This window comes from Mustela erminea, chromosome 9, assembly GCF_009829155.1.
Source record: "Mustela erminea isolate mMusErm1 chromosome 9, mMusErm1.Pri, whole genome shotgun sequence".
NCBI lineage: Eukaryota > Metazoa > Chordata > Mammalia > Carnivora > Mustelidae > Mustela > Mustela erminea.
In genome coordinates, this window is record NC_045622.1 from 57994034 (window position 1) to 58138212 (window position 144179).

A 144179-nucleotide genomic window follows, 5' to 3' on the forward strand; every position below is an offset into this window, starting at 1 on the left:
AATAAAATAATAAAAAATAGATAGGTATAAGTAATTTTATTATTGAATGGAAATAGAAAAAGCATTCTAAGAATTCAAAATCAATAGTTGGCCAACAATGGACCTGCTCTTGAGCCCATAAGCTCCTCATGATTTCAGCCTATCCCTCAGTAAAGCCTGCTTCTTATTCCCAGAGGTCACAGCCCCAATTTCCCCAGTTTATAAAGTCCTCTCACCCTGGCTATTTCCCCTCCACTATCATGTTTTGCATTCTCTCTGGCTTGCCCCTAACTTCCTGGGCTGATTTCTTGCTATAGAACATCTTTTCGACATGTTGCCGGATCTCCCTGGTCCTCACCCCATAAATGACAGGATTCAAGGCTCCTGGGAGCAGCAAGTAGATGGCACTGAGCAGGTTCTGGACATCCTGTGACACAGTCTTGGCTACTCGGAAGACAATGGAGGTGGAGAGACCGGAGAGGTAGATAGTGAGGATGACCAGTAAGTGGGAGCCACATGTGTGCAAGGCCTTGGCTCGGGCTCCCCCAGAAGAGATCCGGAAGGCAGCATAAATGATACGGGTGTAGGAGGCCCCTAGCAGGGCTAGATCAAAGGTCACGGTGACCAGCCTCATGGCCAGTCCCAACTTACTGTTGAAAGTCAAGTCTCCACAAGCTATGCTCAGCAGTGCAATATACTCACAAGTGAAGTGGGGAATCACCATTGTCTGGCAGAATCGAGCTTGTGACGTTAGCACCACCAAAGGCACTGCCACTCCTAGGCTCCGTGTCAGGGCAAGAATGGCCAGCACACCCAGCATTTTGGAGGTCATTAGGTCAGTATAGCGGAGTGGGTGACAGATGGCTATGTAGCGGTCTAGGGCCATGGCCAGCAGGAGGTTGTAGTCCAGAAGGAGAGTGAAGTAGATAAAGAACATCTGAGCCAGGCAGCCATGCAATGATATGGGGTTAGCATAATGCACAAAGCCCTTCAGCATTTTGGGCATCACGGCAGTGGCAGCACAAACATTGACAGCCAGGAGCAAGGCAATGAGTAGGTACATAGGCTGATGCAGGCTCTGCTGGGCCACCACTGTGTGGATGACCAGTGCATTGGCAGAGATGATGGTCACATAAAGGAAGGTAAGGGGCAGGAACAGGAGGGGCCGCCACTCTTGCAATCCAGGGAAGCCTATCAGGAAGAAGTTGGTGTAGGAGGTGTTGAAGGTGCTGGTATTTCCATCCTCACCCATTAGCTTTGGCCCTGGGGTTGGCCCCTGGAGTGGGGATCAGAGACTCTTAGAACAAAATGGTCAACGGAAGAAAGCCTATTTATTATTTATTTCCTTCCTTCCTTCCTTCCTGCCTTCCTTTCTTTCATCCTCCTCCTCCCCCTCCCTCTCCCCCTTCCCCTCCTCTTCCTCCTTTAGAGAGAGAGAGAGGGAGTGTGCATGAGTGTTGGTGGGGGGCAGAGAGAAGGAGAGGGTGAGAGAATCTTAAGTAGGCACCACACCCAGCATGGAACCTGACACTGGACTCGATTTCATGACCCTGAGATCATGACCTGAGCCAAAATCAAGAGTTAGACACTTAACCAACTGATCCACCCAGGTGCCCCCACTTAACTTGAACAAGGTCGGTTTGTGCCTGTCACGTGAACTATAATTTGCTCTCCTCTTTTGCATTTTAGGATCACTCAGGTAAATTCTCAAGGAGCTTCTTGATGCTAAAGCACTCAAGAAAGGAATGCTTTTTCACCTTGAGGCAGAAAGAAATTTCTGCCTCAAGGTAGGGCAGAAAGTGTGAAAAAGACTATGAGAATTGAGTAGATCAGTTAACTGGTTGATGAAAGTGTTGAGAGAAATTGAAGAGCTGTTTTGAGAGTCACATCAATCAAACTTAAGAGCCAGTTGGAAGTGGGGAGAGACAGAAGAACCAACAGTAATTTCGAGGGGTTTTGTCGGTTGTTGTTAGCTAGGATGACTGCATTGACGCTCCTAAAACCTGAGAAAGGAGCAACAGGGTTGGGGTGCTAGTAGGTACAATTAATTAATTGCATTTGGATGTGGTGAGGACTCATAGATGAAGAGATGCCCCGTCAACATGCCCAGTCAAAAATACGATGGAGTGTGATGAGGGATTAAGGCTGGAGATGACTATGTGAGGATTAGCAAATTTATAAAGGGCATGAGACAAAATCCTAAAATGCAGGTGACAGTGAGCAGCCTGAGAAAAAGAGGGGAGAGAAGCAGTGTGAGAGCCGGCAGCAAATGGAGTTCTGGAAACCAGAGGAGAGGCTTCGTTGCTCTGGAGGCTTTGATGTATAGGAATTTACAGACTGAGGCCAAAGGCCAATGCAGCCAAGTCACCCTACAAGGCTTAATGTTCTGAGTAGGAAAGGAGAGGGATGGGTAGATGAAGATTCCAGAGCCGTGTGCTCTCTACAAAGAGAGGTGCACCTCCTCCACTGGAAAAAGTCAAATCCACAGGCAGAACTCGTCCCTGTCCTCACAAACTGGCAACTGTGTTCTCTCTTCCTTCAGTTCCCAGGGACAGCTGTCTCTTCTCTCTTTTGTCCTCAGGACATCTTCTACTTCTACCTTAGTATATGAAAAAGTTTGTCTCTTTCTAGAGAAAATAAGCCTTACCTTAACTTTAATGACTCTCAAGCTTTCCATCTTTCTCCTCACCTTTATTTTCTATTTTTTTTTAAAGATTTTTGTTTATTTATTTGACAGACTGAGATCACAAGTAAGCAGAGAGGCAGGCAGAGAGAGAGGAAGGGAAGCAGGTTCCCTGCTGAGCAGAGAGCCCGATGCGGGGCTCAATCCCAGGACCCTGAGCTGAAGGCAGAGGCTCTAACCCACTGAGCCACCCAGGTGCCCCTATTTTCTATTTTTAAAAAAGATTTTATCTATTTATTTATTTGAGAGAGAGAGAGAGAGAGCATAAGCATGGGGATAGTAGGGGCAGAAAATCCTGGGAATATCACTGGAGCTGAAGGTAGATGCTTAACTGACTGAGCCATCCAGGCAGTCCCTTTCTCCTCACATTTAAAGCAAAGCTCCCAGACATGTCTTTAATTGTGTCAAGACTGCTGGCTTGCTGACAGAGCTCCCTGCTGGACTGACAAGTGTCAGGAGGGAGACCATGTCTTTTTTTTTTTTCTTTTCCGTTTTTTTTTTTTTTTTTCCCAGTTGCCCAGCCCTGAGCCCATGACTGAATATGTGCTCAGTAAGTGTTGTGTGGAAGGAACAAGTGAATGTGCAAAGGGATGTTAATAAAGATTCTTATCTACAACTTGGAACAGCCCTTGGAAGTTGAGTAGAATGAATGAATGAATGAAAAATGAAACCCATCAAGGCTTCAAGATCCCAAGTGATTTGTTTAATCTCACCTAACAAAAAGAGCCAGACCTCAAAATGTAGTTTTTCTAGGACTCTTCCATCCACACCGCACTTTCCCCCTCACCCCCCCCCCCCCCCCCCCCGCGACAGAGGCAGCCCTGGACAGGCTCCAAGCATTCTTAGTCTCAGCAGTGATATTAATTTATTTACTGAGCACTTACTACATGCCAGACATGATTCCGAGGGTTTTCCATGTAGTATTTCTTTAATACTCACAGCAACACTGAGGGATGAATACTATGTATTAACCCTGTCAATAGATGACACTGAGGTTGAGAGACAGTAACTAGTTTTCTTTAAGTCTCAGGCACTAAATGATCAGGCTAGGATATGAACCTAGGTTGTTGATGATAATAGGTGGAGTTCAAGTCAAATTTCAGGTTTTCCTGCCTCTAAATCCCCATCAATCTCCTATCCTCTCATCCCCTAACCTCACCGTGGAAACCTGTAGTGGTCTTCTGTCTCGGTGCAGGTTGCTGTGGTTTTGTTTTCACCTCTGAAAAGTGCTGATCTGTGAGGCTGAGGAGAAGGGATGGGTAAGTAGACCTGTGGCTCCAGGGGAGGAACCTGAGGAGGTTCCCAGTGGGCAGACATGTCCAAGGATGCCAAGGAAGAGACAAAGAGAAACCCAGAACTCCCAAGGGACCCCCGGAAGAGAGGCTGGGTGGAGGTGACAGTGTATTAACATTTTCATTTCTATGGCTCTTGGTATTTCTGAGAGAGAAGTCACAACTGCTGAGGGATTTCCTTCATTTTAGAGTTGAGCCATTAGAGGCTTAGAGAGAACAAGACAGGGTTCAGGTCAGGCTCCATCCCAGGGGCACCCAGGGATGACCTGAGGCTCCTGAGAAGGGAAGAGGCTCTTGCAATCTGGGGATTACATAGGCACTCAGGGTCACTCAAAGACAGGAAAGGATACTTGGGTGACAGGGGGAGAGCCAGGGACCTGATTTAGGTGCAGTGTGTGTGTGTGTGTGTGTGTGTGTGTGTGTGTGTGTGTGTATGCACACCATATGGAGGTACTTGCCCAGTGTGGATGTCTCAGGAGCTGGGGAAGGTGGTGACTTCAGTGTGGGTTCTGCCATGAAGAGCTGAGACCCCCCAAAAGCAGGGGCTGGCTCCTCTAGGCAGGCCTTGCCACCTTGTCCTCTGTCCTTTGTCCTCTATTTGAAAATAGCAGAACTGCAAAGCTCCTCTTTTTCTTCTCTGCTTTCTTTGGATTGAATATTTTATGACTTGATTCTACTTCTTAGTTTATTAGCTGGGCCTTAGCTGTGTCATTTTAGAGGTTGCCTTGGCATTTGTGGTCCATGTCTTTAACTCACCACAGTCTGTTTTAAGTTGCATTATTCCACTCCAACAAACAGTATGAAATCCTGACAACAGGCTTCTTCCATTTCCCCTCTCCCAGTGTTTGTGTTACTGTACTCATGTTTTATTTCTACATAAATTATGAACCCCACAATACATTGTCTATATTTTTGGCTTTCTACAATCCATTATATCCTGAGGAAATTTAGAAAAATAGGAAAAAATATGATTGAAAAATTCATTCATGTTGTATGGTACTGTATTTTGTTTTTAATTTTTTTATTATGTATACATTTGTTTATATTTATCATTATGATAAATGTACTCTTTTTTATTATTAACATATAACGTATTATTTGTTTCAAGGGTACAGGTCTGTGATTCATCATTCTTACACAAATTGTAGCACTCACCATAGCACAGACCCTCCCCAATGTCCATCACGCAGCCACCCCATCCTTCCCACTCTCCTCTGCTCCAGCAACGCTCAGTTTGTTTCCTGAGATCAAGAGTCTCTTATGGTTTGTCTCCCTCTCTGGTTTCATCTTGTTTCATTTTTCCCTCCCTTGCCCTATGTCCTCTGTTTTGTTTCTCGAATTCCTCATATCAGTGGGATTGTATGGTAATTGTCTTTCTCTGAATGACTTATTTCACTCAGCATAATACCCTCTAGTTCAATCCATGTCATTGCAAATGGTAAGATTTCATTTTTTGATAGCTGCTTAGTATTCCATTTTTTTCCCCTTTCCTCTCCTTTCCTACTCAGAACTTTAAGCCTTATAGGGTGACTTGGCTGCATTGGCCTTTGGCCTCAGTCTATAAACTCCTTTACGTCAAAGCCTCCAGAGCAACGAAGCCTCTCCTCTGGTTTCCAGAACTCCATTTGCTGCCGGCTCTCACACTGCTTCTCTCCCCTCTTTTTCTCAGTCTGCTCACTGTCACCTGCATCTTAGGATTTTGTCTCACACCTTCGGTAAATTTGCTAATATATTAGCAATTTTATGTATTATATATATTTTATATATACACATATATCACATCTTTTTTATCCATTCATCTGTTGATGGACATCTAGTTTTTTCCATAGTTTGGCTATTGTGGACATTGTTGCTATAAACATTCGGGTGCATGTGCCCCTTCTGTTCACTACATTTGTATCTTTAGGGTAAATACCCAGTAGTGCGATTGCTGGGTCATACAGTAGCTTTATTTTCAACTTTTTGAGGACCTCGACACTGTTTTCCAGAGTGGCTGCACCAGCTTGCATTTCCACCAACAGTGTAGGGAGGTTCCCCTTTCTCCACACCCTTGCCAACACCTGTCATTTCCTGACTTGATAATTTTAGCCATTCTGATTGGTGTGAGGTGGTATCTCACTGTGGTTTTGATTTATATTTCCCTGATGCCGAGTGATGTTGAGCACTTTTTCATGTGTCTGTTGGCCACCTGGATGTCTTCTTTGCAGAAATGTCTGTTCATGTCTTCTGCCCATTTCTTGATTGGATTATTTGTTCTTTGGGTGTTGACTTGATAAGTTCTTTCTAGATTTTGAATACTAGCCCTTTATCTGATATGTCACTTGCAAAACATCTTCTCCCATTCTGTCAGTTGTCTTTTGGTTTTGTTGACTGTTTCCTTTGCTGTGCAAAAGCTGTTGATCTTGATGAAGTCCCAATAGTTCGTTTTTGCCCTTGCTTCCCTTGCCTTTGGTGATGTTTCTAGGGAGAAGTTCCTGCAGCTGAGGTCGGAGAGGTTGCTGCCTGTGTTCTCCTCAAGGATTTCGATGGATCCCTATCTCACATTGAGGTCTTTCATCCATTTTGAGTCTATTTTTGTGTGTGGTGTGAGGAAATGGTCCAGTTTCATTCTTCTGCACGTGGCTATCCAATTTTCCCAACACCATTTGTTGAAGAGCCTGTCTTTTATCCATTGGACATTCTTTCCTGCTTTGTTGAAGATTAGTTAACCATAGAGTTGAAAATCCATTTCTGAGTTCTCTATTCTGTTCCATTGATCAATGTGTCTGCTTTTGTGCTAGTGCCATACTTGATGATTATAGCTTTGTAATAGAGCTTGAAGTCTGGAATTGTGATGCCTCCAGCTTTGGTTTTCTTTTTCAACATTCTACTGGCTATTCAGGGTCTTTTCTGGTTCCATATAAATTTAGGATTATTTGTTCCATTTCTGTGAAAAAAAATTGATGGTGTTTTGATAAGGATTGGATTGAATGTATAGATTGCTGTAGGTAGCATAGACATTTTCACAATATTTGTTCTTCCAATCAATGAGCATGGAACGTTTTTCCATTTCTTTGTGTCTTCCTCAATTTCCTTCATGAGTACTCTATACATTTCTGAGTACAGATTCTTTGCCTCTTTGGTTAGGTTTATTCCTAGGTATCTTATGGTTTTGGGTGCAATTGTAAATGAGATCAACTCCTTAATTTCTCTTTCTTCTGTCTTGCTGTTGGTGTATAGAAATACGACGATTCTTGTGCAATGATTTTATATCCTGACACTTTACTGAATTCCTGTATGAGTTCTAACAGTTTTTTTGGGGGGGTCTTTTGTGTTTTCCACATAAAATATCATATCATCTGCAAAGAGTGAGAGTTTGACTTCTTCTTTGCTGATTTGGATGCCTTTTCTTTTTGTTGTCTGATTGCTGAGGCTAGGACTTCTAGTACTATGTTGAACAACAGTGGTGATATTGGACATTCCTGCTGAGTTCCTGACCTTAGGGTAAAAGCTCTCAGTTTTTCCCAGTTGAAAATGATATTTGCTGTGGGTTTTTCATAGATGGCTTTTATGATATTGAGGTATGTACCCTCTATCCCTACACTGTGAAGAATTTTAATCAAGAAAGGATGCTGTATTTTGTCAAATGCTTTTTCTGCATCTATTGAGAGTACCATTATCTTGATCCCAAACCAGACAAAGACCCCACCAGAAAGGAGAATTACAGACCAATATCCCTGCTGAACATGGATGAAAAATTCTCACCAAAATATTAGCCAGTAGGATCCAACAGTACATTAAAAGGATTATTCACTATGACCAAGTAGAATTTATTCTTGGGCTGCATGGTTGGTTCAACATCCACAAATCAATCAATGTGATACAATACATTAATAAAAGAAAGAACAAGAACGATAAATGTACTCCTTAATCCCCTTCACCTATATCACCCATCCCTCCACCTGGTTACCCTCTGGTAACCATCAGTTTGTTCTCTGTAGTTATGTGTCTGTTTCTTGGTTTGCCTCTCTCTCTTTCTCTTTTCCATTTACTCATTTATTTTGCATTTTGAATTCCACATATGAATGAAATCACCTGTTATTTTCTTTCTCTGACTGACTTATTTTGCTTAACTTTATACTCTGTAGCGCCATCCATATTGTTGTACATGGCAAGATTTCATTTTTTTTTTTTTATGCTGAGCAGTATTCCATTGTGTGTATATACCTCCTCCTCTTTATCCATTCATCAACTGATGGACATTTGGACTGCTTCTATAGTTTGGGTATTGTAAATAATGCTGCTATAAATATAGGGTTGCATGTATCCCTTTGAATAAGTGTGTTTTTTTTTTTTTTGGTAAATATCAAGTAACGGGATTACTGAATCATAAGGTAGTTCTATTTTTAACTTTTTGAAGAACTTCTATTCTGTTTTCCACAGTGGCTGCACCAGTTTGCATTCCCACCAGCAGTGCACGAGGGTTCTCTTTTCTCCATATCTTTGCCAATACTTTTTTCTTGTGTTTTTTATTTTAGCCATTCTGACAGGTGTGAGGTGATTTCTCATTGTGGTTTTGATTTACATTTCCCTGATGATGAGTGATGTTGAGCATCTTTTCATGGATCTCTGTTGGCCATCTCTATGTCTTCTTTGGAGAAATGTCTGTCCATGTGTTCTGCCAATTTTAAATTGGGTTATTTATGAGGGTATTTTTTTGTGTGTATTGAATTGTATCAGTTTTTTTTATATATTTTGGATACTAACCCTTTATTGGATATGTCATTTGCAAGTATCTTTTCCCATTCAGTAGTTTTTTAGTTTTGTTGATCATTTCCTTGGCTGTGCAGAAAATTCTTATTTTGATGTATGCCTGATAGTTTATTTTTGCTTTTATTTCCCTTGCTGATGTTAGAGAATTTGCTCTCTTCAAGGATTTTTATGGTTTCAGGTCTCACACTTAGGTCTTTTTCCCATCTGGAGTTTATTCTTGTGTGTGGTATGGTGCAATTTCATTCTTTTGCATGTAGCTGTCCAGTTTTCCATTAGTTAAAGTGACGGTCTTTTCCCCAGTGCATGGTCATTCTTCCTTTGTCAAAGGTTAATTGGCCATGTAATTGTGGGTTTTCTGTTCTATTCTATTGATCTATGCATCTATTTTTATGCCAATGCCATACAATTTTAAGTACTACTATTTTGTAATATAACTTGAGGTCCAGAATTGTGATACCTCCAGTTTTGTTCTTCTTTTTTAAGATTGCTTTGGCTATTTGAGGTCTTTCATGATTCCATGAAAATTTTAGGATTGTTTGTTCTAGCTCTGTGAAAAATGCTTCTGGTATTTTGGTAGGGATTGCATTAAATGTGTAGATTGTTTTGGGTATTATAGACATTTGAACAGAATTTTATTTTTCTAACCCATGAGCATGGAATGTCTTTTCATTTCTTTGTGGCATCTTTAATTTCTTTCATCACTATTTTATAATTCTCAGAGTACAGGTCTTTCACTTCTTTGGTTAAAATTATTCCTAGATATTTTGCTGTTTGTGGTGCAATTGTAAATGGGATTGTTTTCTTAATTTCACTTTCTGTTGCTTCATTGTTAGCATATAGGAATGCAATAGATTTCTGTACATTGATTTTGTATCCTGCAACTTTACAGAATTACAGTTTTAGTAGTTTTCGGTGGTCTTTAGGGTCTTCTATATAGAGTTATCATGTCATCTGCAAATAGTGAGTTTTACTTCTTCCTTACCAGTTTGGTTGTCTTTTATTTCTTTATATTGTCTAATTACTATGGCTAGGACTTCCAGTACTATGCTGAATAAAAGTGGTAAGAGTGGACATCCTTGTGTTCTTCCTGACCTTAGGGAAAAGTTTTCAGCTTTTCACCATTGAGTATGATATTAGCTGTGGGTTTTTCATATATGACCTTTATTATGTTGAGGTATATTTCCTCTAGACCCACTTTGCAGAGGATTTTTATCATGAATGGATATTGTACTTGTGACTGTATTTTATTATTCATAGCATCCTAATGTATGAATGTACCATAATCTATTTACACATGTTATTGCTCAAGGACATTATTTTGTTTCTAGTTTTTCACAACTAGGAACAATGCTACTATGAAAATTCTTATACATGTATTTTGATGGCCAGGTATCTGAGGAGATTTATGGGGTCTTGGGGTATACATATCTTTAATTTCACTAGATAATGACAAGTTGTCTTCCAGAGTGGTTCACCAATCTACGACCTCCCTGGTAATGCATGAGAATTTTGTGGTTATCTTCTGGGAAATTTTGTATTACATGAATGAATCTGTTATGTTTACACAATACATGTGTGAAGTTGTACAGTGTGCAACCTGAACATCTTATATGCGAGAGGCTAAAGGTCAAATACTTTTTCTTATACTTATTTTTTGAAATGACTCTTTAAGTCTTTTGCGTATTGTCTGTCTTTTTCTTGTTGATTTGTAGTTGTTCTTTACATATTCTAGGTATCAGTTTTTTGGTTAAATTTATTGCAAATATCTTCCCCAAATCTGTGGCTTACCTTTTGGTTTCCTTTGGTGTGTTTTGATCAAAGTTGTGTCTAGTACATAGTGTATTTTTATGCAAATTACAAAAAGGTTCCCTGATGGTGTGGGCTGTAGTGTAGTGTGGGCTGAATTTCCAGCTTTGTATCCTCTTCCTTCCTCATCCTTGCTCTCTAACAGCTTCAATATCCTTTTCTCATTTTCATAGAGGACATTGGCTCAGTCTACCTTTCCACCCCAACTCCCGCCATTCTTCTAGACTACAATACAGTGCATTCATGTCCATGACCTATACTCCATCATGGTTTAATCATTTGCTTCCTTCAACACTAGTGACATATTGTCCATCCAGTCCAGGTCACAAATACATGATCATACTCCAGATCATTATCCATAAATGTACAACCTCCAAAGTCTTTTATTTTAGTGTTTTTCTTTCCAACCATCTCATTTCTTCTCACAATGCTCTACTAGGGCTGCAGAGCTATCTTTCCAAAACACAGATAGGACCTTGCCACTTTGCTGCTTTGTACTCTTACATGGCTACATACTGCCTAGAGTAAACCTTAAACTCCTTATCACGATAGATGAGGCCCTTCATCACCTGGCCTCTGCGTGCCCACCTGGCCTCCTTCCCTGCCTGGCCTATACTGTTCCTATGCAGGGAGACTGGGTTTGGTGGGGAGAGTCCACTCAGCCGTGTCTACCCATGCCTCTGTGCCTTTGCACCCACTGCTGCTTTTGGCTTGAAATGCCTTTTCTGGGGCGCCTGGGAGGCTCAGTGGGTTAAGCCTCTGCCTTCGGCTCAGGTCATGGTCTCAGGGTCCTGGGATCGAGCCCCGCATCGGGCTCTCTGCTCAGCAGGGAGCCTGTTTCCCTTCCAATCTCTCTCTCTGCCTGCTTCTCTGTGATTTCTATCTGTCAAATAAATAAATAAAATCTTAAAAAAAAAAAAAGAAATGCCTTTTCTTCTGTCTCCTTCCTCTCCTGCAAACATCTTATCTTTCAAACATAACTCAAATTCACCTTCTCAGTGAAGTGTTTTGAGTACTTGTCTTTCCTCTGTGTTCCTACAGAGTTTTATACATAAAGCTATCATTGATATTCCATGTCTTTATACCATGGGAACTTTATAGCCTGGAGCCTCCTTCAGGGAAGAGACTGTTTTTTTCCCCCTTTCTTTGCAATCATAGGGTTAGCATGGTGTATGTAAAGTAGCTGTTTGAAAATTATATATGAATGAATGAAAATCACATGCAGAAAAAAGGGGAGAAAGTTTAGAAGGCAGAGACAGAAGCTTACTTTATAGTTGGTTACTGTATAACTCTGGATTAGTAGCAGTTTACAGAAAATGGATAAAAGACTCTCAAAGAATAAAAAAAAGATAAAAAAAAAAAAAGACTCTCAAAGATGAAGGCAGATAGTCAAAGCCAGAATATGGCAGGGATGACGCACTGACACATTTATCCTCTTGCTAGTGAGAGTGACTGTGGGACCTCTAATTCCAAAGAGTTAGGCAGGAAGCTCCCCTTGTGAGGGCAGAGACTGGGGCTTCTCAGGTGGTGCAGGTAGCTGTTCCCTTTGGAACAGAATTGCCAGGTACTGCCTGATTTCCTTGGTCCTGGCTCCATAGATGATGGGGTTTACTAGACATGGGAGCAGTAGGTAGAAGGCACTGAGTAGGTTGTGCACATCCTGGGAGGCGGTGCGAGCCACACGGTAGACGATGGACGAGGACATGGTGGAAGAGTAGACGGTGAAGATGACCAGAAGGTGGGAGCCACAGGTGTTCAGGGCCTTTGAACGAGCTCTGCCAGATGAAATCTGGAAGGCGGCATGGATGATGCGGGAGTAGGAAGCTCCAAGGAGCAGCATGTCCAGGACTCTGTTGAAGATGCGGACAGTGAGCCCCACAGTCTTGTTCAGGGAGATGTCCCCGCAGGAGAGCTTCATTAGGGCCATGTGCTCACAGGCAAAGTGGTGGATTATGTCTGAGTGGCAAAAGTGAACCTGGGAGGCCAGCCCCACCACCGGAGCGATGATGCAAGTGCTCCTGGCAGCTGCCACGCCCAGCAGGCCAGCCAGCAACTGTCCCGTCAGTTGGGGTAGCGGAGAGGGTAGCAGATTGCAACATAGCGGTCCAGGGCCATGACCAGCAGGATGTTGCAGTCAAAGACAATGAGGAAATAGATGCAGAACATCTGGAGCAGACAGCGAGGCAGGGAGATGCGGTTGAAGTGCGTGGAGAAGCTGAACATCATGGCGGGCATCACGGTGGTGGCAACACAGATGCTGACAGCCAGGAGCAGAGCGATGAGCAGGTACATGGGTTGATGCAGGCTCCGCTGGGCAACCACCGTGTGGATGACCAGTGCGTTGGCAGAGAGGATCACCAGGTAGAGGCTGAGGAAGGGCAACACCAGGAGGGCGCGGGACTCCTGCAGCCCTGGGAAGCCCACCAGGAGGAAGCTGGTATAGGACACATTGGAGCTGCCATTGCTCCATGCTGACATCATTCCTGGGGTGCAGGATGGCTCTGGGAAGATAAGAGATACAGGAGGCCTGGTTTCTGTACCTGGACCCCACCAGGGCCTTTCTTACCCTCACCAGGCTTTGGTCTTCATGAGTCAATATTTCTGGAGAAGAAAGGAGAATTTAAGGGCCATAATTTAATAAGACACACATCTTTCAACAATTCTTTGCATTTCAAATATATTCTTCAGGGTAGATTTGAATGTAGGATTATGGTCAAATGATCTGAACACTTCTGAGCATGTTACGTAGATTTCTGAGAAAGTTGTATCAGTCTTGTTGCAGTCACTGGTGCTCATATTAACGTACTATGATTTAAAAATGTTATTAGTAATTTTGAGTTTGAAAAATACGATCTCATTTTATTTTATTTATTTATTTTTAAGATTTTATTATTTGTCAGAGAGAGAGAGGGAGAGAGAGTGAGCGCAGGCAGACAGAATGGCAGGTAGAGGCAGAGGGAGAAGCAGGCTCCCTGCCGAGCAAGGAGCCCGATGTGGGACTCGATCCCAGGACGCTGGGATCATGACCTGAGCTGAAGGCAGCTGCTTAACCAACTGAGCCGCCCAGGCATCCCTACAATCTCATTTTAATTTGCAGGTTCTCATTTGTGAAATTTCTGTTCATTATACTTTGCCCAGGTATACAAGGGACTAAGTATTTCCTGTAGCAGTTTAATTATTAACAGCATTGTCCCTTTTTTATCCATTGAAACACAATTTCTGAATCCTGTCAGTATTTTTATCTTGATTCTGATATTAAGACTAAGAATTTTAAATTTATAAAATGAAATTTATTGGCATTTCTCTTTGTGAGTTCTTTTCTTGGTTTTAAGCCTAGCAAGCCTTCTCTCATTCAAAGATCAAAATGTTCCTCTTTAAAATATGGTCTAATTTTTTCATATTAAATTTCGATCCTGGGATGCCTAGGTGGCTAGGTTGTTTAGCATCTGCCCTTGGCTCAGGTCATGATCCCAGGATCCTGGGATCAAGGCCTGCATCAGGCTCCCTACTCGGCAGGAAGCCTGGTTCTCCCTCTCCCACTCCCCCTGCTTGTGTTCCCTCTTTCACTGTGTTTCTCTCTGACAAATAAATAAATAAAATCTTAAAAAAATTTTTTTTTGATCCACACAAAATTCAGTTTTGACACAAAGTGACAATCTAACTTGATATATTTCTCCCCAAGTAGCTAAATAATTGTTCTTGTTTAATCTTCTCCATTGCTTTTTGTTATTATCATTATCCTAGATTAAGGTCTTATATGTGATGGGGTTGTATTATAGGTAGTGATGTTCTGATTGCTCTTGTGCCAATACCATGCTATTTTTTTTTTAAAAATAAAAGCTTTATTGAGGTTTAATCATATACCATATGTGGAGGCCAAGAAAATTAAGGCCATCCCACCTCAGGTATAGCATTAGCACAAGTACAGCTTTGGCAGCCATCTCAGGCCCAAGGGCTGAACTTTCCCCTACTTTACTTTAGTTCCAGGGACCCCCATCCTGCTTTAGTTCCAAGAAAGTACCCCACCCTGCAACACCCGTGCAACAGCTAATCAGCTTACTGCAGAAAAGTCTGAAACTTCTCCTCCTCCCTCGCACCCCCCCCCCCTCATAAAATCCCCTGCCTTAACTGGCGTTGGGGTCCAAGTCCCTACTTCGCTGCGTCGGGTGTACTTGGGCCCAAGCTTAAGCTTATAAAATAAACCCTCGTGTGATTACATCAGTATTGGCTCCTTGGTGGTTTCTCAGACATGAAAACTTGGGCATAACACATACAGTTTATCCATTTAAGTGTACAATTCAATGGTTTTTTTAAGTAAATTCATAGAGCTGTGCAACTATCACCACAATTAACATTTTCATCACCCCAAACAGAAATCCTTTACCCATTTGTAGTCACTTCTCATGTCCCCCAGTCCCCTCAGCCCTAGGCAACCACTTTCTGTGTCAGTGGATTTGACTATTCTGGACATTTCATATATATATATATGTATATACATACACACACATATACACACATATATATGTGTGTATATGTAAAGATATATAAATAAATACATATATATATATAAAGATCTTATTTATTTATTTATTTATTTATTTATTTATTTATTTATTTCACAGAGAGAGAGAGAGAGAGAGAATCACAAGTAGGCAGAGGGGCAGGCAGAGAGAGAGCGGGAAGCAGGCTCCCCAACTGAGCAGAGAGCCTGAGTGGGGCTCGATCCCAAGACCCTGAGATCATGACCTGAGCCGAAGGCAGAGGCTTAACCCACTGATCCACCCAGGCATCCTATTTTAAAGATTTTTTAATTTATTCATTTGTCAGAGAGAGAGAGAGAGAGCACACAAGCTGGGGAGAGGAGAAAGCAGAGGGAGAGGGAGAAGCAGGCTTCCTGCTGAGCAGGGAGACCCATGTGGGTCTTGATCCCAGGACTCTGGGATAATGATCAGAGCCGAAGGCAGACACTTAACCAACTGAGGCACCCGTACCCCATGGACTTTTCATGTTAATGGAAGCATACAGCCTATGATCTTTCATAGCTGGCTTTTCTCACTTGGCATAATATTTCCAAATTTCATGTATGTTGTAGCCATGAGTATATGGTTTCTTTGCAGTGGCTGGAGAGTACTCCATTTTCATTGATCAGTTGATGGATATCTGGGTGATTTCCACTTTTTGGCTATACTGAATAATGTTTACACAAATTTTTGTGTAAACAGATGCTTTCATTTCTAGGAGTCGAATTGCTGGTATCTATACACTCTGTTTAATCTTTTGAGGAACTGCCAGATTGTTTTCCAAAGCAGCTGCACTGTTTTATATTCCAACTGGCAGTACATGAGAGGTCCAATTTCTCCACATCCTTCTCAACACTTACTATTATCTGTCTTTTAAAAAGTTCTAGTCATCCAAGATGTTTTGATTTGTGTTTTTCTGAGAGATAATGATGTCGTGCATGTTTCATTTGATGTGCTTAGTGGCCATTTGTGTATTTATTTGGAGAAATGTCTATTCAAATGCTCTGCTTGTTTTTAATTGAGTTGTCTTGTATTACTGAGTTGTAAGGGAGTACTCTACTATTTTAGTCACTACAGCTTCATCCTTTATTTTGATTTTTAATATCAATTCTTTTGTTTTAAATTATTTTTTGTCATTCTCAAGTTTTATTCTTCCACACATTAGAATCATTTTGCCAATTTTCAAAAACAATCCTATTGTGATTTTTAAAAACTGGGATTTCATTAATCCTATAAATTATTCCATGAATGACTGATGTCTTGAAAACATTCAGTCTTTCCATTCAATATCAAAGTATGGTGTCTGGAAAAAGCCTTGATTTATATCTCTCAGCAGTTTCTTAGTGTTGTTTGCATAGGTCCCCAGCAGCACACACTATCCACTTCACTCACATTTCTATTTCGGGCGCCAAATATAGAACCTGCCACATAATAGATATTCTATATTTGTTGAGTAATAAATAGGTCTCCCCACATTTCTTGTTAAGTTCATTGTAGGTGTTTCTGTTATTAGTTACCATGAATAATACAAGAATTTTCTATCATATTTTTGAATTGGCAACAATTTTATAGAAAAGTTATTGATTTGGTATATTTGTATATTTACATTTTTAAAAGTTTTTTTGTTTATTTGACAGAGAGAGATAGCAAGAGAGAGAGCACAAGCAGGGGGAGTGGCAGGCAGAGGGAGAGGAAGAAGCAGGCTCTCTGCTGAGCAGAGAGCCCAATGTGGGACTCTATCCCAGGACCCTGGGATCATGACCCGCGCCGAAGGCAGACATTTAACCAACTGAGCCACCCAGGCACCCCTACATTTATCTTATATATTATATATATTACATATTGTACTTTAAAAATTTCCTTAGTAACTGAAAACTTTTTTTCAATTGATTTTATTGGGTATTCAAAGGAGAATTCTCCTCTTTCATTTTTTTCCCCCTCCGTTTTAAAAACTAGATTGTTATTTCTGTTTTATATCTTATTTCAAGGGTGCCTGAGTGGCTTAGTTGGTTGAGTGTCCAACTCTTGATTTCAGCTCAAGTCATGATCTCAAGGTTGTGAGACCAAGCACTGAGCTGAACCCTGGTCAGGCTCTGTGATGAGTGTGGAGCCTGCTTAAGATTCTCTCTCTCTCTCTCCTTCTGCTCCTCCGCTCCTGCTCCCACCAGTACTCTCTCTCTGTCTAAAAAAAAAAAATTAAAAAAATTACATTTTATTTCATAAAATCTTCTATGACAATGTTAAAGAATAATGATAAGAAAAGATATATTTATTTTTCCTCAGTTTTATTAGAACTCTTGTTTCTAATATTAAGTATAATATTGATTGTTCGTTTGAGAAAGATATTCTTTTTTATGTTAATGAAATACTGTTCTGTTTCTTGTTTTTAATAATAAAAAAGTAGGAATTTGTGTTTAATGTTTTTGGATGACTTTATGGAACCAACTATAATGAGCCAATGCTTTTAAAATTTGACTTGTTGACAAGTAGATATTTATATTTTTAAATTCTGCTGAAACTGGTTTGTTAGTATTTTATTTAGGATAGATCTAGAGGTTTCTTTTTTGGAACTATCTTTATGAGGTTTTAGTATCACAGTTATGCCAACTTCAAAATCAATTGGCTCAATTTCCTTTTTAAATTCTATTTTCTAGAATAGGTATTTTTTAAAAAGATTTTATTTATTTATTTGACAGAGATCACAAGTAGGCAGAGAGGCAGGCAGAGAGGAGGAAGCAGGCTCCCTGCTGAGCAGAGAGCCCGATGCGGGGCTCGATCCCAGGACCCTGGGACCATGACCCAAGCCGAAGGCAGAGGCTTTAACCCCCTGAGTCACTCAGGCACCCCTAGAATAGGTTTTATAGTATAGGAATTACTCATCTCTTGAGAGTTTGGGGGGAAACTCACCAATAAAACAATGTGGGCACAGACCTTTTCAGCAGATCACTGTTTGGTAACACTTAGAGATTTCTTTCACTGCAATTAATCTACATAGGTTTTTAGTTTCTTCTTAAGTAAATTTGGAAATTTGATAATTTTCCCGATTCATAAAGAATTTTAAATTGATTAGCGTAGATTCTTATAGGGTGGTTTGCATTTTAATCATGCAATCAAATACCTCAACCCAAAGAATGACTTTGTAAGCTGGTAGTGTTTTAAGTCAGGCTTATCTCAAATCACTGTATGGAGTTAGGAAATGTAGTCCTTTAGGATGTGTGTGAAAACAATAAATACACACTCTCACTAAAACACTCAGTGACACACACTGGGATTCCCAGACGTACCCTCTCCGACCGTAGACTGAATCCCGTAACAAAAACATGGCTCCTATCCTCGCTGCTCAGACACCATTCCCTGCCAGACAATTGCCTCACTGACATCAAAAACTCAGAAACATAGGGCAGCAGAGGGGGAAGATTCCCTGCTCGCACCCACGAAGCCTAAGAGGAAGATGGAGCTGCCAACCTCCCAGCAGTGATTCCTTTGTGGGCCTCTGGGACCACATGAGGCATTGACAATCATGCACGCACGGCCACTGGAGAGGACCGCAGAGGCCATCTTAGGGCTCCCTTTCCCTGACATGCATGTCTGCCGTGTGTGAGGCTCTACAAGCCCCTCCAAACTATATGTCAGGCCAGGAGATCCATGTGTACGTGGCTTCACCTGAGCATCTTTCCTCACCTAAGCCACAAATCCCTCTTTATGTAGTGTCCTCCCTCTGGGCTCAGCTGTGTCCTCTGTTAACTTGGAGGGATAGCTGTCTTCCTGAGGTGGTTTTCATAAAAAGGAACAGAGGGAAAACTCACATTGTTTTTGAGGGCCTCCCGTAGTCTGGGCTGTGTTAAGTACTTCCACATCAAGACTTCTTCTCACTTAGTAGCCATAGTGTCTCTATAGGCAGGTATTATGACCATGGGTCAGTCATAGGAAGTCCCCCTTTATTCATTTATTTGTTCTTTCAGTATATTTTTCTGAACCTCTATTACATACCAGGCACTCTGCGAGGCCCTGGGGCTTCTATGGGTGCATTACCTGGGGTTTCAATGTCCACAGTGCTAAGAGTCCCATAGGGAAGAGCCGGAGTGCTATGGGGAGACCTCTAATTCAGCCTCTGGGCACAGGAAAGACTCTGCAGAGCAGAGGACTTCTAACCTGGGGGTCAAAGCTCGAGCGAGCCAGAGGAAAGTGCGGTGGGGTGCAGAAGCTGAGAATTGGTGGGGTGGGCTCAGAACGCCAAAGCCAGGGTCCCGCTTACTGTTAGCACACCTTGAGGGAGACACTGGACTTGGCCAAAGTCCCACAGAAGAAAAGTATAAGAAAAACAAGATGGGAGAGTGGGAGAGAGAAAAGATGCATGAAGCCCTTGCAGATTCTCCACCACTGACGAGGTGGGTTCAAAGAGGAGGGATGTAGGTGAGGCTTAGGGAGGATTTCCTTCTGAGAGACCCGGAACGGGTAGGCGGGGAGGGGACATGCGTGCGGATGGGGTTGTGGTGTAATTGTCCTAAGAAAGGGGATGACAGCCAGGGCTGTGGGTACACATTGTCTTTCTTCCTTTGCCTGTCCCCTTGTCCCCTGGACCCGCCATCCCCTCTCTGGCCCCCACTGCCCACCCGAGCTGACCCCCTGAGCTGATACTCACTTGAACACAGGCAGGCAGCAGTGGAGAGAAGCGATGAGGCTCCCTCAGTGCACTGAAATGCAAGCCAGCTCCTTCCCCAGGGTGCCTGGCCCTGTGGTGACTCCTCCGTCTCCTAGGACTTCCGCAGGACCAGTCTGGAGCCAGGTCTCCTGACCTCCAGGCTGGACCCTTCCTTTTGGCCTAGGCTGCCCAAAGTCCCTGCTCTGGAGCCAGAGGAGTACAACTCAACACAAACAGGGGTATTCAGACCTCCTGCCCCAAACCCAGGCTGCAGCACCCCTCGGGGGAGCTCTGTCAAAGCAGGTGGGGCATGGAGCACAGGGTGTTGGTCTGTCCAATAGGCCCTGCTGTACATGTCAGTAATGAGGAGTGAAGAATTCCAAGGAAGTGAAACTTTTATTGAGCACGTACTATGTGGGGACTTTTGAAGGATCGAGGGCATTTATGTGATGTTTATGGGAGAAAGGGAAGAATTGGAAGCAGGGGAATGAGGTTGTGGGAGGCCCTGTTGAAGTGATCACCCCACTTTAGAGGTGGGCCACCTAGGTTTGGAGACTTTGGGGGGCTTATCCAAGATCATTAGATCTGTGGCAAACTGACTCTCTACTTCACCCCTGTGTCGTTACTGCTCTGGGCCTGGTGGTGGAGTGGATGGGGGTCAGGGGAGGCTTCGTGGAGAAGGGGACATTTGCACCCACCTGGAAGGTGCAGAAACAGCCAGAGGGAGAGAAGGGGGGCCTGGGATGGCTCAGGTGCAGCTTGACAGGAGGGGCAGGAATGGTGATGGTGGTGGGCGTGCTTGAACTCAAAGCCTCGGGTGTGGGGATTAAGGCAGGAACTAGTCAAGACTCTGTGGTCTGGAGCCCAGCAGTGTCCCCTCCTCCACCCAAGGGCATCCGGCTTGGGCTAGCTCCAGCCCTGCTGGACTGAGGTGGCCGGTGGGCTGTCAGGGCTGGAGGGTCTTAGAGGCATCAGGAGCCTGTCAACCCCCGCTGCTGCCCCAGGGCCACGTGTGAGTTTTGGGTAGAGGAGGGACTTCCGCACACGAGACTGGGCATAGCTCACGTCTGCTCCCCTTCTTGTTTGGGCCCTCCTGTCCCAACTCCCAGGGCCCCGGGCAGCCCTGGCTATAGGGTGCCCAGTGGGTTCCCTTCTCACTAGGATCCCTCCAGTTTGTCCATGCCTCTCTCAGGGTGGGGCCAGGGCTTGGAGCCAGAAGCCCAGGACAATGGCAGCTCTGCCGGGCATAGCACTCGGTCGGCTCACACTGTGGCCAACTCAGACCTTTGAGAATGGCTTGCTGGCTGTGTTTAAGCCTGTATTCATTTCCTAGGGCTGCCTTACAAACTACCACAGACTGGGCACCTTAAAACAACAGAAGTGTATTCTCCCATGGTTCTGGAGCAAGAAGTCTGAAATTAGAGTGTTGGCAGCTCTGTGTTCCCTCTGAAGGCTCCGGGGGAGACCCCTTCCTCGCCTCTTCCAGCTTTTAGTGGCTCTAGGTGTTCCTGGACTCATGCTGCAAAACTCTATAATCTGCCTCCTTCCCCTGGCCGCCTCTTCTGTCTCTTACAAGGACACTTGTCACTGGATTTAGGGCCAACCTGGGTGATCCAATCCAGCATGATCTCATATAAGCATTCTTTATTTAATTACATCTGCAAAGACCCTTTTTCCAAATAGAGTCACATCCACAACTTCCAGGGCTTAGGGCTTAGATGTACCTTTTTGGGGGCCATCAATAAACCCACTACAGCCTTCATACCTGTCGTTCAAAGGAATGAGAGAGGGACAGCGAGGGTGGCTTTGGCCTGGGCGGGCTCTGGATGCAGAGGGCAGGTGTGGGTGTGTGACACCCATCCAGGGGAGGCAAGGCTTGCTCTCAGGAAGTGTGTCTGGTCTGGGCTCCAGGGGTTCAGCTTAGAGGGGTGGGAACTCAACCCTGAATGTGAGACAGGGCTAAGCCAGGAAGACTTCCTAGGGGAGGTGTGCTTCTAGCCTTGACTTAGGAAAAGAGAGTTCAGCTGAGGGGAGCTGAGGGAGTAGTAGTACAGGCTGAGGAGACTCAAGTTTCCTTATCACACCAGCAGCTCTCAGCCATACTGCCCCCTCAGGTCTGGGGCTTTCTGGGGAAGGGATGGGTCCCCTGGCAGACTGGGACACTTTGTTACTGGCTAACTTACAGTGACAGGGTGAGGTATTGTGGCAGCTGAGTATGGATGGGAGTATGGTGCTGAGGGCCCTGGGAATGGCTTTGAGGCCCTGCGGCTCATCACCAGGACCCCACACCAGGGGCGACCAGGAAGGTGAGACATGAGGCCAGTCCACACACTTTCCATGCAATGTGCAGCCTGCCTGCCTCTGACCTCTCCGCCTCTCTACCCTCCCACCCTTGTGGGTTTGCCTCTCAATGCCCTTTCTTGGAGGGTCCAGCTCGCGTCCCCAGTCAGGTTCTGGGACATCATCCCATTCGTTCTCTCCCTCACCCCCCTTGTCTGGTTTGCCACCAACTCCAGCCTGTCCCTCCTCTCCCCGACCCTGTCTCCTCTCTGGTCTGGCTCCTGAAGCCGGTCCCGACTCACCTCTAGGCCTAGTGCGGGGGCTAGTCCCACCACCCCCTCTAGTCCTTCACCACCTTTGGTGCCAGAAGGATCCTTTGGGAAAGCAGATCTGACATTGACAACCTTCGTAAAACCCTGCAGAGGTTCCTCAACCATGGAGGCTGGCCTTCAAAGGTCTCATCTTCTGTTCCTCCCTGAGGGGCTGCCCTCCAGAAGGCCAAATCACACTTTGCCGCCTACCCCTCTGCCAACCAGTTGGTCCTCCCTTCTACATCACCCAGCTGCTGACTGCTTGCTCTAGGACTTCAGCTGCCACCTGCTGCAGGAAGACCTCCCTGATTGCTCTTGCCCCAGCTTCTCTGGGCCGAGACACTGTGAGTAGTCTTTGGGTTCAGGACTTGAGTCACATCCCATGGTGGAGGGCACTCTGGGCAGCCCAAGTGCCCTGGGACCTCCCTGACAGCTTCCCACTCCTCCCTAGGATTCTGTCCACTGTCTCACCTCCCTTTATCCCTTTGGCCCCTGTGAGCTGCCCTGTGCTAAACTCTCCTCTCTAGATTTCTCTCCTGGTTAAGGTGGTCAGGATTCTTTATTTCCAAACCTGCTTTCCGATGGGATCCACAGCCCACAATGATGAGTAAAAGTCTGATAATGGCCCCGGTTGGCTCCCTGAAGATTGATGGTGGATATCATGGCACATGGCATAGATGGGGAGACTTTCTGGGCACAGGAATCTCAGTGAAGCCCCTGCTATCTGTCTCGGGCCATCATCCCCTCTGGGCAGGGGTCCTTGGAAGCCCTATCCTGTGCCTCCCCCGCAACTACTAGCATCAGGTGGGAGGCAGTGCGGAGAAGCAAGCTCAGAGGCTTGAGATTGGACCCAGGCTCTGGCGGGGTGCACTTATTCCTCTGTTTCCCCTTCCATAAAAGGAGTACTGGGGCTCTCCTTCCTAGATCAAACTTCTGATGTTCCTAGTAAATTTCATGTGATTATAGTTTAGGAAGCTCCCCCCCCCCTTTTTAGAAGACCCTTTACTGAAGCTTGACGACTCACAAAAAGGTGTACATATTTACTTTATGCAGCCTGATGAGTGTGGGGATTACATGGACCCGTGCACCCACCACCACGGTCTAAGCCATAAACACATTGTCACCTCCAAGTTCTCCTCCTGCCTGTGTACTTATTCTTAGCGATAAAATACTGATTGTAAGATTTACCCTCTTCTGTGTTTCCAGCTCAGTTGGTTTCCTATCACACTGGGAGGTGGGGATACCACCACACTTGACGGCTGAGGGAACTGAGCCTTGGGGCAAGTGGTTTCAGCCACTTGGTAGCAGAACCGGGCCTAGAGTTGCCCCTGGCTCCTAGGGTCTTCTGGGCCCATTCTGGTTCCTGGGGTGCCAGAGGGTCCCTCAGTACTGGGAATGTGGGGGTTATTCTTCTCCCCATGTAAAGCCGACAGGGGACAGAGATGAGCAGACCTCCTTGCTTGGCACCCCCACCCCACCGCTCTCTCCGTGTGACTTTCCACCCAGCTTGCTGTATCCAGTCCTAAAAATGTGTCTCTGGCCCCTCAGGCAGACCCTCTGGCCTCTTCACCCTTAGCTCCTCGTCTGGGGAGGGGGCTGGGGAAAGCTGTAGGTAGCAGGCCAGTGGGCCCTGGCTCTGTGAGAGAGCTTCCTTCTGCAGGGAGGAAGGAGGTCCCTCCCAACAGGCTTCAGGGACCCTCCCTTTGGCTAGAGGGAGGATTCTGAGGAGAGCTCTTCCAGCAGGGGTGAGGAAGAACTGGACTGGGCCCTGGTGTCCTACCTCCAGTGAGGTCATGTCCCTGCACCTGGTACCCCCTTCTTCCGAGCAGACTCATCTATGGGTTTATCCTTGAGCCCAAAGGAAGGAATGTCAAGGCCTGAGGACAGGCCACCAGCTGCCTGATTTGAAGGGTCTTTCCTGATTTGCCTGAACCTGGGGCCCGAGTTTGAAAAGCCATGGGCATTGGGCCCCTGTTATCAGTTGTGGCTAGAGGGATTTGGCCCCCCATAGATTCCCTCAGCTCCCCTGCCTGGCTGGGCCCTAGAAGAAGGGGTGGCACAGTTAGCCCCCTCCTGCCCTTGGCCAGGTGCCGCAGCTTGGCTGTTACAGGCCGTATCTCATTTAAAACTCACAACTCCTTGCAAGGTGGTGATTGTGAAACCCATTTTACAGATGGGGAAACAGGCTCAGAGAGTTTGCCCTTGGCCAAGGCTCAGCATTAGTAAGTGGCAGAGCTGAGACTTGAAATCAAGTCTCATTTTGATCCCCAGACCCATACAATGTAGGCCTGGGCCCAGACTGGTAGTAGCTCCCAGCTTCCTTCAAGAATGGGAAGTGGGAGGGGGTTCTCCATAGACTGTGTCGGAGGGTGGGTCTCAGGGTGCATGAACGTGTCACTGAATCACTGTGCTTGCTCTTCTGTAGGAGAAAGGGTCCCCACTGAGAATCTACCAGCCTGACCGTCTGGGGGCTGGGTGCTGGGCCCACCCAGCTAGGGCCCATCCATCTATGGGCCTCATGTACATAAGGAAGGAAGGAGAACTTCCTACTCTGGGGTTCCTTTGAGCTGAACACCCTAGTCCTAAAAATCCAGACCACAGACCCAAAGACCTCAGGCTGTGGGCGGTGGGAAACCTGGCAAGTGCATTGATATGGCTCTTGTGTGTGTGTTGAGTGAGAGGGGCCATCTGAGAGTGGCTTTCCAGAAAGCCAGGAGGCCAAAGTCCCCTGATGGACCCATGGACATCCCTTCCCCCGACCTCTGCCTGCACTGCCCATAAAAAAACTTTTTGGTTCTTTGGGCCCTTTGGTCTCTGAGCAAAGCTTTTGGAGCAGGCTGTACCTCCCTATCCGTGTCTGGCCTGGGAGCCTGGCCCCGGATCTGTGGACCGCCCCTCTCTGGCTGCAGGGCTGACTTTCATCACTGCCTAGGCCAAGCCAGCGGAAACCACCTCCCAGAGAAGCCACAAGGTGGCACCCAAGCACTATGTTAGGGGAAAGGCTGCCTGGGCTTGTGCTTGGGGCCAGGTGCAGTCCTGGACCTGCCTAGATAGTTCGAGATGCTTTGCTCTTGGACTTTCCTGTTGTGCCCTACCACTTTTCCAGACTTCCACCTGTCCGCCAGACTGTGAGCTTGAGTCAACCAGAACACACTGGTGTCAGGGCCTGGGACAGGATATCTTGGCTCTGTGTGGTCCTGGAAAATTGCTTTCCTTCTTTGAACCTCAGTGTGCTTTTCTGAGAAATGGGCATAACAGTAACACCAATCCTATCTCCATCCATCAATCCAGTCATTCAACACATATTTATTGAGCACCTATCAGGCTATGTGTAGTGTAGCTGTGAACAAGCAAAACTTCAGAAATAAGACAAACTTCCAAATGAGATAACCACTGTACCTTACTTAGCACTGTAGCTCACACACAGCATGCAGCCTATACAGTGAGCTAAGGCTATCTCTCTAACCCTCATGATAGCTCTGCATGGTTGTCCCTAGTATTAACCCCATGTTATGGAAGGGAAAACAGGTAAAGGGCACACATTTGCCAAGGCCCATGCAGCCAGTAAGTGGCAGAGCTGAGACTTGAACTTGGGCTGTGAGACAGCCCTACTGCTGCTGGTGCTCACATTTAATGTGTGTTTGTGTGTGCGTGTGTGTACACACGTGTGTTCTCTGGGCTCCCTCCAGATCTTCCCCAGGGGACTTTGGATCAAGCTGGGTCACTTCCTTAGACCTCTTCCATCTTGATCCTCAGCCTCCTTCCTTCCCCTGAATCTCTACCTCCTCCTGCAGGTTTGGTCCTTTCTGGCAGAGGACGTCACTGGCCACCAATGATTCAGGAGCTCCTAGAAGGTCCCAGGCCCAGCTCCTTTCTGCTGCCACTTGGGGTCAACGCTTGCCGGGGAATGGAGGTCAGAGCTCTCTGCCCTTGTGCTGGCTCCCTCGTGACAACCACCACACTGAGCTCAGACCTTTGCTAAGGGACAGAGAGGAGAGACCACCTAAGAATGTTCTCTCAGGGACATTGTGTGGCCACCATCTGAATGGAAGGGGGCAGCAGGACACGCCTACCCCAAACTCCCCATTTCTGCACAGGCCATGGGATTCTTTGGAGGCAAAGGCAGAAGAAGAGAGAGGGCTCACCTCTCTCACCTCAAGGTTATATACCTGAGCAGGGAGAGGCAGGAAGGCATCTGTCAGCCCCCCTTCCCTGGGACGCCTCCCCTTCTCATGTAATGTGAATATCTCTTGCTTGGCTTACTGACCCCTGGTTGTGAGTTCCCTACGAAGAGGCAGGGTCTACCCTACACATCGCCCACCTTAGTGTGTGTTGCTGGCCCTGCAGGGTGTGACGGGGGCAGAAGGCTGAGGAAGGCTGCCCGTCCTGCCAGGGTGCTGAACCTTCTCTGGGCAGAAAAGCCCTGGGTTTCTGTCTGGGCTCAGCCGCCACCAGCTGGGTGACCTGGGCAGTGACTTGAGGTCCCAAACCTCAGCTTCCTCATCTGTGAGGCAGTGGGGCTATTTCTACACCATTCTAGAATTTGCAGACCACAATCACCTACATTATGGTGCTCAGGCCTCAGGACAACCGGCGTTATTGTGGGATGGACACTGCCCACCACTTACCAAATGATAAAGCTCAGCTTGGAGAGGTAGGTGACCTCTCAGACTGACCCCTGACCTGTCCTCCCACTGCAAGTATGTTCTGTCTCTTCCTGCTCGGGGAGGGCAGGGTGAGCATCTAACTGACCCTGGAAGCTCCAGGGCTGGTTCGGAAGCTGGCTTGGATTCATGGTTTTTGAACCTCTCTGGCCCCAAAGCCCGTGCTTTTCCATTCCACTGGGCTATGAAAAAGTATTAACCACAGTCATTGAACGAATGTGTTCACTGCCAGGACTATGACGGGCATTTTACACACACTGTCATTAGCCTCCCAATGTCACAGAATACATATGATAACATCCCCACTTTGTAGATGAAGAAGCAAAGACTCAGAAGTTAAGTTGGGGCAGTTTTCACAGCTGGTTCAGTGACAGTGATTTGAGCCCAGGTTAATCTCACTTCTTTGTAGGGAAAGGCTGCACGAGGCGGGCGAACTCAAAATCTCTGTGCCTCAGTTTCCTTATTTGTGAAATATGGGTAGGACTTGCACCTTGCTGGGCTTCCCCGGAGACTCAACAGGCGGATGCTCTGAGATAGCAACCTTTGGTTTATCATCTTTACTTCCCTCTCCCCCCCACTCCCTCCTCAGCTGGTGTGAGAGGAGATGGGCTAGCGAGGGGAGCGGCCTCTGTGAACTGGCCCAGGGCGGGGGATGTGGGGCCCATGCTTGTGTAGAGAACCAGACATCTTCTCCCTTTCAGGGAGGGAACGCCCCGGCCCTGCTCCGGGGTGTGGAGGGGGCTGCCACCCCACCAGGTGTCCTAGGATGGGGTAAGGAGTGGGGATAGAGCTAGGGCACCCCTCACCAGTTTGAGGGCACCCTCAAGGCTGAGGCTCAGGGGGTGGGGACTGGAGGCACCTCAGACCCAGACTGCCAGGCTACTGCTGAGGATTGAGCCAGTCCCCGCGGTGACAGCAGCGTATCCAGGGTGCAGCTGGATCTGGGCAACCTGGACAAACATGGGCACCAGCAGGGACCTGGGAGTGCCCCCCCCAGGACTGGGAAAGTTTGGGCCACTGCGGAGAAAGTTGTGACCACGTGGGAGACAGTTGTGGATGCTCCAACTTTTCTTGCTCTGAGCTCATCTCTCTCAGTCCCTGAGGTTGGCTGATGATTTGCCACCAATTAGGCCATAATGAGCTGGGCCTTGGTGGCCCGAGAGGCTCTCCTGGGGAACAGGGGCTCGGCAGGACACCTGGGGCCCCATTACAGCAGCCTGGGCCCGATGCTGGGGCCAGCTCTGTCCAGAGCCCCAAGGAGATCTGCTGGCCCCAGATGCCCACGTCCCTCGCTTGCCCGGCTAAACTTTTAATGAGTGGAAATGGCCACTCTCTCACTTGACTGTAGTCAGGCCTGCCACCTGGGTCCTGCTCACTCCTCCTTAAAGAGCCAGAGCCATTTCTAGAGTATGGCTTGCTGCAGTTTAAACTGATGGTCAATCAACAGACCCCAGGCATGTGGGATCTAGATGTTGACCCACTGTGTGACCCTGGACAAGCCCCAGGCCTCTCTAGGCCTTAGTTCCTAGGGGCAGTAGCCACGGCACTGGTGGAAGGGCCAGGTGCAATCACACAGACTGTCAAGACCTAGCTACTTGTGAATGGTCATTATCGCCTTTACTGTATCACACAACTCTGGCTGGGACCTTGACCCTTGACTCTTGACTCCTAGCGAATCAGAGCCCACTCTGGGCATCATTCCCAGATGCTCACAAAGGCTCTGTTTTTCTGGCTGCTGGCCTGCCCTCTGCCCCATGTTGGGCCCATCCAGCTCCTTGCTGTTCTTAGGGGAAGGGAGGTTGGGCCCAGGAAACCTTTCTCCTCCCCTCCACCATGAGCGTAAGAGCCCTGATATTACCAAGTCCAACCCTTACTTCACAGATAAGGAAACAGGCCTGGGAGGAACAGGCCCAAACCCAGGCTTCCTTCTTTTTCTGGGGCTTAGTAACAAAACCTTCGTGCACGGGTAGGGCTTTTAGTATCTTTTGGCCTTCTCAGCAACCCTGCAAGTGTGAGCATGCATCCTTCTGTTCATTTGGTTACTGTGGTCAAACTTGCAGGCTCGAAAGCCACATTGCCTGGGTTCAAATCCCATCTCCGGTATTTATCAGGAACATCTCTGTACCTCAGTTTCCTCAAATAGGAAAACAATAGTACTTACCTGATGGGGTCGTTGTATTAAGTGAGTTAGAATCCACGTAAACTATTTGGAACTGGGCCTAGGACAGAGCGGTTTCTCAATAATTAATAATAGCTTTTTTCCTTATCATAATTCAGTCATTCATTCAGCAAACATTAATTAGGTTTCTAGTGTGTGCTGAGCTTAGTGTGGTAGGCCGGGTAGCAGTGAGCCAGACCAACTTTTGGGGCTCAATTTTGAGGGGAAGACAGATATACATAAAGCCACAGTTTCAAGAGCAGGGGTTGCAGCAGGTAGAGGAGGGGTAAATCAGGGACCCAGCAGCAGGGGTGGGAGTGGGGGCTGGTGCTGAGCTGTCATGTACTGAGTGCTTCAGAGGGCTCAGGCCCTGTGTTAAGTACTTTATATCCATCATCTCAGTCCGTCCTCACTCACCGGTGTGGTAGATGATCCCGTCCTTTTACTGACGTGGAAACTGATGACTAAGTTACTTTTCTGAGACCACTCAGCCAGTAAACGGTGGGACTGGGGTCCAACCCAGGATGGGGGTGTCTGCAGTGGTGGTTGTGATGGGCAGGGGGCATGGGCAGGATAGGGGGTGGTGCCCTTCACAGAGAAGAAATGCTCTCATGGGGACTCAAGGCTTTGCTGACAGGCCCAGACCTGGTGTCTGGCTTCCAGCTCTGGCAGAGGCAGAATGTGCTCTGGTCACCCGCAGAGGCCCTGCCCCCAGGCTGCCTGGGTTCCAATTCACTGACCAGCAGTGTGACCTAGAGCAAATCACCTAATCTTCCCGTGCCTCAGTCTTCTCTGTAAAATGGGAATAATGATACTAGCCAATGCTTGTAGTCATTCTAAGTGCTTTCTTCTAACAATTTTGCATCTATTACTCATTCAATTAGCATGATCTTGGTTTTTCTAAGGTGGGCTAACACCTGCATAATTATAATGTATAAATTAATACATACAAAGCAGCTAGAACAGTGCTTGGCACATAGGAAGTGCTCAGCAAGACCACAGCGAGGACTGCTAAAAGATAATGAACATGAGGATGATCACAATAGCCCTAATAATGGAGCACACCCTCCTGGTTCCATAGTACTTTTCAGGTGTGGGGCCTTACACATCTGTTCTCACATTTGAGACTGCAGAGGCCAGCGTGTCCTGAAGCATATTTTACAGAACATAGTTCCCCAGAAGGCTCCTAAGTGTTTGTTTGTTTACTGGAGAGAGTGTGCACATGAGGGAGGGGAGGGGAGGGGCAGAGGGAAAGAGAATCTCAAGCAGGCTCCATGTCCAGCCCAGGCCTGCCGCAGGGCTGACCCCAGGATCTGGAGATCATGACTTGAGCTGAAATCAAGAGTTGGACTCTTAAGGGACTGAGCCAGCCAGGTGCCCTTCCTAAGTGTTTTTTTTTTTTTACATTTTTTAATTAAATTTTTTTAAAAAAAATTTTTAAAAGAGATTCCCCATTCAGTTAAGTTTGGAAAACACCAGAACCAAAGCAAGCAGTTTTCTTTTCTAAGAGACTCCAACTCCCCAAAATGTATTGTCAGCCTCCACGAACGCAGTTTCTCCTTAATTATTGGGCCACGGACTCACTTGTTCTGAGGAGCATCTGTGGGGGTTGTGAGGCCTAGAAGGTTCTTATGGAAACACTGGAGCAAGGAGCCCTGGCTTTGAGCCCCTCGCTGGCTGTGTGCCTTCAAGTGAAGTTACTCCACCTCAGTTTTCCTATCTGTGAAATGGGATAGCACACGCACAAAATAGGTCCCACCAGTGTTGTTCTGAGGACCAAAGGAGATAAAAGGTGTAACGGTGCACCCAGGCTGATTCCTGGTAAGCAGTAACGGGGGAGCCAATGTTAATTAATATCCCTACGACCACCCACCGGATGCAGATAAGCCGAGCTCAGAGAGGCTGGCAGGTAGCTCCGAAGCCCCCCGAGCTTGTGAGTGTCGGTCGAGACCCTTCCCGCCCAGGCCAAGCGTGGGGGCAGCGTGGGAGCCGGGGTGGAAGCGCCGGGGCCACGCGAGGCGGGAAGCGGCGAGGGCGGCCCCCGCGCAGGGAGCGCACGGCGGCCGGGCGGCACGGCGGAGCCAGCGTGGTTGCCAAGAGCCGGCCTCTCCGCCGCCACGCTCCCGCGGGGCTCGTTAGCGCCACCCGGCCGCCAGTCGTCGCCACGGCCCCGGGAGCCCGCGGGCGCGCAAACAGCGGATCCGCCGCGCGCTGACGAGGCCCGGGGGAGGCTGGGGCTGAGCGGGCCCCGCGGGGCTCTCGGGGGAACCGCCGCCGGGACCTCGGACGCTGGAGGCAGCAGCGCTGCGGCCGCGGCCGCGCGGGGGCGCCCGAGTCCACGGAACGAGCTGAGCGCCCGGCCGAGGAAGGCTGATTAGCCCCAGGGCCAGTACTGGGGGACCTCGGGCCGCAGGGTGGCTCTTGCTTTCTTAGCTATTTTAAATGTAACGCGAAAGGCCTGAAGCCATGGTCCGAGCCTGGTCGTTGTGGGAGACCGTCATTGCCCTGAGATTTTTGGACGCCCCCCCCTTTAAACATCACAACGTATTTTCTTTATTGGATGGAATACAGCTTTAGGAATTCCCTTTTAATTTTTATTTTTAAAATTATGTTCAGTTAGCCAGCATATAATACATCATTAGTTTTCAACGATTCATTGTTTTAATTTTTTTCCCCTTTATTACCTGTCTGCTGTCTTTCTCAATGACTGTTCTCTGTTTTAGCCTTAAACCCAGTTAATCTTCCTCCTCCCCTTATTAGAGGAAAAAGAACAAAATCCTCCTGGGTTGTCTCTGGGGTGTCTTACAGCGTGCACTTTTACTTGTCAACCCTGTTGGTGGAAGTAGCTGGGGTCTCGGTTTGTGTCAGTTCTCCAGGCAGCCTGTGTTGGGAAGCAGAGCCCCTTGGCCTGGGCCCAGCTTGGGGAGCCTGGGCTCAGGACTGAAGAGACCAGGCCTAGGCCTGCAATGCTCTGGTTGGCCTCAGTGTCCCGACTGTGGACCTGCGGCTGACCGGCTTCCCTCTTTGTTGTGTCATTATCCCCTTGCTCCAGAAAGCTATAATGCTTCTTCCCTTCTGCAAATAGCTAGTGTGTCCTTCTATCCCCGGGCCCCTCCTCACATACCTGTACTGTTAGCCTGTGCCCTGCAGGGAGGATGTCTGAGGATGCCTAACAGTAGTAATACCTCCGCCCCACCACTCCACTGTGACCCCTCCTTCGCGCTCAGGGTCACGTCTGACCGCGCTGGGATGGGGAAGGTTTGGCTGCTACGGAAAAGGCCAAGATATCTTGGCTAAAGATGGATTTTGGCTAGGAAGTGACCTCATCTGGCTCTTCAAGATCCCATATTTTATAGTGTCATGTCTTTCCCTTTCACCTGTGCAGGCTGACTTTATCTTGCTACTGGATGACAAAGAAACTTAATTCCTTTCTCACATATCGTCCTCTCGGCGCAAAGCTGGCTGGGGAGGACCTCACCTGGGTTTGTGAGGCGAGTGGTAACTGCAACTGGAGTCTTTGTCGGAAGGCCTGGCACTGGGGTCAGGCCAGCCATGGTGCAGGGACAGGGTGAACGCCCGTGAGATGGCTGGCTGCACTTTTGTGGCTCCCAGGCAGAGATGTGTATGGAGGGTTGGGAAGACAGTTCCGTATGTCCTCTGTTTCCCTCTGCACTGGGCCTGCCCTCTATGGTCACAACCATCATGGTAACTGCTGACTCAGTTTCGATGAAGCAGATGAGACCATATTGGGTGGCAGTCATGACTACTCTGTTCCTGAAGATGCAGAGGTGACACTGAAACTGAGTTGTGGTCTGGAGGCCAGGGGACGCTCACCTTTGGTACCGTCCTGGTTACAACTTCCCATCCCCTCACACTAAATAAAACCAAGCAGGCAAACAGATTCTCCTCAGTAGGCTGTTGTGCCTTCGGGTCTGCCCAAGGTGATCCTCTCTTTGGCCTGTATTGTTTCCCAAGAGCTTACTGGCCCTAATGCTTGGTGAGGACCTACATGTTGGCAGGAGCTGACAGGACAGGCTTCCTTCCTGCTCAGAAGAAAGAGGGTGCCTCCTGGGTCTGGAGGGCTACGGGGAAGAAGTCACCAGGCAGGTTTTGGTTACTGGCTCCATCTCTCCTGAGTCTCTAAGTCACTGGGGCTTTGGGCAAGTCAGTTCTTTGTCCTGCTCGGGCAGAATCATCCTTATGGGACCTTTCAACTCTTGAGCCTCCTCCTTCCACACCCAGGCGGTGATACAGGAGGGAAAGCCTTGGTGTAGACTGCATAGGACCCTTCACAGCAGGGCCTGTGGGAGGGAGGCCTTGGGTAAGAAAGGCTGAGTAGGACCTGAGGGTGGGACAGGGAGATGATGATTTTGGGGCTGGAAGATGACCTTCAGGCTCTCTTACGGCTTTACGGAGGCGAGAGCTGAGCCGCAGGTGGGTTGGCTACCGTACGCCCTCTGGTGCCAGGGGTTATAATGTTTTCCCATCTCCTCACCCTTGTCTGGCACCAAGCTTGGCTCTTGTGAGGCTCATGTGAGGCCGTGCTCATGAGTATGAAGCAGGAGGGAGTAAAGGAGGAGGGCCACTCGGTCACGGGCAAGGCCAGGATGTCAACGTGTGGGGGCTGAGGAAGCAGGTTGACGGTTCATGCCCTCTGCCCTGGGAGCTCCCCGTGTGGGAGATGGGCAGTTGGGTGTCAGGAAGAGCTTGAGACGGGGAAGGGCAGGTCAGACAGTCAGCCCGTGTGCCACGTATGGTAGTACCAGTCACTAAAGTATCGAAACACTAGGTAACCTTTAGGAAGAGCTTAGGTCCCAAGCCCCTTGATTGCCCCCAGTCTCCTTGGCCTCCAGACACCCTGCATGAGCACCAGCAGGGGTGGGAGAGCTGGAGCCCCCACACCTGCTCCAGGCCCTGGGTTCTGACCTCTGTCTCCTTGTGTCCTCCTGACCACCGCCAGGACCCCAGGGACAGCGCTGGAATTCCCAGACCCACTCATGAGGCCCTCAGGCTGTGGCTTCTGATGGGGCCAGTCACTCTCACACGACAACTTGTGGGGATTCCTGCCTCCCTTGTGAACTGTACCGGTGGTTAACTCACCACCCCTCCTGGAGAGGAGAAGGAAACAGCAGGGGAGGAATTCTCTTCTGGGCCTCTGGTCTCTCTGCGGGGGGGATAGGATGGCAAAACCTGGCAAGTATGTGGTCTTCCTCAACTGTGATGGAGAGGGCTGTGAGTGCCAAAGCCAGTCTGCAGGGTCTCCCTGAGACTCTGCCTCCTCTTTCTCCGGTCAGGGTCACCCATCTGGCACAGCAGACCTGTCACCTGTCCTCCCATTTCGGCACCTGGCATAAGCCACATATTCCTGGGAGCCAAGTGCAGCTGGGAGCCAGTGCCTGCCAAATGCTGGGAGCAGTTCTGCCTCTGTCCTCTGTGGGTGCTTGGCAGGCTGGGCCCCTGCTCTCCTTGGCCAGTTCCTGCCACAGCTAATCTCCTCCTTGGGGCCTGGGCCTGGCACTGAGCCCTCCCTGGCAGAGCGGACTGCATGTGGGTGTCTGCCAGGCAAGCCTGCCTCTGTTGCTGGCACTGGCTCCATTTCCCTGGAACCCTTCCCGGGGGCCACCGTCCCTTGCAGAGTTCTCCTGGGAGCCTGCCGGGGGCTTCTTTTGTGAGCACAGCACCCCGTCCTTGCCCTGGATTTCTCTCCCTTTGCTCTTCGGGTGTTCGCAGGGTGTTTTACTGTTTCCAAAGCTTTCACATTTTATCCCATGCTCAGAAGCCCCTCAAAGAGCAAGAGGTGGCCCTGAGATGGAGGGCCCAGGAGTGAGCCGAGTTCCCGGAGGACTGGTTCTGTCTCTGCCTTTGGGCCCTGGGACAGAGCTTGGTGTGGGTCTAAATGGGGCAGGTGTCAGGCAGTGCAGCACAGGGTGGCCTCGAGACTTCTTCCAGGGCAGGTATCAGAGGGGTCAGGAAAATCTGGAGCCTGCTGTGACTCCCTGCTTGCCTGATCTGAAACCAACAGGGAACTTTTCTCACAAGTGTCACGGCTTTGGGGTCAGTCTGAAAGGGCGGGGAGAAAGGGTTGGTGGGTTGGGGCTCCTGCATTACCAGGCCACATGGAGACAGACCTGGCTGAGAGCGAGCACAGGAAGTTACCTGGTGAGGTGGGGGGCCCACTAGGGAAAGATGTGGGTGCTTGTTCCTAAGTTGCCTCTGCATGATACCTTGAATGTCAAAGTTTGGGCAAATTGAAGTTGGTAAGAGCTGGTTTGCTTGGTTCCTTCTTGATGGTTTACAGCAGTCTGTCAGCCAGGTCATTCACCTGGACTCTAGGATAACTGGGGGATTGCTGGCTCCCTCATGGTGGTCTGTCTGTTCCTTCACTGGTCTGCTGGTCCTCAGGGCTGAGGACAGCTTTGTGCGTGGGTGTCCTGCCCCTGAAGCTGGCTGTGCCCTTGTGGCTTTTGGCCTTCTCCTTACGCCACATGTCGCCCTGATGGCGTTGGATTCCAATGGAGCGATTTGTGAATTCTGGGTGTACTTCTGGGAGGTGGCCTACCCCCCCTCCCATCCCTCCGCCTATTCTTCTGGGAAGACTTTCTCCTTGACCAGCTAATGTTCTTCTCTACCAGGGAGAGGGGAACAGCATCCTTGCGGCCTCAGGTGAGCTCCTCAGAGGCTGAGGGCTGGGGCCCATGCAGGAGCTGGTGTCCGCTGGACTCTGAAGTCCAGAAGACTCTTCTGAAGGGGATTGGGAGCAGTGTAGTTGGGGGACAGCTCAGGGAAGAAGATGGGCGAGTCAAGATGCAGTTCTTTGCTCAAGAGACTTCCCTTCCCCCGGTTGGTGGACCCAAGTGAGACCATTGGTGCTCATTTGAAATATCATTAGGTTTGCTTGCTCCCATGTATATTCTATGTTAAGATTTTTCCATTTTATCCTTGATTTGACTCACTAAAATTTTTTTATTCATTAAAAATTGAGTGAAATATTAACATGGCTCTAAGGCACAGACTTGGACAAGTTCGTAACTCTCCGGTGTCACTCTCCTCCTCCTTCTACCCTGTGTCCATCTTCTTGTTCTTTTCACTCAGTTCCCCCCACTCCCTGGATATAACCAAGCTTACTAACTTCCAGGTTACCTTTCCCAAGTTTCTTTTTGTACAATTTTGCAGAAAACATATATATTTTCTTATTTCCCTTTCTTTCATAAGAGGTGGCATACTATATAGGCTTTCTCACATTTTACTTTTTCACTTAATAATACATTTTGGAAGACTTTCCATATCAGTTTGTAGGTAGTGTTCTCTTTCTATAGCTGCATAGTATTCCACTGGCTGGATGTACCATATTCATTCAGCCATTCTCCTGTGTAAGTTCCTTGGGTCATTTTTGATATTCTGCACTTAGAAATAATCCTACAATGCATTCCCTTGAGCATACATATTCGTGTACAGTTGGAGATGTTTGACCAGGGTAAATTACAATAAGTGGGGAGAGCATGTGTCCTTTTGTTAGACAATGCCAAGTTCTCCCTGATTGGGGTTTACCAATTTGCATTCTGGCTAGTGATGTATAAGAGAGTCTGGCTTCCCCCAGGCTTGCTAACAGAATGTATAAGGTATAATTTTCAATTTTCCCCAATCTGATTCAGTAAGATAGTATCCTGGTGTTATATTAACTTGCATTTCTCTTATTAAAAGTGAAATTGAGTATTCTTTTCATATGTTTAAGGGACATTAAAAAAATTTTTTTTGGTAGATTGTCTGTTTCATGTCTTTGACCTTTTTTCTACAGGTTTTCCAAACTCTCATCCCCCTGCCCCAATTTTTAAAAGTTCCTTGTATATTAGAGATGTTAGACATTTATCTGCAAACATGGTTGTACATATTTTCTCCTAGTTTGTCATTTACTTTTTGCCATTTCTTTGTTTCTTTAAGAAGATTGGGGGTGCCTGGTGGCTCAGTGGGTTAAGCCTCTGCCCTTAGCTCGGGTCATAATCTCAGGGCCCTGGGATCGAGCTGCACATTGGGCTCTCTGCTTAACGGGGAGCCTGCTTCCTCCTCTCTCTCTGCCGGCCTCTCTGCCTACTTGTGATCTCTGTCTGCAAATAAATAAATAATTAAATTTTTTTAAAAGAAAATTTTATTTTCATATAGAGCAATGTATTAATCTTTTAATTCTTCTGGGTTAGTTTTCTTTTATTAAACCTAGGAATATTAAGTTACAACAAACTCCTTGTATAAATAAAATATTTGAACAAAATATTTGAATAAAATATAACAAAATATAATAAAATATAACAAAAATATTTGAATAAAATATTTGTAAGTTTTAATAACCTACTTTTCAAATTTTCAAGATTTTTTCACTTGTTTTAATGTTCTCGAAAAAATTAACCACTTAACCAATACATAAAACATGCACCTAAATGTCTGGGCCCCAGTATGGCTCAGCATAGTGCTGATGGGAGGCCCATCGCTCACTTTGGTCTTCCATTAGATCCAGTAGCAAGGCACAGTCCCTGTTCAAGAACTATGGCGGCAGCAGCAAAGCTCGCAGAAGCCTCAGCTGACTGGATTCTGAGGTCTCCAGTAAACTCCATGGTTTCCCATGCTGAACAGACTTGTAGGACAGAAAACCCTCACAGCTCCCCCGTAGTTGCCTCTTAAAACACGGCTTTGCATCTCAGCTCTTGCCTATCGCTGCCTTCCTCTTCACATTGCACTGGGATAGGGTGGCAGGACCCTAAACCCTGCCCCGCCCCGCCCCACCTTCCCTACAGAAGGGCAGCCCAGCATTGCCTTACCTCTGTGAAGGCACGCTCCATGCTCCTTGCAGATCCTTCAGACGCTCCTTTGGATATTCCCTGTTTAACTCTTTGTAGGTGATTCATACCTAAGAAGAAAAAGTAAAAATTTCGAAGCTGACTTGAATTTACATTTAAGCTTTTCACAGAAACTAAATCAGTTCAGATTTGCCTTTGTCCACATCTGCTAACTAATGAATGATAAGAGCCAATGCTTGTATTGATGGTAGGTATGATTTAGGGTTGATTTTGAGCTGCTTTTGAAATGCTTTAAAAACAAAGACATTTCCTGACTGTTATAGGAACTCCTATAAAATGGACAGCAAATCAAAGAATCTTGAGACCGGCCAAAACAATCTTGAAAAAGAAAAACAAAACTGGAGATATCACAATTTCGATTTCAAGTTCTAATACAAAGCTGTAGTAATCAAAACAGTATGGTACTGGCACAGAAATAGTCACATAGATAACGGAACAGGACAGAAAGCCGAGAAATGAGCACACAATTATATGGTTAATTAATTTTCAATGAAAGAGGCAACAATATGCAATGGACAGTCTCTTCAACAAATGGTATTAAGGAAAACTGGGCAGTTACATGCAAAAGAATGAAACTGGACTACTTTCACCATACACAAAAATAAACTCAAAATGGATTAGAGATGTAAATGTGAGAACTGATACCATAAAAAGTCTAGAAGAGAGCAGAGGGAGCAATGTTTCTGACATCAGCCATAGCAATATTTTTTCTAGAGATGTTTCCTGAGGCAAGGGAAATAAAAGCAAAAATAAATTATTGGGACTACATCAAAATAAAAAGCTTTTGCACAGGAAAGGAAATGGTCATCAGAACTAAAAGACAACTTAATGAATGGGAAAACATATTTTCAAATGACATATCTGATAAAGGGTTAATATCCAAAATATATAAAGATCTGAAACAACTCAACACCAAAGAATCCCAAATAATTCAATTTAAAAATGGGCAGAAGACATGGCTAAATGGCTAAAATTAACACAAGAAACAAGTGTGGCAAGGATGTGGAGAAAAAGGAACCCTGCTGCACTGTTGGTGGGAATGCACACTGGTGCAGCCACTGTGGAAGACTGCATGGAGTTTCCTCAAAAAGTTAAAAATGGAGCTAGCCTACAATCCAACAATTGCACTGTTAGGTATTTGCCCAAAGAATACGAAAACAGTAATTTGAAAGGATATATACACCCCTGTTTTATTGAAGCATGATTCAAAATAGCCAAATTATGGAAGCAGCCCAAGTGTCCACTGATAGATGAATGGACAAGGAAGATGTGGTATATATACACAATAGAATATTACTCAACTGTAAAAAGAATGAAATGTTGCCATTTGCAACAACATGGTTGGAACTAGATAGTATAACGCTAACTGAAATAAGACCATCAGAGAGAGACAAATACCATATGATTTCACTCTCATGTGGAATTTAAGAACCAAAACAAAGGAAAAAAGAGAAAGGCAAACCAAGAAATGGACTCTTAACTACAGAGAACAAACTGATGGTTATCAGAGGGCAGGTGGGTGGGGGATGGGTGAAACAGGTGACAGGGATTAAGGGAACACTTATGATGAGCACTGAGTAATGTATAGATTTATTAAATCACCATATTTCACACCTGGAACTAATATAACACTGTATGTTAGCTATACTGGAATTAAAATAAGAAATTTAATAGAATAAAAGAATCTTGAGAGATTTTTCCATGAACCTAGACAGATGGCTATTATATAAGTGAAAATCGGTGAAAGTGCTTCCTGATATTACCCACAATAGAAGAGATAACTGGCCATGATAGTGAACCAACCTTGGTGGGGTAATTCTAGGAGGTGTTGCCAAGGATGTTTCCAACACAGGTCTTAACCTGCCAATGACAGTCCTGGCAAAACTGTAAAGGTAGGAGATGGATGGACCAAGTCTCATGGTCCCACTGAACACCTCCAAGCGGGCCCCAAGTACTTCTGGTTATTGTTTATTCTCAAGGTGGAATGAGGTTTTGCCTTACTGGAGAGCTGTGGCTGTAATGTAGTTGCAGTAAATTCACTTGATTGTGTAGTTTTCTGGACTCGGGGAATCCCAACCTATCTCTGCAGTTAGAGGGACACACACTTCACTGGTACTCTCATTACAGAATGCTTTACTTTTTTCTTTTTTTAAGATTTTATTTATTTGTCAGAGAGAGAGAGAGAGAGCAGAAGCAGGGGGAATAGCAGGCAGAGGGACAAGCAGGCTCCCTGCTGAGCAGGGAGCTGGATGGGGGCCATGATCCCAGGATCCCAGGATCATGACCTGAGCCAAAGGCAGACACCTAACTGACTGAGCCACCCATGTGTCTCCAGAATGCTTTACTTTTTACTCCGAATTTCCACTGAGCTTTATCATTTACAAGCTTCAAGGAAGAGAGAGGACTATACAAATTCTAAAAGTATAATTATCAAAATTCTCAAAACCTCACACTGCCAGGGCCTGAAGCGGGGGGCTGGGGGGAGGGAGTCCTGTGGAGATGGGTCTTACTGCCCTCAGCAATGAGCAATAAGTGCTGATGGCAATAAGACCAGTCCCTCTAGGACCTACAGGTGAGTGGCTGTGGAGTTCATACAGGCTGCCTTCCTGTTTGCCATCCTAGATTCTGCACTGTTGGTACAGGCTGATATGACTAATTATGGATATTACTAATGACCGAGACGATACCTCCAGCTTTATCACCAATGGGTAAAAGCAGGATTTCCCAAACACCCACCTCTGTATTTGGTGAAACCTGGAGGTTTGGTTTTCTGAAAACAGCATCAGGGAAAAATTGTTCTTGAGCCTCAGCCGAAGGGCCATTATCAGGTCTGTTACCTGACATAGCAGTCAAGTTCCAAGGGGCTGATCCTAGTTCCTCAGCTTCAAAGAACAGTCACTTCTTCCTGATGTCTGGGCATCCACCCCATGAAAAAACCCCAAACTCAGAGTTATTAGGGATCCTCCAGAAATTTCTAACTGCAGCAGTGGCAGCTTCTGCTCAAGATGACAAAACAAGATTCATTTTCACATTCTTCAGTGCCGCCATTCATGTTGCCCATTATTATACCTTGATACCCTCTGGTGCCCTAACAAGAGCCCCTTTATCTTCATCCTATTAATTTTGACCTCTGTGGTCTTCTTCTGCTATGTAAGAAAAAACCCAAACCATAGCTACTGTTCTGAACTGAACTCATCACTGACAGAATCTAGTAACTGTCCCTCCAGACAGGTCAGAAGGAGAACTATCCACCATGGTCCCCTCCGGGTATCTAGGTTTTCTTACATTGTGACTTGCAACATTTGACCTTGTAACAGCTGGAGCTTGATTTCACACCGACAAAACAAAGTGCTCTGGCAGGGCTCTCCAAATCCTCCTGGCCTGACCCGCCTGTCAAGAGTGGGCATTGGCATCGGGCCATCCTTGCTACAAGAGTTGCTTTGTGCCCTTCAGGACACTCCAGCTTTCTTCTCAGAGCTGCTTGACTCTGTTCAGGGAAAATGACCCATATGGAGGGACACTAAGTTTGGACTCACTCCTGTTGTGCTAAAATGAGTTTCCAGTACAGTCTGTGCTCCACGAGGATGATGTGGACATCCGACTGCCTGCTGGAATATAGAAAGTCGAGCTTTCCATGTCCATAAATATTCCTTTACTATAAAGCTAATGAGTGCAGACTGTTCGTTAGCTGGATGCATCAAAACTAGTATAACCTTTTTTTTTTAAATTTTTTTATTTTTTATAAACATATGTTTTTATCCCCAGGGGTACAGGTCTGTGAATCACCAGGTTTACACACTTCACAGCACTCACCAAAGCACCCGAATGTTTATAGCAGCAATGTCCACAATAGGCAAACTATGGAAAGAACCTAGATGTCCATCAACAGATGAATGGATCAAGAAGATGTGGTATAGATACACAATGGAATACTATGCAGCCATCAAAAGAAATGAAATCTTGCCATTTGCGACAACATGGATGGAACTAGAGTGTATCATGCCTAGCGAAATAAGTCAAGCAGAGAAAGACAACTATCATATGATCTCCCTGATATGAGGAAGTGGTGAGGCAACATGGGGGCTTAAGTGGGTAGGAGAAGAATAACCTTTTTTTTTTTAAACTAGTATAGCCTTTTGAAAATAATTTTGTTTTTCTCTGTGCTCCTTCCAATTTTTTCATATTATGAACGATGATACAATCATGATCTTCTTTTCTACCTTTTACAACTTCTCTGGTTATTTCTTGGGAGCAAGCTGATGGATTTGGATTGATGGGTGAAAGGTAGGCACATGTGTTAAAGGTTTTTTTTTTTTTGTTTTAAACTTTAATTCCATAGTGCTGAACTGCCATTCAGTGAGATTTTATCTGTTTATAATCCCAAGAACAGTATGTCCATGGGTTCACTTGCTCATACCCCTATCAACACTGGGAATTGGCATGTCTTTTCATCTTTGCTGGAATGGGACATGACTTGTCTAATTTTGTCTTACTTAGAAATTCTGGGATTATTGGTGAACTTACCTTTTATATGTTCTGCTGGATTGTTGAGAAGCTGCTTTCTGGAGAGGTGGGTCTCTGGGCTGCAGAGGGCCCCACTTGTGTGAGAAGGTGGCCTGAAAGGGCCTTACCATCGTCAGCATCTCCTGCTGCCCCAAACCTTGCTTATTACCATTGTAACAACCAATCTATATACACCACGAAATATAAGAGAACTAAGAGGGCTGTTACCTCAAAGCTGTCCAAGAAATTCAGTTTTATGGATGTGGAAGTGAATGCCTGTGATCACTGAATCAGGTCTTTTGTGTACAACTTCGGATCTGCTAGACCTCCTCCCTCTGTCCCGTCGCTGCCGCAGACAGCAATGGCCCAGCTTCCTGCAGTCCTGCAGCTCATCTCCTCCAGCCTCCAGCGTGGTCTCTGAGCCTTCTGCCTCACCTCTTGGCGCCTCCCCATTGAGGCTGTTGTCTGACTGCCCTTGGCGCTCACACCTCAGCTGTGTGCGGGGGATTCATGCTCCATGGGGTAGGCCTCTAATCAGTGGGAGATGGAGCCAGTGGGTACACTCTATCCTGCCTCACCCCAGGGATGGTCTTGATGTGACTTAGGAGGATCATTTAACACTTACCCTTGCTCGCTTTCACTGCAGTGACATCTCCCTGCTCGTTGTTGAGTAGTCAAGCAGCGATCCCTCAGCAAGGCAGCTGCTATACTCGTCTTTCTTCCTGAAGTCCATTCTGACTCTTCCGGGAGTGGCAGTAGACTTGGCTGGCCCCTCCCTGCCTCCCAGTCTTGGCTCAACCCTCATATTCGCAGGCTACCTATTCTGAACTGCAACCTGTTCAGTTCAAGACAGAGTCCGACTCTCTTAACCTCTACAGTTTCTATTTCCACAGCTCTTATTCTAACATATGATACAATCTGCTTATTCATTGCATTTATGGTTTATTTTCTCTCTCCTTTTACCACACTGCAAGCATCGCAAAGGCAGAATCTTTGTTCGAAATGTCCCATTTTTGCTGATGCACGTCAAATGACTAGGACAGTGTTTGGATCATGGATGGCATGGACTGAAATAATTTTTGCTGAATGAATACATATTTATAAAACAATTAGAACAGTTACTGGTAGAAATACAAATTGTCTCTTAAACAAATACAGTGTGTAAAGTAAGAAAATTATCCATGTGGCCTCAGAGCTGAGGCTTTTGATAATTCTGCATGTATGCCAAGCTCCTTAAGATCAGATACACTGTGGGAGTAACAAGGCAGCTTTCCCCCACCAACTTTACATGTCACTGTGGGAGTAACGAGGCAGCCCCCCCCAACTTTATATGTAGACTCACATGACAAATCTCTCCTAGAATGAATTATGTGGTGAAGTTCTTTCCCTGAGGAACAAAGCTACTAGATTTATATTTCTGCCATTGTCACAGATGCTTGGTAGCTCAGAGATCCCTATTAGGCATTATCATGGCAGACAACTTTTCTAAGTTATGGAACAATTCTGCTTTCTAGTATGTGGCGCCAGATCTGTATGTTACTTTCTTGTTCAGTAATTTATTTTTTTGGGGAAGAAAAGGGATTTTCCTTCAAATGCTTTTCAGAATTAGGGGTGGTATCAGTAATAATAAAAAGTTTACAGTGTGCCTGGGTGGTTCAGTGGGTTAAATAAAGCCTCTGCCTTCGGCTTAGATCATGATCCCAGGGTCCTGGGATCGAGCCCTGCATTGGGCTCTCTCTGCTCAGTGGGGAGCCTGCTTCCTCCTCTCTCTCTCTGCCTGCCTCTCTGCTCACTTGTCTGTCAAATAAATAAATAAATAAATAATCTAAAAAAAAAATAGAAAAAAATTTACACTTCTCTCCCCAAGAGAATCTACCCCTGGGTACATTAGCCCTCTCTTGCTGGAGGGAATGGAGTGCTCTGGAGGTAGTCCCATAACCCAAAGATAGCAGCATGAGATCTCAGCACAGATGCTTTAAGGATGGAGACCTGGCTGTGTCACATATTAGCCATGTGATTTGGAGCAGTTTAGGCTGCCTGACTAAGCCTCAGTCTCCTGTTCTATAAAATGACGGTAACAGAACAAATACATCATTGCAACATTGACAGAATTAAATAGGAGCTCTCTAAGCTATTGTTCTTACTATATTTAAGAGCTCAAATTTTGGGTCCATTTCATGAGATGACGGGGCTTTGCAAGCTGTAAGAGACCAAGAAGGACAGTGGGACACTAGCATTGGCCATCTCTAGCTCATGGGAGCAGAAAGAAAGTGGTTCATTTTCACCTTCCCTTTTTGTGCCTCTCCTTGATGACTTATCTCTAAATAGACATCTAGCCCAGAGGGTGGTGGTGGTGGGGTGGGATCTTCAAAGAGACATTTATGAGAACACCCGGAAGGAAAGAAGGATTGGATTGAATAGGCAGTCCATGGAGAACTCCACTGGTGGGTTCTCTGGTCCCAGGGCCATGGTGGCGACAGTGGCTTACCAAAGGACAAGTCCTCCTGCACTGGAGCCCTTCCCAAGGTCTGGAAGGCTCACACATTCACTGTGGGGGCCACAGAGGGAGACCAACGCACATCATTTTCCACTTTCATTCCTTTCAAGCTTCCCCTTTTCAAGGTACCAACCGATACTGAAACTTATACACCTCAAACAATTTAATACAGCCTTAGTTAAAGAGGACAAACAATTGCACTGCAAAACTTTCTAACTGAATTTAAATAAAAAAACAATCTTGGCGCTCGTGGGTATCTTAGCCAGTTAAGCAACTGATTCTTGGTTTTGGCTCGGGTCATCATCTCTCAGTTTTGGGCTTGAGCCCCACGTCAGTGCAGAGCCTGCTTCAGAGTCTCTCTTCCTCTCTCTCTCTCACACACACACTCTCTCTTAAATAAATAAAATCTTAAAAAAAAAAAAAGAATCTCAAAGAAGTCATGTGAACAAACGTAGCTTAAAAAAGTTCAGTTCAGGGGCGCCTGGATGGCTCAGTTTTTAAGTGTCTGCCTTTGGTTCAGGTCATGATCCTTTAAAAAAAAAGTTCAGTTTGCTGCTATTCTGAGGTACACTAGGTATAAATTGTTGCCTGGGTTTTTGAAGTAATTTAAATGAAATAAACTCATGTGTTTGGACATAGAAATTTAAGAGGGCATGGATTGCATGGAGCACTGGGTGTGGTGCAAAAACAATGAATACTGTTATGCTGAAAATTAAAAAAAAAAATTAGAAATTTAAGTCCACTGATACCAGATGAAAAAGTGTCTGGAGAATATGAACCATCTCATAAAGGTAATTATAGAAAAACATAAGATAATCTTAAGGGCAACCAATTTTTTTCCTAAGATAGACATTAAAAAAAGTAATAGTATTAAAAAGATATTCGTAACATTAAGAAACAATTGACTCAATGTGGTTTTGATTTGAATCTCCCTGACAATGTTGAACATTTTTTTCATGTGTCTGTTAGCCATTTGTATGTCTTCTTTGGAGAAGTGTCTGTTCATGTCTTCTGCCCATTTTAAGACTGGATCATTTATTTTATGGTTGTTGAGTTTGAAAAGTTTCTTATGGATCTTGGATAACAGTCCTTTGTAGTGTCATTTGTGAATATCTTCTCCCATTCTGTGGGTTGCCTCTTTGTTTTTTGTTGACAGTTTCCTTTGTTGTGCAGAAGCTTTTTATCTTGATGAAGTCCCAAAAGTTCATTTTCACTTTTGATGGATGCCTGTCTCACTCTGAGGTCTTTCATCTATTTTGACTTTATCTTTGTATATGCTGTAAAAGAACAGTTGAGTTTCATTCTTCTGTATATAGCAGTCTTACTTTCCCAGCACCATTTATTGGAGAGACTGTCTCTTTTTCATTGGATATTTTTTCCTGCTTTCTTGAAGATTAGTTGACTGTAAAGTTGAGGGTCCGTATTTGGGCTATCTATTCTGTTCCACTGATTTTTGTGTCTGTTTTTGTGTCAATACCATGCTGTCTTGGTGATCACAGCTTTGTAATATAACTTGAAATTGGGCAATACAATGCCCCCAGTATTGTTTTCTTTTTCAACATTTGCTTGACAATTTGGGATCTTTTCTGGTTCCATTCAGACAGAGAGTTTGACTTCTCTGCCAATTTGAATACTTTCATTTCTTTTTGTTGTCTGCTTGCTGTTGCTAGGACTTATAGTATTATGTTAAACAATAGTGGCAGGAGTGGGCACCCTTATCTTGTTCCTGATCTTGAGGGAAAGACTCTCATTTTTCCCCATGGAGAATGATATTTTCTGTGGGTTTTTTCATAGATGTGTTTTGTGAGATTGAGGAATGTTCCCTCTGTCCCTATACTCTGAAGGGTTTTAGTCAGGAAAGGATGCTGTGTTTTGTCAAATGCTTTTTCTGCATCAACTGAGAAGACCATGTGGTTCTTTTCTTTCTCTCTCATCTTATTTATGTCTTCTATCACATTGATTTGCAAATGTTGAATCACCCTTGCATCCCAGGGATAAATCCCAGTCATGGTGGATAATCTTTTTAATGTACTGTTGGATCCTATTAGCTAGGATCCTGTTGAAAATTTTGGCATCAATATTCATCAGGAATATTGGTCTGTAATTCTCCCTTTTGATGGGGTCTTTGCCTGGCTTTGGGATCAAGGTAATGCTGACCTTATAGAAAGAGTCTGGAAGTTTTCCTTCTGTTTCTATTTTTTGAAACAGCTTCAGGAGAATAGGTATTATTTCTTCTTTGAATGTTTGGTAGAGGCCGTGATCGTATAGTGGTTAGTACTCTGTGTTGTGAATGTTTGGTAGAATTCTCCAGGGAATCTGTCAGTTCCTGGACTCTTGTTTTTTGGGAGGTTTTTGATCACTGCTTCAATCTCATTACTGGTTATCGGTCTATTCAGGTTGTCAATTTCTTCCTATTTCAGTCTTGATAGTTTATAGGTTTCCAGGAATGCATCTATTTCTTCCAGGTTGCTTAACTTATTGGCATATAGCTGTTGATAATAAGACTTTCCCACATCACTTAACCTCACAGAGCTTTTTTCCATATGGAATCTTTGCTATGTTTTAAGAATTGAGCTAACATGAAAGCATCCCCAGAATGGCCACCCATATAGGGTTTTGTTCCAATGTGGACCTACTGATATATAAGACTGGGCTTTTAGTGAAGGCCTTCCCACATATTTATATTTATGGGTTTTCTGGTAATAAGCACTGGCTTCCACATGAAGACCTTCTCCCTACTTGCCCCTGTCAAAATGAATCTGCTTATTTTTTTAAAATTTTATTTATTAGAGAGAGAGAGAGAGAGAACACAAGCAGAGGGAGCTGCAGGCAGAAGGAGAAGCAGGCTCCTCATTGAACAAGAAGCCCGATGTGGGGCTTGATCCCAGGAACATGGGACCACAATCTAAGCCTAAGGCATACACTTAACTGACTGAGCCACCCAGGCATCCTGAAACTGCTTATGTTTAATGAGACTTGAGCTCATACAGAAGGCTTCCCACACTGAAGATATCCCCAAAGCTTCTCTGATGTCTGATAAGATCATTCCAGTACCTGAAGGCTTTCCCACATTCTTTTTTTTAAAATAAATTATTCTTAAAGATTTTTTAAAAGATATTATTTATTTATTTGACAGAGATCACAAGTAGGCAGAGAGGCAGAGAGAGAGAGGAAGAAGCAGGCTCCCTGCCGAGCAGAAAGCCTGATGTGGGGCTTGATTGATCTCAGGACCCTGCGATCATGACCTGAGCTGAAGGCCAAGGCTTTAACCCACTGAGCCACCCAGGTGCCCCTAAATAAAAATTTACAATAGCATAAAAAACCATAAGATACCTTGGAACTCAGGGAGGGAACTGCCTGGAACCGCAAGAAAAATTGTCTGTTGGGAGGTCGAACTTGGGCACAGTACTCCCCATCCACCTGGAGGGAACCTTGGGGTGCAGGGGGTGCAGCACACACCATGACCACCCGAGAGAAATACTTACAATAGTTTATAAGTTGGGGGGAGGGGAGCATCTGGGTAGCTTAGTCAGTTAAGCATCTGCCTTCAGGTCTGGCCATGATCCCGGGGTCCTGGGATGGAGAGCTCTGCCTCAGGCTCCTGCTCAGCGGAAAGGCTGTTTCTACCTCTCCCATTCCTCCTGCTTGTGCTTCCTCTTTTGAGCACTCTCTCTCTCTCTCTCTCAGTGAAATAAATAAATAAATAAAATCTTTAAAAAAATGAGTTCATAAGGAGACACATATGAGGAAATGTTTCTCAGAATTTTTAGTCACATCTAGGAACTGGATATGTCCAGCATTGGGATAATAGATAATTAGGAGAATGCAGGAGGTAAAAACAATAAACTAGATGTAAGTGTTAGCAAGAGAGCAGTCTTAAAAATGGTAGTGAGTGAAAACCAATAAGAAAGAGAATGACATTTTGGAACAACACATTATATAAGTTAAAATGATTCATACAACAATTATCCATATTTTACAAGAATAAAATGCAAGCTTAAGTTAATATAGTAAATACATTAGAGTGAGCGCCTATGTGGTGGGGAGATGGGTACTGAGAATAAAAATACAGATGAACCTCATACATACTGGTGACATTTATGTGCTCTAAAATGAGGATTATAACTAATCCTGTTTGAAGTACACTAGGTATAAAAGAAGGAAAAAAGCAAATAAAAATTATTTTTAAAAATATTTATTACAAGTCAAGCAGAGAGAGTCAATTATCATATGGTTTCACTTATTTGTGGAGCATAACAAATAGCATGGAGGACATGGGGACTTAGAGTGGAGAAGGGAGTTGGGGGAAATTGGAAGGGGAGGTGAACCATGAGAGACTATGGACTCTGAAAAACAATCTGAGGGTTTTGAAGGGACGGGGGGTGGGAGGTTGGGGTACCAGGTGGTGGGTATTATAGAGGGCACGGATTGCATGGAGCACGGGGTGTGGTGCAAAAATAATGAATACTGTTATGCTGGAAATAAAAAAAAATATTTATTACAGAGAGAGAGAGGATGAGTGGGGAGGAGGAACAGAGATAGAGGGAGAAGCAGACTCCCCAGGGAGCAGGGAGCCCAAGGTAGGGCTTGATCCCAGGACCCGGGATCATGACCTGAGCCAAAGGCAGATGCTTAACAGATTGAGCCACTCAGGTTTCCCAGCAGATAAAAATTTTTAGTAATTGATACAGATGTTTTTGAGTTGAGAGGATAGAAGGAAAATTCTCAGTTAAATGAAAGCATAGTGGCCTCCCATAAAATATTATTGCTGTGAAATAATGGGTTAGAATAACTCCACAAAATTCAAGCTTTATGAAGTATTCAGCTTAATGCCCAGTGTTTACAGAATAGCCTCTCGTATTTTTTATTGCTTTCAATTACCTTTCTCCTCTCTGCACCACTGTGGCCCTTTTACTGGGACGTGGTTCTTCTCTTTATGGTACATCAAAGACATAGGCTTTGAGGTGCATGTTGGAGACTGGGAGAATAAAAATTTGCAGTAGTATGGAGTGCCAAAAATCTGCAAGAGTTAGGAATATACAGAAGATGATGGCTGAATAGGTGGACTTGGCCACCAAAGGATGTCAGAAGAAACGGGGCCTCAGAGGAACAGACATAGAACCCCACGCCACTGCCCTTGTGTTGTGATAGGGTGCTCAATTTAGGGTGCTGGGCAGTGTGAAGGAAAATTCAGGTCCTTGCGGGAGGTATGGAGGCTGAGAAAGATTGTGAAGGGGGTCACAGAATGATGGCAATGATGTATGGCACAGGCTCCCAGGGACAAAAATCCCTTCTCTTTTTGTACCCTCTGCACTTCCACCCCACCCAGTGCTCCTGAGTCCTTCCTCAGGTAGAAAAGGAATCCTGAAGGGACAGTGCGAACCTGACTCTTCCCTCACTAGAGACCTTTACCTCAGAGCTCTGTCGGGCGCACTGCCTCTGGCTGGGGAGGGCAGAGTTGTTCATGGCCCTCCAAAAGCTCTACCACAGGGTCTCTAAGAATAGCATGCACATCTTCTTGGTCCCTTACAGATTTACTCTGGTGATACTAGTGAGCCACTGACCCAGAACATGGCCCCTAAACTTTGGTTTTGGGGTAGGGGAGTGTTCAGGGGTCACTGACTTTAACTTCCTTTCCAGGTGAGGTCACTGAAGCTGTGAAAATATGTCAGATTTCTGTCCAGTCAGGAGTGGGGGTAGGGCAGTCTACTTGTCAGATAAGAAAATGGAAAGGATGGGGCCAGGGGTCATGGTGGAGGCTCAGGCTGATGGGAAACCGAGGGAGCAGTGATGGTGAGCAAACTGTGGAGGGACAGCTCAGGTGTGGGTGGTGAGGACAGAAGGAAAGAAAGCATGAAATGTGGGAACAGTATTAAAAGAAGGCAGGAAGGAAAGGAGGGATGGATGAGGGAGGTTTTCTCAACCTCAAATAACTTCTCACAATAGCCAAGCCCTGTATTCAAACCTTGAACATTGTATCTTTGTTTGAATCTTTGTTGTATCATCAGAATAGGAAGGTATCAGGGTGTGTTCTTCCTAACCTCCAGCCACCCCACTTTCCAACGCAGAGTCATCGACACCTATAATCTCCATGGAGGCAGTGGGACTTACTGGCCAAAGGAACAGGGACTTTTAGTCAGAGAGGGTCCAAATGGAAATGAATTTAGGAAATGTCTTCATATCTCAGTCTCTCAGTAGATAATTCAATGCCCTCAGCATTTTTGTTTTGTTTAGTTTTCAAGTTCCAAAAAGGCCTTATTACATACAGAGGGATAGGGGTTCAGTCCTTCTCAGAGGACCGCTTTCTTCACGGTTGTCAGGACACTGCTCAGCTTCTCTCTCTTCCTCTTGGCCTGGATGTGTGTTCCCACAGTCTTCTTGGTGACCTTGAGGGCGCGCTTGTCCTTGGAGACCTTGAGCAGCTCCATGGGTGGCTGCCTCTTTTAGGGTGAAGGTACACACCGCTCCATCATTCCCACATGAACTTGGTGTGCTTGGTGAGGCGCCCTTGGTGGCTGTGCCTTGGCTCGCTCAGGTTCTTAGTCACCTTGACACCCTTGTTGAGGCCCACGGCCACAGGGGATCGCAGAGCCATGGCTGTTGCTCAGTGGCTCCTGCGGTAAGGGGGATAAAATACCTCAGGTCTTACTAAGCTAACCAGCGAAGCATGGTAACCATTGTAATTGCTTTTTCTTTTCTCTTGGCTCAAGGACAGAGCGTCCGTACTATTCAGGATCATTGCATCCCACACTTCCTTTCATCTAGTCTAGGGCCTGCTCCATCAATTATCTTTCATCTCCTGTACCATTTTCTAAATCTCCTCAGGATGATACAGTTTAATATCTCCTATTTTCCTTCCCCCTCCCCCTCTCCCTCCTTCCTTCCTTCCTTCCTTCCTTCTCCATGCCCAGCCTGGAGCCCAATGTGAGGCTTGAACCCAAGACCTGAGCTGAGATCAAGAGTCAGATGCTCAACTGACTCACCCAGGTGCCCTAATACCTCCTATTTTCAAAACAAACATGACAGCTTTCCACGCATGTGCTGGGCCCTCTTCAGAGCCAAATCTCTGCTAATGCCCTTCACAAGATGGCTCTCTCTCTCCTTTTTTAAAAATATTTTTTATTTTTTAATAAACATATAATGTATTATTAGCCCCAGAGGTACAGGTCTGTGAATCGCCAGGTTTACACACTTTACAGCACTCACCATAGCACATACCCTCCCCAATGTCCATAACCCCACCACCCTCTCCCTACCTCCCTCCCCCTGGCCACCCTCAGTTGGTTTTGTGACATTAAGAGTCTCTTATGGTTTGTCTCCCTCCCGATCCCATCTTGTTTCATTTATTCTTTTCCTACCTCCCAAACCCCCCACGTTGCTTCTCCACTTCCTCATATCAGGGAGATCATATGATAGTTGTCTTTCTCTGGTTGACTTATTTCGTTAAGCATAATACCCTCTAGTTGCATCTGCGCAGACGCAAATGGCAAGATTTCATTTCTTTTGATGGTTGCATAGTATTCCATTGTGTATATATACACACCACATCTTCTTTATCCCTTCATCTGTTGATGGACATCTAGGTTCTTTCCATAGTTTGGCTATTGTGGACATTGCTGCTATAAACATTTGGGTGCACATGCCCCTTCGGATCACTATGTTTGCATCTTTAGGGTAAATACCCAGTAGTGCAATTGCTGGGTCATAGAGTAGCTCTATTTTCAACTTTTTGAGGAACCTCCATGCTGTTTTCCAGAGTGGTTGCACCAGCTTGCATTCCCACCAACAATGTAAGAGGGTTCCCCTTTCTCCGCATCCTCGCCAGCATCTGTCATTTCCTGACTTGTTAATTTTAGCCATTCTGACTAGTGTGAGGTGGTATCTCATTGTGGTTTTGATTTCTATTTCCCTAATGCCCAGTGATGTGGAGCACTTTTTCACGTATCTGTTACAAGCTGGCTCTCTTAAGGCATGTTGTCCCCACATCCTTTATAGCCCCCTCCACCTGGTTTACACCTTAGCACTCCTGCAGAGTTTCCCGAGGGCTTTCATTGACAAGTTAAAGCCTAATTCCTCTCCTGCTGGAACTTTCCACTGAAGCCAACATTTTTCTCAGTCTCAACTTATTAAGACTTTCTGTATCTTTACTTTAGTGAAACAAAATCTGAATTCCTCTGTTTTCTGAGAGAGTTCCTGTTTACCCTAAATTTAAAGTCTGTTATGCAACTATCCTCAGTTGGTTTGGTTTTTATTTTCGGGCAACATGCTCTCCTGCTAACTCAAATCTGTGTTTTTGGTTTTTTTTTTCAAGATTTTAATTTGTTTGAGAGAGAGAGAGTGAGAGAACACGAGCAGGATGAGAAAGGGGTACAGGGAGAAGCAGACCCCCCACTGAGCAGGGAGCCTGACTCAGGACTCAATCCTAGGACCCTGAGCTCATGGCCTGAGCCAGAAGCAGATGCTTACCCAATCATGCTACCAAGATGCCCCTGTTTATTTTTTTTCCCCAAAATTATAGATATATTTATTTATTTTAGAGAACGATGAGGGGTACATTGGGAGGGGCAGAGGGAGAGGGAGAGAATTCCAGGCAGACTCTGCACGGAGCACAGATCCCAATGGGGGTTTGATCCATGACCCTGAGATCAGGGCCTGAACCTAAACTGAGTCCAGCATTTAACTGACTGTGCCACTTAGGTGCTGTGCCCCTCAAGTCTGGTTTTGAAATGAGATGAGATATACACAAGTAATAGTAGATACAACATTTTATTTAATTTATTTTTTCTTCTGGCTCATCTACTCTCGCGGTTTCACCTTGCACCTGCACAGGCTGATGCTACTGAAATCTGAAGTTCCATCTAAGGCTTCTTCTGTAGCCTTCAGAGTTCAGGATCTGAACAGCATCAGCCTAACTTCGCCTCTTAATGCCTTAAGTTGAACATGGCAAAAGTAACAGTTTCTACTTCTCCTTAATTATCGATGTTAGTGGTTGGACTTCACATGCAGTCACTCTGTTTAGAGACCTGAGAGTCATCCTGGACCTTCCCAGATCCAATCAGTTGTGAAGTCTTACCAGGATTACTCCTAAATGTTTCTGAAACCCGTTTTCTCCTTCCATCACTAATATATGGTGCACTCTAACCTCTGATTCAAATTCAGAGACTTTTCCCCGCCCCTCATCACTCTGTTTGTGGAGAGGAAATACAAATGTGGGCTGTCCAAGGGTGCTGGGCAATTGGCTTCTTGTTCTAGGGGTAGGTTTTTGTTTTGAAAGAGGCTAAGAAAATATAAACTGAGGATAATTTTTTTTCTTAGTCCACTTTTCTATGGAGGTAATTCTTTTTTTTCTCTTTAGAATATTAAGGTACAGAGGACAAATACTTGTGTTTTTAAAAATTTTTTATTTAAATTCAATTTATTGTTTTTTTATATTTTTATTTCTAAAAAAAGATTTTATTTATTTATTTGACAGAAAGATAGAGAGAGCCAGAGAGCACAAAGGGGGGCAGGGAACAGCAGAGGGAGAGGGAGAAGCAGGCTCCCCACTGAGCTGGAAGCTCCATGTGGAGCTCCATCCCAGTACCCTGGGATCATGACCTGAGCTGAAGGCAGACACTTAATGGATTGAGCCACCCAGGTGCCCCTAAATTCAGTTTAGTTAACACATAGTATATTACTAGCGTCAGGGGTAGAATTTAGTGATTCATCAGTTGCATATAACACCCAGTGCTTATCACAATTACCCTCCTTACTGCTCACATCCCAGTTACCGCATCCCCCACCCACCTCCCTTTCCATAATCCTCAGATTGTTTCCCAGACTTAAGAGTCTCTTAGGACTTATCTCCCCCTCTGTTTTCCTCTTATTTTATTTTTCCTTCCCTTCCCCTATATTTGTCTGTTTTGTTTCTTTAATTCCACAAATGAGTGAGGTCATATGGCATTTGTCTTTCTCTGTCTGACTTATTTCGCTTAGCATAATACCTAGAGGACAAATATTTCAATGAAGGCTTTAGTGAATGGGACCACAGACATCTGTTTAATACAGGCATCAGGTCTGTGATATGAAGGCTCACATCTAGCTCAATTCAGAGCAATACTTAAGGTTTAGATCAATACTCAGTGGGATGTTTCTTTTATCTTCCTGTGGTGGCAACAGATATGGTCGTTGAGGTTCTGGAGATCCTGGTTGTGGGTCCTTTTTTTGTGTTTTTTTCACCTTCAAGACCCAATCAGTTTTTTTTTTTTTTTAAAAGATTTTATTTATTTATTTGATAGAGATCACAAGTAGGCAGAGAGTAGGCACAAGTAGGCAGAGGCTTAACCCACTGAGCCACCCAGGCACCCCCCAATCAGTATTTTTTAACAGGACCTGGATAATCATTTTATTTAAAAATTCCATCTGTTCCGTTTAATGGTTAGATCTTCTGTGGTTTGGTTTCTGTCATTTTTGGCCTCTCATTGTTCTTAGTTCTTTGGTGCTGTTTCTTGGCATGCTTGGTAATATTCGATTGGGTTTGCTTGGATAATAGATATTGTATATGAAAACTGTAGAAACTTTGACTAATGTTCTCTTTCTCCAAAAAGGAAGTTAGAATTCTTACAGGTTCTGATGCACTTTATTAGTGTTGGTCTTCTGTTGGTTGCCTTTACTTCTAAGGCACAGCCCTGCTGCTGTCTCAAAGATAAGCCTGGAGTGTTTACGAGTGCCTCCCCATCTGCTCAGGCCCTGATCTTTCTTTTCTTTTTTTTTTTTAATTTTTTATAAACATGTATTTTTATCCCCAGGGGTACAGGTCTGTGAATCGCCAGGTTTACACACTTCACAGCACTCACCAAAGCACATACCCTCCCCAATGTCCATAACCCCACCCCCTTCTCCCAACCCCCCTCCCCCCAGCAACCCTCAGTTTGTTTTGTGAGATTAAAAGTCACTTATAGTTTGTCTCCCTCCCAATCCCATCTTGTTTCATTTATTCTTCTCCTACCCACTTAAGCCCCCATGTTGCATCACCACTTCCTCATATCAGGGAGATCATATGATAGTTGTCTTTCTCTGCTTGACTTATTTCGCTAGGCATGATACGCTCTAGTTCCATCCATGTTGTCGCAAATGGCAAGATTTCATTTCTTTTGATGGCTGCATAGTATTCCATTGTGTATCTATACCACATCTTCTTGATCCATTCATCTGTTGATGGACATCTAGGTTCTTTCCATAGTTTGGCTATTGTGGACATTGCTGCTATAAACATTCGGGTGCACGTGCCCCTTTGGATCACTACGTTTGTATCTTTAGGGTAAATACCCAATAGTGCAATTGCTGGGTCATAGGGCAGTTCTATTTTCAACATTTTGAGGAACCTCCATGCTGTTTTCCAGAGTGGCTGCACCAGCTTGCATTCCCACCAACAGTGTAGGAGGGTTCCCCTTTCTCCGCATCCTTGCCAGCATCTGTCATTTCCTGACTTGTTTATTTTAGCCATTCTGACTGGTGTGAGGTGATATCTCATTGTGGTTTTGATTTGTACTTCCCTGATGCCGAGTGATATGGAGCACTTTTTCATGTGTCTGTTGGCCATCTGGATGTCTTCTTTGCAGAAATGTCTGTTCATGTCCTCTGCCCATTTCTTGATTGGATTATTTGTTCTTTGGCTGTTGAGTTTGCTAAGATCTTTATAGATTTTGGACACTAGTCCTTTATCTGATATGTTGTTTGCAAATATCTTCTCCCATTCTGTCAGTTGTCTTTTGATTTTGTTAACTGTTTCCTTTGCTGTGCAAAAGCTTTTGATCTTGATGAAATCCCAATAGTTCATTTTTGCCCTTGCTTCCCTTGCCTTTGGCGTTGTTCCTAGGAAGATGTTGCTGCGGCTGAGGTCGAAGAGTTTGCTGCCTGTGTTCTCCTCAAGGATTTTGATGGATTCCTTTCTCACATTGAGGTCCTTCATCCATTTTGAGTCTATTTTCATGTGTGGTGTAAGGAAATGGTCCAATTTCATTTTTCTGCATGTGGCTGTCCTATTTTCCCAACACCATTTATTGAAGAGGCTGTCTTTTTTCCATTGGACATTCTTTCCTGCTTTGTCAAAGATTAGTTGACCATAGAGTTGAGGGTCTATTTCTGGGCTCCCTATTATGTTCCATTGACCTATGTGTCTGTTTTTGTGCCAGTACCATGCTGTCTTGATGATGACAGCTTTGTAATAGAGCTTGAAGTCCGGAATTGTGATGCCACCAACGTTGGCTTTCTTTCTCAATATCCCTTTGGCTATTCGAGGTCTTTTCTGGTTCCATATAAATTTTAGAATTATTTGTTCCATTTCTTTGAAAAAGATGGATGGTACTTTGATAGGAATTGCATTAAATGTGTAGATTGCTTTAGGTAGCGTAGACATTTTCACAATATTTATTCTTCCAATCCAGGAGCATGGAACATTTTTCCATTTCTTTGTGTCTTCCTCAATTTCTTTCATGAGTACTTTATAGTTTTCTGAGTATAGATTCTGTGCCTCTTTGGTTAGGTTTATTCCTAGGTATCTTATGGTTTGGGGTGCAATTGTAAATGGGATTGACTCCTTAATTTCTCTTTCTTCTGTCTTGTTATTGGTGTAGAGAAATGCAACTGATTTCTGTGCATTGCTTTTATATCCTGACACTTTACTGAATTCCTGTACAAGTTCTAGCAGTTTTGGAGTGGAGTTTTTTGGGTTTTCCACATATAGTATCATATCATCTGCGAAGAGTGATAATTTGACTTCTTCTTTGCCGACTTGGATGCCTTTAATTTCCTTTTGTTGTCTGATTGCTGAGGCTAGGACTTCTAGTACTATGTTGAATAGCAGTGGTGATAATGGACATCCCTGCCATGTTCCTGACCTTAGCGGAAAAGCTTTCAGTTTTTCTCCATTGAGAATGATATTTGCGGTGGGTTTTTCATAGATGGCTTTGATGATATTGAGGTATGTGCCCTCTATCCCTACACTTTGAAGAGTTTTGATCAGGAAGGGATGCTGTACTTTGTCAAATGCTTTTTCAGCATCTATTGAGAGTATCATATGGTTCTTGTTCTTTCATTTATTGATGTGTTGTATCACATTGACTGATTTGCGGATGTTGAACCAACCTTGCAGCCCTGGAATAAATCCCACTTGGTCGTGGTGAATAATCCTTTTAATGTACTGTTGAATCCTATTGGCTAGTATTTTGGTGAGAATTTTCGCATCTGTGTTCATCAAGGATATTGGTCTATAGCTCTCTTTTTTTTGATGGTATCCTTGTCTGGTTTTGGGATCAAGGTGATGCTGGCCTCATAAAATGAGTTTGGAAGTTTTCCTTCCATTTCTATTTTTTGGAATAGTTTCAGGAGAATAGGAATTAGTTCTTCTTTAAATGTTTGGTAGAATTCCCCCGGGAAGCCGTCTGGCCCTGGGATTTTGTTTGTTTGGAGATTTTTAATGACTGTTTCAATCTCCTTACTGGTTATGGGTCTGTTCAGGCTTTCTATTTCTTCCTGGTTCAGTTGTGGTAGTTTATATGTTTCTAGGAATGCATCCATTTCTTCCAGATTGTCAAATTTGTTGGCGTAGAGTTGCTCATAGTATGTTCTTATAATAGTTTGTATTTCTTTGGTGTTAGTTGTGATCTCTCCTCTTTCATTCATGATTTTATTTATTTGGGTCCTTTCTCTTTTCTTTTTGATAAGTCTGACCAGGGGTTTATCAATTTTATTAATTCTTTCAAAGAACCAGCTCTTAGTTTCGTTGATTTGCTCTATTGTTTTTTTGTTTCTATTTCATTGATTTCTGCTCTGATGTTTATGATTTCTCTTCTCCTACTGGGCTTAGGGTTTCTTTCTTGTTCTTTCTCCAGCTCCTTTAGGTGTAGGGTTAGGTTGTGTACCTGAGACCTTTCTTGTTTCTTGAGAAAGGCTTGTACCGCTATATATTTTGCTCTCAGGACTGCCTTTGTTGTGTCCCACAGATTTTGAACCATTGTATTTTCATTATCATTTGTTTCCATGATTTTTTTCAATTCTTCTTTAATTTCCCGGTTGACCCATTCATTCTTTAGAAGGATGCTGTTTAGTCTCCATGTATTTGGGTTCTTTCCAAACTTCCTCTTGTGTTGAGTTCTAGCTTCAGAGCATTGTGGTCTGAAAATATGCAGGGAATGATGCCAATCTTTTGATACCGGTTGAGTCCTGATTTAGGACCGAGGATGTGATCTATTCTGGAGAATGTTCCATGTGCACTAGAGAAGAATGTGTCCCTCACCCAGTTGGGTCCCCCTCAGCGAGACCACAGTAAGGTCATAAACCTCAGTTCTTTGCCACCCTTTAAGGAAACAGACAGTAGAGGTATCTTAGAGAGGGGCTCACTTAGAGTTGGGGTAAGTAAACCATTATATCTGAACCACACACTCTAAGGGGGTTGTAAAATGATAGCATAGGAGGGAGATCTTGGTTGCTTGAAGGCCTGATGGAGGAACTAGGGTGCGTGGGAGTGCTTTCTGAATGCTATTAGGTTAGTGCCTAAGCTTAAGCTCTAGGGAAGGACGTTGGGGAGGTTGATTTTGGTCTTCTGAGACTGGATTCTCTGTGGACCCCAAAAGCCAAGGTGAAGTCAAGTCTGTAATTAAGAGGCGAGGGGACTAGTATGCTTTTTCAGGTGTATCAGAGGAGGGCTGCCCCTTCTTTGCTCCTCACCACCACCCTTGTGGGGAATAGAGAGCACTTTGCCTTCCACCATATCTAGGTCCGCTCCCATTTGTGGTCTAGGAAAAATCAGACCAGAGTCTCAGAGAGCTGGGTTTATAAGCCCTTTGTCCGGTTCATCAGAACATACTGCACATTTCCCCAGTGGCATACAGGTACCGGGGAGAAAGAAGACAGTGCAGATGAAAGGTAAATTCCATTCAAGAAATTGATGGAAGAGGATGACAGAAAATATTTTCATGTAATTTCTCTTATAAATAACTTAGTGAATGAATTGAAGGAAGAGATGGTCTTTCTTGAGATACAAATTAGATTTGAGAACCATGTTCAAACAAGCAGCAAGAACGTAAAGACAAATCAAGAACAACAAAATGTAAATGACTGGGATTTCAGAAGGAGTAAGTTTCATTAACAGATGGGAGACAATAATTAACTAGTAGATAATAATAGACTAGTAGATTATTCCTTGAGCGGTTATAAAAGGCTCACTGTGTTTCAGGCTTCCTCATGCTTCCTCAACAGGGTTGTTATTGCCCCTAAGGAGCCAAAAATGATTTCAGGGGCTGGTGGTGGTAGTGGTAGTGGGACAAAAATCTTACACTTTTTATATATAAAGCCCAGATACAGTACAGAAGCAGATGTATGACTTATCTGTGCTATTGAAATTTCCTAGGGGGAATTAGGAAAAAAATGTCTAAAAAGGCTCCTTACGTGGGTGATAATGAATAAAAGATTGACAAGCAGTGAAGGCAGACTGATGAGAAAGGCAGATGCTGGTAAAGATTTTTAGCTCTGAGGAGAAAGAGAAAAATCTACAAACATTAAGCTAAAAAAACATTTTATGTATAAAAGAAGAATCATGTTGGGATTGGATTTTTTTTTTTTTTTTAAATCTCTAATGCTGGACCAAAGACAGTGAAATGGCAGTTAAGGACTATACCCAACCTCTACCCAGCCATGTTGTGGTTCATCCATCAGGGTGAAAGAAAAATACACAGCAGCTCTGAGGGTCTAATTCCCATTTTCCCCACCTACAAAAGTACTTGAGAGAAGACTTTTCAAACATTATCACTTATGTGAACCAGAACAAAATGGAGGTGGGGGGAATGTGAAGAAAAGAAAGAAAATATAAGAAAGCATTGAAGTTTATATTAAATAGTTAAATAATTTATTATGAAGTCTAATGCAAAAAGAAGGTGAGCTTTCAGACAAAGTCCATTCTAAGTTATAGGGATCCAGAAATCAAAGGGGCTAGCTCCAAGATAGATTAGATAAGGACCACCAACAAAACCTGGGAATTAGGAATATGGTCAGTGAAAAAGATGAGATTTACAAAATTTCTGTCGTCCAATAGCAGGGAAATGGGATGTGATTAGGAAGGGCAGAGAAAGTGTAGGTAACCATTTAATAGAATGGGAAATCAAAGTATAACTTCAAAATTAACAAGGACAAAATGGAGTGTATAACAACTAGTGAAGTACAAGGTCCTTAATGCAAAATGTGTATGGTCTAAATTCTGGCATTAATACATTTTGAAATGTAAAGGGTGGGTGTCAAAGGGATGACCGGAATTAGCTAATAAAATCAGGATGATAGTACATTCCATACCTAGAGGTTCTGATTCCATTGGTCTGCGATGGGCCCCTGGTGTTGATATCTTTTTTTTTTTTTAATCCTCAACAATTTTGTATGTGTGTAATACAGTATTGTTAGTTATGGGCACAACATTGTACAGAATATCTTTAGAACTCAATCATCTTGTATAACTGAAACTTTATATCCATTCTACAGCATCTGTGGCCACCTTGTGGGGCAGAATGAGAGGTAGCTCCCCATTTCTCTCAGACATTGGTAACTGTCATTCTACACTCTGCTTCTGTGCATTCTCTTTTTATATGACTTATGAGATTTAAGCAATAAAATGGTTTGATAAAATGGGCCTTTTTGATGGTTTTGAAAAATGGGATCTATGTTGGTAAGTTTTTTGAGATATCTTTAATTGACTGGTCAGATTGCACTGATTTGAAGAGCCATACAGTAGTCTTGTAAAAAATTCTTTAAAAAGATTTTATTTATTTTGAGAGGGCAGTGGGCTGAGCAGGGAGCCCACTATGGGGCTCTGTCCCAGGACCCTGGGATCATGACCCAAGCCAAAGGCAGATGCTTAACTGACTGAGCCACCCAGGTGCCCCTCCATTCAGTGCTCTTAGTTGGTATTTACATAGCTATCGTAAGCTGTCCTTAAAAAAACCTTTTATTGAGGTATGATTGACATACAAAAAGCTGTATATATTAAATGTATACAACTTGATGAATTTGGAGATAAATAGACATCTGAGAAACCATCTCCACAATCTGTGTGGTGAAAATATAATTTCCTCCAGAAGTTGCCTTCCTTTCTTCCTTTTTCCTATCCCTCCTCTCTAGTCAAATACAAGAGGGAACCAACAGGTGTAACTCCAGATTTAAAAAACACTCCGACTGGTAGCAGCACCCTTGTGAAGGGAACTAGAGGTACAAGTGATTCAATCATCTAACTGTTCTAATGATCAGATTATGGTTTGCATGATTAGATTCACTCCCCTTGATCAAACTGAATCCCTCAAGAAGTGCTAGAAGTCTCCACCCCCTCCTTGAAGGCAATTGAGTACAAATAAACCTGGCTCTTGTTCTGAGACACTTAGCCAGTGGAAGATCTATGCATGATTTTCCTTGAGAATCATAATTTTAAGAGTACTAAATGCAGAAAATGCTGTGTTGTAATTTCTAATATACTATCAGTGGGGATGTTGTCCAGCATGTGATTTGTTTACATTGGTGAACGATTTTATGAATTTTGGGGCAAAGCTGTGTTCAGCCATCCTATGGTTTACACAACTGTGTTTCTAGAAAATCCAAATATATTCATGTGCAAGAACACTTCCATGTCACTGTATGTGGAATTGAATTGGATGTCAGTTCAAAACCTCAAAACAGATTTCCCACCCATATTCCTGACCAAGTCGCTGTAGATCAGTGACACGCTTACCGTTGGCCTACCTGACCTGGTCACTGTCAACCTCAGTCCTCCTTCCCCATGTAGACCAACCCAGCCAATCGCAGGTTTCACATCCCTGCCTCAGGCGGTCGCACCGTGATGGAAATCGAGTGGTTTAGCTGGGATTCAGTGGCTTAGTGCCTGTAATCACCTCCCAGTTGTTGTGATTAGGTTTGGGTCTTAGGATCAGATGACGCTCCACCCACTGAAACCGAGTCCACCAGGAAGTCCTGGAAGTCTCTGCCCACTTGGATGGAGTGGGCTTATTCGGTCCGTTCCCTGTCCTCACACATCCCATGGGAAGAGCCAAACCCTGTGGGTCAGCGCCCTGGCAGCACCGTTCCCGCAGCCTTCACAGTCCCCCGCGGCCACCGCCATGCCCTGGTCCCTGCTCAGGGTGGTTGTGGTGTGCAGAAGCCATGTGAACCGCAGCATGGATGCCCACAGCCTCCTCCGCAAGAGAGGCTTCCGCGTCCAGTCTTATGGAGTCGGATCTCGGGTGAAGATCCCAGGACCCTCTTGCAATCGCCGGGTGAGCTTCGACTTCTCCACGACGTAGAAGCAAATGTACGAGGACCTTTGCAGGAACTACCAGGAACGCTACCGCAGGAACGGAATCCTGCACCTCCTGGGGAGAAACAAGGGGATCAAGCCGCGCCCCGAAAGGTTTCAGGAGTGCAGCGACCCCTTCGACGTCATCTACACCTGCGAGGAGAGTGTCTATGACGTCATCTACACCTGCGAGGAGAGTGTCTATGACCGCGTGGTGCAGGAGCTGTGGGCCAGGGAGCAGGCGACCCTCCAGCCCATGCACGTGGTCAGCGTGGCCATTGCCCACACCTTGGAGGACGCCACCTTCGGGGCTTTCCTCATCTGTGAGCTGTGCCAGAGCCTCCAGTGCGCTGGCGACATGGACAGTCTGGGTCAGCTGCTGCTAGCGGCGGAGGAGAAAACAGGACAGAGCTTTCTTCCCAAGGTCTGCATCTACTGATGGCGTCGGCTGGACGGGGCGCCCTCGTTAGGTCACCGCTTTCGTGTGGCATTTTGGACCAGTCGGTGGAGAAAGCCCTTTCTACCAAATTCTGTTTGTCTGATTTTTAGGTATATACTCTCCACCAGGGAGGAGTCGAGCAAGAAAAAGCATTTCTTGGGAAAGGAGGACGAGGACCAGTAGTCCCCCAAGTCCAGACCTGGGGACACTGTTCTGGGTCCTTTGGGCACAAAACGTCATTGAGCGCTCACATGGGTCCACGAGGAAGTTCCTGGAACCGCCTGTGTGTTGCAGATGAGAGAAGGAATGTTTATAAGGGACTGCCGCACAAGGGATCTGTTGAAGGATAAGCAGCGAATTAACATTCAAAGTCAACTGCAGCGGGAGGGTCTGCAGGACTGACGTCTGAGCACCACAGAGACCCCGGGCTGCTTAAACAGGAGAAGCCCCACCCGCAGCAGGCACCCAGACCTGCCCAGGCCTCCTCTGACCTCCGCACGCCTGGACTGACTTTGCCTCTGGTTACTTAACTTCTTACCCCTTGTATCTTGTTTGCCGTGTGACTTCGTATGAAGCCAAGTTTAATGTGTAGTGAAATGTTATTGAGCTTGGAATCCTGAACCTGCTTTCACCTTGCTTTATGATTAAATAAAGCTGACATTGTGCAGAGACACAGTTGGTACTGGCCTTTCTAACACGCCTGGGACAGTCCCCTCCCTGCACCAACAGGAGAAGAGACATCCTTAACACAAGAGGCCAGAAATTTAGGGACCAGAAGTCTGTACCGACAACCTTTGCTACTTGGCACTAATCATCTACCCCAGCCCAAGTTCTGTTTAGAGTTCCTTACTAATTAAAGCACCTGAAATTAGGCTTCCTTTATCCTGTCAATTCGTTAAAGATTTATTTTCTCTTTATCTAAGAAGTATAAAAACTGCCAGCTTTGGTCATTTCTTTAGGCTGTAGTTTCATTATTGCGCTTCCATGAAGCACATAATAAAATCCATTTTATTTTCTCCTGTTAATCTGTCTCATGTCAATTTAATTCTTAGTCCAGCTGGAACACTTTGATTGGTAGAAAATAATTTTTCCTTCTCTTCACTAATATGATTTTTTAGAAGAGCATCAAGTATGGAGAACTAGCTAGGATAAGACAAGAATTGATATCAAAAGATGTTTTTTTTCTCCCCCTGAAGGTGTGACTACTTTCTTCTTCCTGATTAAAAATGACAATGTACAAGATTGCTTTTATAATAAGAATATAAAGTTATTTCCAAGTTGGAAAAAGTTCACATCCTACATTCAGGATGAGGAAAACCAAATAGAATTTCTTATAAAAGAATATAAACAAAGCATGAGAATTTTTTTTTCCAGCAACCATAAATGTGGATTTTTGATGACCAAACACTAAGCAGAATGATACACTATGTAGGCAAATGAAATAAAAATTTGTCGTGAATCTCAAGAATCTCATGTGACTTAAACAAATTATGCATGGATGTTTATGAATCCTTAGTAAAGAATGAAAATTCATTATTTATGGCTTCAAAATATGAATCTCATGACCAATCCTGGAATGAATATAATCAAACATCTTTCTTTACATGAAAAACAAAAATTTGAAAATTATCTTTGCCTATGTATTGATATTGCAGATTGAAAAATAACTTTACTATTCATTAATTCAATAGTCAATGCCAGGGTAGGTATTAAAAGAGGTCTGTAGCAAGGTTGGTTTAGCTGGGAGAGCTTTTTTGTAGTGAAATACCATAAACGTGAACATTCGAAGTGGGATGGAGATTAGAGCAAGTGGGGAGGAATGGGCCAGCAGCTAGTCAGGAGAAGGTCAGGAAGGGGAATGGTACTTAGGGACCTGGGATCCAGGCCATTTGGAGAAAGGCAAGGCTAATGGAGACAGCCATGTCCCCGGGGCCCTGATGTAAGCACTTCCCTCAAGAGTTGTCATGAAAGAGAATAAACAGCCCAGTGCCTGGCTCCCAACTAGCTGAATGTCATCTCCAGTCTCAGTAAGATCTGGTGAGTAAATTAGACATGTGTGTAGTGGGGCAAGTTCCAGGATCAAGGTAAGGATTGGGCTGGTGTCGCATCCCAGGACTTTGCTGTATCAAGAGTGGTAATGACCAGAGCTACCAATCGGATTGCTTGCAGCAGAAGTGGAGGAGATGGTCTGAGAAGGGAGGTTTAGAGTACATGGGCAGCTGAGGTTAATGAAGCCTGCTCAAGAAAGAAGTAATTGAATGTGTGGCAAGTGCTCTAATGATTAGGTTAGACATGCAAAAACAGAAACAGACTTACTTCGAACCTTCTTGGTAAACATGACAAGAGCCCAGAGAATAACTGGGATTTCTTCTAGGTTTCCCAAAGCACGTCATGGGAAGCAGAGCAGGACTTCTCAGGCAGGTGTGAGGAGGGAATTAGGAGGGAGGGGCACTGAATGGGACATTGAGGATGAACTTGTGTCAGACCAAAGTCATCTTAATTTGGTCAGGAGACCAACTGAACAGGCAAATCCTCAGCCTTTGAGCTCCCTGCTTTCTCTCACTAGTTCTTATTAATGAAATGTCTTCAGGACACCTGGGTGGCTCAGTCATTTCAGTGACTGACAGTTGATCTCAGCTCAGGTCTTGATCTCAGGGTTGTGAGTTCAAGCCCTACATTGGGCTCCACCCTGGGTGTGGGGCCTACTGAAAAGAAAAAAAAATATTCAAAAAATAAATTTTTTTCTGCTACTCCCTTCCCCAAACACATGACCATCACCAGTTTCTGAAATCTACCCTCTCTCCAGCCCTGCCTTTATTCGTTTGTGTCTTTTACGGCATCTTCCTTCTTGCCATTTTCTTCTTTCCCAATCAGGTCTGTGGGGACACATACCTGCTCTTACATCCCTCTGATGCCATCCCACTGCAGATCAGCCACCCTCACTGGAGAGAACCTTGTCACAGAGCAGCCATATGCTCTATAGAAGACAGTGCCCTGACCTAGGCCAGCTGAATGGACTTCTCTGACGGGTGACTCTGATGGCAGAACACTTTCTCCTAGCACCTGGACGATGGAAATTGGAGCTGATTTTTTTCCCCAGAAAGAAAAATCAGGGGCATGAGGAGGATAACTGGAATGAAAGAAATAATGTTCATGAGTGTAAGATACACCTTAGCTACTAAGCTAGATGTTTTAAGATACCCTTTCATAGGGCGAATTACTATTTGTGTCCAATTCTTCAGCCTATCTGCATACAGATTTGATTTTCTTCTAAACCATGAAGGCAGAACTCAGGCAAATTACCATTTTTTCTGTTTCCCCAGTTTATAATATGGTGCTGAGAAACAGTTACTGCTTCCTGAATGACCAAGTAAATGAATGAATGTATACTAAGGACTGATAAAATTCCCACCTGCAGAAAACCTCCCAAATGTCATGCACATCCCTTTCCTAGCAATAAGGCCTTATTTTCCAAATCCAGTCATTTCTGAACTTAGTTTCCTAAGGTGTGAGCATGATTCCATCAATGTTACTTCTTTAAGGTCTGTTGACTCTTTCCACACGTGAGCCGATAATGTGGTGAAGCCCGAGAGATTTCAAATCTCATTTCCAGCAGTTAGGCCAAATCTGCCTGTGCAAACACCACCCTGCTTTCTTCAGTATTTCCCTACACACAGCTAACTGGGGCTGAATAAACACTGTCCAATAAGCATGCTATCCTTTGATTTGAATGCCCACATTTCCTGCTCTTGCTTCCTGCCCTATTCATTCTTTCCCTTATGATGAACCACCTACTACAACGTCAAGTTCAAGAAACATCTTGTTAGAGCCTTTCCAGATACATGTAATGATTTCCTTTGTGTATTCATAATCCTGTGTTTGTAGGAAAAATACATCCAACAATGTGTTTGATTTGATTAGCTTGGGATATAAATTAGACTCTTAAATTAGACTATCACTCATTGAGGTAGATAATACATCCTATTGACTTTTTATGTTTCTTATTGTTTGCATGTTCACAAAAGATGGAGAGTATGGGATATGCCAAAAGCTCCTAGTGCCTTCACAAAGAATCTTGCAAGAAAATTTGTATTTTCAGCTCTGTCTATGAATCCAATGTGATGTCTCTGGTAGTCTCCACAGGTATGATTTCCTTAAACCACACTGGTGTTAGCCACACAATCTTCCACTTCCTGGGCATTCCTGGGCTAGAGGACCAGCACATGTGGATTTCCATCCCCTTCTTCATTTCCTATGTCATCGCCCTGCTTGGGAACAGCCTGCTCATCGGCATTATCCTCACAAGGCACAGCCTCCGGGAACCCATGTACCTCTTCCTCTGCATGCTGGCTGGAGCAGACCTCGTGCTCTCCACATGCACTGTACCTCAGGCCTTGGCCATCTTCTGGTTCCATGCTGGGGAGATCTCCCTGGATCGCTGCATCACTCAGTTCTTCTTCATCCACTGCACCTTCATCTCTGAGTCAGGGATCTTGCTGGTGATGGCGTTTGACCGCTACATTGCCATATGCTACCCCCTGAGATACACCACTATTCTTACACCTGCTCTGATTGGGAAAATCGGTGTGATCATCTTCCTGAGAAGTTATTGTATGATTTTCCCCATAATATTTCTTTTGAAAAGATTGACTTTCTGCCAAAATAATATTATTCCACACACCTATTGTGAACACATTGGTTTGGCCAAATATGCTTGTAATGACATTCGAGTGAACATCTGGTATGGACTTTTTGTCATCACGTCGACAGTGGTCTTAGATGTCCTGTTAATAATTGTTTCTTATGTGCTAATTCTGCATGCTGTCTTCCACATGCCTTCCCAAGATGCTCGCCACAAAGCTTTCAACACATGTGGCTCCCATGTCTGCATCATCATCCTCTTTTATGGGCCTGCGATCTTTACAACCCTTACTCAGCGGTTTGGGCGCCACATTCCACCTCATATCCATATCTTATTGGCTAATGTCTGCATTCTGGTTCCACCTATGCTGAATCCCATCATTTATGGGATTAAGACCAAGCAAATTCGGGAGCAGGTGTCTTACATATTTTTCCCAAAGCAGAAATAACTTGGGCAGAGGAATAGCATTTTCAGCATCTCTAGTTATCCACGATGTGCTCTGTGGAAGCAGTGGGTGGAAACACTAGCAGTAAGTGGAAACACTGGGAAATAGCTCAGTGAATTCTGTTTTTGGAGCATGTTCATCAAGAAGGTGACAAGACTTGCATCTTCCACTGTCAAAGCAACAGAGAGAGCAGTGCCATTGACTGAGCTGGTTACCTCCTGAATGGAGTCTGTGGCTGGATATGTGAATTTCCAGAGTCATGTGTCCTTACCAGTAGCCTAATTTTTGGTAATGAATGGAATTGCAGGGAAGGAAAAATTCTTTCTCTATCCTTCAAGGTGCTCCAGCTGGACTAAGAATTAAACTGACATGAGACAGATTAAGAGGAAAAAAAAAAAAACCAAAGGTTTATTATGTGCACACAGAAGCCCAATAATGAAATTGAGACCTAAAGAAATGACTGAGGCAGGAAGTTTTTAAACTTTTTAGAGAAAGAGACAATAAATTTTTGAGGGATTGACAGAATAAAGAAAACAGGTGTTTGGGAGCTTAAATTAGTGGGGAATTCTATGCAGAAATTTAGTAGATTAGGAAAAAAAATAACAAGATTTGTTTCTATGGTTTTCTCAACTTTGAAGTCCCTATCTTTAGTGATAAGGTTGTATTTTCACTAGGTACAGAGAGAGTATTCTTCACGTGGGAGAGTATTTAGTGATAAGGTTGTACTTTCACTAGGTACAGAGAGAGTATTTTTCACTAGGTACAGAGAGAGTATTCTTCACGTTTTCTGCTTTCAAGAGGCCAGTATGAGTCTGAGAGTCCTTGCATTGGCTTTTTCTTAAGTAACTTTTATTAAAGTTTATTTTATTGAAATATTTCTATTTCAATTTCAATTATTTTTAATTTTATCAAAAATAATTAATGTACCAAAGTGACACTATTTGAGGCTGACTGCCCTTGGCCCCTATGAAATGAGAGCAGTGAGTGCTCTGGTCTTGGAAGTTGTTAAGTTATTCCTCACTGTGTTTCTCATCCTGTGAGATAGCTTGTGATATTCCTGGACAATCACATAAAAAGGGCCTAATATTTTGGTTATGCAGGGTGAATAACTTCTGGAAATCTTATGGACAGCATGGTGACGATAGTTAATAATACTGTATTGTATATTTAAAATTTGCTAAGAGATTTGATCTTTTTTTTTCAATTTAATTTTATTTTTAAAATTTCTTTTCAGTGTACCAGAATTCATTGTATGTAAGAGATTTGATCTTAAGTGCTCTCACCCTCTCACACGAATTGCAGCTAGGAAAGGAAGTGAATATGTTAATTAGCTTGATTTTGGTAATCATTTCACAGTATCAATATGTCAAAATGTCACATTGTGTACCCTAAATATATGTAATTTTTATTTGTCAGTTATACTTTAATAAAGCAGGAAAAAAAGAAGTCACCTAAAATACAACAATTAGATTTGTTAACAATTTGATATGTAGGTGTCCATATTTTTCTCTATATATCTTCATTTGTTTAAAAATGATGAAAATATAAACATATTCATAAATGTCAATGGAAATATATGTAGTTATACTTTGAGAAAAGGTGGAATTGTTTTGATTTTTTTTGAAAGATTTTACTTATTTATTTGACAGAGAGATCACAAGTAGGCCAAGTGGCAGGCAGAGAGAGAGGGGGGAAGCAGGCTCCCCACTGAGCATAGAGCCTGATGTAGGGCCTGATCCCAGGACCCTGAGATCATGACTTGAACTGAAGGCAGAGGATTAACCCACTGAGCCACCCAGGTGCCCCTTGATGTTCTTTTTAAAAACATCAATTTAATTAACATGTAGTATATTATTAATTTCAGAGGTAGAGTTTAGGGATTCATCAGTTGCATATAACACCCAGTGGTCATTACATCATTCGTCCTCTTTAATGACCATCACCCAGTTACCCTATCCCCCTACCCCCTGCCCTCCATCAACCCTCAGCTTCTTTCCTACAGTTAAGAGTCTCTTACGGTTTGTCTCCCTCTCCAGTTTGTCTTATTTTATTTTTCCTCTCCTTTCACCCACGATCCTCTGTTTTATGTTCCACATATGAATGAAATCATGTGATAATGATCTTTCTTGGACTGACTTTTCTTGACACAATACCCTCTAGTTTCATCCACGTCATTGCAAATGGCAGGATTTCATTTTCTGATGATCCACTAGGATCTCTGGGCTTTCTTTCAGAGCTAGTAGCCATTGGGGGCGGCAGCTGCAACTCCCGTCAAGCTTTCCCTGGGTGGGCTGGTGCTGGTGCCAGCTTCCCTGCAGTTGCTGGACATTCATGTTCCTAGAGTTGCTCCATGGACCTAGCAGGGTATGGGCAGTCTTGGCATCCCTTCGTTCTACCTTCACACGTTCCCCTTCTTCTCACTACATCTTACCTTTGGGGTAAATAGCTAGTAGTGCAATTGCTGGGTCCTAAGGTAGCTCTATTTTTAACATCTTGAGGAACCTCCATACTGTTTTCCAGAGTGGCTATACCAGCTTGCATTCCCACCAACATGTAAGAGTTTCTCTTCATCCACATCCTTGCCAACATTTGTTGTTTCCTGTTTTGTTAATTTTTGCCATTTAAAAAAATTTTTTAAAAAATTAATTTATTTATTTTCAGCATAACAGTATTCATTATTTTTTCACCACACCCAGTGCTCCATGTAATCTGTGCCCTCTATAATACCAACCACCTGGTACCCCAACCTCCCACTCCCCACCACTTCAAACCCCTCAGATTGTTTTTCAGAGTCCATAAGTGGTATAAGGTGGTATCTGGTTGTGATTTTGTTTTGTATTTCCCTGATGGGTAGTGATGTTGAACATTTTTCATGTGTCTGTTAGCCATTTGTGTGTCTTCTCTGGAGAAGTGCCTATTTATATCTTCTGCACATTTTTTGACTGGGTTATTTGTTTTTGAGTTTGAGTTTGATACGTTCTTTATAGATCTTAGATACCAACCCTTTATCTGTAATGTCATTGGCAGATGACATTCCATGGGTTGCCTCTTAGTTTTGTTGACTGTTTCCTTTGCTGTGCAGAAGCTTTTTATCTTGATGAATCAAGCAGAGAAAGACAATTATCATAGGATTTAACTCATATGTGGGACATAAGCAATAGCATGGAGGACCATAGGGGAAGGCATGGAAAACTGAAGGGGGAGAAATAAGAGAGGGAGATAAACCATGAAAGACTATGGACCCTGAGAAACAAAGTGAGGGTTTTAGAGGGGATGGGGGTGGGAGGATGGGGTAACAGGGTGATGGCTATTAAGGAGAGCACATGTTGTGATGAGCGGTGGGTGTTACATGCAACTAATCGATCTCTGAACACTAAATCAAAAACTGATGATTACTATACAGTGGTTAACTTAACACAATAAAAAATAAAAATCTCAAAAAAAGATGTGATACACACACACACACACACACACACACAATTGAATATTACTCTGCTATGAAAAAGAATGAAATCTTGCCATTTACAATGATGTGGATGGGGCTAGAGAGTATTATGCTAAGTCATTCAGAGAACATTTAATACAGTATGATTTCATTCATGCAGAATTTAAGAAAGAAAACAAATGGTAGGGGGTGCTGGGAAGATGGTAGAGGAGTACGGGACCCTATTTTAACCAGTTCCGAGAATTTAGTTGGATATCTACTAAACCATTCTGATCACCCATGAAATCAGGCTGAGATATAAGAATATATATCTGAATCTCTACAAGCAGAAAAATGGCATTTTTCAAGAGCTGGAAAAAAGAATCCTAAAATGTGTATGGAACTAGCAAAGACTATAAATTATGAATGAAATGTTAAAAAAGAAAAACAAATCTGGGGACATCATGTTGCCTGATTTCAAGTTATATTACAAAGCTGTGATCCCAAGACAGCATGGTATTGAAACAAAAATAGACACATAGACCACTGGAACAGAATAGAGAGATCAAATAGATCATAGGACTTCAACTCTATGGTCAACTAATCTTCAACAAAGTAGGAAAAAATATCCAATGGAAAAAAGACAGTCCCTTCAAAAAGTGGTTCTGGGAAAATTGGACAGCTATATACAGAAGAATGAAACTCGACCATTCTTTTATACCATATTCAAGGATAAACTCAAAAAGGACAAAAGACCTCAATGTGAGACAGGAATCCATCAGAATCCTAGAGGAAAACATAGGCAATAATCTCTCAACATCAGCCACAGCAACTTCTTTCAAGACATGTCTTCAAAGGCAAAAGAATCAAAAGCAAAATGAACTTTTGGGACTTCATCAAGATAAACACCTTCTGCACAGCAAAGGAAACCATCAACAAAACAAAGAGACAACCCACAGAATGGGAGAAGATATTCGTAAATGACACTGCAGACAAAGGGCTGATGTCCAGGATTTATAAGGAACTTCTCAAACTCAACACCCAAAAAACAAATATTCCAGTCAAAAAATGGGCAGAAGACATGAACAGACACTTCTCCAAAGAAGACAAACAAATGGCTAACAGACACATGAAAAAAATGTTCATCATCATTAGCCATCAGGGAAATTCAAATCAAAATGACACTGAGAGGAGGGAGGAGTCAAGATGGCGGAGAAGTAGCAGGCTGAGACTACTTCAGCTAGCTGGAGATCAGCTAGATAGCTTATCTAAAGATTGCAAACACCTGAAAATCCATCGGCAGATCGAAGAGAAGAAGAACAGCAATTCTGGAAACAGAAAAACAACCACTTTCTGAAAGGTAGGACTGGCGGAGAAGTGAATCCAAAGCGACGGGAAGATAGACCCCGGGGGGAGGGGCCGGTTCCCGGCAAGCGGCGGAGCAACGGAGCACAAAATCAGGACTTTTAAAAGTCTGTTCCGCTGAGGGACATCGCTCCAGAGGCTAAACCGGGGAGAAGCCCACGCGGGGTCAGCGTGGCCTCACGTCCCGCAGGGTCACAGAAGGATCGGGGGTATCTGAGTGTCACAGAGCTTGCGCGTATTGGAACAGGAAAGCCGGCTACAGAGACAGAGCTGACAGTAAGCTCGCAGCTCGGGGTTACCTTGAACCGGTCGCAGGCTCGGTGAGCTCGGAGCGCGGCCGGAGGTCAGGCAGACGGGAGTAACTGGGCGCTGTTCTCTGAGGGCGCACTGAGGAGTGGGGCCCCGGGCTCTAGTCTCTTCCGGGCCAGAGACCAGGAGGCCGCCATTTGTATTCCCGTCCTCCGGAACTCTACGGAAAGCGCTCAGGGAACAAAAGCTCCTGAAAGCAAACCTGAGCGGATTACCCACCCCGGCCCCTGGTAAGGGCGGTGCAATTCCGCCTGGGGCAAAGACACTTGAGAATCACTACACCAGGCCCCTCCCCGAGAAGATCAACAAGAAATCCAGCCAAGACCAAGTTCACCTACGAAGTGCGGTTTCAATACCAAGCAGCAGAATTCCAGAGGAGGAGAAAGCAAAGCACAGAACTCATGGCTTTCTCCCTGTGATTTTTTTTTTTAGTCTTGTAGTTAATTTAATTTTTTCTTTTTTATTTTTTTTCTCTTCTTCTGCTAAAAAATTTTATTTAAACTTTTACCTTTTTCTTTTTTAACGTTTTCTAACTAGTTTATCTAATATATATATTTTTTCCTTTTTTATTGTTCTTTATTCATTTTCCTTTTTTTCCTTTTTTCTTTTTTTTTCTTTCTTTCTTTTTGAACCTCTTTTTATCCCCTTTCTCCCCCCTCACGATTTGGGATCTCTTCTGATTTGGTTAAACCATATTTTCTTGGGGTTGTTGCCACACTTTTAGTATTTTACTTCTCTTTCATATACTCTTATCTGGACAAAATGACAAGGCGGAAAAATTCACCACAAAAAAAAAAGAACAAGAGGCAGTACCGAAGGCTAGGGACCTAATCAATACAGACATTGGTAATATGTCAGATCTAGAGTTCAGAATGACAATTCTCAAGGTTCTAGCCGGGCTCGAAAAAGGCATGGAAGATATTAGAGAAACCCTCTCCAGAGAGATAAAAGCCCTTTCTGGAGAAATAAAAGAACTAAAATCTAACCAAGTTGAAATAAAAAAATCTATTAATTAGGTGCAATCAAAAATGGAGGCTCCCACTGCTAGGATAAATGAGGCAGAAGAAAGAATTAGTGATATAGAAGACCAAATGACAGAGAATAAAGAAGCTGAGCAAAAGAGGGACAAACAGCTACTGGACCACGAGGGGAGAATTCGAGAGAAAAGTGACACCATAAGACGAAACAACATTAGAATAATTGGGATTCCAGAAGAAGAAGAAAGAGAGAGGGGAGCAGAAGGTATACTGGAGAGAATTATTGGGGAGAATTTCCCTAATATGGCAAAGGGAACGAGCATCAAAATTCAGGAGGTTCACAGAATGCCCCTCAAAATCAATAAGAATAGGCCCACACCCCGTCACCTAATAGTAAAATTTACAAGTCTCAGTGACAAAGAGAAAATCCTGAAAGCAGCCCGGGAAAAGAAGTCTGTAACATACAATGGTAAAAATATTAGATTGGCAGCTGACTTATCCACAGAGACCTGGCAGGCCAGAAAGAGCTGGCATGATATTTTCAGAGCACTAAACGAGAAAAACATGCAGCCAAGAATACTATATCCAGCTAGGCTATCATTGAAAATAGAAGGAGAGATTAAAAGCTTCCAGGACAAACAAAAACTGAAAGAATTTGCAAACACCAAACCAGCTCTACAGGAAATATTGAAAGGGGTCCTCTAAGCAAAGAGAGAGCCTACAAGTGGTAGATCAGTAAGGAACAGAGACCATATACAGTAACAGTCACCTTACAGGCAATACAATGGCACTAAATTCCTATCTCTCAATAGTTACCCTGAATGTTAATGGGCTAAATGCCCCTGTCAAAAGACACAGGCTATCAGAATGGATAAAAAAACAAAACCCATCTATATGTTGCCTCCAAGAAACTCATTTTAAACCCGAAGACACCTCCAGATTTAAAGTGAGGGGGTGGAAAAGAATTTACCATGTTAATGGACATCAGAAGAAAGCAAGAGTGGCAATCCTTATATCAGATCAATTAGACTTTAAGCCAAAGACTATAATAAGAGATGAGGAAGGACACTATATCATACTCAAAGGGTCTGTCCAACAAGAAGATCTAACAATTTTAAATATCTATGCCCCCAAGGTGGGAGCAGCCAACTATATAAACCAATTAATAACAAAATCAAAGAAACACATCAACAGTAATACAATAATGGTAGGGGACTTTAACACTCCCCTCATGAAATGGACAGATCATCCAAGCAAAAGATCAGCAAGGAAATGAAGGCCTTAAATGACACACTGGACTATCACAGATATATTCAGAATATTTCATCCCAAAGCAACAGAATACACATTCTTCTCTAGTGCACATGGAACATTCTCCAGAATAGATCACATCCTTGGTCCTAAATCAGGACTCAACCGGTATCAAAAGATTGGCATCATTCCCTGCATATTTTCAGACCACAATGCTCTGAAGCTAGAACTCAACCACAAGAGGAAGTTTGGAAAGAACCCAAATACATGGAGACTAAACAGCATCCTTCTAAAGAATGAATGGGTCAACCGGGAAATTAAAGAAGAATTGAAAAAAATCATGGAAACAAATGATAATGAAAATACAATGGTTCAAAATCTGTGGGACACAACAAAGGCAGTCCTGAGAGGAAAATATATAGTGGTACAAGCCTTTCTCAAGAAACAAGAAAAGTCTCAGGTACACAACCTAACCCTACAGCTAAAGGAGCTGGAGAAAGAACAAGAAAGAAACCCTAAGCCCAGCAGGAGAAGAGAAATCATAAAGATCAGAGCAGAAATCAATGAAATAGAAACCAAAAAGACAATAGAGCAAATCAATGAAACTAGGAGCTGGTTCTTTGAAAGAATTAATAAAATTGATAAACCCCTGGCCCGACTTATCAAAAAGAAAAGAGAAAGGACCCAAATAAATAAAATCATGAATGAAAGAGGAGAATCACAACTAACACCAAAGAAATACAAACTATTATAAGAACATACTATGAGCAACTCTACGCCAACAAATTTGACAATCTGGAAGAAATGGATGCATTCCTAGAAACATATATACTACCACAACTGTACCAGGAAGAAGTAGAAAGCCTGAACAGACCCATAACCAGTAAGGAGATTGAAACAGTCATTAAAAATCTCCAAACAAACAAAAGCCCAGGGCCAGACGGCTTCCCGGTGGAATTCTACCAAACATTTAAAGAAGAACTAATTCCTATTCTCCTGAAATTGTTCCAAAAAATAGAAATGGAAGGAAAACTTCCAAACTCATTTTATGAGGCCAGCATCACCTTGATCCCAAAACCAGACAAGGATCCCATCAAAAAAGAGAGCTATAGACCAATAACCTTGATGAACACAGATGCGAAAATTCTCATTAAAATACTAGCCAATAGGATTCAACAGTACATTAAAAGGATTATTTACCACGACCAAGTGGGATTTATTCCAGGGCTGCAAGGTTGGTTCAACATCCGCAAATCAGTCAATGTGATACAACACATCAATAAAAGAAAGAACAAGAACCATATGATACTCTCAACAGATGCTGAAAAAGCATTTGACAAAGTACAGCATCCCTTCCTGATCAAAACTCTTCAAAGTGTAGGGATAGAGGGCACATACCTCAATATCATCAAAGCCATCTATGAAAAACCCACCGCAAATATCATTCTCAATGGAGAAAAACTGAAAGCTTTTCCGCTAAGCTCAGGAACACGGCAGGGATGTCCATTATCACCACTGCTATTCAACATAGTACTAGAGGTCCTAGCCTCAGCAATCAGACAACAAAAGGAAATTAAAGGCATCCAAATCGGCAAAGAAGAAGTCAAATTATCACTCTTCGCCGATGATATGATACTATATGTGGAAAACCCAAAAGACTCCACTCCAAAACTGCTAGAACTTATACAGGAATTCAGTAAAGTGTCAGGATATAAAACCAATGCACAGAAATCAATTGCATTTCTCTACACCAACAACAAGACAGAAGAAAGAGAAATTAAGGAGTCCATCCCATTTACAATTGCACCCAAAACCATAAGATACCTAGGAATAAACCTAACCAAAGAGGCACAGAATCTATACTCAGAAAACTATAAAGTACTCATGAAAGAAATTGAGGAAGACACAAAGAAATGGAAAATGTTCCATGCTCCTGGATTGGAAGAATAAATATTGTGAAAATGTCTATGCTACCTAAAGCAATCTACACATTTAATGCAATTCCTATCAAAGTACCATCCATCTTTTTCAAAGAAATGGAACAAATAATTCTAAAATTTATATGGAACCAGAAAAGACCTCGAATAGCCAAAGGGATATTGAGAAAGAAAGCCAAAGTTGGTGGCATCACAATTCCGGACTTCAAGCTCTATTACAAAGCTGTCATCATCAAGACAGCATGGTACTGGCACAAAAACAGACACATAGATCAATGGAACAGAATAGAGAGCCCAGAAATAGACCCTCAACTCTATGGTCAACTAATCTTCGACAAAGCAGGAAAGAATGTCCAATGGAAAAAAGACAGCCTCTTCAATAAATGGTGTTGGGAAAATAGGACAGCCACATGCAGAAAAATGAAATTGGACCATTTCCTTACACCACACATGAAAATAGACTCAAAATGGATGAAGGACCTCAATGTGAGAAAAGAATCCCTCAAAATCCTTGAGGAGAACACAGAGGCAGCAACCTCTTCGACCTCAGCCGCAGCAACATCTTCCTAGGAACATCGCCAAAGGCAAGGGAAGCAAGGGCAAAAATGAACTATTGGGATTTCATCAAGATCAAAAGCTTTTGCACAGCAAAGGAAACAGTTAACAAAATCCAAAGACAACTGACAGAATGGGAGAAGATATTTGCAAACGACATATCAGATGAAGGACTAGTGTCCAAAATCTATAAAGAACTTAGCAAACTCAACACCCAAAGAACAAATAATCCAATCAAGAAATGGGCAGAGGACATGAACAGACATTTCTGCAAAGAAGACATCCAGATGGCCAACAGACACATGAAAAAGTGCTCCATATCACTCGGCATCAGGGAAATACAAATCAAAACCACAATGAGATATCACCTCACACCAGTCAGAATGACTAAAATCAACAAGTCAGGAAATGACAGATGCTGGCGAGGATGCGGAGAAAGGGGAACCCTCCTACACTGTTGGTGGGAATGCAAGCTGGTGCAGCCACTCTGGAAAACAGCATGGAGGTTCCTCAAAATGTTGAAAATAGAACTGCCCTATGACCCAGCAATTGCACTACTGGGTATTTACCCTAAAGATACAAACGTAGTGATCCAAAGGGGCACGTGCACCCGAATGTTTATAGCAGCAATGTCCACAATAGCCAAACTATGGAAAGAACCTAGATGTCCATCAACAGATGAATAGATAAAGAAGAGGTGGTATATATACACAATGGAATACTATGCAGCCATCAAAAGAAATGAAATCTTGCCATTGCGACAACATGGATGGAACTAGAACGTATCATGCTTAGCGAAATAAGTCAAGCAGAGAAAGACAACTATCATATGATCTCCCTGATATGAGGAAGTGGTGATGCAACATGGGGGCTTAAGTGGGTAGGAGAAGAATCAATGAAGAAGATGAGATTGGGAGGGAGACAAACCATAAGTGACTCTTAATCTTAGAAAACAAACTGAGGGTTGCTGGGGGGAGGGGGGTTGGGAGAAGGCGGGGTGGGGTTATGGACATTGGGGAGGGTATGTGCTTTGGTGAGTCCTGTGAAGTGTGTAAACCTGGCGATTCACAGACCTGTACCCCTGGGGATAAAAATACATGTTTATAAAAAAATAAAAATTAAAAAAAAATGACACTGAGATACCACCTTACACCAGTTAGAATGGCAAAAATTAACAAAACAGGAACAAACATTGGAGAGGATGTGGAGAAAGGGGAGCTCTATTACATTGTTCGTGGGAATGCAAGCTGGTGCAGCCACTTTGGAAAACAGTGTGGAGGTTCCTCCAAAATTCTTATGACCCAGCAATTGCACAACTAGGTATTTCCCCACAGGTACAAATGTAGTGAAAAGAAGGGGCACATACATCCCAATGTTCATAGTAGCAATGTCCACAATAGCTGAACTGTGGAAAGAGCAGAAATTCCCTTCAACCCATGAATGGATAAAGAAGATGTGGTCCATATGTACAATGGAATATTCCTCAGCCATCAGGAAGGATGAATACCCACCATTTGCATTGGCCTGGGTGGAACTGGAGAGGATTATGCTGAGTAAAATAAGTCAAGCAGAGAGAAAGACAATTATAATATGGTTTCCCTTATATGTGAAACACAAGGAGTAGCATGGAGGATGTTGAGAGAAGGAAGGGAAAAATGAAGGGGGGAATCAGAGGGTGAGATGAACCATGAGAGACTATGGACTCTGAGAAACAAACTGAGGGTTTGTGGTGTCAGGGGGGATTGGTTAGCCAGGTGATGGGTAGTAAGGAGGGCCAGGAGTGCATGGAGCACTCGACGTTATACACAAATGATGAATCATGGAACACTACATCAAAAACTAATGATGTACTGTATGGTGACCAACATATCATTCAAAAAAAAAAGAAAAGAAAAGAAAAGAAAAGAAACAAACAAAAGAACATGGGGGAAAAAAGAGAGGAATACCAAAAACCAGACTCTTAACTAAAGAGAATCAACTGAAGGTTACCAGAAGGAAAGGTGGGGAATGGGTGATACAGGGGATTTTGTCATGTACAGCTTTTTATGTATAAATATGTATGTGTATATGTATAAATATGTATGTGTATATGTATAAATATGTATGAGGAGTGCTCTTGTGATGAGTATCAGCTGTTGTATGGACGTGTTGAATGACTACATTGTACGCCTGAAACCAATATTGCACTATATGTTAACTAACTGGAATTTAAGTAAAAACTTAAAAAAGCAGAAAAAAAAAAACTTCTCTCAGTTCTCTGCCTTGAAATTAATGTCCAGACCCATATGAATGTTTGTAGAGTGCTGGTGGTAAGGTAAGTTCCTGGTAGTGTTTTCCTGTTGATTCAGTGTCCTTTAAGATAAGTCCCTCAGCTGGACAGTGGGTAGGCAGGGTCATGATTGGGAAAGTGTGAGAAGGATCACTTGAGATTGTAGTTGTGACTAATGGGAACAAGTATTTGAGGTCTTCTTCTGAAGACAGGAATGTTGTATTATTTTTGCCAGAAAATCCATTTGGATTTTGGTCTGTTTGGGCAAGGTAGGGAATATGACAGGGAGAGAGGTGCAAAATGCTGTGGGTACTGAAAGGGAGTGATCACAGTGTTGGATTGCAAAACCCAAGTGTACAAGAGTAGAAGAAGAAAAGGAATGGGACTAGATTGAGTGGACTGTGGAATGATGGCTGGTTTAACAGCACCTGTAGTTTAAAAGAAATGAATTAAAAAGATTGAAAAGTTGGAACTTTAAGATTGGTGAATGTGCTTTTTCCAGTTGTGATCTAGTGGCAGAGTTCTGGATGTTATTATAGAAGTTGGTTTCTCTGGTAGTGTGTAGACCAAGGCATTTGGGGAAGAGTCCAAACACTGAACATTGCAAGTGTTGGAGAGGTACACTCTGCTGTTGCTACAGTTCCTAAGGAAGCCTGTGAGTCTGGAGCTGAAATCATCATTAGAAATCCTGGAGTGAGAAGAGTGGGGCTCGATCAGGTGTTAATAGGTAAATAGGTAGGTAATATGTAGGTAAATACGGTGAGAGAATGTTTTCCAGGTGGCATGAACATCACTCGTGTTGGTGTTTTTACTAAAGGGAGGGGAGATTACGATTGGGAGTTGTGCTCCCAGCATCTGTGCTCCACTCTGAGGAGTGGGTATAAAGATTTGGATTTGCTAAGTTGGAGATACCACAGTGGTTTCTTGAGTAGGCAGCATGGTTTTAGTCAGGATGAAGAGGCAAGTGGAATGTTCACAAGTTGTTGAAGATGAAAAAACAACAGCACTGGATGCAGATTGCTAAGAGACTGGAATATAAATGTTATTATAGCAGTTAGTTAGGCTGGGAAGAGGGGCCTTGTCAATGAAGGTGGTCATATGGATGTCGATAAAGATGTATATGACAAATTTTTTATCTTGACCTGGGTTGTGTTTGCTCTATGATAAATAATTCATTAAGCAATTCATTTCTTTTGTTTTCTGTTTTTGTGTTTCTTTTCTATTTAATTTTCATTTTTAATTTTTATTTATTTTATTATTTTTTATTATGTTACGTTAGTCACCATACAGTACGTCATCATCATTAGCCATCAGGGAAATTAAAATCAAAACAACATTGAGACACAACCTTATACCAGTTAGAATGGCAAAAATTAACAAGGCAGGAAACAATAAATGTTGGAGAGGATGTGGAGAAAAGGGAACCCTCTTACACTGTTGGTGGGAATGCATGTTGGTGCAGCCACTTTGGAAAACAGTGTGGAGGTTTCTCAAAAAATTGAAAATAGAGCTACCCTATGACCCAGCAATTGCACTACTGGGTATTTGCCTCAAAGATACAGATGTAGTGAAAAGAAGGGCCATACGTACCCCAAGGTTCATAGCAGCAGTGGCCACAGTCGCCAAACTGTGGAAAGAGCAGAGATGCCCTTCAACAGTAGAATGGATAAAGATGTGGTCCATATATACAATGAAATATTACTCAGCCATCAGAAACGTGTTTCTTTTTTAAACAACAAATCTCCCCCAAATGAGAGAAATCCTTTAGAGTCTGAAAGGCAATAACCTAACATTATGAATGTGTCAATAACTTTTTTATTTTTAATTATTTCCTATCCCTCACAACCCATATCCAATATCCCCTAAAGTTCCTTGATTGTACAATCATATTCTGATTGTTTCTGCTTTCACTTCACTCTAGATCCAGTAAACAGGGGACATAATTTTTTAGCCTCATTCTGTTGGTCTGAGCAAATCCTGAGGCCACCACAGATGCAAGGGACCAGGTAATAGACTGTCCTTCATGATGGGGGAATTGGCTTGTATGTGTGGTAGACTGAAGGGCTATTGGCTGCCATTTGTGTAGATGGTCAGCTACACTTGACAAACTATCAGACCGACCAATATTCAAAAGCTTGACATATGCTGTGCTGGCAAGGCTGTGAGAAGAATTTGCTTCCGTACATTGCTGGCAGGAACGAAAGTAGGATAGTCTCTAAGAAGGGAATCTTTCTGTGTACAATCTGACTGTGAATGCATTTACCCATCAGGCAAGGTCATCTTACTTCTAGACATAGACTGTCAGATCTATCAAGAATTATCCAACTGAAGGTCTCCTGCATGGCTTGATAGGTTAAGCCTCTGCCTTTGGCTCAGGTCATGATCTCAGGGTCCTGGGATCGAGCCCCGCATTGGGCTCTCTGCTCAGTGGGGAGCCTGCTTCCCTCCCCCCTCTGTTTGCCTCTCTGCCCACTTGTGATCTCTCTCACTCTCTGTCAAAGAAATAAATAAAATCTTAAAAAAATGAATTATCCCACTGAAGAAGAGAGAGAAAAATAATATAAAAAAGCAAACTCTCAGGTCTTGGTACAACAATGTCAAAATATATATTGTTGGGGTTTCAAAATGAAATGAAAGAATAGGACAGAAAAATGTTTTCTAAGAAATATTTGCTGACTGTATCTAAATGAGGTAAATATAATGAGCTTACTGAGATTCAAGAATCTTCATGAACTTCAGAGAGGATAAACACAAGGAAAGCTCTGCCTAGGCCCATCCAAATTGAACTGAAAATTAAGATGAAGTGAAAAGTCTTGAATGCAGCCTAAGGAGTCAATCAAAGGCTATAGAAACTTGGCTAAGGTCATCAAGAATCACATGCCTTTACTAATTGTTAAGCTTGTACATTTATATACGCTTAGACAATAGAGTTCAACATCAGATTCATGACTGCAATTTGAAACTCATGAAAGTTTCACGTCATCCTTCTTACGAAGAATAAAACACTAAAAACTGAGACCGTCTTAATTGTGAGCATTTATATTACAATTTCAGTAAAATAGGCATGCAGCAAGGCTGGCTTAGGTGGTAGAAAGCTTCTGTATCAAAGCATCTGTAGAGAAATGAGAGAAATGGAGCAGGAAGAGGTGAAGGGGGATGGGCAATGGTCTTAGAGACCCAGCCCACCTGGGATGAGGATGAGGCTGGTGGAGAGGATCTGTCCCTGGGGCCCTGGTGCAGTGCTCCCTCAAGGGCTCTCATGACAGAGCATAAACAGCCCAATTGCTGTCCTCATGTCCGTTCCTGAAGACTCAATCTAAGGCTGTTGAGTGCATGTCTGTCTGGGAGTAGAAATGCTCCTGGATCAAGGTAAGGACTGGGCTGGTGTTGCGTCCCAGACAGGCCAGAGGTGACAGGAGTCTTGGAGGCTATTGATATATGTGGATGAAGAATGGAAAACCGGAGACACCAATCTGGTTGGTCATGGCCAATGGGGAGCGGGAGTTCTGGGAAGGCAGGTGGGAGTACATGGGCTCTCTGATGTTACTGACAGTTAGTAGACAAAGAGATGCCATCCAAAAAGTAACAGGTACCCTAAAAATTAGGGTGGGTATGAGATAACAGAAAGATACTGACTGAGACTGCAGACACACCTTGGCAAATATGAGAAGAGCCCTGGGAAAGGATGGGGGCCTGCGCTGGGCTTTAGAAAGCAGGGTGTGGGAGGAAGGGCTTTGAGGAGACAGCCAGGCTCTCTTGGGCAGATGTGAGAAGAAAGTGCAAGGGAGCAATGTCTGAGAGGGGACGTGGAGGATGAACATGTGTTAGAACAAGGTCATTCCAACAGAAGACCAATTGAACCGGGAGCTCTCCATTCCCTGAGCTCCCTAGTTTTGGTCTTCGGCTGAATTAATAAAGATATTCCTGCTTCTCCCTTCCTGCAACCATCTGGCTTCAGCAGCTTCTATGATCTTCCCTCACCTCAAGCCCCGGCCTGTGTCTTTGCTGGCCTTTGCCTTCCATAGAGCTGCTACATGCTTTCTAGAGACAGTGCCCTCCTTCAAGGCCAGCTGGACTCCCTTGAGTACCTAACCGTAGAACTGTTTCTCCCATCACCTGGAGCTGATTTTCCTCCCCAGAAAGAAAAAAAAGCAGAGGCACCAAGAGGGGGAGTCAGAGGGTGGAAGATACGATGTTAATGAGGGTAAGCTATAACTCAGCTACTGAGATAGGTATTTTGGGATATTCTTCCTCAAAGGGAATAAACATTTGTCCCCAGTTCTCCAAAGCTACCTGTATAAATTTGATTCATCTCAAATCATAAGCCCCTAGGTTTGTGGGAGGGTCTCAGTTTTTCATATCACCAGTTTTTGCTATGGTGCTTGAAAAATAGTTTCATGCTCAAAATATACTTGCCAAAGGACTAATGAATGAAAGTTTACTGGCAAACATATGATAAAATTTCTACCTTCAACAATTTGATGCTGTTGCATGCCCAGCAAGAATGAGCTTTCTCCTTTCCAATTTCAGTAGTTTTTAGTTTCCTAAGGTGCGAACCCAAGGAATTCCTCCCTCACCTTGGGGTCACAGGCCCTGTCAATATTCTTTCTTAAAGGGCTTATGACTTTCTTTCTTTCTTTCACAATTTTTTTTATTGTGTTAGTCACCATATATCATGAGTTTTTAATGTGGTGTTCCAAGATTCATTGTTTGCATATAACACCCAGTGCTCCATGCAATCTGTGCCCTCCTTAATACCTACCACCAGGCTCACCCAACCCCCCACCCACCTCCCCTCCAAAACCCTCAGTTTGTTTCTCAGAGTCCATAGTCTCTATGCTTCATATCCTCCTCCAATTTCCCCCCTTCACTTTCCTGTCCTTCTCCTAGTATCTTCCATGTTATTCCTTATGTTCAACATATGAGTGAAACAATATGATAATTGTCTTTCTTTGCTTGACTTACTTCCCTTAACATAATCCCCTCCAGTTCCATCCATGTTGATAGAAACTGGTGGGTATTTATCCTTTCTGATGGCTGAGTAATATTCCATTGTGTATATGGACTGTTCTTCTTTATCCATTTGTCTGTTGAAGAGCACCCCAGCTCTTTCCATAGTTTGGCCTTTGTGGACATTGGTGCTATAAACATTGGGGTATATGGACTCATGACTTTCCTTATGGGTAGGCAAATTATGTGATAGATTCTGAAATTTCAAATCTCATTTCTATCCATACTTGGTTTGTGACATTTGGCGATTCACATTCACTGGGTGTCATTTACTCTTAGTGTGAAATGGGAAAAATACCCAATTCCTGGAGTGGATCTTCAGTATCTAAATACAAAAAAACATGAAGGACTACAAAGTGTTTACTATAATCTCTGGCATAAATAGATGTATAACAAACACTGTATTAATTTCTCTGTGATTGTATAATATTCTATTCCTAGAATACCACTAGCCATTTAGAATCCTGTCTCTTCAGCCAATTACTATTCCAATAAATGTCCACAAGTAACCTTCTAAAGTAGTGTAATTGTTCTAAACTACTGGCTTCAAGACATCTACTGGCTGCCCCCTGTGTAAAGGAGGGATAGAGTCTAAGTATGAAGTTGAGATTAAGGCTCTTCACCATCAGGAAAAATCTGCCTGTGCAGCCCCTCCCCTGTCCCCTTTCAGTGTTTTCTGTGCATCAGCTGCCCTGGGCTGGAAATGTTTCAAGAACGCAAACCTTTTTCATGGTGATTCCCCCTTTTCCTTCTTTACCTTATGTTAAATAACTCAATCTCAAATTCAAGTATCATCTTGTAATTGCCTTCAGCCTCTCTGGCCCCACCGCCCTGTCTCCTTCTTACATTCATAACCACCTGCTTGTAGGGAAAGAACATACAACAATAGTTTTGGTTATTGGAAACATGTATCCTTTAATTAGAGTGTCACTCCTTGAGGGCAGGGAATATATTCTATTCACCATTGTATGTGTTTTATTATTTGCATGTTCCATGAAGGCAGAGTTTAAGATATGCCCAAGTCTCCTAGTGTCTTCACGAAGAATATTACAAGAAAATCTGTGTTTTCGCCTGTCTGTGGGCATAAGAGGTGAGGTTCTGAAAGATCTCCCCAGGCATGATTTCTTTAAACCACACTGCTGTTAGCCACAGAGTCTTCTACCTGTTGGGCATCCCTGGCCTTGAAGACCAGCACATATGGATTTCGATCCCCTTCATCATTTCCTATGTCATTGCCCTGCTTGGGAACAGCCTGCTCATCTTTATTATTATCATAAAGAGCAGCCTCCATGAACCCATGTACTTCTTCCTCTACATGCTGGCTGGAGCAGACCTCGTGCTCTCCACTTGCATAGTACCCCAGGCCTTGGCCATCTTCTGGTTCCATGCTGGGGAGATCTCCCTGGATCAATGCATCAGTCAGGTTTTTTTCTACTCTTCTACCTTCATCTCTGAGTCAGGGATCTTGCTGATGATGGCGTTTGACCGCTACATTGCCATATGCTACCCCCTGAGGTATACCTCTATTTTTACACGTGCTCTGATTGGGAAAGTCGGTGTGATCATCTTCCTGAGAAGTTATGGTACAATGTTCCCCATAATATTTCTTTTGAAAAGATTGATTTTCTGCCAAAATAACATTATTCCACACACCTATTGTGAACACATTGGTTTGGCCAAATATGCTTGTAATGACATTCGAGTGAACATCTGGTATGGACTTTTTGTCATCATATCGACAGTGGTCTTAGATGTCCTATTAATATTTGTTTCTTATGTGCTGGTTCTCCGTGCTGTCTTCCACATGCCTTCCCGAGACGCTCGCAACAAAACTCTCAACACGTGTGGCTCCCATGTCTGCATCATCATCCTCTTTTATGGGCCTGCGATCTCCACAAGTCTTATTCAGCGGTTTGGGCGCCACATTCCACCTCATATCCACATCTTATTGGCTAATGTCTGCATTCTGGTTCCACCTATGCTGAATCCCATCATTTATGGGATTAAGACCAAGCAAATCCGGGAGCAGGTGTCTTACATATTTTTCCCAAAGCAGAAATAACCTTGGCAGAAGAACAGCATTTTTGGCATCTCTTACTATCAGTGAAAGTGTAGTGAAATTGGTGCATGGTGTGGGTCAACTGAAACAGTAGGAAAAACTCAGTAACTTTAATTTATGGAATAAATTTATCAGGGGGTTTGTAGGAGTTATATTTTCTATTAGTCAAATAACCTCAGAGAGCTTTGTCATGTCTGCCTGGGCCAACTACCATCTGCAAATAACCTGAGACGGCATGAATTTTTTTTCCCTTTAAATAATAGCCTAATTATTAGAAATGCATCAGTAACAACAGTGCTCTATCCTGGGAATTTGCTCAACTATTCCTCACAGAGTTTTGCAATTTCTGAGACATCTTGTGATATCTGGGCAATCACATACAAACCCTTATTCCTTTATGCACCTCGTTTTGGCTAAAGGACATTCTTAGAATCAGGGATTCTTAGGCTTCACAGTTATTTCTACCACAACTTATATCCTACCATCACATGTCATTGTTATAGAAGAATGTAAATCAATTACATGTTTCATATTTTATAGAATAATATTTGAGTAGCCGGAGGCTAATCACTCATATTGGGCAAAGACTTCTGTGGTTTCTGAGAGGTGGGGCGTGGCTGGGGAGATGCTGAGGATGGGGGACACCCCCAATCTTAGTATCAGGCCATGTTCTTCAGTGATTCCTTCCTTAGCGGGGCATTCAAGACCTTTGATGACCTTATTCCTGACCTTCTTTATAGCAACAGTTCCCATGTCACCTTCCAAGAGGCCCAAGTGTCAGACACACCAGGCCATTAACGCCTCACCAGACCATGCCACGCTCTTCACATCCCTGCTCTGCCTTGGGATAACCTCCATCAGCTTGTGGAAACACCTGTTCCTCTTTCCAAACCCACTTCTAATCTGGTCTCCTCTGTGACATGCTCTCTAACCATAGCTCCTTTCCAGTGTGGTCACCAGTTGATACATCCTCTCTGAGAGAAATAACTTATTTGCCATATTTCTCTCTCTTGTGTATATATGTATACATATTACTGATATACTGCACCTAAGATTCTGTAACCTATTTCTCTTACTCAGTAACACATTGCTGGCATTGATCATTTCTACATATATGTAGATCTCTACAATACATTTCTACATATACATTGTATTTCATTGCACAGTTTTACAGTAGTGATTTTCATCAAGCTGGCTTTTCCAAGAATTTTTCTATGGCTTTGATTGTTTCTTTACAAGTTCATGGCTTAATTTTACTTGTTTCCTAAGTGTACAGCCCACTTTCTTTTCCAAATCAATTATTTTTAGGGGTCGTTTTTAATATAAGGTGTGGAATAAGACCATGTAAGACAACTGGAAAATAACAAAAATATAAAGAGTCACTCTAATCAGATGAAAAATACTGATACCTTTTTTGGTGTAATGCCCTCTATTCTTTGTTCCATGTGTATATATTGATATGAAAATATGTACAAGATCTTGAAATCTTAGCTTTTACTATATATGATAAATGTAATATAATATAATATATCATTAAAAATTTAAAATGATTATAATTTCTAATATTTGCATAATATTCTATAGTAATATTTTCAATATAGCTTTTCCCTATGTTAATAATATAAATAAGCCTGCTAAGAACATCTTTGTCATAAAGTTCTCTGAGTTTTCAACTTCTTTTTTAACGATAGATTCCTAAAATCTGATCCCCAGATCATCGTGATAAGTGTCCTCCTAATCCCCATCACTTATTGCACCCGTCTCTCATCTCCCCTCTGGCAACCACTTGTGTGTTCTCTATATTTAAGAGTCTTTTTGTTTCTTTTTTTCTTTGTTTGTTGTGTTTCTTAAATTCCACATATGAGTATTTGCCTTTCATTGTATGGTATTTGTCTTTTTTTTTTATGGACTTATTTCACTTAATGTTATACCCTCTAGATCCATCTATGTTGTTGCAAATGACAAGATATCCTTCTTTCTCATGGGTGAATAATATCTCAATGTATATATTTACCACATCTTTGTCCATTCATCAGATAAAGGTTGTTCCCATGTCTTGGCTACTGTGAATAATGCCACAATAAACATGGGAGTGCATATATCTCTTTGACATTCTGTTTTCATTTCTTTTTAATTTTTTTAACATATAATGTATTAATTGTTTCAGGGGTACAGGTCTGTGAATCATCAGTCTTATGCAATTCACAGTATTCACCATAGCACATACCCTCCCCAATGTCCATCATCCAGCCACCCTATCACTTCCCACACCCCAGCAACTCTCAGTTTGTTTCCTGAGATTAAGAGTCTCTTATGGTTTGTCTCTCTCCCCAGTTCCATCTTGTTTCTTTTTTCCCTCCTTTCCCCCATTACACCCTGCCCTGCCTCTCAAATTCCTTATATCAGAGATCATACGATAATTGTCTTTCTCTGATTGACTTATTTCACTTAGCATAATACCTTCTAGTTCTATCCACATTGTTGCAAATGGCCGGACTTTGTTTTTTGATAGCTGCATAGTATTCCACTATCACATCTTTATCCATTCATCTGTTGATGGACATCTAGGCTCTTTCCATAGTTTGGCTATTGTGGACTTTGCTGCTATAAACATTCAGGTGCACATGCCCCTTCAGATCACTACATTTGTATCTTGAGGGTAGATACCCAGTAGTGCGATTGCTGGGTGGTAGGGTAGCTCTACTTTCAACTTTTCGGGGAATCTCCATGCTGTTTTCTAGAGTGGCTGCACCAGCTTGAATTCCCACAGACAGTGTAAGAGGGTTCCTCTTTCTCCATATCCTTGCCAATACCTGTTGTTCCCTGACTTGTTAGTTTTAGCTATTCTAACTCGTGTGAGGTGGTATGTTGCTGTGGTTTTGATCTGTGTTTCCCTAATGTCCAGTGATGTTGAGCACTTCTTCACGTCTGTTGGCCATTTGGATGTCTTCTTGGCAGAAATGTCTATTCATGTCCTCTCCCCATTTCTTGATTGGACTATTTGTTCTTTGAGTATTGAATTTGATAAGTGCTTTCTAGATTTTGGTTACTAGCCCTTTATCTGATAGGTCATCTGCAATGACCTTCTCCCATTCTGTCAGTTGTCTTTTGATTTTGTTGACTGTTTCCTTTGCTGTGCAAAAGCTTTTGATCTTGATGAAGTTCCAGTAGTTCATTTTTGCCCTTGCTTCTCTTGCCTTTGGCAGTGTTTCAAGGAAGAAGTTGCTGTGGCTGAGGTCGAAGAGTTTCCTGCCTGTGTTCTCTTCAAGGATCTGGATGGATCAATGTCTCACATTGAGGTCTTTCATCCACTTTGAGTCTATTTTTGTGTGTGGTGGGAGGAAATGGTCCAGTTTTATTCTTCTGCATGCAGCTCTGTCCTATTTTCTCAACAACATTTGTTGAAGAGACTGTCTTTTTTTGATTGGACATTCTTTCCTTCTTTGTCAAAGATGAGTTGACCAGAGTTGAGGGTCTATTTCTGGGTTCTCTAGTCTGTTCCATTGGTCTATGTGTCTGATTTTGTGCCAGTACCATACTGTCTTAATGATTACAGCTTTTTAATGGAACTTGAAGTCTGGAATTGTGATGCTGCCAACTATGGTTTTCTTTTTCTTTTTCTTTCCTTTTTTTTAAAATTTTATTTAATTTTATTTTTTCTCAGTGTTCCAAAATTCATTGTTTATGTACCACACCCAGTGCTCCATGCAACACGTGCCCTCCATCATACCAACTACCAGCCTGGTGGCTTTCTTTTTCAATATTCCTCTGGATATTCAGGGTCTTTTCTGGTTCCATATAAATCTTAGGATTATTTTTTCCATTTCTTTGAAAAAAGTTGATGGTATTTTGATAGAGATTGCATTAAATGTGTGGGTTCCTCTAGGGAGCATAGACATTTTCACAATATTTATTCTTCCAATCCATGAGCATGGAACATTTTTCTATTTCTTTTTGTCTTCCTCAATTTCTTTCATGAGTGCTTTACAGTTTTCTGAGTATAGATCCTTTGCCTCTTTGGTTAGGTTTATTTCTAGGTATCTTATAATTTTGGTTGCAATTGTAAATGGGATCGACTCCTCAATTTCTCTTTCTTCTGTCTTGTTATTGGTGTTTAGAAATGCAACTGATTTCTGTGCATTGATTTTATATCCTGACACTTTACTGAGTTCCTGTATGAGTTCTAGCAGTTTTGGAGTGGAGTATTTGGGTTTTCCATTTAAAGTATCATATCATTGCAAAGAGTGAGAGTTTGACTTCTTTGCCGATTCAGATGCCTTTTATTTCTTTTTGTTGTCTGATTGCTGAGGCTAGGACTTCTAGTACTATGTTGAATAGCAGTTGGTGATAATGGACATCCCTGACGTGTTCCTGACCTTAGGAGAAAAGCTCTCAGTTTTTCCCCATTGAGAATGATATTCACTGTGGGTTTTTCATTGATGGCTTTGATGATATTAAGGTATGTACCCTCTATCCCTACACTCTGAGGAGTTTTGATCCTGTTTTCATTTCTTTTTGGTATATACCCAGAAATGGAATTGCTGGATCACGCAGTAGATCTATTTTTAGTTTTTTGAGATACCTCCTTATTGTTTTCCATAGAGGCTGAACAAATTTACGTTCATACCAGTAGTGTACAGAGCTCCCTTTTCTCCACATTCTCACCAGCACTTGTTATCTCTTGTCTTCTTGATGGTAACTGATCTAACGGGTATGAGGTGGTATCTCATTGTGGTTTTGATTTGCATTTCCCTGACAGTTAATGATTTGGGGCATCTTCTCATGAACTTGTTAGCCATTTGGACGTTTTCTTTCAAAAGAGTCTAGTTCCTCTCCTCATTTCTCAATTGGATTGTTGTTTTTGTTGTTATTGAGTTGTATTTCTTTATATATTTTGGATATCAACCCCTTTTCTGATATATGGCTTGCAAAACATTCTATCATTCTGCAGGTTGCCTTTTCCTTTTGCGAACTGCTTCTTTTGTTGTGCAGAAGCTTTTATGACTGATATAGCCACAGCCGTTAGTGTCTTTCTTTTGTTGTTTGTGCTTTTGGTGACATATTTAGAAAATCATTGCCAAGGCCAATGTAGAGGAGCTTCTTCCCTTTTCCTTCTAGGAGTTTTACAGTATCACGTCATATGTTTAAGTCTTCAATCCATTTTGAATTAATTTTTGTGAGTGGTTTAAGATAGTGATTTAACTTCATAATTTGCATGTTTTTACCCAGTTTACATTTGAAGTAACAGACATTTTCCTTAGTTAAGAATTTATTAAAGTAATCTACAGATTTAATGCAATCTCTATCAAAATTCCAATGGTGTTTTTCACCATTGGAAAAAAAAATCCTAAAATATGTATGGAACCAGAAAAGACCCTGAATAGCCAAAAAAACCTTGAGAAATAATAAAGGTAGAAGCATCACACTCTCTGATTTCAAACTTGAACAAAGCTATAGTGATCAAAACAGTATGGCATTTCCATGAAAACAGAGACATTGATGAGTGAAGGAGAATTGACAGCCCAGAAACCTCCCCCACATATATGGTCAGTTAATTCGTGATAGAGGAGCCAAGAATATACAATGGTGGAAAAGACAGTCTCTTCAATAAATGGTGTTGGGATAACTGGCCAGCCACATGAAAATGAATGAAACTGAATTACTATCTTATACCATATGCAAAAACTAAATCAAAGTGGATTAAAGACTTGAATATAAGACATGAAACCATAAAATTCCTTGAAGAAAACAGCAGGTAAACTCCTTGACATTAGTGTTGGCAATGATTTTCTAGATTTGACACCAAAAGCAAAAGCCACAAAAGCAAAAATAAACAAGTGGAACTACAAAGGAAAACATCAACACAATGAACATGTAACATATGGAATGAGAGAAAATATCTGGAATTTCGACAAAAAGTTAATATCCAAAGTATGTATGAGTTGTTGAATTTATATAATTCAGTAGCAAAAACCCAACTGATTAAAAGTGGGCAGAGGAAATGAATGGACATTTTTCCAAAGAACACATCCAGATGGCCAACAGAGACACAAAAAGATGCTTAACATCACTCATCATCAGGGAAATACAAAATCAAATACAAATACAAATTATCACTTCAAACCTGCTAGAAAGGCTGTCACCAAGAAGGCAAGAGATAACAAATGTTGGTGAGGATGTGGAGAAAAGGGAGCCCTTGTGCACTGTTGGTGGAAATGTAGATTGGTGCAGCCACTGTGAAAAACAGTGTGGAGGTTCCTCAAGAATTTAAAAATACAACTACCATATAATCCAGAAATTCCACTGTGTGGGTATTTACTCCAAGGAAAGAAAAATACCAACTCAAAAAGATATCTGCACCCTCACATATATTGCAGCATTATTTACAATAACCAAGACATGGAAGTGACAAGGGTTCATTGGTGGATAAATGAATAAAGAAAATGTGGTGTGTATACATATATATACACATATATAAACTCATCATGATATAAAATATTTACATATAATATATATAATGTATATGTATACACACACATATTCAATAGAATATTTTTTCACCATAAAAAAGAAGGAAATCTTGCCATTTGTAAGAACATGGATGAACCCTGAAAGCATTATGCTAAGTGAAATAAATCAGATACAGAAAAATAAATACTGTAACATCCCAGTTATATGTAGAATTTAAAAAACCCCACCTACTGAGCTCACAGATACAGAGAACAGATTTGTGGTTGCTGGAGGCTGGGGTGTGAGTGACATGGGTAAAGGCGGTGAAAGGTGCAAACTCGCACTTATAAAATACAGAAATCACTGAGATGTAATGTATAACGTGGTGAGTATAGTCAATCACACTGTATATTTGAAAGTTGCTAAGAGAGTAGATCTTGAAAGTTCCATCACAAGAAAAAAAGTTTGTGACTGTGTGGTGATGGACGTTAACTAGGTTGATTATAGTGATCATTTGTCACATGTACAAATACTGAAGCATTATGTTGTGCACGTGAAACTAATATACTGTTATATGTTGAGTAAATATCAATTTTGAGAGGAGCAAAAAAAAAAAATTCATGTTTACTTTCTTACAATTGAACAGACTGGCAATTAGAAACCTTTCTTTCATGTTTCAGAAGGTGGCACCCTAGATCAAATTTGTGGTTTCTTCTGTGGGAGCTGGTTCTCCAGGATACACGTGGGAGGGTGTCCAGGGAGCTGGTACCAGAGTGGTGGGAGATGTGGCTTAGCACCTGAGGCTCTGTGGGGTTCTGGGGTGCTCCCAGAGGTCTGTCATAGAGTTCCTGCTAAAGTCCTGAAGCACACAGCTCGGAGTGCATTTCTTTAATGCTCTTTGATATTCTTATCTGCTTCCTTTCCTTTCTGTTCACTCCCTCCACTCATGGAGAACCCACCTCAGAAATCTGGGTGCTGCTGGAGAGAAACGGGTTTCTCTGGCCCTAACCCAGACAACAGGTGCACCAGGCTTTTGCTTTCCACCTCCTGCATGGGAGAAGCTGCTTCCCACCCCGCTGCTGGAGAAGTTGCCAGCTGGTGCTGCCAAAAGTTTAGCCCTTTCAGGGTCACTCTGGGAAAGGGGGTACTTCTGCGAGTTCATCCCTTTCTTCCAAACTCACCTGGATCCTGCTCCCATGATGTGCTGGAATCTCTCTTCAGGAAGGCCAGAGTTCTGTAAATTCTCTTTTGACCACGGGTGTATGCCCAGTTTTGTACTCACCAGGGGTTTGGTGTTCTTTCTCTCCCCCCCACCCCCCACCCATCCCACCACGGGGTCTCCAGGAATGGGGCAGGGCAGACTTGTGGACTCCTTTGGATCCACAGCCCTTACCCAGAGCCTCCCTTTATAGTGAGATGCACAGATGGGCTATCTATCTGTGTGCTGGATTCCTTCGTGTGCTGTGTAGAGGCAATTTTGTTCAGTTACAGATCAGTCTGATCAGTTGAGAGAAAAGAGAAACCACTTAGGCCACCACCGTGTTGGCATCACTTCTTCCACTGCTAAACAGATATAATTTTTTTGGTCTATCCTACCTCAATAAAGCTGGAAAGAAGAATCCCAAAAAGGAAAGCTACAGGGCAAGTTCATGAACATAGATGCAAAAAGCCTCAAGGAACATATTAGCAAATAGAGTCCCCCAATATTAAAAAGAAGTGTATACCATGTGTGCGTGGGATTTATTCCAGGTGTGCAAAGCTGGCTCAGTATCTGAAAATTGATCATGGTAATTTACCACATCAAAAGGCTAAAAAATATAAATTTTTTACTAATTATTTTACTAATTATTGCAGAAACAGCACTTTAAAAAACTAAACACTAACTCATGGTAAAACTCCCAGGGAAGTAGGAGTAAAGAGAAACTCCCCCAGCCTGACAGAGAAGTCTATAAACATATCTACAGATAACATTATACTTAATGGTGATAAACTGAATACCTTCCCCATAAGACAGGAAACCAAGTAAGGATGTACTTTCTTGTCAGTCTTATTCAACATTGTACTAGAAGGCTTACTTTTTTTTTTTTTTTTTTTTTTTTTTTTACTAGAAGCCTTACTTAGTGTAACAAGAAAGGAAATATAGGATATACTAATTGGAAAGGAAAAATCAATACTATGTCTACTCACAGATGATACAAGTGTCTGTGTAGAAAATTCCAAAGAACTGATTAAAAAAAACAAACAAACCCCAAAACAAAACCCAAACCACTTCTGGAACCAACGAGTGTAAGTATAAGTAAATGAGTTCTTTCCCTCCATACAATCTTAGACAATTGGATTTCAAATTAAAAGAAAAATATAATTTGAAACACTACCAGGAGGTGCACCTGGATGGCTCAGTCGGTTAAGTTAGGATTCTTGGTTTCGGTTCAGGTCATGATCATCAGGGTCTGTGCTCAGTGGGGAGTGTACTTGAGATTCTCTCCTTCTCCCTCTGTTCCCCCTCATCCCCTCAAATAAATGTCTTTAAAAATAAAATAAAATATTGTCGCAAATGGCAAGATTTCATTTCTTTTGATGGCTGCATAGTATTCCATTGTGTATATATACCACATCTTCTTGATCCATTCATCTGTTGATGGACATCTAGGTTCTTTCCATAGTTTGGCTATTGTGGACATTGCTTAGCGAAATAAGTCAAGCAGAGAAAGACAACCATCATATGATCTCCCTGATATGAGGAAGTGGTGATGCAACATGGGGGCTTAAGTGGGTAGGAGAAGAATAAATGAAACAAGATGGGATTGGGAGGGAGACAAACCATAAGTGACTCTTAATCTCACAAAACAAACTGAGGGTTGCTGGGGGGAGGGGGTTTGGGAGAAGGGGGTGGGATTATGGACATTGGGGAGGGTATGTGCTTTGGTGAGTGCTGTGAAGTGTGTAAACCTGGTGATTCACAGACCTGTACCCCTGGGGATAAAAATATATGTTTATAAAAAATAAAAAATTAATTAAAAAAAAATAAAATAAAATACCACTAGGAAAACATATGAAATACTTAGGTATAAATCTAACAAAATATGTGCAAGATATATATGTGAAAACCCACAAAACTCTGATGATAGAATCAAATAAGACATGGAGAAATGGATAGAGATTCAGTGCTTATAGATTAGAATACAGTATTGTTAAGATGTTAATTTTTCCTAACTCTGAATGTAATTCTAATTAGAATCCCATTAATTATTTTTAAGATTTTATTTATTTATTTGAGAGAGAGAGAGAGAGAGAAAGCATGACCAGGGAGAGGGGCAGAGGGAGAGCAGGTTCCCCACTGAGCAGGGAGCTCGATGTGGGGCTTGATCCCAGGACCCTGGGATCGTGACCTGATTAACCAACTGAGCCACCCAGGCACCCCCATCCCCCATATTAACGTTTTTATAAGTATTGACAAACATGATTCTAAAGTATTTATGGAAAGGCAAAAGCGAGAATAACCAACACAGTACTAATGGGGAGCAAAATTGAAGTATTCACACTACCTGAATTCAGGCAGCAGTAATCCAAACAGTATGACATTGTTGAAAGAATTTACACATAGATCAGCGGAGCAGAATAGGGAGCCCAGAAATAGTCTCACACATGTAGAGTCAGTTATCTCTGACAAAGGAACAAAAGCAACTCAATGGAGAAAGGACTGACATTTCAACAAATGATTCTCTGACTTATTTCACTTAACATAATGCCCTTTAGGTCCACCTGTGTTGCTGCAAATGGCAAGATTTCATTCCTTTATATGGGTGAGTAATATTCCTGCATATGTATATGTACCACATCTTTTTTTGTCCATTCATCTATTTATGGATACTTCAGTTGCTTCCTTCCATATCTTGGCTATTTTAAATAATTCTGCAGTAAACATGGGTATATATGTCTTTTTTTTTTTTTAAAGATTTTATTTATTTATTTACAGACAGAGATCACAAGTAGGCAGAGAAGCAGGCAGAGAGATGGGGGGGCAAGCAGGCTCCCCGATGAGCAGAGAACCGGATATGGAGCTCGATCCCAGGACCCTGAGATCATGACCTGAGCTGAAGGCAGAGGCTTTAACCCACTGAGCCACCCAGGTGCCCCTATATGTCTTTTTAAATTAGTTTTTTTGTTTCCCTTGGGTATATACCCAGAAGTGGAGTTATTGGATCATATGGTGATTCTAGTTTAGTTTAGCTTTTTTTTTTTTTTAAGATTTTATTTATTGGAGAGAGAGAGAGGCAGAGATAGTGAGAGAGCAGGAGCAGGGAGGAGAGGGAGAAGCAGGCTACCTGCTGAGTAGGGAGCCTGATGGAGGACTTGATGCCAGGACTCTGGGATCATGACCTGAGCTGAAACAGACACTTAACCGACTGAACCACCCAGGCACCCCTAGTTTTAGTTTTTTGAGGAATCTCCATACTGTTTCTCACCAGTAGCTGCACCAGTTTATGTTCTTACCAACAGTGCATGAGGGTTCCCTTTTTTCCACATCTTTGCCAATATTTGTTATCTCTCGACTTTTTGATACTACTCATTCATACTGGTGTGAAGTGTTACCTCATTGTGGTTTTGATTTGCATTTCCCTGATGATGAGTTGTGTTCAGCAACTCTTGGCCATCTGTCTTCTTTGGAATAATGTTTATTCAGTTGCCCTGTTCATTTTTAATTAGATTATTATTTTATTAATATTATTTTGGTGTTGAGTTATATTAATTCTTTATATATTTTGGATGTTAACCTTTTATTAGATACATTATTTACAAATATTTTGTTCCATTCAGTAAACCTTTTCATTTTGTTGATGGTTTCTTTCACTGTGCAAAAGTATACCATGTGATATCACTTATATGTGGAATCTAACCCCCCCTCAATGAATGAAGAAGCTAATAAACAGAAACAGGTGGAGAACAAACTGGTGGTTTCCAGATTCCAGAGGGAAGGGAACTGGGGGGATGAGTGAAATAGGTGATGGGGATTAAGAAGTACAAACTTCCAGTTATAAAACAAATAAATCACAGAAGATGAAAAGTATAGCATATACAGAGAATATAGTCAGTAATATTAGAATAATGTTATGTAATAATGTATGGTTATAGATGGTGACTACATTTATCATGGTAAGCATTGATAATGTATAAAATATATGTTGCACACCTGAAAAGAATATAACGTTATATATAAACTATTCAATTAAAAAAGACCACTGACTGAGCTAGCCAGGCACCCCAGGATAAAATATTTTCAAAAGGAATCTCTGAAAAAAAAAAAAAAAGAAAGAAAAGAAAAACACTGCATCTCTGCAGGTACTGGGTGGCTCATCAGTTAAGCGTCTGCCTTTCGCTCAGATCGTGGTCTCAGGGTCCTGGGATCAAGCCGCATATCAGGCTCCCTGCTCAATGGAAAGTCTGCTTCTCTCTCTCCCTCTGTCTCTGCCCCCTACTCATGTTCACTCTCTCTTTTTCTCTCTCTCAAATAAATAAATAAAATCTTTAAAAAATGCATCTCTGATAAAGGACTAATATCCAACATATACAAAGAACTCTTAAAACTCAACAATGAGAAACAGCCCGGTTATAAAATGAACAAAGTATCTGAATCGATACCTTAGCAAGAGTGATATATAGATGGTTAAAAAAACATATGAAAGGATACTCAGCATCATTTGTCATTGGCAAATTGAAAATTAAATGAAAACAAAGAGATGCCATCACACACCTTTTACAAAGGCTTATATGTGCAAATCTGATGATCCAGGTTGTTGGTGAAGATGTGGCAAAGAACTTTCATTCATTGCTAGTGGGAGTGTGTCTTCTTTGGAAGACAGTGGGCAGTTTCTTAGAAGGTTAAGCATAGCCTTACTGTACGATTCAACAGCTGTTTTCCTGGGTGTTTACTCCACTGATTCTAAACTGATGCCCACTTAAAAACCTACATATTAATGTTTATAGCAGCATTATTCATAATCACCAAAAACTTTAAGCAAGCAATATGTCCTTCACAGATAAATGGAGAAACAAACTGCGGCATATTCATACAATGGAATATTCAGTGACAAAACAAAATGAGCTATGAAGTCAGGAAAAAAATGTATGAATTTTATATACATATTGGTAAGTGAAAGAAGCCAGTCTGAAAAGATTATATGGGTATGATTCTATATGACAATACGGAAAAGGCCAAACTGGAGCAATGGTTAAAGGACCAGTGGTTTCCAGGAGTCTGAAGAGAAGGGAGATAGATGGTTGATGAGGGGAAACACAGGAGATTTTTTAGTGCCCAGATTTTGATATCTAAAACCATTCTCTAAGAGGAACAGGATCCTGTGGAGAAATTGCTGATCTTAGGCCTGGGGCAGGACATGCATAAGGTGTTTCTGGAGCATCTTGTGCCAGAGAGTAGAGGCATGTCAAACAAAACCAAGCAAAACACAGTGATGGTAGACATTAAAGGGACAAAGGAATCAACTAAAAGCTCTTCCAGTAGCCAAATATGAAGAATTTGGGCCGCAAAATAAAGCAATAGTGGATTATAACCCAAAGAAATATCCAAGCTCCCATACTAACATCAACAAATAATTGAATAAGTACATCAGTATGGGGGAGGACAGAACTCCTGTGCAGAAGAATTCTTACAACTTATATACATACTCCAGCCACAAGGAAGTGGAGCAAAACTCCCCACCTACGTGTGGGCTGTTAGGAAAGTCAGTTAGTGACTTTCCTCTGGAGAGTTCATTCTGGAAAGGGAGACGAAGAGTAACTCTGCAGTGGAGGAGCGGGAAAGACTCAGCCATGTGAATGAAATCAACATCAGCAGCCATGAGGCACCTTGCACTAAGTACCCTTGTTACAATGTGATAAAAACTGTAACTTTCCTCTGCCTTCTTCCTCCTCAAACCCTATAACCTCAGCATAATCACAAAAGGAACATCAGGCAAATCCAATTTGAGGGTCATCTTACAAAATACTCGACCTCTACTGGTTTAGCTTGTAAAGGTCATCAATGACAAGGAAAGTTAGTGCAGCCTAAAGAGAAGTTACTTCTAAATACCATGTGGTATTCTGAATGGGCTCTTGGAATAGAAAAAGGACAGCAGGTAAAAACTAAAGGAGTCTGAATAAAGTACGGATATTACTTAATGAAAATTCATCCATATTGTTTCACTAATTGTACCAAACATGCCACACCAATGTAAAATGCTAGCAGGGGAAACTGGGTCTATGGCAACTGTGTACTATACAGTTTTTCTTTAAATAGAAAGCTGTCCTAAGAAAGCAAATTTATAAAAAATAATTTGTATATTGATTTTCAGGTTATATATTTTGATTGGTAATGGAATTAATGTGTTTACTACTTTCCACTGAAACAGAAACAGGGCTATTTTACATAACAAGGCTAACATTGCATTTCTTGAAAGTAGTCCATGTGTACATGGAATCTGGTGTGGGCGTGACCAGGGAACCCTCAGGACCTGAGGCATGTGCATTCAGCTGTGGTCCCTTGGGTGTCAGCTTCCTCTGCGGTCTTTAGGCAAATGCATAAAGACTCTGCTGCCTGCTGCCTATTGCTCAGAATCCTTCGATTCATCCCATTCTAGCCCTTGAGAACTCCCTCTGAAGCAGGTGACTGCTGTGAAGTGACATTTCAGGAGGAAAACTGGCCATTGTGGGGGTGTGGGGCCTAAGGAGAACTGTTGAAAGTATTAGGAGTTCTGTGGGGAGCTAAGTGGGTAGAATAGGAGTGCTGACAGCTGTGGGGGGTTGAAGCTCATTCCTTGCCCTCTGATTTCACAAGGACCACCTACTGGGGTTAGTGGCATATTGTCAGTGTTTCCCAATTGGTTTTCTGAGATCTGCTTAAGATATGTATGCTACATTTCTTTCAAACTCTGTGTATAGGGACATCATGCTCATAGATTGAAACTGACTACACAGCAGTATTTTCACCTAAGGAGTTGGCAGACACCATAATGTAAAACAGGGCTTTTTGAAGAATTTATTATTAAAGGACTATTTTACCAGCACACCACTGGACCAGAGTCACAAATACGGACTTTCCCAGTAGAGTGGAAAGGGCTGTCTGGGAGGGGGAGACAGGACACTTTGGACTTGCATCCATGCCTTAGCTCTCAATGTGCCTGGCATTTTGAACCTCTCCGGAGAGGGTTCCACACTGACATCAGAGCCTGATTACTGTAAACATTTTAGGTTCTGGAAGGGCCTCATTCATGGCTCCTATCATCACCGTTTATGCCTCCCATTCAGTATTTATCATTACTGGGGAATCACACGGTATATCAGTGTGCTGGATTATGGGAGCATGCATACCTTAACAGACCATTCTCAGACCTCAGAAAGTTTACAATTGATTGGGAAACATTGACAATATGTTACCATCCCTGAGGTAGGTGGTCTGATGATCAGACTCTTCAAGAAGTCAGAGGGGAAAAAATAAGCTGTGGGCACACGGACAGAGTGGGCAGATAGTAAGAGGGCCCTGGGTTCAGGCAGCAACTCCACAACACAAATCAGGGATAGAACACTTGTTCAGCGGAGAGAAGATGCTTGGGTTAAGGCTGAAGAAGCCTTCATGAGGCACTTGAGGTTTTTTTTTTTTTTTTTTTTTTTTTTTTAAGGATTTTATTTATTTCCTTGACAGAGAGAGATCACAAGTAGGCAGAGAGGCAGGCAGAGAGAAAGTGGGAATCAGGCTCCCCGCTGAGCAGAGAGGCCGGCTCAGGGCTCAATCCCAGGACCCTGAGATCATGACCCAAGCCAATGTCAGAGGCTTAACCCACTGAGCCACCCGGGTGCCCTGCACTTGAGGTTTTTTAAGGTGCCCTTGAGTTCCTTGAGGAACCATTCCAGTTCATGCGACTTCACCCAGAGACCAGCCCCCACCTGGCAAGCTCTGTAGAAGGTATAGTTTTCCACTCCAAAGAACATTCCTGCATGCTGCTGCCAAGGTATCCAATGTCCATCAACATCTGTGAACTGGTCCTCTTCACTTCTCTTTTCAGTTACTTAAGACTTGCTCTCTCTCCATCACTTTAGCTTGCTATTCCTTTGTGCATCAGACCCAGTGGCATTTTCATATTGATTTTTATTTCTTCCAGTTTCTCTGGCAGAATGGCTTTCCTCTGGTCCCTACATATTTTTGCAGTGGTTGTGTGGCCACAGATGGACCTGGTGGTGGCTGCTCTCCACAGCAGGCCCATCCTCACAAGCCTCTCCTGGATTCTGTTCATGTGATTTTATTTTCAGGACAGCGTTGGCCATTTCTCAGGGGTACTATAGCAATGAACATAGGAGTGGATTTTCCTAGTCTGGTAATTAAATTTAGAGGGCGAGGGGAATAAACCTGGAAGGCCGGGGATTGAACGATTTTGTGTGCTTTCTATGTGCTAGGTAATGAGCAGGCATGGAGTAAATACAACAATGCATTTGGAAACTTTTTGTGGTCTTCCTCACCAGTTCTCATAGTTGGGTATGCTTGCCCTCTATGCAGATTCTGGTTCTTTCTTCTGTAGTGTGCTGGACAACAGAACTGTCTCAACTTTTCAGTCTTCCCCTGGCTTGGATACAGGATGCACAGAATTTTCGCTTTTTCTTTTTAGAGATAATACCAAGGAAACAAATAGCAAAACTGGTGAAGTTTCAATAAATAATCATGAAGACTTTGCAGTATTTTACCTGGTCTCTACCCTGTGGTGAAGGGTTAGGACATGGCTGCCTGCTGGGGCTGCCTTTGTTCCACTGCTCTCACCCCTTCCCGCATCCTGCCCTCTACCGTCCCGGCGCCCCCCACCCCCACCCCCCAGGCCCAGGTCAGGAGGGCATCTCATTTCCAGTAGTCTAGAAAGGTCTCTTTTTCTTAACCCATTTCAAAGATGAGAAAATTATGTCTAGGAAATTTAGAAAAGTTTCCAGCTCTGTTCTTTAAGTTGTGACAATATTCTCTTCTTTCTTTCTTTCTTTTCAGCGTAACAGAATTCATTGTTTATGCACCACACCCAGTGCTCCATGCAATCCGTGCCCTCCATAATACCCACCACCTGGCTCCCCCAGCCTCCCACCCCCCACCCCTTCAAAACCCTCAGATTGTTTTTCAGAGTCCATAGTCTCTCATGGTTCACCTCCCCTTCCAATTTCCCTCAACTCCCTTCTCCTCTCTAACACCCCTTGTCCTCCATGCTATTTGTTATGCTCCACAAATAAGTGAAACCATATGATAATTGACTCTCTCTGCTTGACTTATTTCACTCAGCATAATCTCTTCCAGTCTCGTCCATGTTGCTAGAAAAGTTAGGTATTCATCCTTTCTGATAAAGGCATAATACTCCATAGTGTATATGGACCACATCTTCCTTATCCATTTGTCCATTGAAGAACATCTTGGTTCTTTCACAGTTTGGCGACCGTGGCCATTGCTGCTCTAAACATCGGGGTACAGATGGCTGTTCTTTTCACTACATCTGTATCTTTGGGGTAAATACCCAGTAGTGCAATTGCAGGGTCTTAGGGAAGCTCTATTTTTAATTTCTTGAGGAATCTCCACACTGTTCTCCAAAGTGGCTGCACCAACTTGCATTCCCACCAACAGTGGAAGAGGGTTCCCCTTTCTCCACATCCTCTCGAACACACTTTGTTTGCTGTCCTGCTAATTTTGGCCGTTCTAACTGGTGTAAGGTGGTATCTCAATGTGGTTTTAATTTGAATCTCCCTGATGGCTAGTGATGATGAACATTTTTTCATGTGTCTGATAGCCATTTGTATGTCTTCATTGGAGAAGTGTCTGTTCATGTGACAATATTCTTGGAGCTGAAATTTATGTTTTAAAAAGTGGGTCGTGACAGTCCCTACTGGCTGTGTTGGAAGAAGAAATGAATGGTGTGTGGGGTAAGTAACATTTTTAGATTAGTGCCTAAAACTGAGAGGCTACTTTAAAAAGGTTAATTTCTTGATCTTATTTCACTGTGATAGCAATGCATGAGTTCATAAATTTCTCTCACTAGAGCAAACCTCATCAAATTTTAGTCTTTGCTCCCTTTTCCATCCTTTCCCTTTTCTATATAGCTGTCAGATAAATATATCCAAAATGCTTTCCAACTTCAAAACAATTCATGGCTGACCATTTTTCGTAACAGACGAAGTCTGTTCCCTTTAAATAATATTCAGAGCCAATCTACTTTTGTTGCCATTTTTTTCCCCAGTTGCTCCAAATTTGCAACATCTCAACATCACAGAACTGACAGGTGCTTTAGACATATTTTGCATTTGTAGGTCAAACATTTTTTTTTTTTTTTAGACTCCCAGACAACTTCTCTCCATTAATCACTTGACAATCTCTTAACTTGAAGACATCCTACTTTATTTTCAAGGTTAAGATCAGATAAGAAGTCATTCTTTTTTTTTTTTTAAGTTTTTTTTTTTTATTTATTTGAGAGACAGTGATAGCATGAGTGAGTGAGTGGGAGGAGAGGCAGAGGGAGAGAGAGAAGCAGGCTCCTCTCTGAGCAGGGAGCCCAACATGGGGCTCTATCTGAGGAGCCCAAGATCGGGACCTGAGCCAAAGGTAGATGCCTAACTTACAGAGCCACGCAGTTGCCCCTGAAGTCATTCCTAAGGCCATTATAAATATGAATAACAAGAATTACTCCTATTGTGTTTCCATATTGAAAATTTCCTGTATAACTAATATTGACTTAATCATTTAATTTTCATTAGTTATGTAAATATCTGTCTTATTTATGAGCTTATGACCTTGTTCAGAGAACAAATCACATCTTTAAAATTTTTTTTAATTTTAAAAATGTTTTCATTTAAATTCTAGCTAGTTAACATAGTGTGCTATTAGTTGCGGGTGTGTAATATGGTGAGTCAACACTTCCATACATCAGTGGGTTCTGATCACAAGTGCCCTCCTTCAATCAGCATCACCTGTTTCACACATCCCCCTACTCACCTCCCCTCTGGTGACCATCAGTTTGTTCTCTGTAGTTAAATGTCTGTTTCTTGGGTTGCCTCTGTATCTCCCTCTTTTTTCCCTTATTTTTGAACAAACTGTCTTATTTTCTGTTGGTATTGTAGTTCCTGGCACTCTCAAAATGGAATAGCATTAAGTAGATGTGAAAATCCCCTGGTAACAGCGAAGAAAATCTTTGTGTATAAACTGAATTTTCCTCTTTGTGAATAGGAAGGTCTGTTCGAGGCATGACTGCCTTAAACCACACTGGTGTTAGCCACATGGTCTTCCGCTTACTGGGCGTTCCCGGGCTAGAGGACCAGCACGTGTGGATTTCCATCCCCTTCCTCATTTCTTATGTTGTCGCCCTGCTTGGGAACAGCCTGCTCATCTGCATTATCCTCACAAGTCGCAACCTCCGGGAACCCATGTACCTCTTCCTCTGCATGCTGGCTGGAGCAGATCTCATCCTTTCCACATGCACCGTACCTCAGGCCTTGGCCATCTTCTGGTTCCATGCTGGGGAGATCTCCCTGGATCGCTGCATCACTCAGCTCTTCTTCATCTACTGCACCTTCATCTCTGAGTCAGGGATCTTGCTGGTGATGGCGTTTGACCGCTACCTTGCCATATGCTACCCCCTGAGATACACCACTATTCTTACACCTGCTCTGATTGGGAAAATTGGAGTGACTGTCTGTCTAAGAAGCTACGGTACAATTTTCCCCGTAATATTTCTTCTGAAAAGATTGACCTTCTGCAAAAGTAACATCCTCCCAAACACAGCTTGTAAGCACATTGTCTTGGCTCATGTTTCCTGTAATGACATTCGAGTGAACATCTGGTATGGGATTTTTGTCCTAGTGTCAACAGTGGTCTTAGATATTGTGTTGATTTTTATTTCGTATGTGCTGATTCTCCGTGCTGTTTTCCGCATCCCATCCCGAGATGCTCGCCACAAAGCTCTCAATACCTGTGGCTCCCATGTCTGTGTCATCGTCCTTTTTTATGGGCCTGGGATCTTTACAACCCTTACTCAGAGGTTTGGACACCACATTGCACCCCACATTCATGTCCTACTGTCCAATGTTTGCATTCTGGCTCCTCCTATGCTAAATCCCGTCATTTATGGGATTAAGACCAAACAGATCCGGGACCATGTGGTTCATGTGCTATTTACAAAGCAGAAATAACTTTGATGTTGGAAGCTGGTGTTCTTTTTTGTTAGCAATTCTCTCCATGCATAAAATGAGCTTCCACACCAGCATATGACAGCGGGTCAGGTACTAGTCAAATGCCATCAGGTCACGTTGCTGTTTCTAGTGATTTCAGTGTGATTTTGTACATGTTTCTTCCACAGTCTCTAAGGTGTCACTAAATAATTAAATAATTATTTAAGTAACACCAATATTTAAACATCAGTATCTTTATGGCCTTAATTAGCTTTCTCCCCCATAGAGTTGAGCACTAGCCCAGGCCACCTCTCTGAGTCTCACTCACTTTCCTCTCTAACTGTGGATGGGAGAATGACAGTGCATAAATCTTTGACAGTGATTTCTTCCTGGCAGTTGCTGAGCTTTCCTTTCCCCTGTGATGTATTTATTTTATAACTGGAAGTTTGTACATCTTGATCCCCTCCACCTATTTCTCCCAGCCCCAGACCCCTCCTCCCTCTGGCAAGCATCAGTTTATTCTCTGTATTTATGAGTCAGTTGCTGTTTGTGTGTGTGTGTGTGTGTGTGTGTGTTTGGTCCCTAAGCAGCTTATGTTTTGAGAAGCTATTATAAATGGTATTTAAAAAAATTTTTCTTTTCCAAATGAGTATTGTTTTCCAAAGTTGCCCTACAATATCAAAATCTACATCACTGGTAATAGAGTTGATTCTTGTATATTGACCTTCTTCTTGCCGGCTTCCTAACTCCACTTACGAACTCTTGCAGCTTTGTTGTTGTAGATTCTGTCTGTAGTTTTTCCTACAAATGTATAGCCATGTTGTTTTTGGAAAAATAAAATTTTCTTTCTTTTCATTAAAAAAAAAAGGAAGTATTCATGTTACAGTTTTGATTCAGAAGGCTGGAAGCTCAGGCAGAGTGATGATGATGTTGCAATCTGAAGGCAGAACTCCATCCTCTGCCTCTGTCTTTGCCCTTTAGGCCTTCCATTCACTGAATGAAGCCTGCACACATTATGGGGGATTGTCTGCTTCACTCAGAGTTTAACGATTTAAATATTAATTGCATTTAAAAAATATCTTTATAGCAACATCGAGACTCGTGCTTAACTAAACAATTGGGCACTAGAGTCTAGGCAAGTGGACACATAAAATTGAGCATCGTAACATCGCATATTTAAGTTGCAGTGGCTGTGATATCTCAGCACTCTGTGGCTCTAAGCCCTTTTCAGATGTTATTTTTCTTTACAACATATGCTGCTGCTGCTGCCGGTGCTGGTGGTGATAGTCAACCATCGTATAGAGCTGGCTGCCTCCCAGCTTTGCTTACTTATTTTGTTTATCTCCACATTCTTCCAGGTATAAGTTTGATGAGAAAAGCACTTTTGTGCTTTACCTACTTTATTTGTAGCACCACCTGTGGCAGTTGGTAGCACATTTTGGGACCTGTTAAGTATTTGTTGAATGAATAAGTAATGAGAGGATAAATGAATGAACCATATTTATAGTAGTTGCTGGTAGAAACTTTTTAAAAAAGATATTATTTATTTGAGAGCGAGAGTGAGAAAGAGCGCAAATCAGAAGGACAGAGGGAGAGGGAGAAGCAGACTCCCCGCTGAGCAGGGAGCCCAATGTAGGACTCGATCCAAGGATCCCATATCTTGGATCATGACCTGAGCCAAAGACAGATACTTAACCCTCTGAGCCATCCAGGCATCCCCCTGGTAGAAACTCTTTAAGAACTGTGTACCCTGATGCCTACTGATATCCACATAGTCAAACCATTCATTTTTTCCTTTGATTGTTCTTGTTTTTCACATCAGTTTTCATCACTTTAAGATAAGTCCTTTACTTACTGCTTTTTATTTCATTTGTTTTAGAGTTTCAGTTTTCTATTTAATATATCAATGATATCTGTTCATTTAAAAAATAGGTTATAGGAAACCTTGTAATGATCATAATAACCATACCCAGATAATAATCATTAATTTCTGGAAAATATTTTGTTCTTTAAGCATATTTTTACACATTGTTCTAGAAATCATTATATGATTTTTATGTCTTACATTTTTATTTAATATTACATAACCAGAATTTTCTTTGGCATTCAAAGTATTTATTATATATTAAACTTAACTTAATATTGTAATGATATATTTTTTAGTGAACATTATTTCAAAATATCAATGTCTTTCTTAGTTGATGCATCATTAACATATAGTGTTATGTTAGTTTCAGGTGTATGATGTAATGATTCAACAGTCATGTACATTATTTAGTGCTCATCCAGAAAAGTGCGTTCTTGATTCCTTTTATCTATTTTACCCATCTTCAACCCATTTCCCCTTTGATAACCATCAATTTGTTCTCTGTATTTAAAAATCTGAATTGTCTCTTTTTTCTTTCTTTCTTTCTTAAATTTCACATCTGAGTGAAATCATGTGGTATTTGTCTTTATCTGTCTGACTTGTTTCACTTAACATTATACCCTCTAGATCCATCCATGTTGTTGTAAATGGCAAGAGTTCATTCTTTTTTATGGCTGAGTGATATTCCATTATAAACATCACCTTCTTGATCCATTCATCTATCAGTGGACACTTGGGTTGCTTCCATATCTTGGCTATTGTAAATCATGTTGTAATCATCACAGGGGTGCATGTATCTTCTTCAATTAGTGTTTTCAGTGTCTTCTTTTTTAAAACTACCAGTTAACTACCAGTTGGTTCTTCTTCTTCTTCTTTTTTTTTTAATTTATTTGAGAGAAAGAGAGTGCACAAGTTGCGGGAGGGGCAGAGGCAGAGGGAGAAGCAGACTCCCCACTAAGCAGGGAGCCCAAGGCAGCAGGATCCCAGAACCCCCAGGACCCTGGGATCATAACCTGAGCTGAAGGCAGATGCTTAACTGAGTGAGCCACCCAGGCATCCTGAGAGTGAAAAAAATTTTGAAAGTGCAGGAGTAAATAAAAGAGCGGCTGAACCAGAAATCTGTAGCAAAATACACTTCAAGAAGAAGCTAAGATAAAGCTGTATTTACACACACACAAAAAAAACCACTGAGGAGGAGTCAAGATGGCAGAGAAATAGCAGGCTGAGAAAACATCAGATAGCTGGAGATCAGTTAGATAGCTTATCAAACCATTCCGAACACCTACAAATCCAACAGGAGATCGAAGAGAAGAAGAGCAACAATTCTAGGAACAGAAATTGACCATTTTCTAAAAGGTAGGACTGATGGAGAAGTGAATCCAAAGCGACAGGAAGATAGACCTTGGTGGGAGGGGCCAGCTCCCAGTAAGCGGCGGAACAACAGAACACAAAATTAGGACTTTATAAATCTGCTTTACTGAGGGACATCACTCCAGAGGCTAACCCTGGGTGAAGCCCAGGTGGAGTTAGCATGGCCCCAGGTCCTGCAGGGTCATAGAAGGATCAGGGGTGTCTGAGTGTCACAGAGCTCACGGGTATTAAAGCGGGGAAGCCGGCTACAGAGACAGAGCTGAGGAGTGGACTTTCAACTCGGGGTTACCTTGAACTATAATCTGTGGCACAGGCCACTGCTCTGTGAGTAGGGTCACCACAAGATCCAGGGAGACACCCCTTGGAAGAGCTCAGGGATCTGCAGGGTTCGGAGACTCCAGGTGGAGCTGTGTGCCAGAGACAGAGATGCTTGGTCACAGGCTGGGTGAGCTCAGAGTGCAGCAGGAGGCCAGGGAGATGGGAGTGATTGAGCGTTTTTCTCTGAAGGTGCACTGAGGAGTGGGGCCCCGAACTCTTGGCTTCTCTGGGCTGGAGATTGGGAGGCCGCCATTTTTATTCCTGTTCTCTGGAACTTTAGAGAAAGTGTTCAGGGAACAAAAGCTCCTGAAAGCTAATCTGAGTGACTTATTTAGCCTGGCCCCGGGTAAGGGCGTGCAATTCTGCCTCAGGCAAAGACACTTGAGAATCACTACAACAGGCCCCTCCCCCAGAAGATCAACAAGAAATCCAGCCAAGACAAAGTTCACTTACCAAGGAGATTGTGGAATTCCAGAGGAGGAGAAAGCAAAGCATGGAATTCATGGCTTTCTCCCCATGATTGTTTAGTCTTGCAGTTAATTAATTTTTTTAATTTTATTTTTTTCTCTGCTAAATTTTTTTTTAACTTTTACCCTTTCCTCTTTTAATGTTTTTAAGTAGTTTATCTTAACAATACCTTTCATAAAAAATAATCTTTTTTGAACCTTCATTATTATAGTCATACTTTATCCTTCATTGTATCTAACTTTATTTTTTGTATATGCATAGGGTTTTTTTTTCTTCTAAAAAATTTGGGGTAAATCTTATTCTAATAGATCAAAATATACCCTAAATCTAGCTCCAGGCTTGTTCTAGTCTCCAGCCCAAGCAAATTCTCTCCACGTTCTTTTTCCTTATTCTCCCAACCAACTTACTTTATCAACTCCTTTTTTAGAAATTAAAATTTTTTTTTCATCTTTATAGGCATATTCCATCCCTTCATTGTATTTACCCTTATATAGGTTTTTCATTCTTTAAAATTTTGGGAGGTAGTTTCTTCTAAGAGACCAAAATACTCCCCAAATTAATTGGGTGACCCTGTTCTAGTCACCAGTATTATATATATATATATATATATTTTTTTTTTCCTTCGTTTTCTTTTTAAAATTTTTTTCCTGAACTTCTTCTTATCCCCTTTCTCCCCTCCCACCAACGATTTGGGATCTCTTCTAATTTGGTTAAAGAACATTTTCCTGGGGTCGTTTCCATGGTTTTAGTATTTTATTTGCTCCTTCATATTTCTTATCTGGATAAAATGACAAGGAAGAAAAACTCACCACAAAAAAAAGAACAAGAGGCAATACTGAAAGCTAGGGACCTAATCAATACAGACATTGGTAATATGTCAGATCTAGAGTTCAGAATGACAAATCTTAAGCTTTTAGCAGGGCTCAAAAAAGACATGGAAGATATTAGAGAAACCCTCTCCAGAGAGATAAAAGCCCTTTCTGGAGAAATAAAAGAACTAAAATCTAATGAAGTTGAAATAAAGAAAGCTATTAATGAGGTGCAATAAAAAATGGAGGCTCTTACTTCTAGGATAAATGAGGCAGGAGAAAGAATTAGTGACATAGAAGACCAAATGACAGAGAATAAAGAAGCTGATCAAAAGAGAGACAAACAAATACTGGACCATGAGAAGAGAATTTGAGAGATAAGTCACACCATAAGACAAAACAACTTTAGAATAATTGGGATTCCAGAAGAAGAAAGAGAGAGGGGAGCAGAAGGCATATTGGAGAGAATTATTGTAGAGAATTTCCCTAAAATGGCAAAGGGAACAAGCATCAAAATCCAGGAGGTGCAGAGAACCCTCCTCAAAATCAGTAAGAATAGATCCACACCTCATCACCTAATAATAAAATTTACAAGTCTTAGTGACAAAGAGAAAATCCTGAAAGCAGCCCGGGAAAAGAAGTCTGTAACATACAATGGTAAAAATATTAGATTGGCAGCAGGCTTATCCACAGAGACCTGGCAGGCCAGAAAGAACTGGCATAATATATTCAGAGCACTAAATGAGAAAAACATGCAGCCAAGAATACTATACCCAGCTAGGCTATCACTGAAAATAGAAGGAGAGATAAAAAGCTTCCAGGACAAACAAAAACTGAAAGAATTTGCAAACACCAAACCAGCTCTACAGGAAATATTGAAAGGGGTCCTCTAAGCAAAGAGAGAGCCTACAAGTGGTAGATCAGAAAGGAACAGAGACAATATATAGGAACAGTCACCTTACAGGCAATACAATGGCACTAAATTCATATCTCTCAATAGTTACCCTGAATGTTAATGGGCGAAATGCCCCAATCAAAAGACACTGGGTATCAGAATGGATAAAAAAACAAAACCCATCAATATGTTGCCTACAAGAAACTCATTTTAGACCCAAAGACACCTCCAGATTTAAAGTGAGGGGGTGGAAAACAATTTACCATGCTAATGGCCATCAGAAGAAAGCAGGGGTGGCAATCCTTATATCAGATCAATTAGACTTTAAGCCAAAGACTATAATAAGAGATGAGGAAGGACACTATATCATATTCAAAGGGTCTGTCCAACAAGAAGTTCTAACAATTTTAAATATCTATGTCCCTAACATGGGAGCAGCCAACTATATAAACCAATTAATAACAAAATCAAAGAAACACATTGACAATAATACAATAATAGTAGGGGACTTTAACACTCCCCTCATGAAATGGACAGATCATCTAAGCAAAAGATCAACAAGGAAATAAAGGCCTTAAATGACACACTGGACCAGATGGACATCACAGATATATTCAGAACATTCCATCCCAAAGCAACAGAATACACATTCTTCTCTAGTGCACATGGAACATTCTCCAGAATAGATCACATCCTGGGTCCTAAATCAGGTCTCAACCAGTATCAAAAGATTGGGATCATTCCATGCATATTTTCAGACCACAATGCTCTGAAGCTAGAACTCAATCACAAGAGGAAATTTGGAAAGAACCCAAACACATGGAGACTAAACAGCATCCTTCTAAAGAATGAATGGGTCAACCAGGAATTTAAAGAAGAATTGAAAAAATTCATGGAAACAAATGATAATGAAAACACAATGGTTCAAAATCTGTGGGACACAACAAAGGCAGTCCTGAGAGGAAAATATATAGTGACACAAGCTTTTCTAAAGAAACAAGAAAGGTCTCAAATACACAACCTAACCCTACACCTAAAGGAGCTGGAGAAAGAATAACAAAGAAGCCTAAATCCAGCAGGAGAAGAGAAATCATAAAGACCAGAGCAGAAGTCAATGAAATAGAAACAACAACAACAACAACAACAACAAAAAACCCAAAAAACAAAAAACAAAAATCAAGCAAACAAAAAAATCCCACCAAACCAAAACCAAACCAAACCAAAAAAACCACAATAGAACAAGTCAACGAAACTAGGAGTTGGTTCTTTGAAAGAATTAATTAGATTGACAAACCCCTGGCCAGACTTATCAAAAAGAAAAGAGAAAGGACCCAAATAAATAAAATCATGAATGAAAGAGGTGAGATCACAACCAACACCAAAGAAATACAAACAATTATAATAATATACTATGACCAACTCTACACCAACAAATTTGACAATCTGGAAGAAATGGATACATTTCTAGAGACATATAAACCACCACAACTGAACCAGGAAGAAATAGAAAACCTGAACAGACCCATAATCAGTAAGGAGATTGAAACAGTCATCAAAAATCTCCAAACAAACAAAAGTCCAGGGCCAGACGGCTTCCCAGGGGAATTCTACCAAAAATTTAAAGAAGAATTAATTCCTATTCTCCTGAAACTGTTCCAAAAAATAGAAATGGAAGGAAAACTCCCAAACTCATTTTTCTTTTTCTTTTTTTTTTAATTAATTAATTTATTTTTTTTATTTCCAGCATAACAGTATTCATTATTTTTGCACCACACCCCGTGCTCCATGCAATCCGTGCCCTCTATAATACCCACCACCTGGTACCCCAACCTCCCACCCCCCGTCCCTTCAAAACCCTCAGATTGTTTTTCAGAGTCCATAGTCTCTCATGGTTCACCTCCCCTTCCAATTTCCCCCAACTCCCTTCTCCACTCTAAGTCCCCATGTCCTCCATGCTATTTGTTATGCTCCACAAATAAGTGAAACCATATGATAATTGACTCTCTCTGCTTGACTTATTTCACTCAGCATAATCTCTTCCAGTCCCGTCCATGTTGCTACAAAAGTTGGGTATTCATCCTTTCTGATGGAGGCATAATACTCTATCCCCAGGGGTACAGGTCTGTGAATCACCAGGTTTACACACTTCACAGCACTCACCAAAGCACATACCCTCCCCAATGTCCATAATCCCACCCCCTTCTCCCAAACCCCCTCCCCCCAGCAACCCTCAGTTTGTTTTGTGAGATTAAAAGTCACTTATGGTTTGTCTCCCTCCCAATCCCATCTTGTTTCATTTATTCTTCTCCTACCCACTTAAGCCCCCATGTTGCATCACCACTTCCTCATATCAGGGAGATCATATGATAGTTGTCTTTCTCTGCTTGACTTATTTCGCTAAGCATGATACGCTCTAGTTCCATCCATGTTGTCGCAAATGGCAAGATTTCATTTCTTTTGATGGCTGCATAGTATTCCATTGTGTATATATACCACATCTTCTTGATCCATTCATCTGTTGATGGACATCTAGGTTCTTTCCATAGTTTGGCTATTGTGGACATTGCTGCTATAAACATTCGGGTGCATGTGCCCCTTTGGATCACTACGTTTGTATCCTTAGGGTAAATACCCAATAGTGCAATTCCTGGGTCATAGGGCAGTTCTATTTTCAACATTTTGAGGAACCTCCATGCTGTTTTCCAGAGTGGCTGCACCAGCTTGCATTCCCACCAACAGTGTAGGAGGGTTCCCCTTTCTCCGCATCCTCGCCAGCATCTGTCATTTCCTGACTTGTTGATTTTAGCCATTCTGACTGGTGTGAGGTGATATCTCATTGTGGTTTTGATTTGTATTTCCCTGATGCCGAGTGATATGGAGCACTTTTTCATGTGTCTGTTGGCCATCTGGATGTCTTCTTTGCAGAAATGTCTGTTCATGTCCTCTGCCCATTTCTTGATTGGATTATTTGTTCTTTGGGTGTTGAGTTTGCTAAGTTCTTTATAGATTCTGGACACTAGTCCTTTATCTGATATGTCATTTGCAAATATCTTCTCCCATTCTGTCAGTTGTCTTTTGATTTTGTTAACTGTTTCCTTTGCTGTGCAAAAGCTTTTGATCTTGATGAAATCCCAATAGTTCATTTTTGCCCTTGCTTCCCTTGCCTTTTGCGTTGTTCCTAGGAAGATGTTGCTGCGGTTGAGGTCAAAGAGGTTGCTGCCTGTGTTCTCCTCAAGGATTTTGATGGATTCCTTTCGCACATTGAGGTCCTTCATCCATTTTGAGTCTATTTTTGTGTGTGGTGTAAGGAAATGGTCCAATTTCATTTTTCTGCATGTGGCTGTCCAATTTTCCCAGCACCATTTATTGAAGAGGCTGTCTTTTTGCCATTGGACATTCTTTCCTGCTTTGTTGAAGATTAGTTGACCATAGAGTTGAGGGTCTATTTCTGGGCTCTCTATTCTGTTCCATTGATCTATGTGTCTGTTTTTGTGCCAGTACCATGCTGTCTTGATGACGACAGCTTTGTAATAGAGCTTGAAGTCCGGAATTGTGATGCCACCAACGTTGGCTTTCTTTTTCAATATCCCTTTGGCTATTCGAGGTCTTTTCTGGTTCCATATAAATTTTAGCATTATTTGTTCCATTTCTTTGAAAAAGATGGATGGTACTTTGATAGGAATTGCATTAAATGTGTAGATTGCTTTAGGTAGCATAGACATTTTCACAATATTTATTCTTCCAATCCAGGAGCATGGAACATTTTTCCATTTCTTTGTGTCTTCCTCAATTTCTTTCATGAGTACTTTATAGTTTTCTGAGTATAGATTCTGTGTCTCTTTGGTTAGGTTTATTCCTAGGTATCTTATGGTTTTGGGTGCAATTGTAAATGGGATTGACTCCTTAATTTCTCTTTCTTCTGTCTTGCTGTTGGTGTAGAGAAATGCAACTGATTTCTGTGCATTGATTTTATATCCTGACACTTTACTGAATTCCTGTATAAGTTCTAGCAGTTTTGGAGTGGAGTCTTTTGGGTTTTCCACATATAGTATCATATCATCTGCGAAGAGTGATAATTTGACATCTTCTTTGCCGATTTGGATGCCTTTAATTTCCTTTTGTTGTCTGATTGCTGAGGCTAGGACCTCTAGTACTATGTTGAATAGCAGTGGTGATAATGGACATCCCTGCCGTGTTCCTGACCTTAGCGGAAAAGCTTTCAGTTTTTCTCCATTGAGAATGATATTTGCGGTGGGTTTTTCATAGATGGCTTTGATGATATTGAGGTATGTGCCCTCTATCCCTACACTTTGAAGAGTTTTGATCAGGAAGGGATGCTGTACTTTGTCAAATGCTTTTTCAGCATCTATTGAGAGTATCATATGGTTCTTGTTCTTTCTTTTATTGATGTGTTGTATCACATTGACTGATTTGCGGATGTTGAACCAACCTTGCAGCCCTGGAATAAATCCCACTTGGTCGTGGTGAATAATCCTTTTAATGTACTGTTGAATCCTATTGGCTAGTATTTTGTTGAGTATTTTCGCATCTGTGTTCATCAAGGATATCGGTCTATAGCTCTCTTTTTTGGTGGGATCCTTGTCTGGTTTTGGGATCAAGGTGATGCTGGCCTCATAAAATGAGTTTGGAAGTTTTCCTTCCATTTCTATTTTTTGGAACAGTTTCAGGAGAATAGGAATTAGTTCTTCTTTAAATGTTTGGTAGAATTCCCCCGGGAAGCCGTCTGGCCCTGGGCTTTTGTTTGTTTGGAGATTTTTAATGACTGTTTCAATCTCCTTACTGGTTATGGGTCTGTTCAGGCTTTCTATTTCTTCCTGGTTCAGTTGTGGTAGTTTATATGTTTCTAGGAATGCATCCATTTCTTCCAGATTGTCAAATTTATTGGCGTAGAGTTGCTCATAGTATGTTCTTATAATAGTTTGTATTTCTTTGGTGTTAGTTGTGATCTCTCCTCTTTCATTCATGATTTTATTTATTTGGGTCCTTTCTCTTTTCTTTTTGATAAGTCGGGCCAGGGGTTTATCAATTTTATTAATTCTTTCAAAGAACCAGCTCCTAGTTTTGTTGATTTGTTCTATTGTTTTTTTGGTTTCTATTTCATTGATTTCTGCTCTGATCTTTATGATTTCTCTTCTCCTGCTGGTCTTAGGGTTTCTTTCTTGTTCTTTCTCCAGCTCCTTTAGGTGTAGGGTTAGGTTGTGTACCTGAGACCTTTCTTGTTTCTTGAGAAAGGCTTGTACCGCTATATATTTTCCTCTCAGGACTGCCTTTGTTGTGTCCCACAGATTTTGAACCGTTGTATTTTCATTATCATTTGTTTCCATGATTTTTTTCAATTCTTCTTTAATTTCCTGGTTGACCCATTCATTCTTTAGAAGGATGCTGTTTAGTCTCCATGTATTTGGGTTCTTTCCAAACTTCCTTTTGTGGTTGAGTTCTAGCTTTAGAGCATTGTGGTCTGAAAATATGCAGGGAATGATGCCAATCTTTTGATACCGGTTGAGTCCTGATTTAGGACCGAGGATGTGATCTATTCTGGAGAATGTTCCATGTGCACTAGAGAAGAATGTGTATTCTGTTGCTTTGGGATGAAATATTCTGAATATATCTGTGATGTCCATCTGGTCCAGTGTGTCGTTTAAGGCCTTTATTTCCTTGCTGATCTTTTGCTTGGATGATCTGTCCATTTCAGTGAGGGGAGTGTTAAAGTCCCCTACTATTATTGTATTATTGTTGATGTGTTTCTTTGATTTTGTTATTAATTGGTTTATATAGTTGGCTGCTCCCACGTTGGGGGCATAGATATTTAAAATTGTTAAATCTTCTTGTTGGACAGACCCTTTGAGTATGATATAGTGTCCTTCCTCATCTCTTATTATAGTCTTTGGCTTAAAATCTAATTGATCTGATATAAGGATTGCCACTCTTGCTTTCTTCTGATGTCCATTAGCATGGTAAATTCTTTTCCACCCCCTCACTTTAAATCTGGAGGTGTTTTCGGGCTTAAAATGAGTTTCTTGGAGGCAACATATAGATGGGTTTTGTTTTTTTATCCATTCTGATAGCCTGTGTCTTTTGACAGGGGCATTTAGCCCATTAACATTCAGGGTAACTATTGAGAGATAGGAATTTAGTGCCATTGTATTGCCTGTAAGTTGACTGTTACTGTATATGGTCTCTGTTCCTTTCTGATCTACCACTTGTAGGCTCTCTCTTTGCTTAGAGGACCCCTTTCAATATTTCCTGTAGAGCTGGTTTGGTATTTGCAAATTCTTTCAGTTTTTGTTTGTCCTGGAAGCTTTTAATCTCTCCTTCTATTTTCAATGATAGCCTAGCTGGATATAGTATTCTTGGCTGCATGTTTTTCTCGTTTAGTGCTCTGAAAATATCATGCCAGCTCTTTCTGGCCTGCCAGGTCTCTGTGGATAAGTCAGCTGCCAATCTAATATTTTTACCATTGTATGTTACAGACTTCTTTTCCCGGGCTGCTTTCAGGATTTTCTCTTTGTCACTGAGACTTGTAAATTTTACTATTAGGTGACGGGGTGTGGGCCTATTCCTATTGATTTTGAGGGGCGTTCTCTGAACCTCCTGAATTTTGATGCTCGTTCCCTTTGCCATATTGGGGAAATTCTCCCCAATAATTCTCTCCAGTATACCTTCTGCTCCCCTCTCTCTTTCTTCTTCTTCTGGAATCCCAATTATTCTAATGTTGTTTCGTCTTATGGTGTCACTTATCTCTCAAATTCTCCCCTCGTGGTCCAGTAGCTGTTTGTCCCTCTTTTGCTCAGCTTCTTTATTCTCTGTCATTTGGTCTTCTATATCACTAATTCTTTCTTCTGCCTCATTTATCCTAGCAGTGAGAGCCTCCATTTTTGATTGCACTTCATTAATAGCTTTTTTTATTTCAACTTGGTTAGATTTTAGTTCTTTTATTTCTCCAGAAAGGGCTTTTATATCTCTCGAGAGGGTTTCTCTAATATCTTCCATGCCTTTTTCGAGCCCGGCTAGAACCTTGAGAATTGTCATTCTGAACTCTAGATCTGACATATTACCAATGTCTGTATTGATTAGGTCCCTAGCCTTCGGTACTGCCTCTTGTTCTTTTTTTTGTGTTGAATTTTTCCGTCTTGTCATTTTGTCCAGATAAGAGTATATGAAGGGGCAAGTAAAATACTAAAAGGGTGGCAACAACCCCAGGAAAAAATGCTTTAACCAAATTAGAAGAGATCCAAAATCGTGAGGGGGGAGAAAGGGGATAAAAAGAGGTTCAAAAAGGAAGAAAAAAAAAAAAAAAGAAAAAAGAAAAGAAAAGAATTAAAAAAAAAAGGAAAACACCTAAGAAAAATGTAAAAAAGAAAAAATATATATATTAGATAAACTAGTAAAAAATCGTTAAAAAAGAAAAAGGTAACAGTTAAAAAAAAGAAAATTTTACCCGAAGGCGAGAAAAAAAAAAAAAAAACAAAAAATGAAAAAGAAAAAAATTAAATTAACTGCAAGACTAAAAAAAAAATCACAGGGAAAAAGCCATGAGTTCCGTGCTTGGCTTTCTCCTCCTCTGGAATTCTGCTGCTCTCCTTGGTATTGAAACCGCACTCCTTGGTAGGTGAACTTGGTCTCGGCTGGATTTCTTGTTGATCTTCTGGGGGAGGGGCCTGTTGTAGTGATTCTCAAGTGTCTTTGCCCCAGGCGGAATTACACCGCCCTTACCCGGGGCCGGGGTGAGTAATCTGCTCGGGTTTGCTTTCAGGAGCTTTTGTTCCCTGAGCGCTTTCTGTAGAGTTCCGGAGGATGGGAATACAAATGGCGGCCTCCTGGTCTCCGGCCCGGAGGAGCCGAGAGCCCAGGGCCGCACTCCTCGGTGCGCCCTCAGAGAACAGCGCCCAGTTACTCCCGTCTGCCTGACCTCCGGCTGCGCTCCGAGCTCACCGAGCCTGCGACCAGTTCAAGGTAACACCGAGCTGTGAGCTTACTGTCGGCTCTGTCTCTGTAGCCGGCTTTCCCGTTCCAATACCCGCAAGCTCTGCGACACTCAGACACCCCTGATCCTTCTGTGACCCTGCGGGACCTGAGGCCACGCTGAACCCGCATGGGCTTCGCCCCGGTTTAGCCTCTGAAGCGATGTCCCTCAGCGGAACAGACTTTTAAAAGTCCTGATTTTGTGCTCCGTTGCTCCGCCGCTTGCCGGGAGCCGGCCCCTCCCCCCGGGGTCTATCTTCCCGTCGCTTTGGATTCACTTCTCCGCCGGTCCTACCTTTCAGAAAGTGGTTGTTTTTCTGTTTCCAGAATTGCTGTTCTTCTTCTCTTCGATCTGCCGATGGATTTTCAGGTGTTTGCAATCTTTAGATAAGCTATCTAGCTGATCTCCGGCTAGCTGAAGCAGTCTCAGCCTGCTACTTCTCCGCCATCTTGACTCCTCCTCCTCCCAAACTCATTTTATGAGGCCATCATCACCTTGATCCCAAAACCAGACAAGGATACCATCAAAAAAGAGAATTAAAGACCAATGTGCTTGATGAACACAGATGCAAAAATTCTCACCAAAATACTGGTCAATAGGATCCCACAGTACATTAAAAGGATTATTCAACTACTACCAAGTGAGATTTATTCCAGGGCTGCAAGGTTGGTTCAACATCCGCAAATCAACCAATGTGATACAATACATTAATAAAAGAAAGAACAAGAGCCATATAATACTCTCAATAGATACTGAAAAAGCATTTGACAAAGTACAGCATCCCTTCCTGATCAAAACTCTTCAAAGTGTAGCGATAGAGGGCACATACCTCAATATCATCAAAGCCATCTTTGAAAAACCAACTGCAAATATCATTCTCAATGGAGAAAAACGGAAAGCTTTTCCGCTAAGGTCAGGAACACGGCAGCGGTGTCCATTATCAGTCTTCTATTTAACATAGTACTAGAAGTCCTACCCTCAGCAATCAGACAACAAAAAGAAATTAAAGGCATCCAAATCGGCAAAGAAGAAGTCAAACTATCACTCTTTGCAGATGATATGATACTATATGTGGAAAACCCAAAAGACTCCACTCCAAAACTGCTAGAACTCATACAGGAACGTAGTAACGTGTCAGGATATAAAACCAATGCACAGAAATCAGTTGCATTTCTTTACACTATCAACAAGACAGAAAAAGAGAAATTAAGGAGTCAGTCCCATTTACAATTGAACCCCAAACCATAAGATACCTAGGAATAAACCTAACCAAACAGGCAAAGAATCTATACTCAGAAAATTATAAAGTACTCATGAAAGAAATTGAGGAAGACACAAAGAAGTAGAGAAATGTTGCATGCTCCTGGATTAGAAGAACAAATATTGTGAACATGTCTATGCTACCTAAAGCAATCTATATATTTAATGCAATCCCTATCAAAATCCCATCCATTTTTTTCAAAGAAATGGAACAAATAATCCTAAAATGTATATGGAACCAAAAAAGACCTCAAATAGCCAAAGGAATATTGTAAAAGAAAGCCAAGGTTGGTGGCATCACAATTCTGGACTTCAAACTCTATTACAAAGCTGTCATCATCAAGACAGTGTGGTACTGGTAGAAAAACAGACACATAGATCACTGGAACAGAATAGAGAGCCCAGAAATAGACCCTCAACTCCATGGTCAACTAATCTTCAACAAAGCAGGAAAGAATGTCCAATGGAAAAAGGATAGCCTCTTCAACAAAGGGTGTTGGGAAAATAGGACAGCCACATGCAGAAAAATGCAACTGGACCATTTCCTCACACTGCACACCTAAATAGATTCAAAATGGATGAAGGACCTCAATATGAGAAAGGAATCCACCAAAATCCTTGAGGAGAACACAGGCAGCAACCTCTTCGACCTCAGCCACAGCAAATTCTTCCTATGAACATTGCCAAAGACAAGGGAAGCAAGGGTAAAAATGAACTATTGGGACTTCATTGAGATCAAAAGCTTTTGCACAACAAAGGAAACAGTTAACAAAACCAAAAGTCAACTGAAAAATGGGAGAAGATATTTGCAAATGACATATCAAATAAAGGGCTGGTATCCAAAATCTATAAAGAGCTTATCAAACTCAACACCCATAGAACAAATAATCCAATCAGGAAATGGGCAGAGGATATGAACAGACAATTTCTGCAAAGAAGACATCCAGATGGCCAACAGACACATGAAAAAGTGCTCCACATGACTCAGCATCAGGGAAATACAAATCAAAACCACAATGAGATACCACCTCACACCAGTAGAATGGCTAAAATTAACAAGTCAGGAAACGACAGATGTTGGAGAGGATGTGGAGAAAGGGGAACCCTCCTACACTGTTGGTGGGAATGCAAGCTTGTGCAACCACTCTGGAAAACAGCATGGAGGTTCTTCAAAAAGTTGAAAATAGAGCTACCCTATGACCCAGGAATTGCACTACTGGGTATTTACCCTGGAGATACAAACGTAGTGATCCAAAGGGGCACATGCACCCAAATGTTTATAGCAGCATTGTCCACAATAGACAAACCATGGAAAGAACCTAGATGTCCATCAACAGATGAATGAATAAAGAATGTATATATATATATATATATATATATATATATATATATACACACACACACACACACACACATACATACACACACAATAGAATACTATGTAGCCATCAAAAATTGAAAGCTTACCATTTGCAATGACGTGGTTAGAACTAGAGGGTATTATGCTTAGCAAAATAAGTCAATCAGAGAAAGACAACTATCATATGATCTCCCTGATATGAGGAAGTGGAGAGGCAATGTGAGGGATTTGGTGGGGGTAGGAAAAGAATAAATGAAACAAGATGGGCTCGGGAGGGAGACAAACCATAAGAGACTCTTAATGTCACAAAAGAAGCTGAGGGTTGCTGGGGAGAGGCGGTAAGGAGAGGGTGGTGGGGTTATGGATGTTGGGGACAGTATGTGCTATGGTGAGTGCTGTGAAGTGTGTACACCTGATGATTGACAGACCTGTACCCCTGGGGCTAATAATACATTATATGTTTATAAAAAAATAAAAAATATTTAAAAAAAACACTGAGAAATTTGTAGTCAGGAACCTGCAATATGAGAAATGCTAAAAGAGGATCTTTAGGCTGGAGGGAAATGACATCCATGATGCTGGAGGGAAACTTGGTTCCTGGGGAAGAAGTCAAGTGTATCAGAAATAGTTAATATTGTGTTAAACATAAAAATTTACTCTCATTTGATTTCTTTAAATGCATATGACTGTTTAGAGTGAAACTTTTAACATTGTCCTGTGGAGGTTTATAATTATAAATCGATATAAAACATATGACAACCATAGAAGCACTGCGGGTGTGGTAAAGATATGCGGGTACAGGGGGTTTCCATATTGTTTATAAAGCTGTACAAGGCAAAGAACACATTGGACAAATTTCGCCATCTCCTCAGAATAAAAACTCAGCAAGCTGGAAGAGAAGGGATTTTCTTTACCCTGATAATTAGCATTGGTGTAAAATCAACCAGTAACATCATATTTAAAAGTGAGATTAAACAGTTTTCTCTCAAATCAGGTTTGGAGAGCCCCAGTGATGTGACCCAATTGTATGGCTCAGAAAGGGTGTTGTTCAAAGGACAGGTCTCTGTCTGCAGTCCTTGGGGGAATTGTTGTTCTTGAGGGCCTCAGGCAAATGCATAAACTCTGGGCTCCCTGGTTCCTATCACTCAGAATGTCAAATTGGGACTTATCCCATTTTAGCCCTTGAGAATGCCATTTGAAGCAAGTGAGTGAAATTTTATTGCTGAGAGGTAAAATTTCATGGGGGAAGACCTACTTCTGGCTAGATGTTATGGGGTCTAAAATAGATTAAAAATAGTAGGACCTTTTTTTTTTTTTTTTTGGAGTGACATAGACCCAGTTGGGGAGAACAGAGCAGTTTTGTCCTGGAGCCCTTAATACAGAGTCACAAAATATGAAATTCATGCAATTGTGTGCACTTCTTTGGTTCCCATTTTCAATGACATTATGTTGGTAGCTTGAAATGGGTCATGGTGGGAGTATACACCTGTGGAGATTGGCAAACACTATAGTTAGGCTTTGTTGTAAATATTTGTATGTATGCCTGTATGTATGTATGTACTGACTGACGAGTTTACCAACACACCATAGGACCCAAGTCACAATTATGGAAAGTCCCAGGAGAATGGAAAATGCTATTGTGGAGGGAAGAAAAAGGCAAGTATGGGTTTGAGGGACTCTTTAACCATTATTGTGCCAACAAGCCCTGACTTCTTAGAGATAAATTTCTACATTGGCCCCAGATCTTGACTACTATAAACATTTAAGATATTTATAAGAGCTTATGCATGACTTCACACCCATCAAGTTTTTGTCACTGGGCTGTTTTGTTAAACGTTTTGAGGGTTTATGTTGTGTTTCTGTGTGCTAGGTTCTGGGAGTGCCACAGGGGGTAGTCATTGACAGGAATCAGATTTGCTCCTAGCCACAAGCTAGGTACCCTAATAGTAGCCTGTAGTGGAAGCAGGGAAAAGAATAACTTAAGAGGATATATGTCATGAAGGTGGTGAGAAGTGCTCAAAATAGAGGTAACTCTTTCCACAGAACAAAACAGGAAGATTGAGATGACTTCTCTAAGATGCTGGAGGCATCTGGATCAAGGCTGTGAAAACCTTCATGATGCATTTGAGAGGCTTCTTAGAGTGACCTTGGATTAGACAACCAACCATTCTAGTACATCCAAGTTCACCTATGGACCAGACTCGAATCCCTGATTCTTTAGCTCTATTCCATGCTTCCTATAAGAAAAATTTTCTTTGCTGCTCCTTTCGCCTATTGATGTACTACACTATCTTGAAGGGTAACATCAGATAGGTACTCATACTTAAAACTTCACGAATACAGGGGCACCTGGGTGGCTCCGTGGGTTAAAGCCTCTGCCTTCGTCTCAGGTCATGATCCCTGGGATCGAGCCCCACATCGGGCTCTCTGCTCTGCAGGGAGCCTGCTTCCTCCTCTCTCTCTGCCTGCCTCTCTGCCTATTTGTGATCTCTCTCTGTAAAATAAATAAACAAAATCTTTAAAAAAAAACAAAACAAAAACCAGAACAAAAAAAACTTCACGAATACAGAAAGTGTCACTTCTCCTACTGCATTAGTTTTATTTTTTGCAAGTAAGACATTAACTTCACTTTCTTTGGTTGTATAAATCTCTCTCTTGTTTTTGTGATTAAGATCTCATTTAGAGGAAAAACTGTCTTTTTCATTCTTTTTTTTTTATTTTTTTTATTTTTTTTTATTTCCAGCATAACAGTATTCATTATTTTTGCACCACACCCCGTGCTCCATGCAATCCGTGCCCTCTATAATACCCACCACCTGGTACCCCAACCTCCCATCCCCCGTCCCTTCAAAACCATCAGATTGTTTTTCAGAGTCCATAGTCTCTCATGGTTCACCTCCCCTTCCAATTTCCCCCAACTCCCTTCTCCACTCTAAGTCCCCATGTCCTCCATGCTATTTGTTATGCTCCACAAATAAGTGAAACCATATGATAATTGACTCTCTCTGCTTGACTTATTTCACTCAGCATAATCTCTTCCAGTCCCGTCCATGTTGCTACAAAAGTTGGGTATTCATCCTTTCTGATGGAGGCATAATACTCTATCCCCAGGGGTACAGGTCTGTGAATCACCAGGTTTACACACTTCACAGCACTCACCAAAGCACATACCCTCCCCAATGTCCATAATCCCACCCCCTTCTCCCAAACCCCCTCCCCCCAGCAACCCTCAGTTTGTTTTATGAGATTAAAAGTCACTTATGGTTTGTCTCCCTCCCAATCCCATCTTGTTTCATTTATTCTTCTCCTACCCACTTAAGCCCCCATGTTGCATCACCACTTCCTCATATCAAGGAGATCATATGATAGTTGTCTTTCTCTGCTTGACTTATTTCGCTAAGCATGATACGCTCTAGTTCCATCCATGTTGTCGCAAATGGCAAGATTTCATTTCTTTTGATGGCTGCATAGTATTCCATTGTGTATATATACCACATCTTCTTGATCCATTCATCTGTTGATGGACATCTAGGTTCTTTCCATAGTTTGGCTATTGTGGACATTGCTGCTATAAACATTCGGGTGCATGTGCCCCTTTGGATCACTACGTTTGTATCCTTAGGGTAAATACCCAATAGTGCAATTCCTGGGTCATAGGGCAGTTCTATTTTCAACATTTTGAGGAACCTCCATGCTGTTTTCCAGAGTGGCTGCACCAGCTTGCATTCCCACCAACAGTGTAGGAGGGTTCCCCTTTCTCCGCATCCTCGCCAGCATCTGTCATTTCCTGACTTGTTGATTTTAGCCATTCTGACTGGTGTGAGGTGATATCTCATTGTGGTTTTGATTTGTATTTCCCTGATGCCGAGTGATATGGAGCACTTTTTCATGTGTCTGTTGGCCATCTGAATGTCTTCTTTGCAGAAATGTCTGTTCATGTCCTCTGCCCATTTCTTGATTGGATTATTTGTTCTTTGGGTGTTGAGTTTGCTAAGTTCTTTATAGATTCTGGACACTAGTCCTTTATCTGATATGTCATTTGCAAATATCTTCTCCCATTCTGTCAGTTGTCTTTTGATTTTGTTAACTGTTTCCTTTGCTGTGCAAAAGCTTTTGATCTTGATGAAATCCCAATAGTTCATTTTTGCCCTTGCTTCCCTTGCCTTTTGCGTTGTTCCTAGGAAGATGTTGCTGAATCTTTTTCATTCTTCTATATAACATATTTGCTGCCATCCTCTGAATCGAATGGATTAAGAAGGTGCTAAGAGTGATGACGATGTAAAAAAATCATTGAGTGTAATCTGTATTTTCTTCTGTTTCTGCACACAGATGGTGGAGTACCAGTGGTCTTGTCAGCCATGGCTGCCTTAAACCACACTGGTGTTAGCCAGACGGTCTTCGGCTTACTGGGCGTCCCCGGGCTTGAGGATCAGCACATGTGGATTTCCATCCCCTTCTTTATTTCCTATGTCGTCGCCCTGCTTGGAAACAGCCTGCTCATCGGCATTATCCTCACAAGGCGCAGCCTCCAGGAACCCATGTACCTCTTCCTCTGCATGCTGGCTGGAGCAGACCTTGTCCTCCCCTCATGCGCCGTACCTCAGGCATTGGCCATCTTCTGGTTCCCTGCTGGGGAGATCTCCCTAGATCGCTGTATCACTCAGGTATTCTTTCTCTCTTCCACTTTTGTTTCTGAGTCAGGGATCTTGGTGGTGATGGCGTTTGACCACTACATTGCCATATGCTACCCACTGAGATACACCACTATTCTTACACCTGCTCTGATTGGGAAAATTGGTGTGACCCTCTGTCTGAGAAGTTACTGTATTGTTTTCCCCAAAATATTTCTTCTGAGAAGATTGACTTTCTGCAAAAGTAACATCCTCCCAAACACAACTTGTAAGCACATTGTCTTGGCCCATGCTTCCTGTAATGACATTCGAGTGAACATCTGGTATGGGATTTTGTCCTAGTGTCAACAGTGGTCTTAGATATTGTGCTAATTTTTATTTCGTATGCGCTGATTCTCCGTGCTGTTTTCCGCATCCCATCCAGAGCTGCTCGCCATAAAGCTCTCAATACTTGTGGTTCCCATGTCTGTGTCATTGTCCTCTTTTATGCACCTGGCATCTTCTCTGTCCTCACTCAGCGATTTGGACATCACATCTCACCCCATGTCCATGTCCTCCTGGCCAATGCCTATAATCTGGCTCCACCTATGATGAATCCCATCATTTATGGAATCAAGACCAAACAGATCCGGGACCAGGTGGCTCATGTATTGTTTACAATGCAGAAAGGAATGTGATGATGGAAACTAATGTTGCACCGTTCTCAGTAATTCTCTCCATGCACCAGGTGAACTTTAGCATCAGAATATGGAAATGTACAGCTGAGAAACTAAAGGACCCCAGGTATTGGTGGCACCAGAATAATGGCATTAGAACAATTTTGGTTCATTTTGGTTTCTTCTGAAACCTCTAATCAGTCATTAGATGTCAGAGACTTTTGTGCTTAGATTTTATTGATAGAGTGGAGAACTAGATCAGTTTACCTCCTTGTCAGTTATACCCCTATAACCATACACTGACCAATATAAACCATAGACAGTAGCTCTTCCTGGAACTTTGCTGAAATATCCCTTTCTGATATGTTTTCACCTTTGAGTAGTTGTACATATATTATTACTCATATGAACATTTCTTTTGCTATCCTTTCCAGTGTCTTCAGCATATTAAATATTTTGCTTCTTGCACAAATTATTACAAAATATCATCTGTAGCTTTTATTTTATTTTTTTAAAAAAAAGATTTTATTTGTTTATTTGATAGAGAGAGATCACAATTAGGCAGAGAGGCAGGCAGAGAGGGGGGAATTAGGCTGAAGAGAGCCTGATGCGGAACTTGATCCCAGGACCCTGAGACCATGACCTGAGCTGAAGACAGAGGCTTAACCCACTGAGCCACCTAGGAACCCCACCTGTAGCTTTTAATTTAAGCATAATTTATATGAAAATGTGAATATACTTCTCTTTCCTAGAACTCAAAAGAAGTATCAATTTATTACATATTATGTTCATAACATTTTTATTCATATTCATTGTTTGGAAATAAATATTTAACAATAGTTCACTGCTTAGCTTAAGTATACTATATATAAAATAGTATATTAAGCAATTATTTCCACAAATTATGGTGAAGTATAAGAAATGTTTTCTTAAGAGTAACACTGACTAAATTCATGATAAGCATGTATTTTGTGCAATACAATAGCGCAGAGAGAAATAAATGGACCCTGGTGGGTCTATGTCTTTGGTGATGGAATCACGCTATAAGTATGTTTGTAGGAGAGAGGAGTATATTCCAGATCAGATAGTTAAATATTATTTATTAAAATATATTTTCCTATAGACAACTGATGAATTATTGAACACTATATCTGAACCTAATGATATACTACATGTTAGCCAATTAAATTTAAATAAAAACCAGACAAAATTTATTTTCGTTTGTATGTATGCATCAATATATGCTGAAACCATATGCATGGTGAATATGTACAATTCATTTGATACAGGTGATTTTTGTAACATGAAAAGAGGTATTAACAAAAACACTGTTGATTAATATTCCCTCTTGTATAGGAATGTAAGAGATGAATTATCTTGAGTGCTTATCTGAGGATATTTTAGTTTTGTCTTCATTTTAAAATTTTATTTATTTAAGTAATCACTTTACCCAATGTGGGGTTCGAACTCATGACCCCATGATCAAGAGTCAGATACTCTTCTGTCTAAGCCATCCAGATGTCCCTTATCTTCATTATTAAAAGGATAATTTATCAGTATAGAATTTTAGTTGGCCAAGATTTTTTTTCAGAACATTAAAAAGTTCCTTCGATTGCCATCTTTCTCCTTTTATATTGAGAATTCACCTGAAAATTTTATTGTTGCTCCTTTGAGTGTATTGTGCTTTTATCTCTGGCTACAGTTAATATTTTCTTTTGTCTTTTTTTTTTTTCAGGACATTTATTACCATGTGTTCATGTGAAGTTTGCTTTGCATGCATGTTTCTTGAATATGTGAGTTTATATCTTTCATCAGTTCTGGAACGTTTCCATCCATTATCTCCTTGAACATTGTTGCTGCCCCATTTTCTTTCTTTTCTCTCCATATATTTATATTAGATACCTCCAGTATGTCTACCATGTGTCTTATGCTCATTTATTATTATTTTTGCCATTATCATTCCTTCCTCCTACTTCAGTTTCTGTTGTTTGTATCCATCTATCTTCAAGTTCACTAAATCTGTTCTGCTCTTCCAAATCTACTGTTTAATTTAGCAACTAAATGCTTATCAGATAATCATGTGTTTCAGTTTAGTAATATCCATTTAAATTTTTTCCAGATTCTAATTCTGTGGATGAATTCTTCATACTCTCAAGTAACTTCATCATATTTTGCTCTCCTGAAGAGAATATTCATTAAAGTTCTATAATCTTTGGCTGCTAAACTTGTCTGATTACTGGGTCATCTGTCAGTATGGTTTCTTTTTTTCAGTTTTATTTCCTTGTTCACTGATCATAAAGTTTTTCTTCTTTCTATGTGCAGTACTTTTTAATTTTATGCTTGATGTTCCAATAAAAATTCTATAGAGGCTGCAGGTAATGGCATCTTCCTTCAGAAAAGTTTCTCTCTCCCTGGTGTTAGGATGAGGCCAGGAGCTGATCACCTCACTCAGGGAGGCCTGGATTTGTGTCAAGGTCAGATTTCAGTGTTAGTCATGCTTGTCTCCTGGGCTCTTATTCCTAGAACAGAACTCTTGAGAGGTTTTAGTTCAGATCCTAGAAGGCCTTCTTCTCTTCAGTCTTAAAAACTTAAAGAGTCAGTTCTTCCTTCAAAGATCTTTTGGCTTAAATCTTTAGACTGCCTCCGATGCAGTCTCAAAATTTGCAAAATGACAGAAATGAGAGGTTGAGATATGGTTTAGTCAAGCCCCCTCACTCTGCTAGATCTCTTAGGGGTCACTCTTAGGAATGTTAAGAGATTTAACACATCCCTTTTTGAAATTTAATTTACTTAACATATAGTGTATTATTTGTTTCAGAGGTAGAATTTAGTGACTCATCAGTTGCATACAACACCCAGTGCTCATTCCATCAAGTACCCTCCTTAATGCCCATCACCCAGTTACTCCATCCCTGCACCACCCCTAACCCCCAGGTCCCCTCCAGTAAGCCTTGGTTTGTCTCCTATAGTTAAGAGTCTCTTATGGTGTCTCCCTCTCTGATTTCATCTTTTTCCCCTTTCTTTTCCCTATGTTCATCTGTTTTGTTTCTTAAGTTCCAGATATGAGTGAGATCATATGATAACTGCCTTTCTCTGACTGACTTAGTTCACTTAGTGTAATACCTTCTAGTTCCATCCATGTTATTGCAAATGGCAAGACTTCATTCTTTTTGATGCCTGAGTAATATTCTGTTGTATATAGATACCACATTTTCTTTATCCATTCATCTGTTGATGGACATTTGGGCTTTTTCCATAGTTTATCTGTTATTGATGCTGCTGCTATAAACATTGGGGTGCATGTGCCCCTTTGAATCACTGTTCATATCCTTTGGATAAATTTCTAGTAGAGCAATTGCTAGATCATAGGGTAGCTTAACTTTCAACTTTTTGAGGAACCTCCATACTGTTTTCCACAGTGGCTGCACCAGCTTGCATTCCCACCAACAGTGTAGGAGGTTTCCCCTTTTTCCACATCCTCACCCACATATGTTGTTAATTTTAGCCATTCTGACCAGTGTGAGGTGGTATTATTGTGGTTTTGATTTGTTAATACAACCTTTCATTTATTTTTATTCTTATTTGTTTTTATTTCTTTTCAGCTCAACAGAATTCATTGTTTATGCACCACATCCAGTGCTCCATGCAATACTTGCCCTCCATAATACCTACCACCTGGGTCCCCCAACTTCCCACCCCCTGCCCTTCAAAACCCTCAGATTGTTTTTCAGAGTCCATAGTCTCTCATGGTTCATCTCCCCCTCCAATTTCCCTTAACTCCCTGCTCCTCTCCATCTCCCTATGTCCTCCATATTATTTGTTATGCTCCACAAATAAGTAAAACCATATGATAATTGACTCTCTCTGCTTGACTTATTTCACTCAGCATGATTTATTCTTATTTTTTAAGGATTTTACTTACTTGGGAGAGAGAGAGCATGAGAGAGAGCAGACAGCACAAGTGGGGAGGGAGGGATAGAAAGGCAGAGGGAGAGGCAGAATTCCCCACTGAGCAGGGACCCTGATATGGGGCTTGATCCCAGGACCCCAAGAATGTGACCTGAGTTGAGGGCAGATGCCTAACTGACTGAGCCACCCAGCACCCCTAACATGGCCTTTTAGATTCCTTTGGCCTGGTTCCCCAGCATCTAGTGTAGCCACAGTACTCAGCAAATGTTTCATAGGAAAAAATGGCTGTGTGTTTGAAAACTCCGAAGTTGAAAATGTTGACTGCAGTTCTATATGGTTACTGAAAAGCTCAGTGGGTCTTGCTTATCCCCAGGAGAAGCCCTCCTTCTGGACCACGATTGACCCTTAGCCCATGCCCAGAATTTGCAAATAGTTCCAGGGGGAAAAGGTGGTTGATAATTGTCAGCTTGCCCTTTTTTCCGCAAAGATTTGATTTATTTATTTGACAAAGACACAGTGAGAGAGGGAATACAAGCAGGGGTAGTGGGAGAGGGAGAATCAGGCCTTCTGCTGAGCACGGAGCCTGATGCGGGGCTTGATCCCAGGACCCCGGGGTCATGACATGAGCCAAAGGCAGATGCTTAACCAACTGAGCCACCTGGGAATCCCTGTCAGCTTGATTTTGAAAGTTCTCCTGTCCCTTGAATTTTTGTTTATTGGTCTTTGTTGCTTTCTTGGCTCTCTGATGGCTTTATATGTGTTTTTTTGCTAATTAATTGTCTTTCTCTGGTTGTAACAATGGAGATATTATCATGCTGTGTTTTACTATGTCATAACCAAAGCAAACATTTTAAAAGACTGTTAGTATTTGCTTCGATAACACAAAAATAATGAACCAATAACATTTACCATGGACAGGATATATATTTATGCCTTTGAGACAGCAGGACATATTACTTCTACCATTTCCATCTGAATATAAAAAATGGCCACAGGGTTTATACATTACACCTAGTAGGTAAACTTTAGGATGAATATGATTTGAAACCTTTATTGTAAAACTGGAGATAGAGGTGGTCCATAGAGGAGAAGCACTTTTCTTTACACAAATAAATGTCTCAATGTCTTTGGTCCCTCAAACCTAGAATTGTGCTTATGTTCTGTAACAGTCTCCTTTCAGGATTTTCTATACTCTGTGTGAATGCTAGCTCCTCCTTAATTTCCAGATGGCTCTAAGTTATTCTGAATCTTTTCTGTCACATTTCTGGTTTGCTAATTCTGTTTTGTGATGAATTTCTGGGAAGTAGCATGAAAAATAATACAGTGCTCATCAAGCAAATCATGTTCCTGAATCTGGGCTTGGCCACTTATTAAATGTTTAATTTTGAGTGGGTTTTTTATTTATATCTAAAAGCTTCAGTTCAACTATAAAAGGAATATGAAAATAGCTACATCACAGGGATGAAATGAAATGGTAAACTGTAAAGCACTTAGCACCTAGCCCTACATGTAACTAATTCTCTGTAAGTCAGTTGGATATATTGGCCTGAGGGAGATGAGGGAGGTCTGGACCAGAATTAGAGATTTGGTAACCACTTTCCATTTGCACAGAGATGGTCACTGAGTCTATGCATAATGAAGGCAGTGGTTGGCAACCTTGAATCCACATAGAAATCACCCAGAGAGCTTTACAAAAGTCACTTGATGTTTGGAAAAGCAACACAGCCCCCAGATCCTGACTGAATTGGTACAGAGCAGTGGCTGTCCAACTCTAGTGTACATTGCAACCACATGGAGGGTTTGTTCAACTGCACATGGCTGACTTCTGCCACAAGAGTTCCTGATTGAGAAGACTAAAATTTCACCTTCTAACACGTCTAAGCTGATGCTGGTGGTACAGCTGCTGGAGAGAAGATTCACAAACTTATGAATAGTCTCCTGCCAGTATAAGCCCTCTTTTACTAAGGTGTTTTTGTCAGGACACAGATAATAATTGTACTCCTGCTGCCCTCCTTAGAGATTTCCCCAATTTTCCTAAGCTCAGTGCTGAGGACGTGGATGTATTGATGAGAGATATTCTCTGACATGAAAAGTGGGTTTTCATATCAACAGCAGCCATCTGCTTGAGATGACGAAGTGACTGGATGGCCACTACTTACACATTCTTGTTTTGTCCAAATACGTCTCTGAGGAAGAAGGTTGGGGCCACTAAGGAGAGACCCTAAAAAGGAGGATGTTGGCAGTGGTCTCTCTTCACACAGAAAGTGACATGATTTGGCTCTTCTGTAGTAATTAGAAAATAATTATTTCTTGTTTTTCATGGGGAATGATGTACTATGTATTGAGTTTATCTTCTTTATTATCAAATTTCAAATTCTAGCCTCTTTCTGAGAGTTGCAACATTTCCTCCCCCGCCCCACGTGAATCCTGATAATAAATGCTGGAGAGTTGATTATCATTCAGGTGTACACACTCAGTGGGTTTCCCAATTAAAAAAAAAAAAAAAACAAAAAACAGCACCTGTCCTGGGATGCCACTTTACTTACGGTTAAAAAGACCCAGGAAGCTCATTGGCTCCAGCCTGACCAATCATGTCCAGCTTCCAACTCTGACCAGTCATGTCCTTTCACCTTCTATTTAAGTGAGAGTTCCGGAGTCCACTAGGGTCTTTGTGCTGCTAGCTAAAAGGAGGATTGAATGTGGGTGGCTGGATCTATCAGTTAGTTTCTCTTTTCTGTCGGTGCCTTTCTCTCTGCTTTTCTCTTTCTGCCTTTAAGAGACTGGGAATTTCCTGCTTCCTGGCTGTGGGAAAGACAAGCAAGATGAACGAGACACCTAGACTTAGTTCCCTTCCCTTTATCTCACTAAATCACAAAATTTAGTTGAGACTTAGGAAGTAAACAGCACTTTCTTTCTTTTCACTAACAGAAGAGTGAAACTTGGTACTAAGTTGAGAGAAGTGCTTGGAGCTGATCAAATACCAGAACCTACCTCTTAGTCCAGGTGGAGCTCATTTTCCTATCCAGGCTTCCTTTACTTTGCTGTTGTGGGGTTGTTGGTAAACTTGGGACTGGGAAGAGCTCTGAAAGAACTCTGTGGGTTGGGATAAGAAAATTAAACCTCTTTTATTAGGAAGGGTATTTCTAACTCTTGGATTTACTGACTTATAATGAAGGCTGCAGGAAGGACATTCTTCAATTGGCTCAAGCTTTAAGTCTAACTTTGGCATAATCTCTTCTTAAAACTAACCTCACCCATCCTTAATAGGGTTACTGGCTTTTATCTTTCCTGTTCTAATTCAAAATATCCCATGTCAGAAGGAAGTCCTGTCTGTAGTCCACTGTCCTCCTGATGCCTTCAGTATGCTTACTCTATAGCTACTTTCTGTCTCCAAGCCATCCAAGTCTTCTTTGAGAAATGACTCAGAATGTTTAGAGCATTTTATAGGACATTTGCCTTGTCTGAGATCCATCTTTTAAAAGCCTTTCTTCAGGATCCTCAGGCTGTTAGTCAAACATACATTATTCTTTCTACCCTTCCTCTCATTTAGATTCATTGACACCTGGGAAACATTCTGGTGTTCATTTAGGTTGTGATGCTTTTTGTCTTGCTGGAATTGGAGAGCCATTCCAATTGGCTCTAAGGGAATGGCTTTTACTGAGGGATAGTCCTCCTATTCCTGTTGGTCACCTCTCCCTTTGTCTTTTTTTTTTTTGTTTATCATTTATTTATTTATTTATTTATTTTTTACCTTTGTCTTTCAAACTCCTGACTTCATATCTACTTCATCCTCCTAGAAGCACATTATTCATCTTGTGTATTTTCCTTGGCTGCTAGCTGTTCTAGTCCTTGAGACTTTTTGTCTCAAGTGGCCTTTTTACAATATTTTCCTGACCTGGTTTTTAGATGACAGTGATCATAACAATCCTGTTAAGTCCAGTCCTCTGCATTTTGTGGGATTCCGGACCCAGGAGTTCCCTTTCCTACTTCTCATTTAAGCCTACAGATACTTCAAGAATCTCTTCCTGAGAGCTCCATTTTCTCCTAGGGTTTTGTATCCAGACATTACTCAGCCTGAAGAGTCTCCATGTGTATTTCATGATAATTTCTGGGGACAAATACAGGATATCCTGTTTTTTAAATAATTGTGGGTCAGTGCCGTCCTTCATCCTAGAATTATATAATCATGTGTACATGCTTTGGGGGTATGTCTTAGTCTCTAAAATTATTCCACAGTCTCCCAGAATACTCCTACTTGCCTCCACCAATAGTTTGCTCATTTGTCCCAGGCAATGTTTATCACTCAGTCCCAATTCCATCACTTCCCATACCTTTACCTGAGACAGATGCTGTGGGATCCCTATCTTTTCCTATCATGGATATACTGAACTACTTCAAGGGCAGTGTGTCCCTATTGTGGAGGTTTCTGTTGGATGAAGCCTCTTGACCAAGATAAGTTAAGAAGTCTCCTTCCCATTAGGGTGCTTGAACTAGGCAAATTACTTCATTGTCTGAATTTACAGGGTCAAAGGAGGACGGAGGACTAGAAACCAAAGAACAAACCCAGTATTTGGAGAGTATATGCAGAGTGACTGTGTAAAAGGCATAAACTTAGCTCCCTCTCCTCTTGAAGAAAATACAAGTTGCTGAACTCATGGCCCAGGAAGGGGAGAGTCTCCCATTTTCCTACCTACCAAACTGATCCTTGTTGGGGAGAGTACAGTGTGGAATAAGTGGTAAGAACGGACATCCTTGACTTGTTCCTGATCTCAAAAGAAAAGCTGTATTTTGGTCATGGGATAAGATATTAGCTCTGTGTTCTTCATATATGGGCTGTATTATGAAGTGGTATATTCCCCCAAACCCACTTTCTTGAGGGTTTTTATCATGATTTGAATGTTGAACTTTGTGAAATGCTTTTTCTGCTGATCATGCTTTTTTTGCTTAACATAGCAGCTGTATATTAAGCTGTAATTTATTTTTCATATCTAAAGAATTTATCACCCCTGTGGTTTCTAGCTGGGCCTTTTATAGACTTCTCTGTGACCCAAACTTTGAAGACACAGTAGCAATGTCATGGACTTTCATATGGCCTTAGGTCTACTGGGGTAGTTGGCAGCTGTCTTAACCCTTGGCACCACTGTTTTTCTGGCCTGTAGTGGTGTAAGTTGAGGTGCCAGTTTCAGAACTGCTAAATATTGCAGGATCTTCATATACTATCGACTTGACTAGCATTCTTTTCTGGTAGATGCTTTTTGATGGATGTTTGTTGCTCTATGAAGATAACCTTGATCTATGCCCATATGCCCATCTTCCTATCTCTACCCTTTACCACCTTGTCTTCAGTTCTTCTCCTTCCAGGCCTCTGACCAGCAGTCAAGCTATTTGCCACTGCCTGTTAGTATAGATGCATGTATTTAAACCTCACAAGACTCTTATGTAAAATGAATGCACTGGCTGAAGCAGGACCTCTCTACTGTTGTTCAAGGTTATTCTTGAGTAGGATGACTGTGCAGCATCCATCCATCTTGGGATTGAAATACCAAGTAGATCTAGGAGTCAAACTTTGGTATTTTCTTTGTGTTTATTTCCCATGCTCTAAAGTGTGCATAACCTAAGGCCTCCAACAAGCTACATTTCAAGTGTTCTATAGTCTTGTGTGGCTAGTGGCTACTAAATTGAATAGCATAGGTTATAGAACACTTTTGTCATCACAGAACACTGGTGGAGCATGGCTCCAGGATCTGGACTATGCTGTGATGAAGTAAAAGTTAACTAGCCTTCAGGTGAAATTACCGTTGTGCCCAAAGTTCATTTCAGGTGCATTAAAAATGTGTGAGCCCCTTAGGCAGTGGAAAAGCATCCACCAAATCCATGGCTGGGTGCCATGTACCTGAGGGTAGTAATGTGCTGTAGCTGAGAATAAATGTAGGGCTGTAGGTCCCTTAGGAGAGAGAACTGATGGAATCATCACCATGCACTCTTCCCAAGGTTCTGCTGAGTTTTTCCTCCCAGGAGGGGAGACATTTGGCATATTCCAAGTCTAAACACAAGGCACAGGATTATGAATATTGATTGGCTAATTGGCCTTTAGTCTCCTGACCATCTTGACTTTTGTACAGATGGAGTGGTCATTTACTAAACACCTGTTATGTGCTAGAGACCCTGCTAGGTGTTTTGTCTAACTTAAATAACACCATTAAGAATTCTGCAGTAGGGGCACCTGGGTGGCTCAGTGGATTAAAGCCTCTGCCTTCGGCTCAGGTCATGATCCCAGGGTCTTGGGATCGAGCCCCACATCAGGCTCTCTGCCCAGCAGGGAGCCTGCTTCCTTTCCTCTCTCTCTACCTGCCTCTCGGCCTACTTGTGATCTCTGTCAAGTAAATAAATAAAATATTTAAAAAAAAGAATTCTGCAATGAAGATAGGGATTCTGAGCCTAAGAAAAGTTAAATTTTCAAGATTGTGAAATGGAAGCGAAAGAAGAGTCAGCAAAGTAGATCTTTGCGACCCAGGAGCTCTATTGGCAAATTCTGATCCTCTCTGGCTGCTGAAATTTTGTATGGACTGTTCCCTCAATCTAAGATGTTCTCCAACCAGCTTTTCCTACAGAGGAGTCCTTCTCATTGAGAAATGTTCTTCCAGAGTTCTTTTCTTTCTACACCTCTGGCATTCTCTTCTATTGTATCCAATACAATGTCCATGTACTTATTAGAGTTTTGCAACTGCCCCTCAGAACAATGTTTTACTTAAAATATAACCCATGGGAAATTTTACTAGTTACCAAGAACATTTAGATATAGCCTTAAGAACCTCTGGGGGAGAGGATGATATACCACCTTGAAGGTGCGCAGTTGGGAACGCCCAGCCTGCCCAGGGTGGAACGCTGCCTGCTTCATTTTTCCGTTATCTCCCCTTTCCCCCGGAGAGCACCTGTGGCTACTTAGATAAGTCCTTTGAATGTGCTTGTTCAGCTATAAACTTTATACTGCTTGTACAGACATATTTTGCCCTCCTTCTTGTTTATCTACCAGGCATATGACTAATGTTTGGCCTGCTTCGGCTCTTCTGTTGATTACTAATAAAAGTAAGACTGAGGAGTTGTTCGGGGCAACCGTCTTTTCTACTGCTGTCCCCTGCTCCCTTTCTCTTGCAGCTGACTTGTTTGTGCCTCATTCTTCTCCCGTTTACCGACTGGAAACGGCAAGTTTGACTATATCAATTTTTTTTACTTGTAAATTATCTATTTCTGCCTCTTGAATGAATGCTCCATGAAGCTTGGGACCTTACCTTCCTTTTTTCTATATTGTATTTCCAGAACTGAGCATACTTTTTTTTTTTTTTTTAAAGATTTTATTTATTTATTTGACAGAGATCACAAGTACGCAGAGAGGCAGGCAGAGAGAGAGGAAGGCAAGCAGGTTCCCCGCTGAGCAGAGAGCCCGACATGGGGTTCAATCCCAGGACCCTGGGACCACGACCCGAGCTGAAGTCAGAGGCTTTAACCCACTGAGCCACCCAGGCGCCCCTGAGCATACTTCTTGATATATAATAAATGCTTAGTAAAAGTTTATTAAATGACTGAGTCCTGACGGAAGAATATCTAAGAGTAGAGATGACATTTAAAGCCCAGACCATGAGAGCCCCTACCCAGGATTTCAAACTCGTGGGTTATTAAGACAAGGTGAAACACTCCAAATAAGATAGCTGAATAAAAAGCTGAGTTTTCTTGAACTGCGTGATCAACTAGCTTGATCGTTATGGAAGTCAGTATTCTGTTTGTAGGACTATCTAGCCATGTAAACAGAAAAGGAGTAGCCTCTGCAGTTTCACGTCACAAAAAAGATTTGTTCATCGCATGAGCATTTATTTCCCCAAATGAAGCCCCCATGTCAGCCAGGTGAGCAAGTAGCAAGCTGAAATTCTCCTGCTCCCTCCTAGGCTGACTCCTATCCATGTAGCTGGTCTCCAGTGATAAGACTTAGGAGCTCACCTGTTTGAGCCATCAACCATGTGTTCAGTTCAGGAGCAGTGTGCATTCAAAGAAGTGGGTCCACACAGGCAAATAATTACTATTAATAATTAGCACAATTTTAGTTTCTTCTCCTTTCAAAGGTCATTAAAGGAATACAGGTCACATTCTATACCAATCCTTTATTTTTCTACTGTTTTTAGATTTTATTTATTTTCAAGTTGGTTAGCAGTGTATTATTCTGAGGTAATGTAGTAATTGATCTGCTGTATGTAATATCCAGTGTTCATTACATCAAGTGCCCTCCTTAATGCCCATCATCCAGTTACCCCATGCCCCCCTCCTGCCTGCCTTCCAGCAACCCTCTGTCTTCCCTATAGTTAAGAGTCTCTTATGGTTTGCCTCCCTCTCTGATTTTATTTTTCCTTCCCTTCCCCTGTGTTACTCCCTTCCCCTGTAGGATTGCCTTTCTCATTGAAATAATCCAAGTGTATTTTTATGAGCTATTCGGTACTAACTTTTGTGTAGTTCAGTAGTCTAGTATAAAGTTTAGGAAAACTCTTTAGGAATTGGTGTTCTCAGTGGGGTGCAGAGATCTGTTGAAGCTTCCCCATTATCCCAAATGTTGGGATATAAATGTTCCCATTTGTCATCAGCACCTTCATCTGTAGGCCCATTTTGGGATATACAAGCAGCTAACTTAAAGCTTTTCCTTTCGGGAGGCTGCATCCCCTAAAAAGACTGCCCCCTCAGAAAAAAACAAACTTGTGGCCAAACTTCTAGAAATGTTAAATGGGCCCCTTGAACTTCAGGATATTATGCAATGTCCTAGGCATCACTGGGCTCTAGTGTTGGGGGGTTTCATTCAAGTCCACGCTAGCTAGAGATCACCATGAAATAAGGATTGGGGATGTATGCCCTTTTTCCATGGAAGAGATATGTTCTTCTTGAGCCTCGAATTCTGGTGGTCTGTAGTAGCATTCTTCCTCAAACTTACCCTTGATACAGTGTGTTAGACTCTTCACTGAAATTTTTGTTCTTCTGGTCCCTTAATCTCTGCCATCCACTTGCTTTCCACGAGTTCACCTACACTCTCCTGTACATACAACTCCCCTTGCATACCTATAATGAAACATGCTTAACATAAAGAACCCCACTATATGTACTAGCACATGTATGTACTAACTACTATGGGAGCTGAATGTTGACCAAAATACCAATTGCAGAACTATTCTTCCAAATGTAAGTTTGTTAATAAACTAAATATACAGCTTTAACTACTTAGATATAAAAATGTCCTTTTTGTTCCTTCAGTTGGATGGGTAACACTAGCATGTGAACTAAATTTGCATTGATTGCAATTGTAAGAATTCTGACAAGCTGGCTATCTGCTGTAGCCAGATTCACATTGGAACTCTTGTATATGTAAACACGTTGTGCGCTAATGAACACAGATAATGTATTTAAAAATGAGTGTTTTGGGGCCCCTGGGTGGTTCAGTCAGTTAAGTGTCCAACTTTTTTTTTTTTTCAAATTGAGTTTTATGTTCAGTTAGTCAACCAATAGTACATCATTAGTTTTTGATGTAGTGCTTAACAATTCATTAGGTGCATATAACACTCAGTGCTCATCAAAACACGTGCCCTCTTTAATACCCATTGAAAGTTATATATATATAATTATATATGTAACTTATATATAATTTTATATATAAAAATTTATATATATAAAATATTTATATGTAAAAATATATAAAATATATATTAAAAATATATAAAAAATATATAAATGTATATAACTTTTTTTGCCAGATTTTTGATACCCATATTGTTTGACAGTACTAGGATTGAGACTAGGGTTGATCTGTTTCTCCACTAAGCTTCCCCAATCCTCATCAGAATTAATCAAAACAAGATGTGTGATACTGTGTCCTACAAAGCTGATCAGTGCATTTACAGTTTCCACAGGGCTGTGGGCAGGAGTCCTGGTGTTCCTCTGCCCAGTGCTCTTGGATGCAAGGCCCCCCTGCCTGGGATGCATGCCTGCATGGTGTGGACCTGCTATCATGCACACGCTTTGTTCTCAGCTCAAGTGTCCTGTCTTGTAGGATGTTCAAGGCCAGGTCAGGTGCTGATCTGGAAAGGATACATTTCCTGTTCCCTAAAGTCAGGCAGGTCACTTACATTTCCGGAAGTGAATTTCAACTACAGGCCACAGAATGCTGTCCTCCCCTCTACAGATTAGCATATGTGTGCATTCTTTTTACCTCCACATAAGTACATAAGAGATTCCAATCTTGGGAAAATTGTAATTCAGATAGGGGCTAGACTGAAGGAGGGGATAACTAGGCTGAGAAATAAAGGAAACAAAATCTTCCTTCCCCACCCCCTCCCCTTCTTTCCCGCCATCTCTTTCAAGACAGAGATTTACTGACATGAAAGATTTCAAGGACCAGTACATGTCAGTTCTGGATTTACTGACCACAAATCATCCTTATCTTTCAATGAAAGGAGACCCTGTAAAGTTGTCACAATAGGTAACAATGCATGAGCTGAGTTACCTGTATAATTGAAAGAATACAAATGGATTACCTTCTTTACTTCTAACATTCTTCATTTTTGTTAGTACAGATATTTGTTTATTTAGTAAATCATAATGAGCTATCACCTTCCTTTTGTTCTTCACAGTGGGCTACTTGGCAAAGGCATGAGACTTCTTAATGACCACAACTCAAGAGTGGGGTTCTTGCCCTGACCCTTGCCTCTTGCCACTTTGCTTTTAGAGCTCTGTGGACACCATGAAATTGAATGTAGAATAGTGCTTTGCATTTTGGGAGGGCATTGGCTTTTACCAGATTCTCAAAAACATCTGTGTCCTGCAAAGGGCCAGAGCACCATTGGAGAATCTTTCTCAGGTATCAAAATTGTTCTAGCAGGGGCATGACCGAGATGATCTTTCATATCATTCACAGCAAGAGTTCCATTTACCTTCAGAGGCACACCCTTTCCTGCAGTGGTCCCTGAGAGCTGGAGTCCATATGTGTCCAACTCTTGATTGCAGCTCAGGTCATGATCTCAGGGATCTGGGATCAAGTAAGTCCCACCTCAGGCTCCACTCTCAGGGAGTGTGCTTGAGGAT

The 144179-nt window shown here is 42.3% G+C and overlaps 6 protein-coding genes and 2 pseudogenes across 6 annotated transcripts; 5 read left to right on the forward strand and 3 right to left on the reverse strand.

Moving 5' to 3' along the window:
* Positions 1–220: 220 nt before the first annotated feature.
* On the reverse strand, positions 221–1231 carry LOC116599674 (olfactory receptor 52E8-like). The gene has a single exon (XM_032359657.1). It carries the CDS (start codon positions 1229–1231, stop codon positions 221–223), a length of 1011 nt encoding a protein of 336 aa, XP_032215548.1.
* A 10758-nt stretch (positions 1232–11989) lies between these two features.
* LOC116599714 (olfactory receptor 52K1-like) lies at positions 11990–12993 on the reverse strand. The gene is given in 2 exon segments (XM_032359706.1): positions 11990–12579; positions 12582–12993. Coding segments are annotated over 2 exon segments (1002 nt in total).
* Positions 12994–51223: 38230 nt separating this feature from the next.
* Positions 51224–51528, reverse strand: LOC116599743 (annotated as a pseudogene).
* Positions 51529–63061: 11533 nt separating this feature from the next.
* Positions 63062–63676, forward strand: LOC116599245 (annotated as a pseudogene).
* Positions 63677–67821: 4145 nt separating this feature from the next.
* LOC116598154 (olfactory receptor 52B4-like) lies at positions 67822–68766 on the forward strand. Its single transcript, XM_032356475.1, has one exon. It carries the CDS (start codon positions 67822–67824, stop codon positions 68764–68766), a length of 945 nt encoding a protein of 314 aa, XP_032212366.1.
* Positions 68767–86977: 18211 nt separating this feature from the next.
* Positions 86978–87922, forward strand: LOC116598180 (olfactory receptor 52B4-like). The gene has a single exon (XM_032356546.1). It carries the CDS (start codon positions 86978–86980, stop codon positions 87920–87922), a length of 945 nt encoding a protein of 314 aa, XP_032212437.1.
* Positions 87923–106618: 18696 nt separating this feature from the next.
* LOC116600343 (olfactory receptor 52B4-like) lies at positions 106619–107563 on the forward strand. The gene has a single exon (XM_032360512.1). The coding sequence runs from the start codon at positions 106619–106621 to the stop codon at positions 107561–107563; it is 945 nt and encodes a 314-aa protein (XP_032216403.1).
* A 20669-nt stretch (positions 107564–128232) lies between these two features.
* LOC116599744 (olfactory receptor 52B4-like) lies at positions 128233–128847 on the forward strand. The gene has a single exon (XM_032359721.1). The coding sequence runs from the start codon at positions 128233–128235 to the stop codon at positions 128845–128847; it is 615 nt and encodes a 204-aa protein (XP_032215612.1).
* The last annotated feature ends 15332 nt before the right edge of the window (positions 128848–144179 follow it).

Bases quoted from the DNA above. Each gene is read 5' to 3' on its own strand.
- LOC116599674 (XM_032359657.1), bottom strand. From the start codon at position 1,231: ATGGGTGAGGATGGAAATACCAGCACCTTCAACACCTCCTACACCAAC.
- LOC116598154 (XM_032356475.1), top strand. From the start codon at position 67,822: ATGATTTCCTTAAACCACACTGGTGTTAGCCACACAATCTTCCACTTC.
- LOC116598180 (XM_032356546.1), top strand. From the start codon at position 86,978: ATGATTTCTTTAAACCACACTGCTGTTAGCCACAGAGTCTTCTACCTG.
- LOC116600343 (XM_032360512.1), top strand. From the start codon at position 106,619: ATGACTGCCTTAAACCACACTGGTGTTAGCCACATGGTCTTCCGCTTA.
- LOC116599744 (XM_032359721.1), top strand. From the start codon at position 128,233: ATGGCTGCCTTAAACCACACTGGTGTTAGCCAGACGGTCTTCGGCTTA.